The sequence below is a fragment of the Oryza glaberrima genome, chromosome 4 (assembly GCF_000147395.1).
Source record: "Oryza glaberrima chromosome 4, OglaRS2, whole genome shotgun sequence".
NCBI classification, from domain to species: domain Eukaryota; kingdom Viridiplantae; phylum Streptophyta; class Magnoliopsida; order Poales; family Poaceae; genus Oryza; species Oryza glaberrima.
This window is the reverse complement of record NC_068329.1, coordinates 15,525,876-15,657,549: the sequence shown is the minus strand read 5'-3', so window position 1 is coordinate 15,657,549 and position 131,674 is coordinate 15,525,876. Positions and strand designations below refer to the sequence as shown.

The window sequence follows — 131,674 nt, the reverse complement described above, 5'->3', positions numbered from 1 at the left end:
CAAATTTCTCCACGAGTAGTAGTAGGAAAGGAAGGGCAAATTCAGAATCGACTAAATTCTACTGAATTAGTATCAAATTGATATGCTCCACCTCGATAAATCAAACTATATCTCTATATGTGTATATGCATCCCCGTTATAGGAAAAATACATCTACCGAACATGATATGTCGTGCGTCTAAGACTTGGCTACATTTTATGTGGTCGACAGATGGAATTTTAGTTCATGAAAAAAATTTCATATGGTTGGTTAAATCAAACTAGATAGATGTGAGTTCACTTTTGTCTACAAAAGCAAGATGTGACTTGATAGAATCTTGGTTTGTTCTGCTTTTTTTTTCTTTTTAGAAATTATTATAGGGAATAGTAGAAAGACTACTTAGGGTGCAAATTGTTATGGTATAGTTTAAAAAAAGAGTTGTTAAGGTATATTGTAGATGTGGTATACAAATTAAGATTTGGCTAGAGAGTGATACTAGATGCTAGAGAACCAGAGAAGTAAGTTGAAGAGGTATGTCAAGATGGTGGTAATTCGATTGCCTGGTCAACAATAGCGCTGCAGCCAACAGAAACAATCAAGCAAGTACGACGGAAGCAATGTGCAGCCGTAGTTGCAGCCTTGACTGGCAACAACCCCAACTATCAAAGTGAAAAGTGAATCCTGTGATAATTCTAGAATAACCCACGTCATGTTGAATAATGATTGCCACTCGTCACATGCAACACAAATTCAATATATACTGTTGGATATGGTCATGCAAATTAAAAAAAAAGATGGGTCAACAAGAGCCTTCCTGAAAATCACCGTCAAATCCACATCTCACTAAAAACACCTAGACTAAAGAGTGAGGTCGGGACTCGGGACAAGCCATAACAACTTCCCAAGAAAAAAAGATTAGCTAGGAAATTGAAAAAACATACTCTGGAAAAATAAACACTGTGAACATCCTATCTCTCGGACATTGCTATCCGCCTCGCACAATGGAACTAGAGATGGGCAGAGGACAACAGGCAACAGCTCATCGCTGTGAATTGACAAGCCATCGAGGGAAGCTTTTTGAAGCCCGGTCCGGATCCCTGGCTTGCCGACACACACGAAGGTTGATGTCGTCGGTCGTTGTTTGGATTTGACACTTGAAGCTTGGGGAAGATAGATTGAGATGGGCAACGCCAACGATTGCACACTAGGGAGGAGGGCAGTAGAAAGTGTGTGGTTTCAGTTTGCCCGAGCTCAAGAGAGCTCGAGGCGTCAATTCCCTTAGACGGCCACTGCAAAGAGTCAGTCAAAACCGAGACACTGAAACATATCGACAGCAGTCAAAGCGGTGGCGTTATGGAGAGCGAGACGAGAGAGGGAGATATATAAGGGCTCTGGACATCTCATGTTGGTAGGCTTAATGGGCTGGTTGTGCTGCTTAGGCCCAATGGTCATTTGCAACAGATCAAATTCTGAAAAGAGTAAAAAAAGAAGGAAAACAAGTTATTTTACATATAAAACTTTGTAACAGTTAGTAAAATTTTAAAAGTTAATAAAAAACTGTTGTTCTTTTACAAATACTTTTTTAACTAATAACAATATCATACAAATCAAATTCCCCTAAGTTAAATTTTAACAAACATATCCAATACCTTATCTAAAGACATAATCTGTCTTTCTTGTATGCCTTATCACCTAATAACCCCCTCCCCCATCACCGAACTAGCCCTCATACAGCATGTCCGTTGTAAGTCCACACCTCACGCTATCACGTCACCACAATCGTTGTAAGTTCGCAACTCACACTATCACGCCACCACAATGTCAAGATATGTCAATGGTAATCTAATCGGATATGCTGGCACAATATCTCGGAGGTGCTCGTATGGATAATACTGGATAAAGTACATGGTACACGCGTGTGTATGTGTGAGCGTCCGCGTTTAATCTGAAATCATGTCAAACGGTACCTAAATTTTAGACGCTTTGTTTCTTGGGCAAGGGAAACTTAAAAATGAGAAAATATATAGTGCAAACCACATATGTAGTGAAAGTTTGAAAACTACCGTTGGATCGAGAAATGTACGTCCGAAATTCATCCACGTCACCATGAGTTAATTTGGGAGTTAAATTTTAACTCATGGTGACGTGGACGAATCTCGGACATCCATTTCTCGATCCAACGGTAGTTTCTAAGTTTTCACTACATATGTAGTTTGCACTATATATTTTCCCAATAAATAGAGTATTTACTTTAGGGTTTGTTACCTAATTCCATGAGTCGTACATACGTATACATCCTACGGGTTCCGTATAAACGTACGTACGTGTCATGCACACGTACGCACCGTGAAGCTGAGGGAGGCCGGCGTTATATACGGCGCCAATTATACCCTATTGTTAATTAGCTTTTATTTTTTTCAAAAAAGGAAAAAGAAAAGGCAGATAGCTTAATTAGCTAGGGCGATGGAAGACGGGTTCCTCTGCTTCGGCGCCGCCATGATGGTGTCGTACTGCGCCGCCTGGCTCGCCGACCTCGCGCTCATCGGCTACCGGGCGGCCGCCGACGAGGAGGCCGCGAGGTTCAAGGACGACGTCGCCGGCGAGCTCCGCCGCCTCGGCGGCGTCGGGGAGGACGAGGGCGAGGTCGAGATGGCCATCGCCAAGCAGATGGCCATCCTCAACCAGGTCTTGGACTGATCATGTACGCATACATGGAACGTCAGTTAAGGTACGTTAGCCACTGCACCCGATCGAGTTTAGATCGATCGAGGATTGATTATTAAGCGAGACAATATACCAAACTTTTTCTTCGATCGAGTTTGATCTTCTTTTTCCGTTTTATCGTATTATATTTCGTTTTGACTATTTTACCCATCAAACTTTGTTAGGTTTTATTGCCTCTTTTCCTATAATCTCAAACTTTGTTAAGTATGATTAAGTTTATAAAAAAAATCTAAATACTAAATTAGTCTTATTAAATATGATATTGAATATATTTTATATTTTTTTATAAGCTTAGTTAAACTTAAAAGAAATTCGATTAGAAAAATATCAAAACGATTTATATTAATATAAAACAGAAGGAGCACATATATATCCTTTAGTAATTTCTTCTTTTAATTTACTCCCTGACATAATGTTTTATCTCTTCGGTTAATTTGATTGTGTCACAGCTCGGTGTATACGACGCCTACACACATGCTAAAAGGACTACTACGTGAGATTCGAAGACCATCGATCCTTTACTTTTCCACTCGAGGTTTTCCACTTGATTTGATATTCAGTTCGATACAGATTCATCGTTTTTGATGATTAGTTCAGTTAAATTGTTTAGTTTTGGATTGCTCCAAAAAAAACACCATATCGTGTGTAAACCTAGTTTTTCATTAATTTCATATGAATATTTCCCGGTTGGGTTCATGAAGCTTTTACTGTCATAATGGTACAGAGTATAGTCTGAACCTGCATCCTTATGGTGCTCACTGCATCGAAACTAAAAATTAATAAATTAAAGCCACAATATTTATTTCATGGTTCCGTTTAAAACTTCATTTAGCTTTTGCAACGTTATGAGCACGCTTCCTAAACTATTGAATGGTGCGTCTTTCTTTTTCTAAAAAAAGTAACTTTTAAAGTTTTCGAACTCAAAATATCTCAAGATATACATTTGGTGCTTTCCCAATCACCCTTATAAGTTGTATTTGAGAGATATAATTAAGAAATCATACTTGTAAATTAGGTCGTCACTGCTCCCTCCATCCACTCTGTTCAAATTACTCTAACAGAGTCAAGCTAGTACTTATATATCTGGCCATCATTTTTTAGAAATTTGCTCATTGTATAGCATTCCTCATGGTGCATCACACAAACATAAATCTTATAATGTTAAACTATATGAAAATTTTAAAAATAAATGATTAAAGATATAAATGTTTGAGTTACGACAAAACTAGGACAACAAATAATTTCAAGCAGAGGAAGTATTTATATTTGAAGATCAAATCTAGTGATATTTTATCTATGTACACTCCTGGTCACGGTAACAAATAATAAAGCTTCAAATGGGACATCTGGCAGTTGTTTATCAAAATCATTTTTTTATACACAACCCTTTTTTGTTTTTTTTATAAACTGTCTGGATAGTGTGCTGTATTCTTTTGAAGGGGTTGGGACCCCTTCCCTCCACACGAAAAACGGAGCGATAGATTAACACGTTATTAATTATAAGTATTAGCTATAAAAAATTTTTGAAATACAAATTAATATGATTTTTAAAGTAATTTTTCTATATAAACTTTTTATAAAATATGTACCGTTTAGTAGTTTGAAAAGCATGCATGCGAAAAATGAAGGATGTGGGGGGTTGGGAACCCACTACAGCAGGAAGGGGCTTTGGCAACACGTCCATGTGTTACTACATATCAGTATAGATGTTACAAGCATTCCCAGTAACACAATCTATAAGTGTTCTTGTAGGCCATGTTACTGGTGCATTACGTTGCAACATATAACATGTATTACTATATAACTAAGAATGTGTTGCTACCTTGTAACACACAAATATCACCTATAAGAACACATATTATGTGATACTGCATAGTACCCCAGGAACACATAATTTGAGTTGTAGTAACACAAATGTAATATGATTAGCAACATGTTTCCTTATTCCAGTACATTTTGTGGGAACAAACTTTAGTATATACATATTCACACACACACGATCAGGTTAAAGGAACAAAATTTAATTGACATTATTATTTTCTTTCAAAAGCACCATATATCTCACAAAATACTCACATCACATTTAGTGAAAATAAAGATTACATTGCATAACAAAATAGTTAAAACATCCTTCCCATCATTACAAAACATAAATGATAATCCATTTGAGAAAAGCAAGTCTTTAGAATAACAGTCTTTCATACTAAAATATGACAAAATGATAATCTATTCGTATTCTTCTTCTTCTTCTTGAAAGTCTTTGCCGGTTTATCAATCGATGGGGTGAGATGAAAGCGAAATCAACCATTAATCTTCCGAACTTGCACGTAGCAAACATTACTTTGGTTGTTAAGCTAGAATGTACAGCAAAACATTAAGTTACATGAACCAAGATAGAAACAACTAACATACACATATTGAAGGCCACGCAATCACCACTCCTTTGGCATGGGCATCATTAATTGTCTTGCAATGATCCAATGGTCTTACAAGCTCCTCATTTTTACGAATAGGATGGTTGATTCATACTTTCCAAAATTGGTTGCCTAGCTCAACACCACCTACTTGTGCATATGGGTTGCAGCTCAACAAATTAGCATATGCCACGCCTTCTTTATTTGGATATTTTGCTGTCATGAGCAATACTGTGGAACCAACCTATATTTAACATTTAGTCAACAACCTATATTTAACATTTAACACACACAGTAATGCAAAAGGAACACAGTGTTATTACCTCCATTGGTGAAGGGCGCGTCTTCTTTGAACGCACACGGCTTTGAATCACTTGATCATGTGCATTGTCCGTGCTCTTTACAAACATTTTCTACCCTTCTTTAGCCATCTACAGTGAAATAAATAGTATTTGTCACATGGTATCAGTATGGATACTCAAAAAAGTCACAGTATGTTTTTTTTATATCTACAAAAATATGTACCTGTGATGCCATCATTTGGCTATCTTCAAGATAGTTTATTTTGTTCATATCAAACTGGAAATTGGGGAGTTTATATACATAGAGATTAGTTCATAAATAGGAACAGATTTTGTGTACATTATGATGTAGCTAAACTCGTAATGGTAGACAAATATAGAAAAGTAAGCTTGTATTCAAAATAGATAAAATACTATAAACTAAAAATTATATAATTTATTGAAGTGATACAGTAGAAAATTATTGAACAAATAGATCTATTAAATTGCAATGCCTGCAGCTTTGTTATATTTTTTCAGGTATTTAAATGCTTAATCTGAAACACCCTAGACAAAATAAGGCAATTAACTAGTTCCAAGACAATTGCTAGGGTTTCATCATGTCGTATCCTTACTTCTAGAGAGTGACAACAAAATATTTTATTTGACGCATATATATCACACTATATCTGAAAACATTTACCTCTTCTTGTCGAAAGGAATGAGCGGACCATGGTGATGGTGGTGCTTCTTGATAATGGGGTTCTTCCTGGTTTGCATCATTATGATACTAGAATTGTCATAAAAATCATTTATTAGATTGTTATAGTCTTTTTGTTGCTATAAAATAATTGTAGTGCCCTTTGCTAAACTTTTCAGTAGAGAATGACAAGTCATCGTCCTCATATATGTCCTGTTAGTCGATCAGAATTTGATGATTCTTTAGTTAAATGTAGACACAATATTTTTTAATTAGAGTTAATGGTTGTGTTTCCGCACGTGCGTAGATATGAGTACTATGAATTATGGGGCAAGAATCGATTTAGTAACAAATATTACCTTGAATGGATATCTTTGCTGACTCAGGAGGTCTTCTCGATCAGCTGCGTCGCATTGGACTCTTTGAATTTAAACAAAGGTAAGAATAATACAACCAAAATAACATTATTGGTTGGAAGCTATAACAATTACCTTTCTTTTAGAATGTACTGCTTGTAGCTGAGAGTTGCTATGATATCCTTTTAGTCGATTGACCTGAAAAAGATATTAATTTAGAACTAATTTTTATATGAAGGTTCAGATAAAATTTGTACCTTTCTTAGCTTGTTTTTTTTTCAAGGACACCTTTTCCTGTTTGTTTTTCCTGTCAGTCTTTTCTTTAAGCAGTTGTTGAATAAGCTGATCTTGCTTCTGTGCATGCTCCTTTAACTTCTCCACATCATCAATAATATGTATCGCTACTTCATGTGGTGTACCCTCTACGGTAGTGATATTAATGTTCCTGAGACGGTGTGATGTTTGGCCATAAACATGGTTGGGAACTGGAAGTAGTCCCATACCATGCACTTGTCCAAGTTTCTCTTCACCTAAAACTTGATGTAAGGCATCACCTTTCCATGCAACTCTTCCTTGATCATCTTGAGCCAGCTCAGGTTGTTCATCCATGAGGCTTTCCAACTCAGCCTAACTGTTTAGAAAAATTGGATCAGATCAAATAATAATTTGTTTTTAATTGTAGTAGCATATTATGTGTATAGCATACCAGGTGTTCATTTCTATCTTCGGCCCTTTTCTTGTGGGTTGCTAAGTAAACCATGGCTCTATGCGGCTGCTTCTTTTGAGGATCATCTTGCCTCTGAAAATAATAGAACATACACCAGTTATATGAGTGACTTATATAGGACAACATTGAACAAAACAAGATTACTCACCATGTCCTCAGCCCAACGAGCGTAGCTCTTTGACCCTGCGGTATGTGTTGTCTTCATCATGGCACGACTGCTTTTATTTTTCTCACTAAGGGCCTATTATAAACACAGTGCACTATTAATGAGACCATATCATACATCATTAATTTAGATTGGCAGAGTATTAAATTGTAAGCGAAATAATGTGCAGTTCTATCACCTTTCCCTTTTTTGACTTCCAAAATTTGACAAGTGCAACCCATTGATCATAATCGATATCTTCTGGACACAACTTATACAAAGCAGATCTTTTCTTTTTAGGCTGAAAATAAGCTGTCTTTAGTGATGCCTTGAATCGCCTCCAATCTCTCCCTGTCGACTTCAATATCCATTGCTTGCACGATTGAGGGTACAAGAACTTTGTCTAAAATCAGTAAGATATACTAAGTAAATAAACATGTTATGTTTTTTATGTTATGACTGCTTTATGTAAATTATATTCATGTGGGAAAGAGATAAAAGGCAGAGCAGTAAATTTAAAATTCAGAGCAATATGCCTATATTTTTGCTCAGTCACACATACCTCCACAAGTTGAAGTATTGTTTCAGCTCCACCATTCTTTTTGACCAATCTCCAATCCTTCAAGTCAAATGGACAGTAAGACCCATTTCTTGCCACTGTGCCTAAAAATTTTCCTAACAGTCCACCTTCTGCTCCAATGGGCTGTCCAAGCTTGTTGCACTTCACTACTATGCGATTGCCTTCTGGAAGGTTCCAAATATGTGTTAAAGTTGTCCTTCCACGTTTGTCTTCTTTGGCACTCTCACCTGTAAAATTAAACAAGAACAGTAGTGGCTACGCCCAGTTTTTCAATATAAACATTTAGTTGGTCCTACTAGTTTTAGCTTTCTTCATTGTATTCGTACCTGACATATTCAAGGAGTCATCATCTTGCTGCTCTAGTTCGATCTCATCATCTTCTAGTGCTTGTGACTCATGCAATGGGTTATGTTCACTGATATTGCCATCCCCACTCTTGTATTTGGCACTGATTTTTACTACATTCAACCTTTTCGTTCTTGCCATTTCACCTGGAAATTGGTGCAATGTTTCTGGAAAATATGCTACATAATGAAGTTATAGTAATTAGTGCTTTTCATGCAAAGCCCATAAATAGTCACAGAATATGGAGAGGAAAATGATAAGTGATCGGACTACCCTGTGATTTATATCCTTAGAACCCTATAGTCCCTCAAATCCTCAGAATAATTTACAAATAACCGAGCAATAGAAGAAAAAAACACTTACATATTGTCTCAGGAAGTCACAAGCAGCAATCTTGCAGCCTAGCAACAGGTCTTCATGGTGAAGCTACAGGGCATGTGCAAGAGACGCATAGTTCTGGAGGACAGGAGAAGCCATGCTGTGTGCAGTGCTCTTGATGGAGATGGGGGAGTTTGTTCAGGTGGGAGGACGGGGAATGAGGAAATGTGAGAACGATTGGGTTAAGGATACGAAGAGGCAGCCATTATTTATGGTGCATGGGAAGTTGAAGGGACACACTAATTGCTTGGGATTTTTGGAGGGAAGCTAAGGTTTCACGTTAGTGGGAAGTATTTTGAGAGGGAGATTTGTGTGCAAAAATTCAAGTTCTGGAGATTTTTGAAATGGCATGTTCAAACATGTTAGACTTTTTAAAATTTTAAATTTGATCCCTAAAAATTACTACAGCACTCTAAGTACTCACTACAATATAATGCTTATCTAAACAAGAACCAACCATGTAGCATATTAATATTGTTTTCTTCAGTTTAAGGTACATATTAATATTATTTTTTCTTTTTTCTTATTTTTTAGACTTATGTGGATAATTTACTTTAGTTTTCATACCGATGTATTATATTACAAATTGTTGTTTTATTGAATGTGTACTATAAATTTTAAATTTTTGAATTAGTAAAATAAATCGGTGGTCCTATATAAAACAAGTAGCTCAAGGCAAGCGCGCGAGTGCGTGGCGATGATTGGTGCATCGAACGTTAGACTTGGCCTGTTTTAGTAGCCATTATTAGAGATAAAAATGATTCATATATTTTCCGATATTCGGACACATTTTCGGAAACAGATAGTCTCGGATAGATAATTTTCTAATAGTAGCGGATATGAAAATTAATTTTGTAATTGTTTTTGGAAATGGAAACGAATACGGTAAGACCATTGTCCAGCGGAAATCAGAAATGGTTGGAAACTATTCGAAGTTCTATATTTAGGAAGCTCAATTTGAGGGGGTTTTATATTCGCAAAATTGGTTCTATGGCATCGAAAGTTCTCTTTTTTTGTTTTATAATTCTGAAAGTTCCTAATTTACTTTATTAGCACCCCAAATCTTCCCTCTGTTCCTGTTCCTGTAAGAACCCTTTCCATCCAACTCATCCCGTTTCCTATTTCTCTGACCATGGTTGACTTACATTGTGTTCGGCTACTTGAGATGGGAGCTATCCCCTCGCGCATGCGAAACGAAGCTACTTATTAGCGCACGATTAATTAAGTATTAACTATTATAAATTTTTGTATATAAAATTTTTGCAAAACAAAACGTATCGTTTAGCAGTTCATGAAATGTATCGTTTGCAAAAAAAAAGTACACTAGTCCTTATTGGACACGGCTCAAACTTCCCTAAAGATTAAACAAATAATTACAAGCCCAATGAGATAAACTTTCCTAAAACATGAAAGGAAAATAATAAACTTATCATAAAATTAATAGATAAATAGCATTGCCGTACTTTCTTCAAACTCAGTCTCCTTTCAACATTCACCACTATCTTTTCCAGAACCAAGTCCGACAAAGAGTGAGCTTTCAGCCATCATCCATCCCTCGTCGTCTAACTCTATCATCTCGCAGCCGATGCATTCCATCCGATATAGACCCATCAGCCTCAGCTGATACAATCTTAGACCTTAAATTCACGCTGTCGACTTTGCTCTACATTTTCTTAAATTCACGCTGTCGACTTTGCTCTACATTTTCCTTAATTACTTACTGGAATATACCAAATTTCACGGTTAACACAAGCTTGCCTTCATCCCACTTGATATGAAAAGGTTATGCATATAAAGAAAATTAGTTACTATTTGCAGATATCCATAAAAAGAACTCCGGATAGTTTCCAACCATTTCCTATTTCCGATGGATAATGGCCTTACCATATTTGTTCCTGTTTCTGAAAAGATTATATTAGTATTCGTTTCCATTTCCGATACCATCCGAAAATTATCCATTTTCATCTAAAATTATCCATCTCTCTTAATATTCATTATTTTTATTTTAAATTTCAGTTGTTTCAAAATTGTATTCCTACTTGAACTTTCTTTTTTATTTTCTAATTTTGGATTTATTTTTTATTTTAAATTTTAATTAATCTCGTATTGGGTTTTTATATTGACTCTTCTTTCAAATTTGTTTATTTTTAATTTCGAATTTCAGTTGTTTTTAAATTTTATTCCTACTTAAACGCTTATATTTTTTTTATTTATAATTTTTGATTTTATTTTATTTGTATTCCAAATTTTATTTAATCTTGTATTGGCAAGAAAGAAAAAGTTCGCACGGGAGAGAAAATTTCCCTCCAACAGTCCAAGTCCTTTTGACTGAGGACAGATAACAAAGAAACAGTCTTAACTCTCCTACCTCCTCGATTACTACATCTCTGAAAAGCTACAAGCACTGAAGCACCTCTGTTCTCACACCACCCACCTACCAGTACACCATATGCTTGCTAGGTATAAGGAAAATCCCCAAATCTTATCTTATCTTAGTTCGGTGGACACCACAACCCAACCCAGAAGATCAACGGCAGTTTAGCTCTTCTTCGTCGGTCCTCTGCGCAGGTGACCACCGGAGCGAGGCGGCCAAGGGAAGTGGGCTGCGCAGCAGCAGCCTGCAAGCGTGGGCGCGCAGGCGTGCAGGTGTGCCGGCCGGACAAACCAGTAGGCAGGAGCCAAGGAAGAGCTGCTACCAGCTTGCTCGTTGCCCCAACTTGACTCATTGCCTGCCACATTGCTTCTTGCGGCATGAGGCTTGCTTGCATCCAGTGACTGAGCTCTATTCTGTTCTTTATTGTATAGTGACAAATGAGGTTGTGAGGAGATTTGTATATGATTTACTGGTATATTTGCAAATTGCAATGGAGAAGAAAATAGCATTGCTTAATTACTTTACAAAGGATTTTTTATGCTTTAAATTTTTTGTTCATTCATATCTCATTTGTTAGGCGCAAACTCTGAATCCTTAGTTTCTTTGGGTAAACCATTTCCCTGAAGCCCGTTGGATTGAGCTTCTAGACAAGCCTGCTGCCCTGCAGCTTGTCTGGTCCTGTTATGGAGACAAGGGCTAAAGGATCCAAGCACCAATCCACCAGGTATGGTTTCCCTCCCTATGTATTCTTGCATTTCGATAGTCAACAAGAACACTGATTCTCCATCTGTGTTTGGATGCACTTGTTGGTTTTTCTACCACGCTTGCCCTATTTGAATAAGTACTATATTTTTTTTAACATAGGGAATGGGTCGATTTAGCCACTATTAAGAAGTTACTACTTTCCCCTAGACCAAGTGATGACTACTTGACTGGTGTAGATGGTTTTCTTGATTTTGCATACAATGGGAAAAGTTCTGGAGAGAAAATCCGATGCCCATGTGTCAAATGTGCTCTAAGGTGGTTACGGAAACGGAATGAAGTGTATGATCATTTAGTTTGTGATGGAATGCTAAAAGGATATACAATTTGGGGCTGTCATGGTGAAACTGCAGCATTCATCTCTGCTAACAGAGAGGCACTGTTGCAAGAAAAAACAAAAACTAATATGCACCAGTTAGTCATAGATGCTTTTGGGCATATGGATAATGGACATCCAATGAATTCATCTACTTGCCAAAATTCCTTTGAAACAGGACCAGACCCTGAAACCCAAGCTTTCTTTGACTTAATTAGAGAGGCCGACCAACCTTTATGGCCGGGATGTGAACTTTCAAAACTTTCATTCCTTGTGCTTTTGTTCCATACAAAATCCATTAACAAGTGGAGCAATAAATCATTGAATGATTTGCTAGCAATTTTGCAACAAGCAATCCCAAATTGTAGCAATATACCTAGAACATTTTCCGAGGCTAGGAAGATAATTGGAAAACTTGGGCTTAGTTATGAGAAAATTCATGTTTGTCCAAATAATTGCCAACTATACCGAAAAGACAAGGCTAATGATGACTTTTGTTCTAAGTGTGGAGCTTCAAGATGGAAAAACAAAAAGGATAAAACTAAATTAACTAAGAAGGAAAGAAAGAAGGCAGCACCAAGGAAGGTGTTGCGATACTTTCCAATCAAACCAAGGCTTAAGAGGCTTTTCATGCACAAAGAAACAGCTGCAGCATTAAGATGGCATGATGAGGGACGTGTAAAGGATGGGGCATTGCGTCATCCGGCTGATTCAGAGGCTTGGAAGGCAATTGATTCTGAGTTTCCCGAGTTCGCATTAGATTCTCGTAATATTAGGTTTGGAATGGCTAGTGATGGTTTCAATCCATTTGGAACGATGAGTTCAAGTTATAGTTGTTGGCCTATTGTCTTAATACCTTATAATTTGCCGCCATGGTTATGCATGAAAGCTTCTTCTCTAATAATTCCTGATCCATCTTATCCTGGAAAGGATTTTCATGTATTTGCACAACCGGTTTATGAAGAATTAGCTGACTTATTTGAGTTTGGGACACTTACATATGATGCATCTCGAGATGAGATGTTCAGACTTCGTACTGTTGTACTACACACTGTGAGTGACTACCCTGGGCTTGGAATCTTTGCATTATATAGTGTTAATGGTGAGTTTGCTTGTATGCCATGCGGTGAAGAAACTTGTTCTAAACGCTTAAAACATGGGCGCAAGTATTGTTTTATGGGCCATCGTCGATTTTTACCTCCAGATCATGAGTTCAGATACGATGAATGTTCTTTTGATGGAACTGAAGAACATAGGTCAGCGCCTCTTGCATATCTCGAACTTCAACTCTAAAGAAGATACAAGAAGTTACAGATTTTGAAAAGTCAAAAACATGGAAGGGTATTAGTGGTCTATTTTCTTTGCCTTACTGGGACATTAATTTGCTCCGTCACAACCTTGATATCATGCATATTGAAAAGAATGTATGTGATAATATATGTGGGACACTTTTAGGATTGGAGGGCAAATCAAAGGACAATTTACAAGCTAGACTAGATCTGCAAGATATGAACATTAGATCGGAGTTGCATCCACAAAGACGTGCTAATGACAAGTATTACTTGCCTCCTGCTTCTTACACCATGTCCAAAAAAGAGAAACAACAATTTTGTAAAGTACTTCATGACATAAAGGTTCCAAATGGCTATGCAGGAAACATCTCAAGATGTGTAAATGTTGAGCAAGGAAAAATTTCTGGCCTTAAAAGTCATGATTGCCATATTCTTATGCAAGAACTTCTTCCTCTTGCTTTGCGAGGTGTACTTCCTGATAATGTTACAGCTGTCTTATTTGATCTATGTGGGTATTTTAGAGAACTAAATGCAAAAGTACTTTATATAGATGAGCTTAAGAAGTTAGATGAGAGAATTAAATTGACATTGTGCCATATGGAGATGATATTTCCACCTGGGTTTTTCACTATTATGGTGCATTTGGTTAGTCATTTAGCAATTGAGGCATTATTAGGTGGTCCTGCGTGTTTTCGTACTATGTACTTTGTTGAAAGGTATTTCTCTCTTTCAAATATTAGGATGTATTCTTTATTTTACAGCAACATATTTAACACAATTTTTTCTTTGTGTTGTCCTGACTTCCTGTAGGTACCTTGGTGTGCTGAAGTCATATGTGCGTAATAGAGCTCATCCGGAGGGATCAATGGCTGAAGCTTATTTGGCAGATGAGTGCATGGTTTTTTGTTCACGATATCTTGATGGTTTTGAGACTGAGCATAACCGTCCTTCGAGGAATGATGATACACATGAGCTAGATAGTTATCCTATTGTGAAACAAGGATCATCAATATTTTCTCATGTTGGAAAACCACTTGGAAAGCTAGCAACTATGTTATAAGGGGTATGGCTAAAGTACAAGCACATCGATATGTGTTGTTCAATTGTTCAGATGTTAATAAGTACTTGCGGTATGACCTGCACCTTAAAGCATGTTTAGTTATCCTTTTTATGATAGGAAGGCTGATTATAAATATTTTGCAGAGCTCATGCTGATCAGATTGCAAGTATATATCCTCGACGTGGTGTCAATCCAAAAACTATTGAGCGTGTACAAAATGAGAAATTCCATGAATGGTTTAGAGCACATATAAGTACAGAATTTCAGATTATTTATATATAATACTCAAGTCATCACCTAAATGATTTCTCACTGTACAGATAATGGATCTGGAGTGGAAGAATGGCTTGCACATTGTCAACGAAGATGTTAGATGGCTAGCCCGTGGTCCACTTGATGCAGCCAAATGATATCGTGCTTTTAACACTCATGGTTTCAGATTTAGGCCTAAACGCTTGGATGGAGTGACACAAAATAGTGGGGTTGTGCTAACTGCAAAAACATCTAGCTACACTAAAGCAAGTGACGCTAATCCAATTTTAGGTGATGTTACATATTATGGGAGGATAATAGATATTATTGAGCTGAACTACTCTGGAAAATTTTCAGTGGTCTTATTTAAATGTGAATAGGTGGATGTTATTTCTGGAAAAGGAATTAAAAAGGACAAATATGATTATACACTTGTCAACTTCTCACATCTTATACATATAGGAGAAAAAATTGAGCATGAGCCTTTTATTCTTCCTAACCAAGCTGATCAAGTGTTTTATGTGGATGACCCAATGAACCCAGGGTGGTCTGTAGTAAGGAAAATGAAACCCAGGGACATATATGATACTGGCAAAGAGGAATGGATAGATGAGATGGAAGCTGAGCCTTTTCATGTTTCACACCTCGGGGAGTTATTCGATAAATCAAACAATCAACACTGGGTTAGAGCTGATGTTGAAGGAACAATGGTTGATGCTAATAATGGACTTGGCACTGAGGCCTAGTGGGCAGCTTTTACTTTGGTACTTTGTTTGCTCCATTCAAGGTATATATGTTTTCAATGTACTAGTTCAAGATAATTTTGTAGTGTCTGCTCAAGATAATCTTTTGGTTCTAAATTCAAATTTATATATAGAAGATGTTCTAGAAAAAATCTATCAGTTGCTCCTTTTCTTTTGTTTTCCTATTGTGGTCTGAAATTTTTATATTATAGTACTTAAGCTCACTGGTACCTTCTCTCTGCAGTGCCATGCTTCTTGTTTCATATGGAGGCACAAATATAAGCAACCAATCCTGGATGATCAGAATCATTAATTTCAATGTACCATAGCCTTTTTCATTTGATTAAGATTTTGAATGACACAATATACATGTAGCCTTTTTCATTTGATTAAGATTTTGAATGACACAATATACATGCAGTGAGAACTCCAAGTATTAGATTTCGTATAGGCCGTGTTTGGTTTTAATAAATATCTTAATACATTTATGCATCACCAAATGTCATAAAGCCAATCTATCTTTTTTACATACACCAAAACCCAACTACAATGCATTGAGTTGTATGTGTGGAAAGTAAAGACTGTTTTTTTAATCTAATTTTAGCTGACACTAAAATTGAACTCTATAGCTTTGTTATCCTTTTTAAATGCAACTGAATTGACCATAATGTTTTTCTCTAGGAAATTAAAACCACGTTGTCATGCACATGCTCCTACAGGTATGGAAAGGAATAAACAATACAAGATGCTGGAAGAGAATGGTAAAAACTTAATAGTTATCCAAGTCAACAGAGAACAAATGACACATGTGGCAAGGCCTACGTCAAGCAGTCTATTGGTTACCTAGTTGTAGCTGTGATTTTGCAAGGCTTGTACTGTTGCAATGCCTCATGTTATTCCCCCTTTACCTGTAGGCTGTAGCTTTGTTCTAGTTCTATTTAAGTCTTTTGGACTGTGCATTCCTAGACTGTGAACATGGACTTTGAGAAATGAGCAATTATATTGTCTGATGGTAAATTTATTTTCTTGTTGCAAAATGTGAGTGGTTACAGGAGATTTCTAACTTGTATGATGCATATTTATATAATGACTAAATAAGTTGGATAATTTGAACTCATAGAAAGGAACTAACCTGAATATTGTCTGTATAAAGAATATATTCTAGAACTCTACGTCAACTTGTAATTTTTGCGACTTTTCCTATGATCTGAAATAAATTATCTGACATAAAAATAGAAAAGGTGCTCCACATTTTTTTTCTACTCTTATAATTTTTCAAATCTTTTTGTTTTTTTTCCACAAATAGTACCAATTTTTTGTTTCAATATCTAGGACAAAATTAGTGAAATTTCAAGGATATATATTTCGATAATTTTGCTTTATCCCCATGCTTTACTCTTTACCAACATGATCAAATTATTAATCTATCAATATTGAACAAGAGTCACAGCCAACACTATTTTTGATAATCATATAGTGTGTTATTGTAAGATTGATAAACCATCTACATGTAACATATTTGTGCAACTCATATATTATGTGTTACGAGGTGCTTTGTAGCACATGTTTGTGTTACTGTCTGTATCCTTGTAGCACATTTATTCACCCTACTAAAAATGTGTTACGGGATCTGCTAAGAACACAAAGCATGTGTTACTGGTTTATTTCCCTGTAACACAGTTTAGAATGTGCTATTGTCATGTGTTGCCATAGCTATGTTCTGTACTAGTGACCCCTCCCCTTCACACGGAAAATGGAGCGATAGATTAACACGTTATTAATTATAAGTATTAGCTATAAAAAATTTTGAAATACAAATTAATATGATTTTTTACGTATTTTTTCTATATAAACTTTTTACAAAATGTGTACTCCCTTTGGTTCTATAATAATTGACGTTTTAGACAAGGTTGAAATCGAACTTTTATAACTTTGACCATTAATAACTTTTAATAACTTTAAAAATATTTAGTTTAAAGAAACTAGGACAGCATATATAGATTTGTGTTTCAAAGCACTATAATAAAATAAACATGCATTTTTTTATTGTGTATATTATAATAGGAAAATAAGGTAAAAGATATATTTTGTAGACCGTGCCATTGTTCAAAACGTCAATTAAAATGAAACCGGAGAGAGTACCGTTTAGTAGTTTGAAAAGCGTGCAGGCGAAAAACGAGGGATGTGGGTTGGAAACCCATGAGAAAGAACACAGCCTAACCGAGCTTCCAACTTCTAAGGGTGGGCCAGGAGTACAATTTTTTTAAAAAGAATATACCTTCTTAATAGAGAATTAAAAATAGAGGTTAAGTGCCTGAATTTACAAATTTAACTTCCTATCGAACAACTAAAGTTTAGCATGGTATATCAAACAGTTGTTCCACGCACGCATGCATATCAAACTGTGCCTATTGGACAGGTTGTTGGCAAAGTAAAAACAGTAAAAATGCACACCCTATTGAACAAGGGTAGTTCGAGATATCCTTTATCCACCAATCAGTACATGTCTTTCAGTGCTAAATTTGATTTGTTTATTCAACGCTTTAAAATTCTATTACTCATAACTACGGTTTTATTGCTTCTTGTTAGTTTGACAGGACACCCTGCACATGCATGTACATCACTTATTATTCACTTTATTAAACCTTCAAACACCATGACAAAAGGCTCCAGTCAACATGTACTTATCGAACCACGGTCGTTCGATAGGGCTATCTGATATGGTATATTCATAGTTAATCGTATCTCAATAATTCGGTATATGTCCTATTGAATATTGGTTGTTTGACAGGATATTGAACTTGCGATTTTTTGGCCTTTATTTTTGATGAATTAAAATATTACTCTATCCGTTTGATACTATAAAGCTGTGTTCGATGTTCTGGGTTGGGAACATATTTTTAGTGCGCGGAAAACGGAGCAGTTCATTAGCGCATGACTAATTAAGTATTAGCTATTTTTTTTAAAAAATGATCATGATTTTTTAAGTAACTTTCGTATAGAAGCTTTTTTTTAAAAAACGCACCGTTTAGCAGTTTGAAAAACGTGCACGCGAAAAACAAGAGGGGAGAATTGGAAACTCCTCCAAACGAACTCAGCCTAAGCCACTTTGATAAAGTTTATAGAAAAATATACTAGCATTTCCAACACAAAATAAATATATTACCAAAATATATTCGAAGACAAATTTAATAAAACTAATTTGGTGTTCTAAATATTATTATTTTTTTCTATAAATTTGATCGAACTATAAAAAGTTAAACAACATATAATACAATAGAAAGCAAAGGGAGTATTATTTTTGGAAAAAGAAAATACTGGGAGGACCGAGAAAGTTACACGCGTTGGATCCAGATCAAAGGCTAAGATCGAACCACATACGTACGTACCTCTTTTGATACGAGTTACTAACGGATAATACGGTACGGCCGCATTATATACGTGTGTGCGACGAAGAGGTTAGTTAATTATAGCGCGTCGTAACTCGTAACTAATTAACACAGATCGATTAGCTCTACCAATTAACTAATTAATGGCGAATTGCAGGGCGGCGGCGCCGGCGCTGGAGAAGGTGGTGATCGCGGTCGCCGCCGGCGGGGTCCTGCTGTACCACCTGGCGAGGCTGGCCGCCCTCGTGGCGCGGGGCCACCGCGAGGAGAGGAGGCGGGCGGCGCGCCGGAGGGAGCAGTACGTCGCCGAGGCGAGGGCGGCGCGGCTCGAGGGCCTCAAGCGGGAGATCCGCGGCAAGGCGGTCGACTGGTGGTCGGCGCACAAGAAGGCCGCCGCCGCCGCCGCCGCCGCAGACTGGAGCTAATTAAGCTCGCCAAGATCGAGTAGTGGGATTGATATGATCCATCATGCGCATTATTACAGATCTTTGTTAATTAATTTGATTTGAATTTCCATTGGATTATATGTAGTGGATTTATTTCGGGCTTGGTATTTCGTAGGCGGCTGTGATGTAATTTGCTGGCTTGGAAACTTTGAAGAGATTTACTTCACGCATTTGCATTACCAATCAATCGATCACTTTGATGTTTTCAGTTAATAATGGCCACAAGCGTTGATTCCGAATATTTTATTTTTTCGACCTCTTAAATTTGCGATTTGCATTTGTTTCCTTTTTTTTTTTTTCCTTAGAGGTTTGTTTGTTATTAATTAGGTCTTGCAAATTCGTAGAAAAAATACTTTTGTGGGCTTATTGGCTTGTTTGACAACTCGAGGGAAAGGGATTGGGAGTTTACATGAGGAAATTAATGGTGAGATTAAGATGAGAATTTGATTTTTAATCTCAATACTCCTTCCGTACTCGTAAAGGAAGTCGTTTAGGACAGCGACACGGTCTCCAAAACACAACTTTGACTTCTTTTTTCTATAAAAATATTTATTGAAAAGTGATATATGTATACTTTTATGAAAGTATTTTTCAAGACAAATTTATTCATATAATTTTTATATTTTCAAACTCAATAACTTGAGAGTTATTCATGATTTATATTCCCAAGATTTGACTTAAACATTGTCCTAAACAACTTCCTTTATAAGTATGGAGGGAGTATCTTGTTTGGTAGAGAGGTGGAATTTGATAGGAAGTTTAGTTGAAGATTAGGTCATTAATAAAAAATGGATGGTTGAGATTTGTTTAGGTGGAGTAAAGGAGGAATTCCCTCCCAATTACCACCCTCTACCCAGGGATTCTTTCTCAATTCTCATTCCTATCCCCACCAAAATTCCCATGTCTCCCCATGTCTCCCAACCAAACAAAACAGTTAATAGTCTCATCCCTCCAAACTCCCAATCTCTTCTAAAAACTCCCCCAACCAAACGGGCCGTATGTGGCTATAGTATCCTTAGTAAGGACTGTGTACGTGATACGCGTGATGTGTTGTTTGTGCATTCACTTAGATATGGAACAAAATCTCCAACGTGGTACTGTGGAGATACTTGCCGCCTCACCACATTGTTTATGCCTTTTAGTAGCAAGAGGGGTTTTGGCCTTGCATTGTGAAAACTTGAACAATCTTTTTTTAAGGGATGGGTGAGCGAAGGCTAGGATGGCATCCCAGGTCATCATTTGGGTTTTTTTTTCATGTCTAGTTTTGAAGGCTCATTCTATACCTTCTCAACCCGTAGTCTATATCTTGTCGAAAACTCATCATTTCTGATAATGGAATTGGAGGGTTGAGTCTCTAAGGCAAGAGAGGGAGGAGAGATATATCTCATATATTGTGCATAGATCTAAAAATAATCATTTTGCAAAGTGAGCTTTACTTAACTGGCTAAGAAAAAAATCTAAGGCAGGAGAGGGAGGAGAGATATGTCTTATATGTTGTGACAGATAAAAAAACGATCATTTTGCAAAGTGAGTGTAACTTAACTGGTTGGTTCCCACTTGAACCCTGGTGCTCGCTTTTACGGGAATACAGCTAATTATTCTATTAGTCGTAGGTAACATACAAAGGTGCTCATAGCGGGTGCATTCATAGGGGTGAATGTGCATACGTTGTGAGGGTTTGTATTTATAATATATTTCTAAAGAAAACTATCATTTTGTTAACTTTGTAAGAAAACCATGTGAGATATATGCATATCAATTAAACGGACAATTTCCGTAGTGGTTTCATCTATCTTAATAAATATTAATATTTAAAAATCAATAAGTCTAATCCAGGGAAAACCAATAGTGCGGTGATGGAGTCGTAGGTACATGACTCCACCCATCAGGGTTTAAATTTTGATGCCTACGTATAAGAATTTTAGTGAGATCAAGAATATATCTGTTTCTTAGAAGATGTGTTAGGGGACTCTATCGTATAATTTTTTTTTAAAAAAAAGTCTAATCGTCCGGTTTAGACGTAGATTAGATCACGGAACCACCAAAACAAAAGTCCTTTTTTTCCCCTTTTGCTAGGGATAACAGAAAGCCCTTTTGTTTAGCCGCCACACGTGCCCCATTAGGCATTGCATGAATTCGTGCACGTGAACATATATGGACGAAATCACGAATATATACTTTTGCTCTTTCCACAACCAAAACAAGAGAGAGAGATAAACCCTAGATCGATCGATCTCTACCTATATATATTTCGCTCAACTAATTATCGGCGATCGATCGAGCTTGCATAAATTGCCGACGAACGATCGATCGACGCGCGATGGGGAAGGGGGATAGCCCGAGCAACGAGCTGCTGTGCTTCCTGTGCGCGGCGGCCGGGGTGGCGGCCGGCGTGTCGGCGTACCGGCGGAAGCGGCGGCGGAGGGAGGAGGAGGAGCGGCGGCGGGTGGAGGCGGCCGTGGAGGAGATGGAGGGGTGGGAGTTCGAGGCCATGCGCGCCAACTACCTCGCCCTCATGGACGACGCCCTCGCCGCGCTCTCCGCCGCCGCCGCCGGAGCTGAACCGACGGCCAAAACCTAGCTAGCTGCATGCACTGTCGATCGCCATGGATCTCGATCTAGGGAGGTAGGTCGTTGTATACATAATTAATTTCACTTTGATTACTTTTTTTAGAAAAAAAATGTTTATGATCGATATGGGTACGGTCTCTAATTTTGTATACTTCTTCCGTCTCATAATATAAGAGATTTTTTGATGGATGTGACACATCCTAATACGATGAATCTAGACATGATGTATCGTATTCACCTAAAATCCCTTATATTATGGGATAGAGGGAGTAATTGATTATTGTTTTTCTAATTAATTGGGTGTTGAACATGATTACCTACATGAATGAAACTATCTTATATTGGAAAAGAAATTCTAGCGATATTATTTTCGTATATAAGCTCTTAATGGTTTTTGCATATTAGTAAGCTAGGTTCGGAACTTGGAGAATTTATGAAGTAATGCGTGCATTGAATAATCTAGAACCACATTATATTTATCAACATAGGGGTATATACTAGTCACATGACTGGTTATACTACTCGTATTCGAATGATCCACTATGGATAATCAATCAAAAAGCCTATATAGACCGTATCTAGAAATACTTTTTCAAATGGTCAATTAAGCATGGCTCCATGTAGTATATATAAAGTGAGGCATCATGAAAACATATGCAGTCGTCCTTAGAGCAAGGTCAATGATATAGTCAATAACTAGCTCTAAAATTTATCCATATCATTAAGAGCTAACTTAGAGTCAATTCATACAAAATGCTAGCTATAAGCTGACTGCAATATAAGACATTGAGACATTTAATATTTGCATGAGCATGGCAACTATGAGATTAATTCTGCCACTCCTCTTTTGGCCATTCCACCATTTTGGTGCAGCAGCACTTGGTCATTGTGCAAAAAGGACATTGATCTACTGATAACATTCGACATAGGTTCTATTGGCAATATACGTCTTATAATATGAAACGGAGGAAGTAACATTTAACAAAAAGGACTACTAAAATGAGATTAAACTTCTTGATCTTCATTGACTAGCTGCATACCATGTTGATCACCATCTAGAACATTAGCATCCACCTAAAATATAGTCATGGATAAATATATCATGATGCTCAAACAAAATAATAAAAGGAAACGATGAAATCATAGATGATGGAAATAAACTCCAGCATGGCTTGTGATCACGGAGAAGCAAACCAAGCTGGAAGTGGGAATCAAGGACCACCATACGGATATAGCGCTTCCAACAACGTAGGAATATCGGGAGGACTAGATGAGCTCGCGATGATACAAGGAGGCGGCGCAAACCTCTCTTCGTCCGGTGAGATATGGCTTTTGGTGGTGGGGAACTAGGTTTGCGGCGGGAATTGGGGAGGGGGCAATTTTAGGGGTGGCGGAACCTTTCGCGCACATTGGGAGGAAAAAGGAAGCGCGCAAAGAAGGGATGGCGCGAGGGCGGAAGAGAAACCGTCGCAGTCGCCGGTGGGTAAATCGGCAGCAAGTGACTCGCTCGATGAAAGTCTATGTAAGGGGATCGAAGAACGGGAGATTGCAGATCACATGGGATTGATTTGTGTGTGTCTCACAAACCGTGTCTTTTACAGCCTAGGCTGTGGGCGGTAGTGCATCAAAAATTGTGTTAACGCCGGTAGTGCATCAAAATTTATGTTAACGCCCGGTGACAGATTAGTCGTCAGGTTTCTTCTCTCCCTCCACATAGGAATAAGATGACAGTAATTTTTGGAGCTGATGAGTTAGCCTTATTATATCTGCTCTTAGGGCAACCTAATGTATGTTACCTAACTAGACAATACCACTCTGTCCCAAAAAGAATCCAATCCTAGCAATGAATATGGACACGCATGTGTCCAGGTTCGTTGCTAGGATTGGGTTTTTTTTTTGAGACGGAGGGGGTAAGTAGCAGGGCTAAGGTACTAGGTTTTTGTAACGTGGGTCCCATTATAATTTTTTTTTACCTTTTTAGGTCACATCGGATGTTTGACTGGATGTTGGAAGGGGTTTTCGGATACGAATGAAAAAACTAATTTTATAACTCGCCTGTAAACCGCGAGACGAATCTTTTGAGCCTAATTAAACCGTCATTAGCACATGTGGTTACTGTAACACTTATGGCTAATCATGTACTAATTAGGCTCAAAAGATTCGTCTCACGATTTACATGTAAACTGTGCAATTAATTTTTTTATCTATATTTAATCCTCCATGCATATGTCCAAAGATTCGATGTGATGTTTTCGGTGGAAAAATTTTGGGAACTAAACCTGGCCTTAGTTTTTTTTTTCCAACTCAGCATAAAGTACAAGCAAATCCTAATATTGAACAGAGAAGACAAAAGAGAGAGAGAGATTTTAATTTTTTTTATTCCTAGGTCATAAGCTTACTACCTACTTCCACAATATTGATTACTAGGTCCTAGAAATACTTTAATGTCTACTACTTGTTTTTTCATTGCATTGTGGATGTTTTTATGGACCATGCAGTACGAGGGGGCGGTTTTTTTTCATAATGAAATAAACTCTAATTTTATTTTTATGTGCCAAAACACACTAACCTATCTAATTACTCTCCCATGTGACAGGCATGCGTGGAGAAATATCGGTGCACCGCTGCATGCTACTCTATCAACATTACATATCAGGAGAATTTGATGTTCTTTTATGAGTTGCTGCTAGACAAATTTAGAAATATGTAGTGCTACAGCTTAATCATATACTAGCTGATGAATTGAATTACTTGGTGATTATTAATCAGTGTCTATTGGACATCCCTTAAATATTTATTCGCTTCCTTAATTTATGTGTTTCTTTTGAGGCTGTGAGCCTGTGAGTGGAAAAAAAGCTTATAATTATTGTACGGGCACAACAATTAATGATATATATATTCATTGACAAGGGTTCCTTATTTTTAGTCTTACGCATGCGTCTAGTATTCAACATCATATCATTATAATACACACAACATATATGTGAATATCAATATGTATAATTTTTTTATAGGCAGAGTTATGACAATACTACCGTGATAATGGTGCCTGATACATGTCACTACCGCAATAGATTTTTTTTTTTTACATACAGCTTTGTCTTCACCTATGGAAATAACTATTTGCACAATCGTTTTCATAGAGGACCTATCTGCCTCTAAAAATGTATTTCACCTGTCTGGAAAAATACTTGTGTTAATTGTGATGCGTAGTGTGTTAATTGTGATGCTTTTCATTCTTCATTCCGGGTGAATCAAAAGTTTAAAGATTGAGGGCTGCATGCGCATGCCTAAAGCTTTTCATCCTCAAATGTCAATTTTCCAACCACTTATAAGAAAAAAAAAAGACAAAAGAAAATGAAGAATGCATAACTTACATTATATAAGAAAAAATGTAAAGGAAAAATAAAATGCAGAATGCATATACATTATAAAAGAAATATAAAGACAAAATTAAAGGGTCAATTTTAGAAAAAGCAGAATTCTAAAAAAAATAAAAAAATGGAGATGCGGGGTATCGATCCCCGTACCTCTCGCATGCTAAGCGAGCGCTCTACCATCTGAGCTACATCCCCACGTCACAGTTAAAGTAGAAATCAAAGTTATTTATAACCTAATTGTAGCTACTTAATTTCTCTTCACAGTTGCTGAGCTTCGAGTTCTTCGTATACTATTTGAGCTTTCTTCAATAATTATATCGGAAGAATCTCACCTGACAAGTATAACCACAATGTGTCTGTCCATGTATATATTTTTTTTCATCGACGGATTAACTAACTTGATTGTAGTAAATACTCCAACTGTAAATATACTTTCTTCTGCTAACTTTGCACTCACATTTTTTCCCCCCGCCATGGACTTTGATATACTCCTATATCACATTTATCGTGCCCTTCTCAACCATAATCCATAATATTAAGGCTGTAATTTCATCTTTTTAATGAAATTCTTCTCATTATATATATAAAAGAACTACTTCCACTGTTTTATATTATAAGACTTTTTAGGATTATCCACATTCATATAGATGTTAATGAATCTGGACATATATGTGTATAGATTTATTAACATCTACTTCCTCCGTTTCACAATGTAAGTCATTCTAGCATTTCTCACATTTATATTAATGTTAATGAATCTAGATAAATATATATGTCTAGATTCATTAACATCAATATAAATGTGGGAAATACTAGAATGACTTACATTGTGAAACGGAGGGAGTATATATGAATGTGGACAATGCTAGAAAATCTTAAAATATGAAACGGAGGGAGTATACACGATTACTTAAGGTACATGTAACAGGAACATCAGCTTTGATGATTTGGTAAATAAACATGATCTGTGCTCTTGGGCTCTTGGCACAGGGAGATCCACATTTGACAGTGATCATGCAGGTTGCGCCCACTCGGTACAATAAAACTAAGCATGAGCTGAAGGAGAGCAAAGAAGTAGAGTATACATACAAAATGCTTATCCAGTGTCAAATTCTGAAAATAAAAATATAACTGCATCTGATCAGGACTCCGAGAGTCTGAGCCTTGTGAAGTAGTATGACATATCGGCTTGTGAACGACAGAAGCGTGAAATAGCTACTTCATCCGTCCTAAAATATAGCTACCTATTATTATGCCGCTATATTTTAGAACGGAGAGAGTAGGAATATCATCTGTTGATGCGCCACGGACACGACGATCAATTCACTAGAAATACAGGCATCTCATCTGCTGCTGACTTGTTGAGAGAACGCTTCCCCAACTTGTGTCTTTGCAGGGATATAGGATTTGATGTTGTCGAATAAAACTGCAATCCTCACTGAATAAATCCATAACCCATCCTCAAGAGTTGGGCCCTGAAGTACCAGCATTAAAAGGCTCTAGCAACCGGAAATAGATCCTCTAACTTTAAGTGGCTGACATGTGCTCATGACTAGCGTGCCGCATATCAGAGGACAGTGCGTTAGAGGAGTCTCTTCGCTAGAAACCATGGACTTCCCTGAATAATGCCCTTACACCCCCGAGAAGCATCCATCCAAGTTCCTCTTGGTGGTGATGAATTGATGATGAGTTGAAGCAGCAGCAACTTCACTTGCATGACCTACACCTCTTGGTGGTGATGAATTGATGATGAGTTGAAGCAGCAGCAACTTCACTTGCATGACCTACAGCGGACAGAAGTCATCTCGATGGGTTTTTATCTGGTTATGGGAGGGAAAAAAAATTTATGAGAGCTGTTCAGGAATGATAAGGTCAGCAGCGGCTACGGCGGTCGGCTTGCGGTGGCCGTGAATGTGGAGGCATGGTGGCGACCGTGGCTGTGGTGGGAGAAGGCACGGTGGTGACCACCGTGGTTAAGGTGGGAAGATGCATGGCGGCCTCGGACGGCTAGCCGAGGGCGTAAAAGACGGCTGCATCTGGCCGGCGCAGCAGCGTTTGGAGGAGGGGTCGGAGACCGGCTTGGCGCAGAGAGGCGCAGCTGATGGCAGCGGAGGCCGGCTCGGCGCGAGAAGCGCGGGCAGCGGAGATGGAGGCTGGCTTGGCGCGAGAGGCGCGGTCGATGGAGGGAGGCCGGATTGGCGCGAGAGGCACATCCGGTGGAGGAGGCCGGCTTGGCGCGAGAGGCGCTACCGGCGGTGGAGGAGGCGACCTCGGTACGAGGAGGAGCTGCTGGTGGATGTGGCGTGGTTTTCGGCGCTCGAAGGCTGGCCGGCGGGGGGCACCGGTGCAGGGGTCCCACATGTCGGTAGAGGTTGAGGGGTGGTGGGAGCATCGGTTCGTCAGCCGTGGATTCGCAGGTGGTGAGCAGCGGGTGAAAACCCAGCCCGGCCATGGCCGGGCCGACAACGATGGTTAATTCTCCCTCTTGAGGGCGTTGTCGTGCTGTCTCATCCCTCAAGGGTGGTTGCCGGGCGAAAGCCCAATCCTGGCTCCTTTGAGCCCCGACGGACTGCGGCGGCGGTTTACCGTCGCTTCTCTTCTTGAAGACATCGTTTTGGCATCCCCTAGCCGAAGCCTCTCAATTGATTAGTGCAAGCACGCTCTAGGAGTTGGCTTTGTGTTGGTTGTGAGAGTGTTTTTTTTTGGGTGATCTCGTCTGTGTTTCTTTGTTGGTCTAGCAGCAGTCGGTCACGCTTAGCAGCGGCCAGTCCGGTGTTAGCCTTCTCCCGGTCTTGTGTGTTGGCGCTGTCGGTGTGTGGGTGGTGGTATATTTTTTTCTTTTTCCTGGTTACGACCCTCCAGGGTTATAATCTTGTAATTTCTTGCTCTATCAATAGAACTTCGCACCGTCTCGTGCGAGTCGTTCAAAAAAAAACTAAGTAAATAACCAGAATGCTTGATCTGTTCAATAATGTTTTGTGCTAAATAGCTGTGTACAGTAATGAACTAAATAAAAAGAAGGGAGGACTTACATTCAGGACAGGGTTTTACAGCATCATGATCGAAGGGAAAAAAAATAGAACTATTAGGGCCCTTTGAATCGCAGGAATGGAAAAATATAGGATTCTTATAGGAATGCAGTGCAAAACAGAGGATTGGAAAATACAGGAAAAACACAGAATTGACCGTTTGATTGGACCATAGGAAAAAACGCAGGAATCGGATGAGAGAGATAAACTCAAAGGAATTTTTCCAAGAGGTTGGACCCTTGCTAACTTTTCTCCAAAATCTCTATAGGATTAATCATTCCATAGGAATTTTAAAGGATAGTATAGGATTCAATCCTTTGTTTCAAAGGTTTTCATAGGAATTTTTTCCATAGGATTAAAATCCTTCAAATTTCTTACACTTTTCCTACATATCAAAGGGGCCCTTAACCCATGTATATGAACACTGTGATGCAGAATCTTGCTCAATCCGCAGATCTGGGATATGTGCAATCTTGTGCCAGTCATGGCCTTTCTCTCCTGACAACCAAAGATCTGTAGAGCCCGTAAGGAAGATGGCAATTCTGGAAGTGACTGAATTAACATGGCTTCTGCAAATTGTAAGGATTCTAGGGAGGTGAAGCTTGCCATGATTGAGGGTAGAAACACCAGATGAGAAGCATCGAACACTCCAAACCTCGTAAGCTGTGTTCGTCCTATTGTATCCTCATATATTAGGAAAAAGAAAAACTGATAATCTATCAACCATTCATACATTTAATAAAAACAAAAAGAACTGGGTTAAATGGTAGGTTGTGCACAGGCTTAAATTTATTAATTCATCAAATGCTACAAAAATATTGCTTTACATTTCTTTTATTATTCTGCTCAGCATGAAAGCCTTGTAAAACTTAAGTATTGATTTCCATGTATATCTCCAGGTGTAGAGGCTGGGATATTATTCTAGTCTCAAAAGAAACACATTTTCTAGTTTGTACCATGTAAATTCATCTAAATAAACCGAAATGTCAACAACACCCCCACTTTGACTCTCACCTTGTACTTTGATGACGGCACTCATGATTTATCAACGATAAACCACGAGTACATATTTAGTTTCAGGTTCTTGAACCCCGAGCAGGTTAATTAGCAAGAACCTCTGATGCTCTGGGATTTTGTTTTGTCACAATAATTTAATTACGGATTGATCGATACCAGTCATTCAAGTTGCATTTAGACAATCCAATACAGTGAACTAAGCATAAGCAACAGTAGAGCATGGAAGTAGAATTCAAAGCACTCCCAATGCCAAAAACCTATGTATACAAGAAGTGAACTTGATCGATCAGGTGACTGGCCTCTGATCGGAATTCAGACATGATTCCTTTGATCCCCAGAAAAGCAGATCCGAAGTTCCTGGTGGTAGCTTTAAGGAATCTAATTATTTAAAGACCTAACTAAAAGTGGTGGCTATCAATCATTAGCTTTGATCACAGAAAACCATCAGGTAGTCATCAACATTATACTTTCTGTGAGTTGTTCAGGCAATCAGGACTGTAAGAACGAAGAATTAACCGATACCCAAAAAAACTTCAGCAAAAACACAAAAGGAAAATGGTAGGATAGTCGAAACCCACGGAAATAATCAGAACACTCTGTTCCACATTGCTAGATGCAAATCAAATAGGAGGCGTCAGTGAAAATGCCTTAAATGTTACAAATGTGTCAAAATACACCAAGGGGTAAATAAGTTAGGGTTAAACTTAAAAGACATCAGCTTAGCCTACAAAACAGGAACCAGCTCAGGAAAAAGAAGGAGAAGGGACGACTTGCATATAGAAAAATTACATGTATGAATGCAATGAATATGACGATGGTTCATCTTCTACAATCTGCAGATCTGGGATGTGCGCAATCTTGTGCCAATCACGACCTCTACTCTTTCGACATCGCCGCATTAATACCGGGTTACAACCAAGGATTTGAAGCCTCCGCAAGGAGGAAGGAAGTTCTGGAAGTGACTGGATTAACATAGCTCTTGAAAACTGTAAGGATTCAAGGGAGGTGAGGCTTGCCATGATTGAGGGCAGAAATTCCAGATGGGAAGCATCCCTCACTCCAATGCGTTGAAGATGATTGCAGTTTTGCATCAACCACTCCTCAGGTAAGCATCTACAGCTGTTGATGGTCATATTTGTAATTGAGGTGACGCTTCTCAGTGGGAACCACTGCAAGACAAACGGACTGCTAATTCGCAGATTCTCAAGTCTCCCAAGGTATGAAGTACAGGCAGTGACAACTTGGTTGTGTTCAGAGGCTTGAAACTGCTGAGATGAAACGACAGGAAGCTCTTCAAGCTTGTTACACCCAATTACCTTCAACTCTGTGAGGGATGTTAGCTCTTCCATGCCATTTAAATCCGCAAGTTCGTGGCAGCTTACGATTTCCAAACAACTTAGTGCTATCAAACTCTTCCACACTTCAATAGGTGGAAGTGCTGCTATATCACAACCATATAGCATCAAAGTAGTAAGAGAAGTAAGACCACACAATGAGTTGACCAGCCAAGTCTCATAAGTACCACATGACCCAACATGAAGTTTTTTCATTGGCAACGGCAACCTGATGGTTGCCGGAGGGACCATTAACTTTGGGCATCCCAACACTGTCATGTGTTTTAGAAACGGGAGCATCTATAAGTGATCCATCGGCAATTGCAACAAATTTTCACAATGTTCAATGCATAGTTCCTCCAGATAAAGAAACTGGTTAAGTTGCTCAAGTGTTTCCAGGTATGGGCAGCGATAGATCTTTAGCCTGGAGAGAGATGACTTTTGGGGTTCTGCATTTTCATTAGGCACATAGGGTTCATGAAGAGTAGTCAAACCAACACTATCCATTTCAAGATAAGTAAGAGTGGATGGTAGTGCTGGTATATTTCTCAATTCTTTGCAGTCCATGACAGCTAGTGCCTTAAGCCGGGGAAACAGATGTTCGCCTTCCATTTCAACCCACTCTTCTAGTGCTGGAAGGCATTCAATAAATATATACTCAAGAGATGGGAAGCCAAAAGGTTGCTCACACCCATAGAAGGAACTATCTAGTCTTTTCACTGAGATCAAGCAGATTAAGTACAGATATTTCAGGGAAGGAAGTTCGCCTAGAGGTGGAAGATGCTGCCAGTAACTGCAATCAGAGATATAGAGATATGTCAAATTGATGATAGTGGTGTTTCCCAACCAACATGGCGATCTGGAACCATTATATCCATTGATCTTTAGGTTGGTAAGGTTCATGTGAGGTTCAAGATTATCTAATACTTGTTCTTCTGTGTATGATTCTTGTTGGCTGCTTTTCCAGGTGAGTGACAACATAATGAGATATTCCTTTTCATCCAGCTTAGCCAAAGTAGCTTCTTCTGCATTGACATTCTCAAGACAATGGATAGACAAATAACGGAGATCTTTCAGATCCGCGAGCTCGCGTGCTACTGAAGCAAACTTCAGTGGGACATAAACATCATTTAGGTCTTGAAGTGAAGTCAAATGCCCAAAGTAAGGGCGGAATCCACATAGAATACCAGAAAAGTATATATGTCTCAGACTAATTAGATTTCCCAATTGCCCAGATACCAACAGACATCCATTCAACTGTAACATTTGAAGATGATATAATTTGTATAAAGAACATGGGCACCAAAAGGAATATTTCCCCACTTCCTTCCATGGTTTTGAGTGATACAGATACCGAAGGTGCATTAAATTACCAAATGTGTCAGGCAGCTTGAAAAGCAACGAATTCTGTATGTGCACAACACGCAGTTTTGTTGCTGACTTTAGCATTTTTTTCAGTACAATCCATTGATCCCTTTCATGTATTGTTTTGTCAAAGGATATGAGGAGGGTCCGCAGTTTCTTAAGTGGAGAGAAATCTGTGATCACTACATGATTTACGATTCTAATTGCTGCATGTCAAACTGTTCTTGGAATACTACCATATTCATCACTAGAAATCCTTGTGCACTCCTTTCTGGAAACAGTACGTGCAAGTTCATGCAATAAATCATGCATAATGTAGTGTTCAACAGTACGCTCACCATAGCCTTGATACAGATTAGTGGATTTGTCTAACCGCAGTTCAAAGAAAGACTTCTTTGTTAGTATACCCTAATAAAACTCTCCTATATCCTCTGGCCTCTGGTTTTCATTTTCAGATAGCTGGATTAGTCCTGAACCCATCCAAAAGTTAATCAGCTCATCCTTTCAAAACCAATAATCTTCTTGGAACATGCCACAATATCTGAAGCAAGCCTGTAGATGTGGGGCCAGATGATGATAGCTTAACCTTAAAATTTTCATAACGCCTTCACTATTATGCTCAATATTAGAGATATTTTCTCTCAGCATTCTGTTCCAGTATACTCTATCTAGAGAGCTGTTCAACAGCCCACCCATGACCTTTGCCGCTAATGGGCATCCACTCAACTTCCTAGTAATTTTCTTGCCTATCTCTTGTAGGTTCAAATAATCGTCAGGATTTACTCCAAAAAAAGCATGCTTGTTGAAAATTGCTATAAGATCTTTCTCCTGTAGTCCCTCCAATCGTAGAGACTTGGTTCTTCCTCCTAGTACCCTTTCAACAATATCTACCACCGATTCCATCCGGGTTGTTAATAAGATTTTGCTTCCCTTTTGACCAAATTTCAGAGGAGCTACTAGTTTCTCCCAATCAGGCCTTCTCTCATCATTCCATACATCATCAAATACAAGAAGGAATTTCTTAGATTTCAGATTCTCTCTGACAATTTCTTGAAGTGTATTGAAATTAGTAACATTAGTACCTTCTCTAGTGATTTCTTGTATAATCTTTTTCATCAGAGCAGGGACATCAAAGTCATTGGACACACAAATCCACATAGCCTGATCAAAGCACTGCTTCACTCTTTGATCGTTGTAGACTGCCTATGCTAGCGTGGTCTTGCCCATGCCACCTATGCCAACTATAGAAAAAGCATTTACAGCACAAACATAATGGTCATGAACGTTGTCTTGTTCAATCAGCCATTCAACAATCTGATCCCTCTCAGTATCACGGCCAATTACAACTTCATCAACACTGAAGGAGCTAGTCTCACAAGGATTACTAACCTCCTGATGACATACTGCCTCGAAGTACAAGAATCCAGCCGGTCCACGAGTAGAACAAAACGCTCCACACCAACAACAATTTCATCAAGTTTTCTGATGGCATCCAATAATCTCTTAAAAGTCCCAGCCTTAAAAGTACTATTGAATTGCCGAACAACCACCCTTTTGCACTTGTACAGAGAGCTGCTCACCTTGTTACCTCTAGTTTTCACTTTTTTCTCAAGCTTGTAGTACTCAACCTCATCGAGCACATCCTCTGCCTCCTCGACGGCATCCCTGAGCTGCCAAAGCCAGGCATCAAGCGCCTCGCTCTGATCCCTTATCCTCTCCATATCAATTGCATCAAACACAACTTGGACTTGTGGGAGAGCCCTCTCAAGCCGCTCCTGCACTGACTTCATCCCCTCCGCCTTCGCATACTTCTCTAGGTAATCGAAAGACTTGCGGACAATCATGGAGATGGCCGACACAGCCACCGATTTGCCGGCGAAAGCCAAGGCCATGGTACGAGAGATGGTGAGAACTGAGAAGGGAGGTTAGCAAAAGTATCGAAGTAGCTACTAGGAAATCTTGTAGCTGGCAATTCAGCAATAAAACGAAAGATAAGGAGCTGGACTGGAATTGGAGTAGTAATCTGGGCATGAATTGTGTTGTTTCTCTGGAGTCAATGCTAGCCCAACCAACGAAAGCGACTCCAGGATGAAATTTCTTCTGTTTTGCCGACCATTGACCAAGAACTGAGTGGTGTGATGTGTCATGAGGTCGTGACCATGCAATTTCCAGCCCCACTTAGTGGGCTTATATAGTGATGAAATAGACTACCTAATTAAACGGGTAGATCCAAGCGAATACAGCATTCTTTACCGATCCGGCTCCCTTCTTTCTTGGGAGCTTCCTACCAAATCTATGGACTAGTAAGCATCAGTGAGCAAGAGGAACTCTCTCCGAAAGTTTATTACTTATTAGAACCAGTACACTAGTACAGTATAATTATAGCACTACTAAATGCAAGCAGGCATTAGCACGAACAGGAAGAGGGCATGGGTAGAAAGGGAGCGGGAGAGCAGAGCTTACCGAAAATTTCCAAGCAACTTCCTCTTGCCTGCTCGCTCTCTCTCTCTCTCTCTCTCTCTCTCTCTCTCTCTCTCTCCCCCCTTCCAACCTGGGTTGCGGCTTTCAATGGAGGAGACGGACGGGGGAGGGGCCTGCCGGCGGCCGGGTGGTGGACGCCGGCGCGGAGGAGGACGACCGCCGCCGGCTGCAGAGGAACGTTCTCACCAAACAAACTATAGAGTTTGAGCTAGATTTAAGTTGTTTCACAACTTCACTTTTGACTCAACTCCTATAATAAATTTAGGAGTCGAAGCTCTACCAAACGGGTCTTAAAACCTAATAAGTTAAATTAGAGTCATTTAAAATTTCATATTTCTTTTAAAAGTAGTAAAGAGAAAAATGATTCATTCAAATATTATCAATATAATCATATATCCATATACGTAGATTTGTGAAGCTACCATATATCTGTTGAAAATATAAATAAGGTTACGAACGTCTGTCGTCATATCATTTCCTTCAAGAGAAGAGGTTGAAAATTTTGGGGAGAATATTCCAAAATTCAATAATTACCAAAAAGCATCAAATATGGTAAATATTATCTCAAATAATCCAAACCAGCATGAATGCAGAGGGCAACAATTCACAATATGCTCAAGGTAAAATCCAAGTTATCAGGAAGAAACAGAGCGCCCGTGATCAAAAGAAGACATATAACTCTCTAAAAAACCCGTGATGCCACAGTATGATAAAAATAAGAGTAAAGATTGAGCTCCCTCTCTGGCTTCTATAAAAGGAGAAGCTGGCTTGCTTCTATAAAAGGGGAAGCTGGCAAAGCTAGAAGGACACGAAGTGGAGCAACCCTCTGACAGAGTCCCATAAGTCACTCTCTAGCTCTAGTAGTAGAAATTTAAGAGCCCGCCTTACTAGTGTATTGGAGCAAGGATTGAAATATAATTTATGTAAGGTAAGTAAACTTTGTTTGTATCATCTCTCAGGGTTCTCGAAAGGGAAAACCTTATGTATGCTATTTTGTGGTAATGTAGTAGCTTAGTTCTACACTAAGGACCCTATAGGTTATTTTTTATGTAATCACATAAATAGAACAAGGGTCTAGCAAAGAAAACTTAATAAAACTACTACATTACCACAAAATAACATACATATGGTTTTCCCTTTCGGGAACCTCTAGGGATGATACAAACAAAGTTTGCTTACCTTACACAAATTATATTACAATCCTTTCTCCAGTACACTAGCAAGGCGGACTCTTACTACTAGTAGAGCTAGAGATTGGCTTCTAGGACTCTCGCTAAGGGTTGTTGCCTCTTCGTGTCCTTCTGGATTCGCCGACTCCCCCTTTTATAGAAGTCGAAGAGGGAGTTTAATTTTCACTCTTATTTTTTATCATATTGTGCCAGCACGGGTTCTTTAGAGAGTTATATGTCTTCTTTTGATCACGGGTGCTCTGTTTATTCCTGAGAACTTGGATTTTACATTGAGCATATTGTGACTTGTTGCCTTCGGAATTCATGTTGGTTTGGATTATTTGAGATAATATTTACCATATTCGATGCTCTTTGGTAATTATTGAATTTTGGAATATTCTCCTCAAATTTTTCAACGTCTTCTCTTGAAGGAAATGATACGACGACATACCTTCATAACTTTATTTATATTTTCAACAGATACATAGGTAGAGCGTTCTTATATAAACTATATAAATGGAGCTGAGTTTAGACAACTTCACAACTTCACTCTAAATCCAACTCCTGTAATTAAATTTAGGAGTTGAAACTCTACCAAACGTGTACTTACCTAATAAATTAAATTAGAGTGATTTAAAATTTTATATTTCTTTTAAAAGTAAAGAACAAAATGATTCATTTGAATATTATCAATATAATCATACAGACTCAAGTTGGACACAGAAACCAAGGGTTTGTCTTTTTTTTAGAACGGAGGGAGTACCAATTTTCTACCAACTTTGCAACTTTTTCACCATCTTAACACAGCCCAAATGGAAAAAGAAGGAAAGGTTACAAACATCGCAAATTGGTGGTGGTGGTACTACTCTCTTAACGGAAGCAAAGTCTAAAAAGAAATAGTGTTTCACCGGCACAATCTTTTTTAGCCAAAAATCTCAGGACAGCATTGTAAACGTAGCTTAGGAGGCATTCTTCTTGAACATCAGTAAAAGGCCTCCAAACTATTCACTCCAATGCTGACCGGTTTGGGAATTAGCTTGCTGATATAGACTTTAATAAAAGGATATACATGAGCATCTACTTTACCTTGACCTCTATAACCCAATAGAAATTGTATGGATTATGATAAATCTTCTACTAAGCCCGAATTCATTTTTTTTTTAAAAAAAGATCTATAGAAAATTGCTTTAGAAAAATCGTACTAATCCATTTTAAAAGTATTTAGCTAAGGAACGGCCTATACATTTGTCGGGTGATTTCTAAAAGAAAAAAAATCACCCAGATTTTTTTCTACTCTTAGGTTTATATCCAATGGGCTACAAAAGAAAATAAAAAAAATACATATTTACTTACACAACATTTATATCAAAATTACAGTGTACTTATATGTTATATCAATTGAATTTACAAATATAATTTTAGTTATATAGGACTATAATTTTATAGTGTGATATCTAGTACATATATTGCATAGTTTATTTGCTAGATTTATACATAAAATAATATGGGACAATCGCTCATTTGACCCTATTTCAGAACCTAACTACCAATCTGACCCTAATTTTCGTAGTTTGCTTATTTGACCCTGCTTTTCAAAAATGAAGTTACCGTCTGATCCTATTTCTATTATTCCGTTAGGATTTCATTTAGAAAAAGAAAAAAAATCAAATTATTATTCAAACTGACCAAAATACCCCTGGACTCAACCCTATCCTCTCACTCCCAATCGAGAATTTTCAGAATATGCCATCGAATTCGCCCTACTTTCAGGATATACCATCCAATTCGTGCTACTTTTAGAATACACCATCGAAGCACGAATTTTCTTCGTTCCGTGCCACACTGTCTCTTCCGTCCATAGCACCGTCGTCTTCCTCAGAGACGCCGATAATGTCTCGCTCCAGCCTCGCCATGGCGCTCCTCCTCCTCGCCTTCTTCGCCGCCGCGGCGACGGCGAACGGCGGTGCAGCGCCGGCGGCCAGCGACTTCATCCGCAAGTTGTGCCGCGCGACGCAGTACCCGGCGGTGTGCGTGCAGAGCCTGGCGTCGTACGGTGGGGTGCCACCGCCGCGGAGCCCGCCCGAGCTGGTGCACGCCGCGCAGTCGGTGAGCGTGGACAAGGCGCAGTCGGTGTCGATGTACGTGGGGCGTATCTGCGGCCCTGGCGGCAGCCGCGGCGTCGCCGGCCCCGTGCGCGACTGCCTGGAGAACATAGCGGACAGCTTGGGGCACCTTTGCGATGCGGCGCAGGAGCTCGGCGGCAACATGGGGCGCGCTGGCTCGCCGGGGTTCAAGTGGCACCTGAGCAACGTCCAGACCTGGTGCAGCGCTGCCCTCACCGACAAGAACACCTGCCTCGACGGCCTCTCCCGCAGCGTCGACGCCGCCACCCGCTCCGCCAACCGCGGCAAGATAGTTGTCGGCGTGGCGTGGCGTGGGCGCGGAGGGAGGCGACTGCTAGCAGCGGGGCGAGCGCGGACGCGAGCATGAGCTCGAGTACCGCCGCGAGTCTGCCACCGCCCGCGCCGGCGTCCGTCCGTCGCCTGCATCGTCGTCGTCCACTGCCCTCGCCTGCGCCCATGTCAGCCGTTGCGTCGTCTATTCGCCGTCGCCGCCATCATTGTCGTCCACCGCCCGCGCCGCGCGCGCCCATGACAGCCACGGCGTCGTCCGTTCGCCGTCGCCGCCATCGTCGTCATCCACCGCCCGCGCAGCGCGTCCTCCGGCTGGAGCACGCCGGTGAGGGTGCCCTGTCCTCGTCCTCATCTTCCTCCCCACCACCACCACCATGGACGCCGCCCGCTCGCTGCCCATCCCCGCCGTCCACAGCCGCCGCATTCGCCCCATTCCGCCTCGCCCCGCCATCCACAAGGGGCTTCTGTCTCACCCCTTCCCCGCTGGCGCAGCCATTCCGCCTCGCCCCGCTGCTAGCACTCGCGTCCGCGCTCGCCCCGCTGCTAGCAGTCGCCTCCCTCTGCGCGCCCACGCCACGTCGTGGACGACGACGACGATGACGATGGACGACGACGATGGACGCCGACGACGATGGACGATGCCGGCGACGGAAGGACGCCGGCGCGGCTGAAACGGGCGCCGGCACGGGCGGAGAAGACGACGGCGCTACGACGGAAGAGACGGAGTGGCACGGAACGAAGAAAATTCGTGCTCCGATAGCGTATTCTGAAAGTAGTACGAATTGGGTGGCATATGCTGAAAGCAGTGCAGAGGCGGCAGCAGCAGCTGCTCCGCGCGGAAGGAGGGAGTCGCGGGACCTCGCCGCCGCGGGGTGCGAAGCGAGGCGCGGGGCGCGGGACCTCGCCGCCGCCGGCCGCGGAAGGAGGCGCGCGGCGCGGGAGCCCGTCGCCGCCGCCGAGCGCGGAAGGAGGCGCGCGTGCGGGAGGAAGTGCACGGCGCGGGAGCCTGCCGCCGCTGCGGGGCGCGAAGGGAGGCGAGCGGCCCGGCAGCTCGCCGCCGCCGGCCGCGGAAGGAGGCGCGCGGCGCGGGAGCTCGCCGTAGCTGGCCGCTAGAATTTTGCTGCTTTGTTTTTGCTGTTGCTGCTGCTCTCCATCTCTCTCTCGCCTCTCTTTGTTCTTGCCCGGTGCTCTCCTGGTCAGGAGGACCGAGGACGGCATGCTGCTGATGCTGGAGGGATTATGTAAATATTTTTGTGAAATTTATCAAAAATCTGTCAAATGTATGTTAAGTTTCTCAAAAATATATCAAATCTAAGTGAATTTTGTCCAAAAAAGTTAAATCTATTTCAAAATTGTCAAATCACTCAAACCTAAGTTAAATTTGTCACTTATCTTAGTAAAATTTTTTTCACATTTTTAGATAAAAATACACGAAATTAGGCAAGCAAAAACTTTGAAAAAGTAGAGTCAAATGAGTGGGGGAATAGGGTCAGACCGAACGTTCGTTTTTAAAAAAGAGGGTCAAAAGAGCAAACTTAGGAAAATAGGGTTAAATTGGTAGCTAGTTAGACCTTAAAATAGGGTCAAAAACGCAATTGCCCTAAATTATGTTACCAATCCATCTAAAAAATTACATTATAGTTACACAATAATTACATTGTATTCATATTTGTAACTACAGTGTAACTTAATTTTAGTTTATTAACACTGTGATTTCAATATAAACTTTATTTTGTCTTTTCAACCAATTTAGCTTAACTGGGCAACAAGAGCTCCTCGAATCGATCCCCCGCAATGCACGCACCTGCGCTTTTTATCCACCGTATTAGCACAAATCTTCACACAAATCATACGGCCTAAAAATTGACAAATCTCTAACTGAAAATCTGCCGACAAATTGATAGCAAATTCGTTTAGCTAATACTTTAATAAATCGTCAGCTAATCTATTGCCCCATTTTGCGAGCTGGGTATAGGTTCCGAACCCATTAGTCCAAAAACAACCTAAACCTTTCGGGATAAGATACTAGCTAGATATGAGAAGACGATGGTGGTATATTCGCTAAGCTGAAATTTGTTTTAAAAAAGTATCAAACAAATGAGTCATATATTTTTTTACAAGTGGACTTGGAGTTTTATCTGTGGTATATAGTAGTAGAGTTAGAGTCGAACCATGTAACCTATTCTACCCTTTTAAATATAGAGGAGGGCCGAGAGCCCATGTAACCTATTCTACCCTTTTAAATATAGAGGAGGGCCGAGGGGCACCAGCACTACACTGTAACTATGGAGACGATGGGAGTCGAGCTTAATTTGGCTTGTCCTTGAAGAAAAAAAAGGAAAAATATTGTTTATATTATTTTTTCCTTAGAAATATACTAGATGAAATTTATTTTACACGAAAGTGTTGGCTCAGCAAATTTGACAGACGGTATCGCTGGGGAGTAGTGCGATACCGGTGTTCGCAGGGCGTGAAACGGCCATGATATGATATCGCATGGTGGAGTCGCAAAATACACCATATCGTCGGACCAATGCACGAAATTAAGCGACGTAGGCATCACGAGGCGACGCTCTCGTGCGCTAGTCACACGAAGTGGCAAACATGGTCTGCGGTCTCACGCTCCGGTAGCGCGCGAGAAGTTAATTTGGAGCGCGGGAGGTGGAGAGAAGCAGTACGTGGTCCCGCGGTGTGACGCTCCCCCACCGCGAGTAGCCACGCTACGCGCGCCCAGCTCTGGACGGACACGGCGGGGGTTCGGGGGGACACCGCCGCGCGATCTTCTTGGTCGCGGTACGTCTCGGCCGGCATGAGCTGGTGGAGGGGCAGCGCTCGGCCTACTACAGCAGTCAGAAGTCACCACCATGAGTTTTTACTTTATCTGGTTATGGGAGGACAGAAATTTATGACAGCTGTTCAGGAACGATAATGTTGGGTGCTAAATAGCTGTAATCAACTGAATAAAATGAAGGGAGGACTTACATTTAGGACAGGGTTTTACAGCATTACTACTATGGTCCAAGGAAAAAAAATTAATAGAACTAGGAACACATGCATGTATCGGAACAGATAATCTATCAACCATTCATACATTTAAAGACAAAATGAACTGGGTTAGCACGTAGTAGGCTGTGTATGGACTTGAATTTATTACTTCACCAAATCCTAAAAATATTGTTTTATACTTATTTTATTATTCCGCTCAGCATATATGAAAGCCATGTAAAAGCAGGGCCGGCCCTAGGGGGTTAGCCCGTGCGGCCGCCTGAGGCCCTCAAATTGTAGGGGCCCCCATAGGTGATGGGCCATGGCCCATGGGACATCCATCACCAGGCCTGAGGAGCAAAGGAGGAGAAGCGATTCACAAAGCGATCTGACTTCTCCCGTCGCGCGTCACCTTTATCACTCTAATCGCCGCGTCGCCTCGATGTCTAGGTGTCTACGTCGTCGTCTAGGGCTAGAGGCCATCAGGATCCAGCCATTCAGATTCACGCCAATCACCCGACGGCCACGATCAGGCGCCTGTTGCTATTCAGCTCCTGCTGTAGCGCTGCTCATCGCCTCATCGGCGCCACCGCGCTAGGTGCCTGCTACTCGCCTGCTCATGCTACTCGGCGCTCGCGGTCGCGGCTCACCACGCTGGTCGGCTCGTGTCCCTCGTTCGAGGTAAATTTCATCTGGTAATTTTCCCCATCTTTTTTTCCTCTTCATAAATAAAAAATCACAAGCTCATGATGATTATTTTTTCAGCACAACACTAATCATGTGGTCGAGAAAATATGCATCTGGTAGCGAAAAAAGGAAATGGAAAAAGCGTTCGGATGATTTCATTGAAACACAACGAGGAACTATCGACAGATTTTTCATAAGTAATGCTAATGCATGAATGAGCCAATTTTTTTAAAGTGCCAAGTAAGTGTTTATGATTATGTTATTTCTCTTTAAAGTTTTAAAATGTTATATATAGATAATATTTTATCACATCGAATATTAAATGTTATGTTTATAAGATTATATAAATATATTTATTAGTTTATTTAGATATATAGGGGCCTTAATATAAGTTTTCGCCCTATGGCAAGAACCCAGGACCGGCCCTGTGTAAAAGTTAAGTTAAATCCTAAAAAATTATGATTGTAAATTTTTTTTGGGGGCTGAGGTTACGTTATTTTAAATTTGACAAACGATTAAAGTCCTTTAGAGATGGGGATATTATTCTAGTACCAAAAGAAACACATTTTCTCTAGTTTGTATAGTATCATGTAATAAGTACCATCTAAAATAAACCCAAATAGCAACTGCATCCCCACTTTCACTCTCACCGTACTTTGATGAGACGGCACTCATAATTTATTTTTGGACGGGTTGGCCAAATTAAGACACGGCCAACCAATTTTCATTGAGATTTGAGAGAGAAACAAAGTCCCAAACATAGATCAAATACAAATTTGTCAACCATAAACCACGAGTATATATATATGCTCTGGGGTTTTTTGATTTATCACAGGAAGTTTAATTATGGATTGATCGATACTGATCATGCAAGTTTCATTTAGACAAATCCAATACAGTGAACTAAACATAAGCAATAGTAGAGCATGGAAGTAGAATTCAACGCACATGCCAAAAACCTATGTATACAAGAACAGAACTTGATCGATGAGGTGGCTAATTAACATCTGATCAGAATTCAGACATGATTCCTTTGATCCGACAGAAGCAGACCCGAAGTTGCTGGTGACAGCTTTAAGGAACTACAAAAGGTAAGTTAAGATAACTATATTGATTGAATATAGGTAGAATAATTATAGAATGATTTTTATTATCTATATGGGCCCAATATTTATCTATCAACTTTTAATGCTTATGTCTATTAACATTACTAACCGCGCTCCTAGAAAACAGATCCCTAACTTTGTGCAGTCTGCAGTTGTGCCACTGACATATGGGTCCCACTTTGGTATGGCCCACATGTCAATGACCTAACTGCAAACTACACAAAGTCAGAGGAGTCTCTTCCGCGCTCCTGCACAGGTTGATGGACTAGTCAGTAGTCCCCATCTAATTATGTCTAAGCGTACGTGTGTATCACCTGCCAAAGGCATGTATCAAAATAGTATAAGAGCAATGTATATAGACAGAAAGAGCCTAATTAAGAGAGCAATGTAAAAGATTGGGGATAAATTAGAGATGAATAGTTACATTGACTTGGCCTTAGAGGGCAAATTAATATATACTCCCTCCATATTTTAATGTATGACGCCGTTGACTTTTTGACAAACGTTTGACCTTTCGTCTTATTCAAAAAAAATTATGTAATTATAATTTATTTTATTGTGACTTGATTTATCATCAAATGTTCTTTAAGCATGACATAAGTATTTTTATATTTGCATAAAAATTTTAAATAAGACGAGCGGTCAAACGTTGGTTATAAAGTCAACGGCGTCATACATTAAAATACGGAGGGAGTATATTCTATACAAGGATAACAAAAAAAAGACTGAAATGCCGTTGACTATACATTTAACCTTAGCACCCCACTTCAAATGCAATATGTACATAACAACTTTGTATTTGAAAGGAACTGAACACTAGAAGGTATCTGAAGGTGTTATCGAAGTGTGCAATTCAAGGGAAAAAAAGAATCATCTCTTCATTGATAAAGTGAACCTTTGCGCGCAACTTTATAAATTGTTCTTCGGTTGTTAGAAACTTTGACAAACTATTCTTCGACACTTCACTGATTTCAAGAAGCAGATGATGATGAAAGCAGCTCGAAGGGGAGCTGGTGAAGATTAACTCTAACGAGGAGCTAGTGAAGATGATAGATACTACTACATAAATCATTTGCGCAGGTGCTAGGCTTTTATTTTCATGGGGCCAGAAAGGAAACCGTCTATGAAAATGATTGACGCAACTTTAGGTCATAGATGGTTAAGAAAAACCATCTGCGAAAATATGTCTATTTTTATGGTTGGTTAAAGGGAAACCACCCGTGGAAAGATTAAGAAAACCACAAGTGAAAATGATTTTTATGGATGGTTCTCACAATGGAAGGCCTATAAAAATCGGTTTTTGTGAGTGGTTCTCTGAAAATGAAAACAGTACTAAAATACGACAAAAAATTATAACTTACTCATATAATTTCTAATGATGACAAACTCTATGAAAAAAAAATGTAGCTCTTCTACAACATTGTAGTTGAAAGTTTTTTTTTCATTTGGATCGTTAGGAGCCCAAATATTCATCACAAGCTCTGAAATCTATTTTTGAAAACGAATTTTTGAGTCTTTCAAACAACCTTCTATGAAGATGTGTTCTATCAAAATTATACAGGGGTGTGTTTGGAAGAGATTTTTTGGCAGCAGCTGCGGCTGCGGCAGTTCAAAACTGCTGCAGCCGCAGCAATTTTCAACTGCTGCAGCCGCAGCGGCTGCAGCAAAACTGGCCGCCCAACAAGGCCTAGATTGACAAGATCTACATCTTTATAGTTGATGATTTTTCTATTTGATGTCATTTATAGTTGATGATTTTTCTATTTGATGTCATTTAGAGTGTAAAATATGTATTAAAAGTTCTAAAGATGTAAAGTTGAAAAAAATAGCAACCAACAGACTGTCACGAAGTGTTTCATACGTGAAATGGTAAGGAGATTAAGCGTGGAGTGAGAATAAAATGTTTCGTATGTGAAATGATAAGGAGGTTAAGCGTGGAGTGAGAGGCCCTAGGTCTTTTTTGAGAGAAGGGTATTTTTTTTATCCGACCCACAAACAACCTAATTTAAAATTGTTGAACTTAAGACCTTATGGTGCTACTAAAGTCACCGTAACCACTTGGCTATATGCCCTTTCGCGAGAGGCCCTAGGTTTGAATCCTATACACCACTCACGTGAAAAAATCATGTGTATAGATGCCTATAAAACAGAATTTTTTTAAGAAAACAATAATCAAAATCTGGAAATTCATTTTTACGGGCGGTCCTTTGGAGAAGAAAATCTATTTTTCATGGGTGTGAAATCCGCCGATGTAAATCTAGACGCTCTTGGTTGCATGCCGTTTAAAAACGATCGTGTAAATTAGATAAATAAATATTTGGGAAAATTGGTTCGATACCATTGAATTTTTTCAAGTTTTCCTTCGTACCATCGAACTTTAATACCATGCAAAGTTTTGGCCGTTCAATTTCGATGTTCTACCGTTAAGCAGGAGCTGAAGGAAATATATATTTGCCCTGCGTCTCACTCCCTCCAAATTGACAGCAGCGGAGCAGGCGTCGTCCTTCGCGCATCGCCTGTTGTGGACTTTTCGCCGCCGCCCTCGTCGGAGCCGGCCGGAGTTGCTCATCACCCCCCGTCTAGGGTCGGCCCTGACTTTTTGGTGGCCCAGTGCGGAAAAAAAAATGAAGGCTCCCATTCACCATAAAAATACAAGATAATATTTAAAAACTCATTGTTATTAACGAATTTCATACTAACAAGTTTAAAATACCAAAAAGAAATATCTCTAGATCATTTAAAACAATTTCTTCTAACAGTTCTAGATGCAAAATCAGTGATGATAGTGTCAATAACAATCTCATCTAATAGCATATTCTTAATGCACAAAGTAGTCTATCAGGCTTGGTACTATAGTATATATATTTTGGAGACCCCTAATTTTTAGAGACCGCACTGCCCCAGGCCGGTCCTGCCCCCGTCGAACTATCGAAGCCTTCGACTGCCCTTGTCACAGCACAGTTGATGCCGACACTCTCTGGCCGCCGCCCAAAGCAAGCAAGATTGGTTGATACCAACTGTTGTGAGCATCCCAGGTAATATATCATTCAGTATCCAATATAACCAACACACGTGGTTTAGATGAGTGGGATTCATACGTATATAAATAGTCACTCGTCCGATGTGCATCCCTAATTACAGTTGACACCTTTTAATATATTAACCACAATACCGAGTAGCGAGTACGAGAGATATTCGATGGAATAGTTTGCCGGTCAACTTTAACCTAAAACATATCCATCAAAAGTCAAATCACTCGAAGACGACAACAAAATGTATTACATATCTCATCTCAGTACTCAAAACCTTTACTCATGTTTAGCTAGTCTCTAGGAAAAACTACTAGCCTCGTACTTTCATAGTAAACAATTGATATACATCACAGGTACATAAATATAAATATGAATAAGAGAACATATGACATACCGGCCACTGGAACAGCCGACCGTGAGTCTGACAGCAATGTAAAGATTAATAATAGATTGGGGATGAATGACTACATTGACTAGCTTAGAGGGCAATTATATTTTGTACAAAGGATTGAGAAATAACAAAATATTATTGACTACACATCCAAACTTAACAAGCAACACAGGTCAGACTGGGGTGCTTACATACAGCTAGTTAAACTTCACAAATCCAGCACTTAGGCCAGTAACAAATTCAAACCAAAGCATATACACTTGTAGCCGTGTAGGCTCACAATGGCACTAGTTAAGTGCCATATAGCTAGACAGAAAAAAGAAGAAAAAAAAAAGGTGAATTACAGATCATGACACCGGAAAATTTAAGCTATATACTAGAGAACGTGTCAATACTTCAATTTAAGCTATATAAATACTACAGACTCACCTGAATTTATTTCCAGCTACAATGATGCTCTCATGGGCGCCGATGTTCTAGTGCTTGACAATACCATTCACACGGTGTTACCATATCCCAAGACGGGAGACATCTGGTTCCTCATCTCTCGAAAATTTTAGCATCAGATCGAGTCAATGCTTTACGTTTCCCCGGTCCTATTAGCTCAGAAGAGACCCCATGGTCAGGATCCTCATATCTTTCGAAAATTTTAGCATTAGATCGAATCAATGCTTTACTTTTCCCCGGTTTTATTAGCTGAGAAGAGACGTTATGATCATGCTCATCTGAGTTTCCAGCAGAGATACCATGGTCAGTCTCATCATCTGAGCTTCCAGCAGAGATGTCATGAACAGGTTCATCTGAATTTCCAGCTACACTGATAATGCTATCATCCAAGACTGGAGACACCCGGTGCGGAGTCGATGGGCCGGAGAAACCATCAGCTACATTTGAAATTTTCACGCAAATCATAGCTACGGATCGTGTTAAGGCATTCTTCTTAGCTTCCAAACTGTGAACGTACTCCAGGTACCTGAGTACGTCTCCCATCGATGGCCGATCCGCTCCCTTGTCTTCCAGGCACCTGGCCACAATTTGGCCAAATGGCATCAGAGAACGCTGTTTGACTGTGCCTGAAATTTCCTGATCAACAATTTGTTCCAGCTGTCCATTCCTCAGCATCTCCTTTCCCCAGTCTGCCAAGTTCACCTCCTCGAGCGGAAGTGTTCGGTCGATCGCTGGTCTGCCACATAGGACCTCAAGCAAGACAACACCAAAAGAGTAGACATCAGACTTCTGGGTGAGCAGCATCGTCTTGCAATATTCAGGATCAAGATACCCAAAGCTGCCCTTCACTTGAGTGATGACATAAGTTTGGTCCAACTCAGGACCAGGCTTTGATATCCCAAAGTCAGTAACCTTGGACTGGAGCTTTTCATCAAGCAAGATGTTTGAAGACTTGACGTCACGGTGGATAACGGCCTTAGTGTGAAGATAGTGCAGTCCCTTGGCTGTTCCTATGCAAACCTCCACCCGCTGCTTCCAATTGAGGAGCGAGGGTTTACCAGAGCCATACAGATGGCTCATCAGAGACCCTTTTTCCATGTATTCATAAACCAAGATCAATTCATTCTCTTCATCACAGAACCCAATCAGAGAAACCAGATTTCGGTGGTTCAGCCCTGACAGTAGTTCAATCTCCGCTTGGAACTCCTTCTGGCCTTGAGAGGACTCAAGGCTCCTTCGTTTCATGGCAAACTTTTTACCCTCCAACTCTCCCACGTAAACCTTTCCAAAACCTCCATGTCCAACGACCCGCGCTTCATCAAAATAGTTTGTTGCTTGTTGAAGAAGATGGAAGCGAAAGGATCGCATCTTTAAATGCTGAATTTTTAGAGCCTTTTCCTTTAGCCCAGCAGTTCCAGGGAAAAGCATGATGTTAACCTGGGTTAAAGAATGACGAGGTGGAATTAGTAAAAGGAGGAGAAAACGACTAGTCCTTCTGTTTCGTATTACAAGTCGTTTGACTTTTTTCTTGGTTAAACTTTATAGTAATACTTTTAATACAAAACAAACATATTAAAATATATTTAACGTAAAATTTAATGAAACTAATTTAGTATCATAAATGTTGCTATTTTTTTTCTATAAACTTTTGTCAAATCTAAAAAACTAAGGAAAAAAATAAAATAACTTATGATATGAAACGAAGAGAGTACTTACTATACTTACTAGCCTAAGGAGGTGCGCTTTTGAATAAACTTAACATGCTGGACCCTGCTCAACTACGCAAGGGCATGTGTGTGTTTTATCTAGTGGCGGATCCGTGTGTAAGCTGTGGGGTCAGCTGACCCCACAAATTTTCCACAATCACCCTTGAGAGTCTTAAATTTTCCATGCAAATTCACTCAAATATGTATAAATGACCCCATTGAAATATCTAGTAATGATAATTGACACCACATAGTAAATTTTCTGGCTCCGCCACAGTGTGTTTTAGTGATGATAAGCAATTGGAAGGTAGTAATTTGGAGTGGAAATTTAGAAGGCAATGGCCTATAGAGTGAGGGCTATCGCTACAGAGAAAGAAAGTACTGCTACAGAGGCCTGTTTTGGTCAAAGTCAAACTGCTTTAAGTTTGACTAAATTTGTAGAAAAAAGTAGTAATATTTTCAACCCAAGACAAATTTATTATAAAAATATATTCAATTATTGATTTGATGAAACTAATTTAGTATTATAAATATTACTTATCCATAAATTTAGTCGAACTTGAAACAGTTTGACTTTGACCAAATTCAAAACGTCTTATAACTTGAAAAGGAGGGAGTAGCACTGTTTCTACACTTGCACAAGAATCATAAAGAACAGTACGCTAGTTTTAGCCAGAAGTAGGACAAAGCATATCTAGCCAACTTTTTATTAACATTGTAACGCTGTTCATCTAGCCCTAGGATATGCACAATATAATCTCCAATTGATATGAATAGATGTCAAGATGGTAGATGTGATCATCACACATACGCATGTATATATGAGACATTATGTGTTCTTATGTTCGCTTTTACGGAGTAGTTATTAACTAATTAACTTATTTCAAAACACGAAACGATTGCATATCCTTAAATGTGCGTTAAAATTCAACCAAAATTATGGATGGAACCGTATCTACCACCTTGGGAGAAAAAAAAAATGAATTGTTGCACAAAAACTTTGTGCAAAGAGGCACATTTAGGGGGAGGGGGGTTCCTAAACCTCTCCAAAAACCAAGAACAAGCCCCCAGAACTTCCAAGAACAAATATGAGCTCCTAGCTTAAATAAATCAACTGCTAATGCAAAGTTAGGTTCGCACTCTCACCAGCAGCAGCAAGGAGAAGAAACAGATCGGACGGAGTCCAGGCGGATCTCATGCTCACGCCGGTATCCAGCAACAGCAACAACAACGACACAGCTAGCGGAGGTCGGAGAGAAGAGGCCCACCTGAGAGATAATCGAGAAGAAGAATACGGTGGTGGCAGGAGGCCCCCTGGATCGGATCGCTGCAGCTTCGTCGTCCCACCGCCGGCGGCCGGATGCTGAGCTACTGAGATGTACAGCGGCGGCGGGAGGGGGGGAGGGAGCCACGGAGCGCCAGCTCGACACGAAAGGCGAAACCCTTTTGCCTTAGCTCACGCGCTAGCCGCAACAACTTGAAATTCTATATGCCAAGCTCACGTGCCTCGATCGGCTCCCGGTAAGAACTAGCGCCATGCAAGCCGCCGGCCAACAGTGACATGTCTCTGACGTTGTGGGTCCATCGTGGTGGGCCCCACCTGTCAAGGACTCGTGGCGTTAAGAGGAGCGGCTCTACCTTTTTGTCAAAGTGTGCTCAGAGCATCTCCGAATTCGACTATCAAAATACCCATATAACCAACTCTTCATCTGATTTGGATAATCAAACTAGGTGTTCATCTGATTTGGATAATCAAACTAGGTGTTGATTCCAACAGACTCTCTATTTACATCTCCAAAATAATAAAGGGACCCACATATCAGCCTCTATTACTTTCGTCTTCCTCTTCTTTCTCTTCCTTTCTCTTCTCCCTCCTCATCCACCCATCCCCGTGCGAGGCGGGCGGCGGCGGCTCCCTGCGCACGCGAGGCGGACGGCGACGGCAGCGGCGGAACCCCCCGCGCACGAGGCGGACGGCGGAGGCGGCTCCTCGCGCGCACGAGGTGGACGGCGACGGCGGATCCCCCCGTGCACGAGGAGGACGGCGCAGGCGACGGTGGCAGCGGCTCCTTGCGCGCGCGAGGTGGACGGCGACGGCTGCGGCGGATCCTCGCTCACGCGAGGCGGACGGCTGAGGCGACGTCGGAGGCGGCTCCTCGCGCGCGCGAGGCGGGAGGCGACGACGGCGGCGGCTCCTCGCGCGCGCGAGGCGGACGGTGACGGCGGCGGCGGATCCCCCCGCGCGCGAGGCGGACGGTGGAGGCGACGGCGGCGGAGGAGACGAAGACGGTGGCGTCGAGTGGCGACCTCGGCAGCGTCGACGACGGCGTCGGCAACGGACGACGACGAGGCGACCTCGGCAACAGAGGGCAACCGGCGGCGGCTCCTCTCGCGCGCGCTGGGGAGTTGAGAAGCGGAGGAGGAATCGCAACGGAGAGAGAGAGAGAGTGCGGGACGGGATGGGAGGGGGAAAAGGCGTGGGACCCATGTTTGGGTAGGCCATTTTGGCTGGCCAAAGTTGGCCAGCGCGAGTAGTACTTTGCCATCCGGTTGGTCAGTCTATAGTCTATTGGAGTACGATTTTGATCTAAAATTACTAAAATTTAACTTGTAAAATAGAGTAAGAGGGCTGTTGGAGATGCTCTTAACAACCTCTCTCTATCTGATTTGTCTAATTAAACTAGATAGTCACTCTAACAGAATCTCTATTAATCATCTCAATAACCACGGACCCATATGTCAGGTCAGCCTCCTCTCCTCTTCTTCCTCTTTGTCTCTCCCCCTTCTTCCTTCTCTTTCTTTCTTTTCCTCCCATTCTTTCCTTCCCGTCATCAACCAGGCGGCGCAGCGTGGGGAGGCAGCAGGAGGCGGCGCGGCGCGGGGAGGCGGTAGGCGGCGGCGTGGCGCAGGGATGCGGCACGGCGCGGTGCGGCGCGGGGAAGTGGCAAGCGGCAAGTGGCGCGGGGAGGCGGAAGGCGACGGCGTCCGTGCTCCCTCCCGGCGAGGGAGACGGCGGCGGAGTCCACACGTCGCCGCCCCCTCCCTCCCCCCCGGCAAATCCACGCCGCCGGCCGAATCCGGCGGGGGAGGAGGTGGCGGAGTCCACACGAGGGCGGAGGCCTCAAGACGACGGATGCGGAGGGGATGGTGACGGCGACCTCGACGATGACGGTGGTCCGGCCGCATGCGGTTGCGGGACAGGAGGACGCCGCCGCGCCGTTCTCGGCGATCGAGCTCCGTCCGAGCCAGGGCATGGACGGCGGAGGCCTCCAGATGACGACTGCTGGCGACGACGACCTCGGAGACGATGGTAGCGCGGATGGAGACAGCGTCGACGACGACGTCGACAGCAGCAGCAGATGGCAATGACAACATCGGCTCTTCTATTTGGGTTCGGTATGTGTGCAGAGAGAGAAATGGGAAGAGGTATGTCTGTCCGCGTGGGCCCACAATTGGTTTGGCCAGCTGGGAAGGATGGCCAAATTTGGCTAGCCAGGGAGCCAATTTTGTCAACAGGATGGCTTAGCCATCTAATTGGCAAGACCGTTGAAGGGTATTTTTCTGTCAAAGTAGCCAATTTTTGGCTTGGAGAGTCTCTTGGAAATACTCTTAGTGGGTGTTTAGATGCCACCTAAAATTTTTCATTCTCGTCACATCGAAGGTTTCAACACCTGTATGAAATATTAAATGTAGGCTTAAAAAAATAACTAATGCACATATTACGACTAGTTTGTGAGACTAATCTTTTAAGCCTAATTGCTCTATGATTTGACAATATGGTGCTAACATAAACATTAGCTAATGAGAGATTAATTAGGCTTAATAAATTTATCTCATGGTTTACAAGCGGATTCTATAATTAGTTTTATTATTAGACTACGTTTAATACTTTAGATGTGTACCCGTATATTCGATATGACACGGTAAAAATTTTCGGATCCAGGCGAGCAACTCCAGCCTGGTGTTAAATCGACGCTTGAGAAGAAAAACATGCACGTTGTGAGAGTCAGTGGTTATTTGTCAGAATAAAAAACGACATCTCAGCTCAATTCAATCTTTGCCGATTAAAAAAATATTTATGGCACGCAGCTGTTATCTCTTCCCTTGAGATATGCATAGCTGATTTTAAAATTTTATACGTGGGTCCCATAAATTGACTTAAAACACTGTATGCACCGAACAGAAGTGAAATTCGCTTCTGTGGATGGTACAGTAGAATGCTACACTAGTGATGCCCTTAGTAAATTCGGATGAAAAGCCTGCTATGCCTTACATTTAATTATGAGCATATATGAACCGTGCAAAGAATAGAATCTTTATATATTATAAAAATTTAAGGTGTTTTTGTCAGAATTTTGGTACATCATTCGTGTTTGAAACGGTTTTGGTTTTATTGGTTTTATGTTTCGGTTTTAATCTATATCTTTACTACAAGAAATTCTTCTTAAAAAAGAAAGAAAAAGAAGTCCGACTAAAAAAAAGTAAATAAATAAAGAAAAAAAAGTCCGACTTAACGAGGGATTAAAAAAAAAGGTTCCATCGTCACTTAACGAGCGATTAAAAAAAAAAAGCTTCCGTCGTCAGTAAAAAAAAAAAGAAAAGAAAGATCTCTTGTCCGACTCTGTAGAAAAAGGAAAAAAAATCTCCCGGTAAAAAAAAAGTCCATTTGGTTTTTTGGCACCGATATTTTTTTCCCTTTTTTCTTTGCATGCAAAAGAGTTTTTTATGCGCACACGCTAAGGCTTTTGGCTTTTTTCTCTTTTTTTAATCCGATCTTATTCACCGTGCGCCTCTCGGGTGCTTTTAGTTTTTTTCGTCAATTATTTTTGTCACTGATTTTTTTCTCCCGTGCGCTTTTTATTTTTCTCATCTGGTTTTATAATCCCATCTGTTCACCGCACGCCTCCTGAGGTGAACCCTAGCGCCACGCCGCCGCCATACCGATTTGTGTGTTTTCTCCTCCAATTTGATTGCAAAAATGGATTCCCCACTCCTTATCATTTTCTCCATGATTTTCCCTTCGATTCGGCTTTAATTGCCGGATTTAATCTCTGTTCTACAGTTGCCGATGATGACGGTGATTTTCCTCGGTCATTTTTATCCCGAGTTTTACGCTCTGATTTTGGGGAAAACGGAAAGAGTAGATCGAGTGGATTAAAAACCCTCGACCAATTTTGGTTTACCAAGAAAGATTCAGCCGGATTTGATGGGGAGATTTGCTCTAGCAAACGTATGGGCACGGGATTATCTTCGGGAGGTTGAAGATGGTAGTCATATTTGGGAAGTTGAAGATGGTAGGGTCGAAGAGAAGCAGACCAAATGAAGGGAGGTAGCGGACTAGCCTAGGGCTGAAAAGGAAGGAAGGCTTTCGGTCAAAAACCCAGAAAATATTTTCATTAACTTTTTTTAATTATAATCTATAGCGATTCCAATATTAAGATTTTTATTAACCTTTTCAATTATAGTGTATAGTGATCCCAATATTTTAATTTATTACTTAGCTCTTAATATATCACTGAAAAATGTTTACCTGTTGCAACGCACGGGCATCTTTTCTAGTTAAAGAAAATTTTAACAATGTGAAGGGAAACTAAACTGCATGTTATTGATGAAAAATGGGATTCACAGCTTTCTAGGCCTCTACATGCTGTTGCATGTTAGAATAGGTATGGAACATACTATCCTATGTGATTATAGTTGGACTTGGAGTTATAATAGGTGGTAGGGGGTGGAGTTAGAGTCGAACTCTGTAACCCGACGTCTCTCTATTCCTGTAGCTCCCTTGAGATGTATACTCTCATTTATTCCTTTTCATTATACTCTAGGTTTGTAAAGAGATAATTCTTCATTATACTATTAATCTAGACACCACGTCTAAACTACTAGATACTACTCTAATATCATCGTCATGACATAGAGTAATTGCATAAGCAAACATTATACCCGTACCTATACATCTTCCAGATAAGCTAGCAGTATAATCAAAATAACTTGAATATAAAGTAAAGTCGATATTCATATACTTAGAACGTATTACAATACCAGAATTGTATAAACAAGAATATTCTAAATAAAGTACAAGACTTACAAAAGAAGAAAAGGGGACCTACTAGAGCCATACTCGAACTCTTCCGAAGACTTCCGGACTCCGATTTCTATCCTATTCCTACTCCACTAGCTTGAGAATACTAAACTAAGCTTGAGAGAATATGAAATAACTTTGCTTGAAGTGTGTCTTGAAATGGAGAGAGTGTGGGGTTTATATAGCTTGAGAATGACGGTTATGACGGTTGGAAAGGTCGGTAATACCCACCAACCGTTATTGGGGGAGTCATCTCAGCCGTCCCTCCAAGCCCTGGATCAAACAGCCGTGAGGGGGACCAGGGGCCGGCCCAACCAGCCCATGGTTTGGTTGGTGGCCTCCTCTTTTGATCCCTATTGTAGTAGACTTGTGAATTTTGGCCCAATTCGTCGTGTCATTTCTGAGTTCTTGGCCTATTCATGCATAAGTCTGATTCTCAACATCGTCCGATTGATTAGTCGTCTGTTTTGATGCCGATTCTTCTCCATTTTGTGTTCATTCTTCGCAAGAGGTTAGTAATCCTAATACTAGTGGAATATTATTATTCTAACACAAATATGCATTGCAAGCATAACTAGTTCTCCTTTATTTTGGTAGTATTGACGGTTGAAACTGATCGCTAACGACCGTCAATAGCCACGCTGGCAGCGCTCAGCACAGAAGCGGTTGGTGCGAATGTGGGCAACCTCAACACTGAGCGTGCGGCCTATTTTTGGTTGAAGTTTTTTTACGCGGGCTAGTTTCGCAATAAGTTTTTTAAAAGGGCAAATTTGTCAAAAAAAAAGGCAAAGGCAACCCATGGCCCACGGTATTGCAGCCATGTTTCAATTAATTAACTACCATCGTTAGTATCTTAATTAACAAAATTAACTTGATCAGTCCGGTTTAATTAGTGATCTAATTACTAATTGACTTGATATACAATTAATTAACAAAATGAACCTGCAAGTTCACTGCTCTCTCCGTCCCAAAATATAGCAACTTAGGATGGGATAAGACCATTTCAGTACTATGAATCTGGACATAACTTATATCTAGATTTAGAATTTGGATATACCTTATATCTATATTCGTAATCCTAGGATACATCCACCCTAGGTTTCTATATTTTGGAATAAAGGTAGTTGTCGGGTCCTAGAACTAAAGACTTGGATCCGACTAAAATTAATGTATCAATCCCTAGATCAGAAAAGATTGATACATATAATACAACTGGTTCTTCATTGCACACGTTAAAGTTTACAATACTAGGGGTTTTACAAGGGTAGGTACTCACTTAATTAAACATAGGTGCTATTATTACATAGCGGAAGTTCTAATACATTCTGACTAGGGAGGTAGAACCTCTAGGGATTTTCTAATCTATCAGGGTCATCATAGTAATAGTCATAGGGGTCCTCCTCTTGACCCAAATCTGAAAAAGGGGTTATAAGAGCAAGAATAAGTATTCACAATACTCAGCAAGTTATCAGGGAGATATGTTATGCATTGGCATATAGTAGGGTTATTTGCAAAAAGCAGTAATAAACAATCTGGAAAAATTATAGCAAGAATTTATAAATATATAGACTTTAGATTTCTAACCAGGGTACCATATGAATCCCGGTACTCAATTCCATGAGTACGGCTATTCGAATAGTTTCAAAGATATTCTACTGCAGCAGATGTACGCTTTATCCGCAGTCCACGACTTGCTGATAATCATCGGCTTTAGTCATGGCCCAGTATTAGGTTATTAACAATTGTGGCACCTGTTCCATGAACTTATATCCTCATATGCTCTGAACGTAATGTTAACAGTAGCAAGAGGAGTTCTGCCATTCCCGAGGTATTTAAGGGGAACTGATCGTATGACACCACGTCATCTCGATCAGGGTTTAGAAATATACCATATAATTTATATTCGAGTATCACAAACCATTTACCTGTACATGGTAATGGTTAAAAGTTGCCCTTCGCGACTATAGTTGCCTCCTGCGCGAGGACTTAAAAATAAGAACCACTGTACAGAGGTACCACATTGCTAAATAACATAATAACTAGGTTTGTCCTCATTCTAGAAACTACGATCGTACCCATTCGTTCGACATAAGTACCTGGTAATAACTATATCGATCGAGACAGTACTAGCCACCCGGAAATCAACCAAATCTTACGTATCGTCCCAATCTAAGTAAGATATTTAACCAGATTGTAAGCGAAATAAGCAATACTAAATTATCTGGGTTTCTATGGTTGAATTGTGCATATAAAATATAGTATTGAATAAAAGGCTATAAACAAATAATTTGTAAAATATAGGCTTAAATGATCAAAAGGTATATAGTAACTTGCCTTGCTCAATGTCCTGGGATGGACTGATATATTATCTAATTTTTCAAAAGAGTCCTCAAGACCTAGGGTTAGACATATAAAATTCAAATTCAAAAGGAATTCAAATAAAATCCAAAAATAAGAAAAATGGAGAAAATAGAATAAAATAGAAAAATAGCAAAAGGGGGCTTAAAAGATAGAGAATGATTTTAGAAGAATATTGGTCCAAGTTTCACTGGAATTGGATTTATATTTTAAAAGATATGGGCTTCTAAAGTGTGAAAATCAATTAAATGTGAAATGGTACTGCGTGCGGGTCCCACCTGTCAGTCTCTCTCTCTCTCTCTCTCTCTCTCTCTCTCTCTCTCTCTCTCTCTCTCTCTCTCTCTCTCTCCTCTTCTCTTCTCTTCTTCTACCTCCAACCGATCCCCAAATTCGGCCGACGGCACTAGGGTTTGGAATTGCGGCGGCGCTAGAAGGGGAAAGGGGTTGCGACCTAGGAGGGGAGGGAGCTAGGGTTCTCCGGCAACAGCGAGCAGCGGCGGAGGGGTTAATTTGTTATGTGGTTGGGCTAGCGGCTAGGGCGGCGGCGGCATGGTTAAGCCGTGAAGGTGATCGCGGTAATGAGAGTTAGACATGGCTTGAGGAGGGGTTCTAGAGCATCTACGGAGTGCCTAGAAGGGTTTAGGTAGCTTGCCGACCTTCGGCAAGGTGCGGAATATACTTCCTGATGAGCGCCTCCATTGACGGCGGCCGTGCTCACGTCGGCAGCCCAGAGGGTGGTATGGTAGAGCAAACTAATTGCTAAAATGGAATCTAGGGAGTACATAGATGGTTAAAACAAAAGAACTCACCGAGATCGGTTGAAACGACGGGTTGCGGCCGGAAAAACTTCACGGCGGCGAAGAACAGAGCAGCGTGGGGGCGGCGGTGCTCGGCTTGGTGCGGCGAGGTAAAACTCGACGCAGAGCTTCGGTTAGGACTTAGTATACTAGAACATGGTTAATATAAGGTGTTCTAAGAGGTATTTAGGGCGGAGGATGGATGGAGGGGTGTGGAGTCGATCGCGCACAAGGTGTTCGACCGACGGGCGAGAATGGTTAGTGAGATGGATTGGTGAAGAAGAGCTTCGGGGTTGTGGGGCTATGGTTGTTGATGATCGATGATGGACAAGAAAGGGATTGGGGTCCTATTTATAGGGTTAGAAGGAGCGGATGAGCTCGGACGCCATCATTGCCATGGATGAGCTCGGGAATTGGATATGGCTGGGGTGGTAGAGGCTGTGAGAGGGTGGCCAAGGTCAATTTGAGTGGTGAGAGGCCACGTTTGAATACTTACCAGCGAAGGATTGGCTTGACCACGAGTAGAAACGGCAGGCGACATGTTGGCGCCAATCCGGGTGCGATGAGCGGCGACGGCGAAGGTTAAAACGGCCGGCTTGGCTGTGACTGATTTGAATTGTGAGAGGGGAAACCACCATCTATCTTCAATTCAACCGTGCGGCAAGAATTGGCGCGATTTACCCCGGGTAGAATCAAAATCGGACTCGGCGGCGGCTTTGGACGGGAGCGCACGGCGTCGAGCGGCGATTTCTTGCGGCGGAGGTCGTCCCGGCTTTGACGTCATCAAGATTGGTGTGGCGACGGCGTTCTGAGGGCGTCGAACGGCCGATGGCGCGCCAAGGCAATCGGGCACGAGCGATCGATCCCGAGACCGACGCGCGGCGGCTCGGCGCGCGGCTAAGTCGGACGCCAAGGCGACGCAAGCGAAGGGGAGGAAGAAGCAAAGAAAGCCACGGTTTTGAGTGGGTTGTGGTCCCCAAGGACCCAACATAGACTTTGCAAAAGATTGGGTAGAGATTGGGCTGAGTTAGCTGGGCTAGACATTCTGTCGAACACTTTGCGGGCAATGAACAGTGTTTTCAGAAATTTTTGAATATTTCCCTAGGAAAGAATGAATTTAATCTATAAGTTTGAAAGGGTTTCACTAGGGTTTGAAGTATAGCAAATCCTCACTAATATTAGGGTAAACTAAGGAAATAATATATAGTTTGAAATTTGGGAGAATTTGCTCAAATTCACTAGTTTGGAATGAAGGGAATAATTAGGGTAAATTAGTAGGGTTCTAAAGAAGTAACGCTTGAACCAATCAAATAATTTTTTAAAGCACACTAATTTATTCAAAAGCCAGCATGATCCAATCAAATTTTAGTTTAAAATTTGAGGATGTTACAAACCTACCCCCCTTAAAGAAATCTCGTCCCGAGATTTGCTTAGGAGTCTTCGAAAAGATATGGGAATTCCAATTGTAAATAATCTTCCCGTTCCCAAGTTGCTTCATCCTCTGTATGATGATTCCATTAGACTTTAAATATTCTTGTCATCTTAGTACGAGTTGTCCTCTATGCTTCATCCAAAATTCTGATAGGATATTCTGGATAAGTTAAATCTTTATTCAATTCAACAGTACTTACTGATATTTCTTCTTCTGGGATACGTAAACATTTCTTTAATTGTGAAACATGGAATGTAGGGTGTACATCAGATAAATAATCTGGTAAAGCCAATTGATAGGCTACTTCTCCATGTTTAGCAATTATTTGATAAGGTCCAATATAACGAGGGGCTAATTTCCCTTTTACTTTAAATCTTTTTATCCCTCGTAAAGGTGAAACATTTAGATAAACATAATCGCCAATGTCAAAAGTTAACTCTCTCTGTCTAGAGTCAGCATAACTCTTCTGTCGAGATTGAGCTACTTTAAGTCTGTCTCTAATAAGTCAAACTTTTTCTTCAGCTTCCTTCAAAAGGTCCGTTCCGAATATACTTCTTTCCCCGGTTTCTGTCCATATCAATGGTGTTCGACATTTCCTTCCATATAAAGCTTCATGTGGTGACATTTTTAAACTGGCTTGATAACTATTGTTATATGAAAATTCTGTATAGGGTAAACATTTATCCCAATTACCAGCAAAATCTAGAGCACAGGCTCTTAACATATCTTCTAATGTCTGGTTTAGTCTTTCCGTTTGTTCTCTGGTTTGCGGATGAAATGTTGTACTAAAATCCAAATAACTTCCCAATTCATAATGTAATTTCTGCCAAAAGTGTGAAGTAAATTGGGTACCACGATCGGAAATAATTCTTTTTGGCACTCCATGTAAACATACTATCCTCGTCATATAAAGTTCTGCGAGTTGTGCTCCAGTATAGGTTGTTTTCACAGGAATGAATCGTGCAGTCTTTGTAAGTCTATCAATGATTACCCATATAGAGTCATATCCAGTAGAAGTTTTGGGTAGTCTAGTGATAAAATCCATTCCTATTTCATCCCATTTCCATTCAGGTATTTGTAAAGGCTGTAATAATCCTGTGGGCGTTTGGTGTTCTGCTTTAACATGCTGACAAACATGACATAATGCAACATATTCTGCAATATGTCGTTTCATATTTGGCCACCAGTATAAGTCTTTTAAATCATGGTACATTTTTGTACTAACTGGTGTAAAGAGTAGGCTGAGTCATGTGCTTCTTTTAGTATTACCTCTCTTAGATTTCCTGATTGTGGTACGCCAATTCTATTTCCGTACCATAATATTCCTTCCAGGTCTTCGGTAATATTTGTAGCCTTTCCTCGTACCTTCCGTTCCTTAAAAGTTTGTATTTCAAAATCCTCCTTCTGATGTTCTTTTATCTTATCCATCAAGGTAGGTTTTAACTCCGAAGTGTTCAATTCTCCACACTTAATAATACCCAGATTTAGTCTAAGCATTTCTGCTTGTAATTGTTCTGATATTATTTCTTGTTGTAAATTGCAATAAGCTTTTCGACTTAAAGCATCGGCAACCACGTTAGCTTTTCCTGGATAGTATAAAATTTTCAAATTATAATCCTTAATTAATTCTAACCATCTTCTTTGCCGAAGATTAAGATCTGTCTGAGTAAAAATATATTTCAATCTCTTGTGATCGGTATAGATCTTACAATGATTTCCAATCAAGTAATGTCGCCAAATCTTCAATGCATGTACTACTGCTGCTAATTCCAAATCATGAGTTGGATAATTCTCTTCATGAGGTCTTAGTTGTCTTGATGCATAAGCTACTACTTTACCTTCTTGCATAAGGACACATCCTAATCCTCATCGTGACGCATCACAATAGATCTCAAAATCTTTTTGGATGTCTGGCAAGATTAATACCGGCGTAGTAGTAAGCTTATGTTTCAATCTTTGAAAACTACTCTGACATTCTGGTGTCCATTCAAACTTCTTGTCTTTCTTAAGTAATCTGGTCATGGATTTTGCAATAGTAGAGAAATCTTTAATAAATCTCCGATAATATCCAGCAAGTCCTAAGAAACTCCTTATCTTAGGAACTGAGGTCGGTATCTTCCATTCCATTACGGCTTTAATTTTCTCTGGATCCACAACAACTCCTTCCTTAGTTATTATATGTCCTAAAAATGCAACTTGGTCTAGCCAAAATTCACATTTACTGAATTTGGCATATAACTGATGTTGCCTTAATTTCTCCAATACCAATCGTAGGTGTTGTTTATGCTCTTCCTCATTTTTGGAGTATATCAGAATGTCATCAATGAATACGACCACAAATTTATCCAGATATTCCATAAATATCTTGTTCATAAGATTCATGAAGTAAGCAGGGGCGTTGGTTAATCCAAATGCCATTACTGTAAACTCATATAATCTATACCTTGTTACAAAAGTAGTCTTTGGTATATTCTCTTGTCTAATCTTTAATTGATGATATCCTAATCGAAGATCTATTTCAGAAAATACACTTGCTCCTTTTAATTGATCAAATAGATCGTCGATTCTTGGTAAAGGATATTTGTTTTTAATGGTTACTTCATTTAAAGCTCGATAATCTACACACATTCTTAAACTTCCATCTTTCTTCTTTACAAATAGTACAGGAGCTCCCCAAGGTGAAGAACTTGGTCGAATGAAGCCTTTTTCCTATAGCTCAGCTATTTGTTTCTTCAATTCTTCTAATTCATTAATTGGCATCCTATAGGGTCTTTTTGATATAGGTGCCGTTCCAGGAAGTAACTCTATAATGAATTCTATTTCCCGATCTGGAGGTAATGTACTTAATTCTTCAGGGAACAAATCCAAATATTCTTGTACCACTGAAACTTCTTCTTTTGGTACAAGCATACAAATATCTGTCATAGGTAAGTTGGGTCTAACTATTATCCTTGTATTCATTCCTTGTTCATCAGTAAGGATAACTTCTCTTGTTGCACAATTGATTAGTCCATTATTCTTGGCTAACCAATCCATGCCCAAAATGATATCTATAGTTTGGGTAGGTAGTACCATCAAATCAATTAAAAATATTTGATCTCCTAATTTAACTGGGACATTTCTACAAATAGATGATACTAATATAGTTCCTCCAGGTGAATGTATTAGCATAGCCTTATCTAAATTATCTTTAGGTAAACACTAATTCCAACTGGCTTTTGCAGATAAAAAGGAATGAGAGGCACCAGAATCAAATAGAACAGTAACTAGTTTAGAGTTTATGGTAAACATACCCATTAGTATATTAGGATCTTGTTGAGCTTCTTCTGCTTTAATATGATGTACTTGACCACGTCCAAGATTAGGTCCATTTTTAATAATTGGAGGATTTTTCTTTATAATACCTGAAGTTGATGGTTTTTGATAAGAAGTTTGACCACCGATATTTTGACGATTGGGGCATAGTCTTGCAAAATGTCCAACTTTCCCACACACATAGCATGGAGAGTCTTCCATCCTTAATCCCGGTCTTGGTATTATTGGTGGCATGCCCGGCCTTATATTGGGTAGAGATGGTTTAAATGGATAAGGCCTCCGAACTTGTAGTGAATTTCTAGTTGGTGATTGTCGTTGTAAATTCATTCTTCTCTTACGAAGTCCTTCCACCATTCTACGATCATTTTCTAGCCTAACCACTTTATTGACTAGGCTTTGAAAACTCTCATGATCTTGACTAATCATTGGTCCTCGAAGTTCATCACGTAATCCTTCTATAAACCTTTCAATCTTCTCTTTTTCGTCTTGAATGTTTGAGGCAGCATATCGAGCAAGTTGTGTAAATTTATTCAAATATTCTTGTACTGTCATAAAACCTTGTCTTAATCTTCGAAATTCATTCTTTTTCATCTTGATCACAGCTGTAGGTATAAAAGCATTTCTGAAAGCTGTAGTAAATTCTGCCCATGTAATGATATGAGTAGGGTCTTCTATAGAAGCTTGATATGCTTCCCACCATTCATTCGCTGGTCCTTCTAATTGATGAGTTGAAAAGGTTACCTTCTCTTGTTCGTTTGTTCTGACTAAGGTTAGTTTCTTTTCAGTAGCCCTTAGCCAGTCTTCGGCATCCATAGGTTCTTCGGATTTTGAGAAAACTGGTGGTTTAATCCTCATAAATTTTGCATGTGCACTATAACCTCTATTTCCTTGATTTTGTGCTAAGGCCTGTAATAATTGAGTTTGTCTTGCCATAACCTCTGCCAAGGTGGCAGGATTTGGAGAAGGGATATCTCCTGTATCACCTTCACCCACACTGCCATTGCCTGTATTCATCTAGAAAATGGGGTAATTGATATCTTCTCAAAGGGGAGTCAACATCCATAATTAAACATAGATTTTATTTATGAACAACATTGTACATGGTGCACGCTACAAAAGAACAAACCAAGGAAAACCACAACCACAAAAGAAGAGGTAATGACACATAGAAGTTAGAGAGGAGTAGGATCACTAACTACTCTACACTTAAGACCTCTAACTATCTATAACTTCTATTCATCGAGCCATCCACTACTGCCTTCCGCGGGATTAGCAAATAACGATGCAGGTGTGAAATGTGAAAATTCATGAGGAGATGCGGAAGTTGATGCAGTAATATTAGGGGCAGAGCATGAGTAAGGGTCTTCATTATTTTCTTGATCATCAGCATGTATAAAAAGATGTTCCTGTGTCTCAAGCTCTCGCTCTTCTGGATCTTCCTCTTCTTCTGGAGATTCAGTCCAAATTGGGGCAGTGTTTAAGTCATTGATATGAAATACCCGATTTGGCCTGAGTATTTCAGGTTCTTGACTAGGTTCACTGATATCCATGGCTGAGTGCATTTCTTCTGCTTCATCATCAGAATGGATAGGATACAATGGTGGTGGTGATGGTGGTAAGCCTTGTAAAACTCCTTCACCATTATCCTGAGGATTTGACTCATGTGGTTCATCTTCACGTACTGGGGAGAGGTGTCCTTCCATACCATCATCATCATCATCATCGTTATCACTACCCATATTTGGGATTTGATGAAGACAGAAGGCTGCTACTGCAACACAAATATTAAGGATAGAATTATGTTTTTCTCTTTCTTCATATAATTCATGAAGTATACGATATTTGTGTTTGAGAACAGCTTCACTGCGTTCAGCTTCCACCAAACGTTTACGTTGTACATCCATGTGTTCTAGGGCTTCTTCATACATGTCATCTGCAGCTTCCATCCAGATAGACATAGTTGCTTTCACTGGTTGTTCATGAAAATCCACATCCTGGAGGGTACAATAATCTTCGCCCGGCTCTCGCATAGGATGATAAGAATAGCGACAGTGTTGCAACCTGTCTTGATAGATATGATTAAGACGCAGAAAAGCCTCCCTGGACACATCATATAGTGCAGCTCGTACGGTATCCCGCCTATGACGTGTTCGAAAATAATACATATCACGTTCGCCTCATGAAGCATTGATCTTCACAGTCATATCATACTCCCAACGTTCTCCCCTTTGATAAGCATGTGAATAGAATTCCAGCTTTTCATTTATCTTGAGCTTAGTCATCAAGCTGATTAGCTGATCAGTACAGTCATTATCATGAATAGTGATCGAAGTTTCTATAAGTTCTTGCTCATGACTTTCTGCCATTGACCTAAAATACACAAATGATATTATAATGTATGCTCGTAAATTAAATCTACCCCCCTTAAAAAGGTAAGCTTGAAGTAAATTCAAACTTAACTTGGTTAGTAGTCCTTAAGGTTCATCCTATAGTCAAAACATATGCTATGATACCAGTCCTGTCGGAAACCAGAACTAAAGACTTGGATCCGACTAAAATTAATGTATCAATCCCTGGATCAGTAAATATTGATACATATAATACAACTGGTTCTTCATTGCATACATTAAAGTTTACAATACTAGGGGTTTTACAAGGGTAGGTACTCACTTAATTAAACATAGGTGCTATTATTACACAGCAGAAGTTCTAATACATTCTGACTAGGGAGGTAGAACCTCTAGGGATTTTCTAATCTATCAGGGTCATCATAGTAATAGTCATAGGGGTCCTCCTCTTGACCTAAATCTGAAAAAGGGGTTATAAGAGCAAGAATGAGTATTCACAATACTCAGTAAGTTATCAGGGAGAAATGTTATGCATTGGCATATAGTAGGGTTATTTGCAAACAACAGTAATAAACAATCTGGAAGAATTATAGCAAGAATTTATAAATATACAGACTTTAGATTTCTAACCAGGGTACCATATGAGTCCCGGTACTCAATTCCATGAGTACGGCTATTCGAATAGTTTCAAAGATATTCTACTGCAGCAGATGTACGCTTTACTCGCAGTCCACGACTTGCTGATAATCATCGGCTTTAGTCATGGCCCAGTATTAGGTTATTAACAATTGTGGCACCTGTTCCATGAACTTATATCCTCATATGCTCTGAACGTAATGTTAACAGCAGCAAGAATTCTGGCGTTGCCGAGGTATTTAAGGGGAACTGATCATATGACACCACGTCATCTCAATCAAGGTTTAGAAGTATACCATATAATTTATACTCGAGTATCACAAACCATTTACCTGTACATGGTAATGGTTAAAAGTTGCCCTTCGCGACTATAGTTGCCTCCTGCGCGAGGACATAAAAATAAAAACCACTATACAGAGGTACCACATTGCTAAATAACATAATAACTAGGTCTGTCCCCATTCTAGAAACTGCGGTCGTACCCGTTCGTTCGACATAAGTACCTGGTAATAACTATATCGATTGAGACAGTACTAGCCACCCAGAAATCAACCGAATCTTACGTACCGTCCTAATCTAAGTAAGATATTTTAACCAGATTGTAAGCGAAATAAGCAATACTAAATTATCTGGGTTTCTATGGTTGAATTGTGCATATAAAATAGAGTATTGAATAAAATGCTATAAACAATAATTTGTAAAATATAGGCTTAAATGATCAAAAGGTATATAGTAACTTGCCCTGATCAATGTCGTGGGATTGACTGATATTATCTAATTTGTCAAAAGAGTCCTCATGACCTAGGGTTAGACATATAAAATTCAAATTCAAAAGGAATTCAAATAAAATCCAAAAATAAGAAAAATGGAGAAAATAGAATAAAATAGAAAAATAGCAAAAGGGGGCTTAAAAGATAGAGAATGATTTTAGAAGAATATTGGTCCAAGTTTCACTAGAATTGGATCTATATTTTAAAAGATATGGGCTTCTAAAGTGTGAAAATCTATTAAATGTGAAATGGTATTGTGTGCGGGTCCCACCTGCCAGTCTCTCTCTCTCTCTCTCTCTTCTCTTCTTCTACCTCCAGCCGATCCCCAAATTCGGCCGGCAGCGCTAGGGTTTGGAATTGCGGCGGCGCTAGAAGGGGAAAGGGGTTGCGGCCGAGGAGGGGAGGGAGCTAGGGTTCTCCGGCGACGGCGAGCGGCGGCGGAGGGGTTATTTGGTATGTGGTTGGGCTTGCGGCTAGGGCGGCGGCGGCATGGTTAAGCCGTGAAGGTGATCGGGGTAATGAGAGTTAGACATGGCTTGGGGAGGGGTTCTAGAGCATCTACGGAGTGCCTACAAGGGTTTAGGTAGCTTGCCGACCTTCGGCAAGGTGCGGAATATACTTGCCGACGAGCGCCTCCATTGGTGGCGGCCGTGCTCACGTCGGCAGCCCAGAGGGTGGTATGGTAGAGCAAACTAATTGCTAAAATGGAATCTAGGGAGTACATAGATGGTTAAAACAAAAGAACTCACCGAGATCGGTTGAAACGACGGGTTGCGGCCGGAAAAACTTCACGGCGGCGAAGAACAGAGCAGCGCAGGGGCGGCGGTGCTCGGCTTGGTGCGGCGAGGTAAAACTCGACGCAGAGCTTCGGTTAGGACTTAGTATATTAGAACATGGTTAATATAAGGTGTTCTAAGAGGTATTTAGGGTGGAGGATGGATGGAGTGGTGTGGAGTCGATCGTGCACAAGGTGTTCGACCGACGGGCGAGAATGGTTAGTGAGATGGATTGGTGAAGCAGAGCTTCGGGGTTGTGGAGCTATGGTTGTTGATAATCGATCATGGATAAGGAAGGGATTGGGGTCCTATTTATAGGGCTAGAAGGAGCGGATGAGCTCGGGAATATGATATGGCTGGGGCGGCAGAGGCTATGAGTGGGTGGCCAAGGTCAATTTGAGTGGCGGGAGGCCATGTTTGAATACTTACCGGCGAAGGATTGGCTTGACCGTGGGTAGAAACAGCTGGCGACGTGTTGGCGCCAATCCGGGCGCGACACGCGGCGGCGGTGAAGGTTAAAACGGCCGGCTTGGCTGTAACTGGTTTGAATTGTGAGAGGGGAAACCACCGTCTATCTTCAATTCAACCGTGCGGCAAGAATTGGCGCGATTTGCCCCGGGTAGAATCAAAATCAGACTCAGTGGTGGCTTTGGACGGGAGCGCACGGCGTCGAGCGGCGATTTCTTGCGGCGGAGGTCGTCCTGGCTTTGTCGTCGTCAAGATTGGTGCGGCGGCGGCGGTCTGAGGGCGTCCAACGGCCGATGGCGCGCCAAGGCAATCTGGCACGCGCGATCGATCCCGAGACTGACGCGCAGCGGCTCGGCGCGCGGCTAAGTCGGACGCCAGGGCGACGCAAGCAAAGGGGAGGAAGAAGCAAAGAAAGCCACGGTTTTGAGTGGGTTGTGGTCCCCAAGGACCCAACATAGACTTTGCAAAAGATTGGGTAGAGATTGGGCTGAGTTAGCTGGGTTAGACATTCTGTCGAACACTTTGCGGGCAATGAACAGTGTTTTCAGAAATTTTTGAATATTTCCCTAGGAAAGAATGAATTTAATCTATAAGTTTGATTGGGTTTCACTAGGGTTTGAAGTATAGCAAATCCTCACTAATATTAGGGTAAACTAAGGAAATAATCTATAGTTTGAAATTTGGGAGAATTTGCTCAAATTCCCTAAAGTTTGGAATGAAGGAAATAATTAGGGTAAATTAGTAGGGTTCTAAAGAAGTAACGCTTGAACCAATCAAATAAATTTTTAAAGCACACTAATTTAATCAAAAGCCAGCATGATACAGTCAAATTTTACTTTAAAATTTGAGGATGTTACATTAGTACTCATGGTTTAATTAGCGTTCTATTAATTCCCTCCGTTCCAAATTATAGAAAAACCCTTAATTTTAAAACAATTAAACTCGTTAACTTTTAACTAAAAGTCATATTAACAATGTGAATAAGAAATATTATGCATGTTATATAACTAGATTTGTATTTCAAACTAGTTTCGTGTGATAACAATTTTATATATGTTGGTAACATAACATTAAATAAATTACTGATCAAAGTATTTCATTGAATACCGTGTAAAATTGTATAGGCCTTATAATCTAGGACATAAAGAGTAATTACTAGTAATTAACTTGACAGCCACTTAATTAACAAATGAACTACTCATATTCCGTCAAGCGAGAGCAGCAGCGAAAAATATATTATACTAGTTTGTTGGTTTATAGATTTTGATATTTTGATGAATTAATGAATATACCATTAAGAAAACATCCTCAAACATGTTCATTATTTTAATTTAAAATGAAGAACTTGTGAAGAATTTTATGGAATTTATTTATATGTAACTTGTGAACTGTGTATAAATGTGTCCTGACTGTTTTGGAAGAGAACATTAATTTTCATGGAAGTATCACTAAATTCACATCAGTATTTCCTATTTGGTAAATTAGTAGTAAAATATAAGTGGTAGACGTCCACAATAATGATGCATTTGCTGCTTGTGCCTAGAACTTTCTGGATTGTAGGCACCTTTACATTCTTTTTTTCCTCCTTATTTCATGTGCACAGTCTGAGGGTCTGTTTAGTTCACGAACGTATTACACTGGATATATATTCTTTTACGTATTTTTAGTATTAAACGTAGACTAATAACATAATAAATTATAGATTCTATATTTAATATTTATACATGTATCAAACATTCGATGTCACAGTGAGCGTGAATTTTTTTTTCTCGAAGCTAAACAGGGTCTGAGCGGGCGAAAACTGACACTGTTGACATTCTATTTATGATTATCTCGGCCAATCAGCTCGCACAGAAGCTGCCAGGTTTGGATTGATTGATTGACTAACTGATTTTCAGATTTTGTTCCAATGTGCCATCAGTTGGCTCTGTTTTAGCAGGTGAAAAGTTTTAGCGTGTCATATCAGATATACATTCGAAGTATTAAATATAGACTAATAATAAAATTATTTAATGAATCCATCAGTAAATCTAGGGTAAAAAGTTTTAGCGTGTCATATCGGATATACGGACACACATTTAAAGTATTAAACATAGACTAATAACAAAATTAATTATAGAATCCATCAGTAAACAACGAGACGAATTTATTAAACCTAATTAATTTATCATTAGCAAATGTTTACTTGGCTCCACATTATCAAATCATGGAGTAATTAGATTTAAAAGATTTGTCTCATAAATTAGTCGTAATCTGTGCAGTTAGTTATTTTCTTAGCATATATTTAATACTTTATGTAGGTGTTTAAATATTAGATGTGATAAGATAAAAAATTTTGAATGGATCCAAACAGGGCCTAACTAAATAAAATCTTGGTAATTTGATTAGGGTCGGCTGGTCTGAGTGGTCTCGCATCCTGAGAAAGCGTGAGACCCGCTTTCTGGTAGCGATGCACGCCAGGCGCCAAAGGTCACGTGCATAGCCAGCAGCCACGTGGATAGCCGTGAGACCTCTCGCCGACTAGCCGTGGCACTGCAAGAGTTTAATAGTATAGCCAACTACTAGCTTCAATTCATTTATAGTCAATCTAATAGCTTATTCATACAATAATACGGCATCAGGCAAACAAAAGACAAGGATTATACTGGTTCAGGCCCCTTGGTAGGTAATAGCCCTAATCCAGTTGATATGGGATTATATGATGGAAACCACATATTACAAAGAGAATAGTGGAACTCGATAATACCGACGAGACCATAGTCGAGTTAGTCTGACTAGATCTCCGACGACTTGGCTCCTATAGGCTCCGACTTCGTAGGCTGTGGTGGCTGTGTTGGCAGTAAGATTCGATGCCTTAGGTCCTGCCCAGGGGTCCCTTATATACCGCGGATCAGTCGATCTCCCAGTAGGACTCCTTCCATCTGTGGATTTTGTTTCTATCACGTGATAGATTTACTAAATGTATACAGAAACTATCTGTATACGCGCAGGTATACCGTATCCATACTCATCGTATATCCAAGGACAGAGGGTATACCTTATCCGTAACCCTGACAACGGCCATCCTCGCGCGACGCCCCGACAAACCGTCGCCACTGGTGCTGGCGAGTTTGGCCACGCCGTCGTCAAGACTCGCTGCCGCCACGTAGTGCCACGTCGCTCCCCGACAAGTCACTACCACTAGATCTGGCAAGCCATGGCAGTGCCGCGCCGCGTATTGACTAGCCGCCGTCGCCGCCGCCTGACTCGCACAGCTCCGGTCGGCAGTGAGGAAGACACGGACGAGGCGGCGACGGCGCACAAGAAGAGGGGAGGCCAATTCCGCCGCCGTCGAGTGCCGAACCCACCGCCCGCCGTCGAGCGCCAAGACCGCCGCCGCCACCGTCCATGTCTGCCATCGCTGAGGCGAGTAGGGGAGGGAGGCACCGGGGGAGAAATCGGTTGGGGAGGGGATGGGTTGGTGGGAAACATAAAAAGGAGAGAGAGAGGGAAGATGAAAACGTGTAGGTTGGTGTGGCCCATTATAATTGGAATCGCTAGTTAGCGCACGCGCGCCGGCGGTGTGCGTTTTAGTTCCATAAAGCCCAACGCCGCTGCGCCGGCGCGCGCGCCTCTCCACGCTTTTTTCTTTTTTTTTGTTTTCTTTTCCTTTTTTCCTCACTTTTTTCTGATTTTTTTTCTCCACGCTTTTTTTTCGTTTTCTTTTCCTTTTTTTCCTCACTTTTTCCTGATTTTTTTTTTATCTTTTAGCATGTTTTGAGTTTGAAAGTTTTCAAATCTCGATTTGAAATTTTTCAAATTTTTTAAATCTGGATTTGAAAGTTTTCGAATCTCGAGTTGAAAGTTTTCAAATCTTAAATTGAAAGTTTTCAAAATTTTCAAATCTGAACTTGAAAGTTTTTGAATCTCGATTCCCGAGTTGAAAGTTCTCAAATCTGAATTGAAAGTTTTTAAATTTCAAGTTGAAAGTTTTCGAATCTCAAATTAAAAGTTTTCAAAATTTTGAAATCTAAACTTGAAAGTTTTTGTATATCGCTTCTCGAGTTGAAAGTTCTCAAATCTGAGTTGAAAGTTTTCAAACCTCAAATTGAAAGTTTTCAAATTTTTCAAATCTAGACTTGAAAGTTTTTGAATCTCGATTCTCGAGTTGAAAGTTTTCAAATCTGAGTTAAAAGTTTTCAAATCTCAAGTTGAAAGTTTTCAAATTTGAGTTGAAAGTTTTTAAAATTTGACTTTAAAATTTAAAAGTTAAATCGAAAGTTTTCAAATCTAACTTAAAAAATTTTCATTTTCAATCTGTTAGTAAAAATAATCTCCTAAAAAATCTCTAGAATATTTTCTTAATTACTATCAATAGTATTAAGTGTATTAACCAATATATAGTTAAGACTAAAAGGGAGGAAGTGCTCGCTAACTCCCTTTCTTGGCGCGCACCCTAGCAACCCCCATTATAATTAGGTTGCACTCTGAGTTAAGGCCGAGTTTAGTTCCAAATTTTTCTTCAAACTTCGAACTTTTTTATCACATTAAAACTTTCCTACACACAAACTTCCAACTTTTTCGTCACATCGTTCTAATTTCAATTAAACTTCCAATTTTAGCGTGATTTGAACACACCCTAAGTTACTTCGTAGGTGTTCCATCCAATATGAAATCTCAGGTTCGTGTGGACGCACTGTAAATGGCCTAATACTGCGCGACATCGTCATGTCTGCGCTTGTTCGCTCGCATCACCACCCTGCGACAACGTCACAGCTGCGACGGTCTCGCGTTCCTGCATGGCGATGATGATATATTATTCCGATTGAATTCGAAACCCGTATTTTCTTGTGAATTCGAGAAAAATAACATATTTTTAAATTTTCTTTTCCGTGTTTGTGGTGAGACGTGGATTGTAGTGGGAGGGTGGCTAAGCATAAGAAAAGAATTTTAAATCAAAGATAATTAATAGGACACATATTACTCTAAAAATACTTAATTTATAATACTAAAACTTGTGAAATAAATCTTACACGATTGGATTACTATATCAGATTCATATTATAAGTTATTTGACTTTAATCAAGTCAAACCGTTACAAATTTGGTTAATTCATAGACAATTTTAGTAATATTTACAACACCAAATAAATTTCATAAAATATATAATTGAATATATTTTCTAATATTTTTGTCTTGTGTTAAATATATTACTATTTTTTTAAGTTGTTTAATTTTGACCAAAGTCAAAACTTTCCGAAAAGAAACGAGTACTTAAATTTGCCCGTGCTAACGCTGCGATAGCATTTAGTAATACAAATTAAACAACCAAAAGAATACAATATATGTTTTTTTCAAACAAGTACAAAATAGAAGGATTAATATTAAACACTAGTTATTATTCATGATTCATCAACCATAGCTCCAGGTGCATTTGAAAAAAAAACTGCTCCCGGTTGTTCCTAACAAAGGCGAATGTGTTCTATAAATAGTGAAGAACTGAAGTCAAACGATAGCAATTGCCTCTTAAAATAATCATTTATATCGCATATCCTCTAGTACCCTTCGATACTGAAAAATACCCGAACTCATCAGCATATAAAGGATTAAATATTCTATTCCTCCTAAAAATTCATTTATAAAACTCATTAGCAGTCAGGGGAACTGAAGAACCGAAGGACTGAAGCCAACACATTGAAGGCCATCACAGTAATCTGATCCAACTTTATTTTTGAGAAAAAAATATTGCAATTCTCTTCCTTCATCAACATCCTGCAAATAGCTTGGTCAATTTCTTGCCAATCTAAAGAACAGATCAATATCAACCCTTACTAAAATCATATGCTTTTCAGTATGTCTGCTTGATACAACAATAGCTCAAAACCAATATTTTCTGCAATTGGCAAATGTAGTTGCTCATGTCATCCCTTTACAACTTGGCATTTCTCAAAAAAAAAAAAAAGAACACTATACACAGCACATCCGTTGAAATCTAAAATTACCTAGCCGTTGTCTATTTTTTTCATATGGTGAACAAGCTCCTTTCGGTGTTTGAGAAATTCTTTAGCCCCTGCAACAACAAACAACGCAACAACAGTAGAAATAAACTGATGGAATGACAAATTCAATAGTACAGACAATACACAAATATTCAGAATTTTGGAGCCCTGTCATTGGTATAGACAACATGGACATCCACTGAGGTGATCTGCATCATCTTTTTTCGATCAACCTTGCCAGGCTTCTCGATGTACACCAGCCAGCCTTCACGATCAGTAGCATGGTAGCTCTGAGGGTAGTACTCGATCACGCCTTTGAGTTCATCGAACTCAAACTTCTGACCACAACAACCCAATTGTGAATCAAGAACAAACCAAAAATTAATTAGACGTTGTAAGTTGTAACTTATCATCTAAAATGGTCTCTAAATCTCTAACACCTCCCAGATCATGTTAGCCCCAAACTCTTTCCTTTCCATCTCAGCATCTTTGCCCACACTTGCATTATCTTGTTAGGATCGTACTTCCTTGCCTCCAGAAGCATGCATCGCAGTGGGATCAGACAAGACGGAGTTACAATTGGCAGCGACAAGGACGCAATTGATGGAAAAACTATGTGTTTTTGAGGCAAACCTTAGCATCGGATGGTAATCGTCGTGCTTATCCAGGAGGAGGCCGTGTGCGGCGAGACGTTCACGGAAAGCAGCGACGGCGCTGTCCTCCTCGGAGTTGTGGACATCCTTAGAGGAAATCCATCTGCCGCCGCCTGCCGCGATTCCGGAGCACGTGGACGGCCTTCAGCTACAGCAACCACATCTTCCATCGGATCTCGTCATCCTGGGTTAGGGTCGCACAACAATATCTCAAGGTCGTCGGCATGGATGAAGCGAGCGATGAAGGGAGGGAATCGGACAGGATGGAAGAGCGGGAGGCCTTGCCGGCGACCGTCCTGGCAAACCTTCTACGGTGACAGGGTGATCTGCTGTTGCTCGTCCCGTGGCCGCGTGCTACCTCGTCGCGGGGTTGCCAGGGAGGATGTTGACGGCGACGGCTGCGGAGGGAGGAGAGGCAGCGGGAGGGATGTGAGCCTCGCCGATAGGGGGAGGGGGATGTGGGCGCTAGGGGTGGGGTCGCGGGCGAAGTCCCCCCGATCCGGCGGTGGCGGCGCCGCGGGAGGAGCCGCCCAGGATCGTGCGACAACAACGACGCGGAGGAACCGTCGGCGGGGGATTGCGTGAGGGTTGGAGGGATGAGGCGGAGCACTGGGCTAGGGATCGGTCCTCCGTTGGATCTGGCCATCGGACGATACACAATCGGTGTGTCTTGCGATCTAAAGCATCTCCAACAGCCTCTCTAAATCTAACTCTCCAAATACTCATTTAGCCAGCCTATCAACTAAATAGAGAGTCAATTTTGCTTTTCACTCCAACAACCTCTCTATTTATACTCTCCAATCTAATAATTGGTCCCACATGTAAGTGTATGTATAGTTCTTCTTCCTCCCTCCAATCTTCTCTCCACTAGTAGCACATCTCTATTCTCTCCCTGCCCCCGCCTCCTCTGCACAAGCCGTCGGTGCAGCCGTCTGTCCCGCCGCCGCCCAAGTCGCCACCGTCGCCGCAGCCGCCTGTCCCGCCACTGCCCAAGTCGTCACCACCATCACCGCAGCTGTCGGTCCCGCCGCCACCCAAGTCGCGGCCACCGCCGTCACTATAGTAGACGAGTACACTGGGACCTTATTCAGGAACCTTATTGCATTTGAACAAACATGCCCTCAGTTTGGGGATGACTTCACTGCCTACATTGTCTTTTTGTCTCAGCTCGTCAGTATGCCAGAAGATGTTACGCTGCTTGCTAAAAGAGAGATTATTGCGCATCACCTTGACAATGACGAAATGGTGTCAGATTTATTCACCATGCTCAGCAAAGACATTGTCTCCGATTTCAATGGTCAATATTACTTGAAGACTCTCTGCCAGATGATGGAAACTTATTACCAGAGTCGTCTGAATGGGTGGGTGGCTTGGCTTTGGTTAAATCACTTCAGCGATCTTTGGTTGGTCTTAGGTGCATTTGCCACAGTACTTGTTCTTCTTTGTCGCCGACCGTCACGCCGCTGCCCAAGTCACCACCGTCGCCGCAGCCGGCAGTCCCGCCGCCGCCCAAGTTGCCACTGCCGCCGCAGCCGACCATCACGCTGCCACCCAAGTCGCCACGGCCGCGGCGGCTGCTCGAGGCGAGGGGATTTGCGGCGGCGTTGCTACTTGCGGAGGCGAGACGTCGTTGCTAGCCTGCTCGGTTTAGGGCAGTGATGCTTGATTTTTGTGTTTGGCCAGCCAAACTGGCTGGCTAAATCTAGCCAGCACACCTAGGTATTTGGCTAGTGAGATGGCTTAGCTATTCAAATAGAGAGTCTGTTGGACCTCATTTTCTTTGCTAAGTTTGCTATTTTTTAACTTGGAGAGTGGGATGGCCAACCTGTTGGAGATTGCTCTAACGGTACACAATCAGTGTCTGTCAGGTTAGAGCCACCGTCACCACTACACTCTTCTTAAGTATTACTATAGATTATAGATTATAGATATAGATGAACCAGAATAAGGGAAAAGTAGAACTCGGTAGTCCATTCGCACAACATTCCCCTAACATGAGAGGGAGGGAGAATCAGAGAAAGTTCGCTGGAAACAGGATGGTGTTGCCACCAAATACAAATTCAGTGACATTTCCCCATAACATTCTCGGTGACATTGAGTCACTGACATGTGAGACCCACATGTGCCTGGACCCACGTGGGTTCCACACGTCAGTAACTCAATGTCACGGGGAATGTCACCGAATCCTAATCCGTTGCCACCTGCGGCCGGCAGGTGGTGTGCCGTCCCGACCGCCCAAGAACCACGATTGAGAAGAAACGTTTATTACTGGAATTTGCTTTACAGTTGGCCTCGCCGTAACAGCGGTACCCAAAGTAACTAACCTAGAATAACCGATGAAAACCAAACAAATACATTACGAAAAATACCAAATGTTTTAAATTTATTAGAACTTGACAACTTGTTCAATACAACGTCACAGTTACAGCAAGGTAACCGATGATGACACAAACCCTGGTCTTCTCTTGTTACACTCCCCGAAAAATACAAATCTTGTTTTTGCCACGGAGTTTGGAACAGGCCCGCTCTTGTTTTTATACCACCATAAGTTTGGATGTTCGAACCATGAAAAACCGTGTCTTTATACACTTCCGAGCATGCCAGTGGCGAAGCAAGGATTTAGAGATAGGGTGTGGGGTGCCATCTGCGAGACGTAAGAACTCACTTTCCATTCAGTGAGCAGTGATTTGCAACTTTTATACGTGGTTGGCAACTAGGCATCATGATTCATGCATGTTACAACGATTAGCTACAAGAGAGCATGCTCAGCAACTAGGCATCCTGCATGTTACAACGATTAGCAAAACTAGAACCCATAGATCATGATTCGCTAATTTTATCAATAATGATTGAACATTTTGTTCTATTATTTTAATTAGAGTCTTGCAATCACTTCTAAAATGATGAATCAGTTAGCTAAGTCATTTCAGAAGTCCTATATAGCTAGGCAGATGTACTATATAGTTATATAGTTAGTCTCATCCTAGATAGTTATATAGTTAGTCTCATCCGCAACTAATGGTGTAATCAGTTGTTAGCATATGTATGTTGCTGTAGCACTTATGGCTAATTATGAACAAATTAGGCTCAAAAGATTCGTTTTGTTTTTATCTATATTTAATGCTTCATACATATGTCCAAAGATTTGATGTAATGTTTTTAGAAAAAACATTTTGGGAACTAAACCAAACCTAAATATAAGGTTTTTTTTAAGTGACACATCCTAACATAACAAATGACAGACTTTAGTATAACAAATTTGAACAGACTCAATATAATTCAATATAATATGATGTGTCATGTTCACAAATTTGACGAGACTCATTATAATTCAATATAATATGATGTGTCATGTTCAGGCCAAAGCGCTTATATTTTGGAATGGATGAATTGGGATTTAAACCCTATCAAAAACTACCTATCAAAAGCTACCAACATGTAGGGGTGGACGTTCGGTCTAGCCGAAAATTTCGGGTTTTCAGGCATTTCGGTTTTTGAAAAGTCAAGACCAAATTTCGTCCCAAAAAAATCAAGACCGATAAATTTGATCTCGGTTTTTTTAGTCTCAGTCAGACCGAATTTGGAGGAGCCGAGGCAGGGGGCGGAGACGACGCCGGTGATGTGGAGGCGGAGGGCGAAGGTGGCAGTGCAGCGCGATGGATCCGACAACCGGCGAGGCGGCGTGGAGGCGGAGGGCGGAGACGACGCCGGCGATGTGAAGACGGAGGGTGGAGGTGGCAATGCGGGCCCGATGGACCCGACGGCCGGCGGCCCACGCGACCGGCGAAGCGGCGTGGAGGCGGAGGGCGGAGACGGCGCCGACGATGTGGAGGCGACGACGCGGCGTGATGGAGGCGGCGGTGGCAACGCGTTGGCGGAGATGGCGCCCCCGCGCGGGATGGAAGGGAGGGCGGCGCAATAGGGATGGGGGTGGAAGGGACGGCGATGCAATGCGAAACTCCTAATGGGCGATCAATCGTAGGGCGACAGGAGCATTCCTTTTCTGGCTTTTCTCGGCCTCTTTCCTATTGGGCTTGGCCCACGAGAGCCCATCCACAGCACAACACCATTTTTGGCTTTTTTTTTTATCGCCCTTATCTAAAGTTTACACATCTAAAGTTTATACATCAAATTTATAGATCCAAAGTTTATAAGTCAAAAGTTTACATATTCGATTCAAATTTGAATTTGAATTCAAATTTGAATCGAATATGTAAACTTTTGACTTATAAACTTTAGATATATAGAAATACTATATATAGAAAATATTTGAATTCAAATTCAAATTTGAATCGAATATAATTCAAATTCAAATTTGAAACAGGTATATAAACTTTTGACTTATAAACTTTAGGTCTATAAAGTTTAAGCGTATAGAAATATTATATATAGAAAATATTTGAATTCAAATTCAAATTTAAATCAGATATAATTCAAATTTAAATTTGAAACAGGTATATAAACTTTAGGTGTATAAACTTTAAATGTATAAAAATACTATATATAAAAAAATATTTAAATTCAAATTCAAATTTAAATCAGATATATAAACTTTTGACTTATAAACTTTTAGTCTCTAAACTTTAGATTAGTTTGGATGTGTAAACTTGAGGTATATAAACTTACTAAAATAGAAAAAGTAATGCGGTGAAAAAAAAAAAGCTGGTAGAGGGAGGGAAGGGGAAGGGGTAGTGAATCGACGCAATGGGATGGCCGGCTGGATGGGGATGCAGCCTGTCGGTTGTCTCTAGGGTAGGGTTTAGTGGTGTATTTGGTTTATTGGGCCTCCTGAATTTATTGGGCCATAATTCAGTTTCGGTCTTGAACCGAATTTGCCCACCCCTACCAACATAAACAAGCAAACGCAAAGCGCAGCTCTTCGACCTTCCGACTGAGATTTCCAACCCTAGCAGTATGGACTTTTTTTTTGCCAAAATGAGTTTTTTTCTGTTCGTAAATTTGAATCCGCAAAAACTATTCAAAATTTCACTCGGAATCTAAATTTGTCCGGCGTCAAAACCTCAAAATATCACACTTCTCGGTCTGTTCACATCGAAGATGTAAATCCTAACATGGCCCCAATCATCCCTCAGATCCCATATAATTTGTTCATCCCTGATTAAAGTCTAGTTTGAACCACAAGCCACACATCATAAAGATTAAGAACGAAGGATTGAAGCTAAAAATAATCATATATCCATATTTGGTTTGGTTCACAATTTTTATCTTGGGGAATCATCTACAAATAACACACCAAGTTCAAAAATAGAAACATTGAGATGCCAGAATATTTTGTACTGTGGCAGTTTTACCCCTCAGATCTCATAGCTATTATTGGCCATCACTGATGATTCTTAACAGTGATGGTTTTAGCCACAAGCCATCCAATTATCAAAGTTAAATGACAGAAGGCTTGAAGCTAAAACCAGACAATCCAATCATCTTCGGACCGAAATTTCATCTTCACAGGGGCATCAGCTTAACAGACCAAGTACAATCAAACATCATGAAATCGACAACGAACACATTTAAACAATTACACCATACGCTGCATGAACCCCCAATCGCTAACTTTTAGAGAATTTCACGCATTCCATTTCTTCCTTACTGATACCAATTACCAAGCCGAAAGAAAGAGAGAAAATGTGAAGCCCTGATGTACACAAGCCACGATTGAGATGAGCCGCGGCGCATGTAACGAAAGGGCACCTGGTGATCGATCTCCCAGGCGTGTAACTGTGCCAGCTCATCCCAAGAGGGGTGCCACGCTGCCACCTGACTTACACATGGGTCCCGCGCGTCAGTACTATTCAGGTCAGTGAAAGAAAAGCACAAAAAAATTGCTTTTTTTTCACCCAAAAAAAAATGTTTTTGCTCCGTCAAGAACATCAAAATCCGAAAAAATCATGTAAGCATGTGTGCGAGTTGGTAAATAATGTGGCAGCCGGGACATGGGGTGAGCCCAGGGAAGAGAAAGAAAGATATTCAAATCCGAGCTCACCCGTAGCTGCAAAGAATGGCTGCCGGAATCCTCTTTCCATCTCGCTGGGTATGGGAGGTGACCGAGGAACAGATTGATTTGCTCATCCTTGGCACCACATCACCAGCTCAAACGATGAACGAGAAGCAGACCCCCAAAAAAGAGAAAAATCCATCCAAATCAAATCAAATCCGCGGGCGGAAGCAAGAGAAAGAAGCTAGCAAGATTTTGGTTGGATTGATGGTGGTGGAGGAAGAGGATTGAGGATGTGCCAGATCTTGACAAGAGCGAATCCGTGGGGAGAAATCGAGGAGACGCTCGGTCAGATGATCGGCCAAAACTAATGTGGCTGGCCTCAGGAAAGGGCGCCGAGCGCCGTGGTTTAGTCCGCGCTCGCCGCCGCTGTACCAGCGAGCAAACCATCAAACTAAACCAAAATCAAACAGCAAGAAAAGCAAAAGCAAAACAGGCAGCGGATCTACGAGCTAGGGGGCTCCATCCAGATCAGGAAGAGATGAGATGTTTGGATAGGGGGATTGAGATGTGGTGGGGAAGGGGAGATGAAGAGAGAGGCGGCGCTGGTTATATATAGATGGATGAATGGAGAAGACGCTCTCTCTAGCTTTTAGGGTTTCTCGTGATGGTGAGTGGGCTCTGCTCTTCTGGGCCTCTAGCCGGCCCAACTAAGGCCTCCGTTTGACTCATCTTTTGCATTGAGCTAATCTCCGATACCAAGACAAGAACTTACATTAGCAACTGATTAATTAAGCATTAGCTACTATAAGCTCAAAATTAGAGGTAATTTATTTGATTTTTTTAAAAAAAATTCATGTACATTTTAAAAAATACCATTTGACGATACGGAAAGTATATTTTAGAAAAATACAGTTTAACGGTACGGAAAGTATATTGAAGAAAACGATCGAGCTAATGAATACGAAGAAAGTTGTTGTTTCGAATTGTTGGAAAGAACTCATCCTAAGCTCATCATCTGCTACCTCTAGCAGTCCAGCGTAGGGAACTTTTGATTTCTTCTGATTTTTTTTTACGGACCTTGGTAGAATTTCTCCAAACAAGGTGTTTTTTTATCTAATTGGATTATTGTATCACAGATCTGCTTGCTCAATGACGTGGTATAATTCTCCCAGCAACTTAAAAATCTTGATGTCGCTAAATAAAAACTGTCCAAAAAACTGCCGAGAATGCAACAATTCACCGTATTAAGCATTGGGGAGGTTTCATCAGAAACTGCCATAAAAGGAAAATTGAAATTTTGAACATGAGACGGCTGTGGAGAATCAGGGTTTACGATTCCAACAGGCCCTTCCGTTTCGGGCACTAGTGGAATTCGGAATTTCGCGAAATCCGGTGAAAAACCGGTAAATTCCGAACAAATTTCATAAACCAAAATTTGAATATAAATTCTCTGAATTTGCCGACAAGTCGAAATTTCGATCAGTAATCTTGCCCAAGTAAATGTTTTTCTTTTTTAAATTCTTTATTAATACATCATTTTTTTCGAAAATTTATATCCCAATAGGTTATATGAATATCATAGTATTTATAAGATTTTTTTGATTTTTTTTTATTAATTCAAATTTGAAATTGGATGAAACTCTTTGAAATCTCAAACGGTTTCCGGATTTCGTCGGAATCGTAAACCCTGTGGAGAATGCAGCAATTCACCAGATAACAAGACCACACAACTCAACAGACAAGATACCGACGCAGGAGATCCCAATGTATATTTAATAATAATAATAAACCAAAATTCAGATAGTTTGAAATGTATCATCCCCCTCCCTCCGATGGAGAGGAGACAACAATGGAATAATAATCGTATACAGCAGCAAAGCAACCCCAAGAACATCGGCACAGCTCCAATACTATGTGTACCGCATGAACAATTTGATTAATCAGCTGGTCCTGAGTCCTGACAAGCAAGCTGACCAGATAAAAATTAACAGGAGACTAATAATATTACATTGTCAACCTTCATCCAGCCTATAAAACATCCTAAACTGGCTGAGAATGCGGAATGCTCAACTAGTTAGAAGACGCATTACAAGACGCCCAGCGCTTTTGTTCTTGCGCCGTATCCAGGACATGCGGACACTTTGAGTTTGCCACGCAAGCAGAGGAGCATACAATTCCTAATCGCCCAGCCTTTCTACATTACACGCCAGCCCTCCCTACGCTCTCGATTCCAAGGCAAGCATGATCTTCTTCCTGGGACCCTGAAAGAACACCCACCTTAAGTTTCCATCTCAAATCAAATTTACACTTGCGCATAAGAAAGAATGCAGGCTTACTGATGTTCAACTATTCTTAAATGGTTAAATGAGAGATGAAGCAAGGACCCCAAAAACTTATCTAACTGACGAGCGAATTAATAATCAGAAAACAGAATAAAGATCTCAGGCGCAATGCATGTACCATTGGAATGCCCAAAGCTTTAAGATCACTATCAGTCATGTGTCTTAGGGCTGCCATGTCAACCTGCAACACAAACAACTATTAACCAAATAAATATCAAAGAGGGCATCAAAATGATTTACACATTCATGGAAATAATCAAACCTCTTCTGCCTGGAAGGTAATCGAGTACTTCTCAAGTCCAAGAGATTTCAGGAAAATATCAAGTGGACTGTCAGCCTATAAAGAATTCCCAACAAAAAAAAAAAGATGTTGGATCTGAACCATACCAAGAAAGTTTAGTTAAGAAAATAAGCAAAGTCACTGCGGCTGCGATTAGTTAATTCTATACTTTGCACAACATGTGAAGGATAGGTCAACAGGATACAACATTCATAGCAGGTTAACTAGGCATAAATTTGGCACAAAATAGTTCAATACCCTCATAAAAACTCTCATGTTGAAACCTACCGATGCCCTTTAACAGATTATACGGTTCATGTGACTCTTGCCTTCCCTCATGCAAAACAAACTGTGAAGCATGCTTATCAGCTATGACTTCCTTGAAATTTTATATTATGGGCATAACTAAAATTGATTAAGAAAAAACTCAATACACGTAAGATAAGCTCAAATTGCACAGTCAAGCAGACATCTTTCTTCCAATTACCAAACTAACTCAAATTTCCAACTATAGAAGTACCTATGATTAAATAGCAGTGACTAGTGAGCCAGTGGCTAGTGGGCTCGGCCAGAATTCTATGCACATCATTTTATATACAGGATCAGAAGTCAGAAATGTATAATGAATGGCAATGGCGCTCTTAAAACAGAAAATAGAAGGCATTCCAAATTGAAGGGGCAATTTAAATGACAATGAAGTGAAAAGGTCCCAAAATTCCTTGATAAAAGATTAAAATTCAACACCTATTTACACAACAAGATCATTAGGACAGGCCCTGGAGTTACTCTTATCTCCAAAGAGCACAACATAGTGAAACAAACATCAGCACAAGAAATCCAAAAGTGTAAGAAAATTCACTATTTGCCATAAAAGATTAACCCAATCAACAAAACCATGCTTGGTAACATTTCTAAATAGAAAAATTGTTTACTTGCCATGTGAAAAGCGATCTTCCCCTATTTGCCATTGCCCATCAGTTCATTTTTGTCTTCCCTTAAGCCAGGCCACTATTAAACATCTTTGGAAAAAGAACTACTTTTCTACCCTCACAAACATAGCGCTTGCCTGTGAACTAAATCTCTCTCTCTCTCTCTCTCTCTCTCTCCTGTCCATATCTGCATAAGATCAGTGCGTTCATAGGCAACAAGATGAACCTATGGAGACAGCACTTCTCCACATCACTTATCAGGCTAGCAGTTTTGGCAAGTCAGCCATTACAGCTGAATCCATCTCCTCCACCTCTGCAGAGCACTCAGAGCTAAGAGCCAGCATGAAGAATTCAGCTATCGTGGATCTGTACCCATTGTTTCTTGTGTGTGTGTGTGTGTGTTGGCGGGGGGGGGGGGGGGGGGGGGGGGGGGGATGCAGGATAGGTTAATGCTTGGTTGACCATGCTTTCTAGATTATGTGGGGATAAAAAGTCTAGGCTACAAGACATGATTAAATCAAGCATCAATCGAGTATAGTGATTCTAGAGCCATGTCCCAACAAAGTTGGATCTACCAGATCCAAACAAGCTTTAGGCCCTGTTTGAGGGAGCTTCTGACAGCTGCAGCTTCTCCTAGAACAGGAGAAACTGCAGCTGTCAGAAGCTCCCCCAAACAGTCCAGATTTTCGCACATTCTAAGAATCTAGTTGTAGAATCCAGATAAATGACATAGAAGCCAGAAGCTAGAAAACCCAGCTTTCTAGATTCTCACCAACTGCTTCTCAGAATCTTAAGCTCCCGCAAGCAGGGCCTTAATCTGCTAGGCGTAGGTCCTCTAGCTAAGCTACTAATAATTTCCTTTGTTTTTGGTCATGGTGGTTGGGACTTGGGTGGGAGTCAAGAGTGTACTAATCGTTCAAATTATCATTGCTGCGCATGGCTCGATTGTTTTTGTTAAGTTGGCTAAATTGGCACCGCCAAATCGAATGTTTTTGTTTGATAAGTTAGGCTAAATTGACACCACACCTACCCAGGCGCTTTGACAGAAGGGAAGTGCTCGCCATGCATGCATTCAAGGAGGAGGAAACAGCTGCAGTGGAGGGATTAGCTACCTTGCTGAAGCTAATTGAAGAAGAAAAGATTTTTGCATATCAATCATGCTGCTCCCCAGTGGTGCAGTACAGACTACAGTTCAACAGCAAGATAACGAAAATGGCAAATAAAGGAAGACAAAATGAACTAGTGGCATACGAGGGAACATCAATTTTCCATTGGAAAATAAGGGATTGGAGTTATATTATATGGTATATAAGAAATTTTCTCAAAGTATTACTACAGGTTTCATTCTGAACATCAAAATAAAAGTAGTTACCAAAAAAGCAGTCTCTCAAGCTAATTGCAAACAACTGAGAATGAGATCCAACTAAATACTGGAAAACTATATACATGTGGCACCCATTACAAACATAACCCTTACCTTCGGCTGAGATGTCTTCTTCGATGACGTCGGTTTTGGAACTTTCTTACTTTGACGTACAGGCATTACATCTGCATTTTCACGCCTTGTGACTTTCACGATCTCTGATGCTGGCTTTGCCTTTGGAGGGTCCACATTGACTGGCTGTGGGTGCATTGTTCCAGAAAGCATCTCACGTAGATCACGTACACCAGAACCCCTTTGGCCAGCAAAGCTTTGCTGAGAGCTTTTCTTCTGAAGCTTCAATCGCAAATCCCGTGGATCAATTGATTCTTAACATAATACGCAAGAAGATAAGAATAAAATAAGAATACAAAAGGCCTGTCTTTATTTAAGGTGCATCAAAAACTTCTTTCTTTTATTACTTGAAGCTGGTTCATCGTCTTCCCGGTAAAGATCATGCTTCCATTTTTCATCAGTTTGCCGTTGCCTACAGAATATAAAGATCTATGGTTTTAAAAATTAGCTAGCCAAGTGAAATGGGCATACAGGAATGGTAGTGTTGTGCACGATAAAATTTATGTGATTCAATAAAGAAAGACTAACTTCTTGATAAGGATGCTAATACAGATCATGCACCTTTTATACACAGGATTAAACATACCATGGCTCAGTCAACAAACTTTGCCTAGTATGAACAGTTGGGACACGATAATAGAACTGACGTAATACATTGACTATCCTTCAAGCATCAACACAACAAATGTTGGGACACCTTCGTTAGAGAAAAAAAAAGACTATCAAACATCAAGGGCTGACTTTCCAACATTGGGAGGCACGCTGTCTTCTAGAAAATGCCTCACTTATAACCATGGAAACCAAACGACTACTTAAAAGTTGTAATTCCTTCTATAAGCTAATATCAACTACAATTTACTATAACTAGCTCAAAGTTAAGACTTTTTGCAACAAAAAAGGACAGCAGACCCGATGTGGCTTGGTTAGGACATCTCATAAGTAATAACAACAGGAAAATCCTGTTGTAAGCTGTAACCCGACACTACCGTACACACCACGTGGAACCACAAATCTTTTTTGGTAAGAGAAAATTTTGGACTTTTAACTTCCAAACAAAGAAGCTCCAAGAGCAAACATACCAAAAAACCTATATATATGAAATTCACGCATTACACCGACTTGGTATCAATACGAACTATGCGTACTGCTCGCCCGCAACAAGATCATTGTCAACTACGCAATCATGACAAAAAAAGGGCACAATTTCCACACTCTCCACCTACTAGGCAACAATAAACACGGTGATATTCAGCCTCTCTCACAACAAGAAACGAGGACAGCGAAGCAAAGCCACAATCATTCCTCACAGCAAAAGATCAAAACTACGCGCATACTCCTAAGCTACATACAGCGCGCCAGCCACGAAGGGACAGAGCGGGGTACTAGATGCAAAGAGCATATGCCGCGGAGGAGGGGACGGGATGGAGGAAGAGGAGGAGGAGGAGACTGGAGCTGCTCCGCGCTGACCTCTTGGACGGCGGGTTACGGGCCCCCCGGCCGCCGGCGCCGGCGCGGGCGGCGGGTTGGTCGCCGTCGATGCGGTCGTGGATGGAGCGCTTCCGGCCGGTGGAGATCTGGTCCGCGTACATCTCCTCGCCCGAGGCCTACTACCTACCTCTCGCCCTCGCTCTCGCTGCCTCTCCACGAGCTCGGGGATGGTGGTGGTGGGTCTAGGGTTTCGGGAGGGTGATGCGAATGCGACGCGGAGGGAGAAGGAGAAGATGGATTTGATGATGGAGGATGGAAGAAGGGAGGGGGATGTGGCCGTGCCCGTGGGGCCTACCTGTCTGTGGCACAGCCTTTTTCAACCGTGGCATTAATTAATAATCATGGAAACCCGGCCCGGCCCGGCCTGGCTCGGCCCATCATTGTTTGGACCCGAACATTTGTTTGAGGAAGCTTCACCTGATGACGCTTATTATCAGTTTATCACCGTACAGTTTATCCGCAGAAATAATAATTTATGGGTAAAATTTTTATACAAGTGTTCTTAACCATTTAAAATCAATCTAAAAAATAAATTTTATGAAAATTAGTTTTAAAATTCAAATTTTAGCGCACCTTATAAGAGAATGAACAGCTTTTAGGGGACACATGTACATGAAAAGTCGATTCGCAACTAGTTAAACTACAAAATTTATAAGACATAAATAAAGAGAAAAGATGCAACCCTTTTTTTCTAAATTATATACAATATAAACATTTCTTGGAAATTGATTCCAACGCACAGGAATGCTTTTAGGTGGGGAATACAACACTACACTTGTTCAGGTCATCAGTGACGGGTTCAAACTGTCATATCTAACGGGTATAACTCTCATGACTAAACTCATCTCTAGCATGTGAAGGCTTGTCATTGATATGGGACACCTTTGACATGCTACAAATGGTAATTCGTCAGAGGTGATCTTTATCCCTTTGACCGATGGCATTGCAAACTATTAATGGTGTAGATTATCAGTGAAAACAAAAAAATATATATATTTCATTCTAGCTCGTTGCAGTTGCATTCATCTCACAAATTCACAAATCACCAAAAATCATCACAATCACACATCTGGGCATATCCAAACACACATCTGGGCATCACGAAATCAACACCAAAAGCATCACGAAATCAATGAGAATAGAACATAAGGTGTCGCAACAAAAGAAAGTGTTGAAGTAGTGTTTGTCACCGTTGCCTAGCTCAACGCCGGAGGAGGGAGTCAACGTCGATGATGCTGAGGCGGTCGTCGACGCTTGAGCGGATCTGGAGGAGGCGGCGGCCAGTGACCTTGGGGCAAGGATAAACGAGGCGGCAGGCGATGCATGGAGCGTCTAGATCCGATGGTCCCTAACTACCTGGAGACTGTATCTGGTGCCAAGGAACTCGGGGTGGCCACGCCAACCTTGGGCGATGGGCAAAGAAGGTAGCGGACGGAGCTCGGGGCAAACGAGACGAGTAGATGACTAGCGGCGGGCGAAGGAGACATCGACGGTCATAGAGGGTGGATCCGGTGGGCGATAGTCATGGGAAGGAGGCCACGGCGGTTGGCGGTCGGTGGAAGGGACGATGGCTGGTGATCGGGTGGGAGGGGTGGGCGGGATTGTGGAGAAAGAAAGAAGAGAGTGGATGAAGGGAGGAGAAGGGGTAAGTAGGCTAGCGGCCCCAAAGTGGGGTGGGGGATTTCTTTTTTTTTACTAGAAAAAATGCCCGTGCGTTGCAACGGGTAAAACCATTTTTGGATCACTGAACATTTTACTTTTTGGTTTTAGACCAAAAGTTCATTCCTTTCTTACTATTGAATCTCAACCGAGCCCGCTACTTCACTCTATTTGGCCTGCCTCTTGACCCAACTCACAAGTGGAGCTGTAGGTCTAACTCGCATTGTCAACTGCCGTCTTTAACCTCCGAAAGACAATCTCGTATACGTACATGCCAAAACTGATCCTCTAAATCTGGTCGAAGAAAAAAACGGATGAAAAAAACCCGGAAAAAAGGCGACGAAAAAAAGTAAAAAAAAAAAGAGGACGGAAAAAGAAGCGAAAAAAGACGAAAAAAACAGCGAAAAGATAGATGGACGACAAACAGAAAAAAGAAAAAGAAAGAAAAAAGGACAGAAAGAAAGAAAAAATAATAGACGGATAAAAAAAAAGAAAGCGAATAGAAAGAAAGGAAAAAACAAACGGAGAAAAAAAAGAGGAAAAATGCGAAAAAAAGACGGAGGAAATTTTTTTACGGAAGCCTTAAGTATTTTTTTAATTATATAGGTATACTAGAAAAATGCCCGTTCGTTGCAACGGGTAAATATTTTTTTCAATGATATATTAAGAGCTAAGTAATAAATTGAAATATTAGGATCACTATTTATACACTATAATTGAAAAAGTTAATAAAAATCTTAACATTGGGATCGCTATAGATTATAATTAAAAAAAGTTAATGAAAATATTTCATGGGTTTTTGGCCGAAAGCATTCCTTCCTTTTTAGCCTAGGCTAGTCCGCTACCTCCCTCCATTTGGTCTGCTTCTCTTCGACCCTACCATCTTCAACTTCCCGAATATGACTACCATCTTCAACCTCCCGAAGATAATCCCGTGCAAAATTGGTCGAGGGTTTTTATTCACTCGATCTACTCTTTCTGTTTTCCCCAAAATCAGAACGTAAAACTCGGGATTAAAATGATCGGGGAAGATTGCCGTCATCATTGGCAATTGTAGAACATAGATTAAATCCGGCAATTAAAGCCGAATCTAAGGGAAAATCACGGAGAAATTGATGAGAGAGGAGTGGGGAATCGATTTTTGCAATCAAATTAGAGGAGAAAACACATGATCGATATGGCGGTGGCGCGGCGCGGCGCTAGGGTTCACCTAGGGAGGCGTGCGGCGAACATATGGGATTATAAAACCAGATAAGAAAATCAAAAGGCGCACGGGAGAAAAAACCGGCGACAAAAAGATTGAGTGTCATGGTTATGGATACCACATACCTAATAGTAGTTGACTAAATCTCGGCAGGACCCACCACATACCATGTCCTATACGGAAACAACCTACGGATATAGAAGGAGTTCCGGATAAGGAAAGACAACTAGAGTTCTACATGGAAACGACAAGGACTACTCGGATTGTATCCATATTAGTTTCCCTAGTTCTACTTGGAGGGACACACAGACTAACCATGATGAGACGATCAACACGATCAACAACTACCATGAGAGGAGACCATGGAAGACACCCATGACAATCAACACACGCCCACCAGAAGCCACAACATACAAGCCAACATACGCCAAGACACGCCGCCGGATATCGACTTTAGGGATAGGCATGGCTATTCCCCTACGGTGTCTCCGGATACCGTCAGGAGATACGAAAGCGGCATCTCTGATCTCGCCGGGCACGGATTCGAGGAGGAAGACTACCCTGTTGTCGACTACGAGTCAGACCTTCAGACCAACATGTCGACAACAGTTAGATAGGCTACCCACATATTGTACTGGTGTGATTATGGTAAATAAGAGCAATACCGGCTTCGGCCAACAGGATGTAGGGTTATTACCTGACTACTCAGGGGCCCGAACCTGTATAAAAATCCATGTCTCCATCTCTTTTACCTCAGTCTCGCGTATATCCTAGCACCAACGATCCCCATACTGTCTAAATACCGTAGTCGAGACATCAAACGTCGACATTGAGGCGCACGGTGAATAGATCGGATTAATAAAAGGGGAAAAAAACCAAAAGCCTTAGCATGTGCGCATAAAAAACTCTTTTGTGTGCAAAGAAAAAAGGGAAAAAAATACCGGTGCCAAAAAACACCAAACGGACTTTTTTTTATTGGGAGATTTTTTTTCTTTTTCTACATGAGTCGGACAAGAGATGTTTTTTTCTTTTTTCTTACTGACAATGACGGAAGCTTTTTTTTTAATCACTCGTTAAATCGGACTTTCTTTTCTTTCTTTATTTACCTTTTTTTGAGTCGGATTTTTTTTCTTTCTTTTTTACATAATAAGACGGGAATTTCTTGTATTTCTTGTAGTAGAGATATAGATTAAAACCGAAACATAAAATTAAAACCGTTTGAAACACGGATGACGTACCAAAATTCTGACAAAAACAACTTGAACTTTTATAATAGGTAAACTAAGGGAAAATCACGGAGAAATTGATAATCACGGAGAAATTGATGAGAGAGGAGTGGGGAATCGATTTTTGCAATCAAATTAGAGGAGAAAACATATGATCGATATGGCGGCGGCGCGGCGCGGCGCGGCGCTAGGGTTCACCTCGGGAGGCGTGCGGCGAACATATGGGATTATAAAACCAGACAAGAAAAACAAAAGGCACACGGGAGAAAAAACCGACGACAAAAAAGATTGAGGCGCGCGGTGAATAGATCGGATTAATAAAAGGGGAAAAAAACCAAAAGCATTAGCATGTGCGCATAAAAAACTCTTTTGTGTGTAAAGAAAAAAGGGAAAAAAATACCGGTGCCAAAAAACACCAAACGGACTTTTTTTTTATTGGGAGATTTTTTTTTCTTTTTCTACATGAGTCGGACAAGAGATGTTTTTTTTTTTCTTACTGACGACGATGGAAGCTTTTTATTTTAATCACTCGTTAAGTCAGACTTTCTTTTCTTTCTTTATTTACCTTTTTTTGAGTCGGATTTTTTTTCTTTCTTTTTTACATAATAAGACAGGAATTTCTTGTAGTAGAGATATAGAATAAAACCGAAACATAAAATTAAAACCGTTTGAAACACGGATGACGTACCAAAATTCTGACAAAAACAGCTTGAACTTTTATAATAGGTAAAGATATAGGGCTTCTAAATAATGGAAATTCAATTAAATAGAGGATATAGAAAAGTGCACTGTACAGAGGCCCACATGTCAGTATTTTTTTTTTATCTCTCGTTCTCTGCTCCTTCCTCCTTCCGCTCTTCTTTCTTCTTTCAGGGAGCCGAGAGGAGGGACTCAGGGAGAGGGGAGGGCGAGTAGGGCGACGGCTCTCCTGTAGCCGGGAGGCGGCGACGTCAGAGGCAAAATGTGTTCCCGCTCACTGTGTATCCGGGGAAGGTGGCGGCAAACAGTGAAATTGAGGGAGAAGTTGGGAACACGGTCGGCAAAAGCTCGGTCCCGAGGAGAGAGAGGAGGCTCCGGTGTGGTTCAAGGTGGCGGCGGACGGAGGGGGAAAGTAGAGAAATGGGTTCTTCTCAGCGAGGCGGAGCTGGTGGTGAGAGGGAATAGGAAGGAAAGCTCCGGTTGAGGAGATTGGCTAGTGATGGTAGATTGGCCGACAGCCTGACCGCTACCGTACGTGCGCGCGACAGACTCGGGAAAGCCAGACAAAAAAACAGAATCGGACTGTAACAACGTACGAAAAGTAGGCAAAAACATCTTAAACTTTTATAATAGATAAAGAAATCACCACAGATGGTATAAGAATTGAATACGTTTGAGGTGAGGTATCTCACCTGTAATGGGTACAAACTCAACACCTGTCACAAGAAAGAGGTCATCAATGATGAGGGCTCGTTAGAGCGTGATGTGTCAGGTCCTTATATAAATCCGTCACAAATGAGTTCTTACTGTGATAGGGCATTTTCTTGAGCCTCATCTACAACACTATTTACTTTAATCCCTCAAAGATGATATTATCCATGACGATACATTTTGATCCGTCATAGGTAGGCCATCACAGATGGGCTGATCTGTGCAAACAATTAAAAAGAATAAAAGTTGAACACTAATGCATCTGAAAAGAACTTTCTACGCTCATCATTAATATTTTCTAAACAACCTAAAGATAACACTTTTACAATGGATTCATTGCATGCCATTTGTTTTTTTATTTAAGAGATCACAGGGGTATGCCTTTGTTTGTTTCTGATTAAGATACATATTTTATCTCGGTTTTCATTAACGCGCTTTTCAAACTGCTAAACGACATATTTTTTAGAAACTTCAAAATTTCAGATAAATCAAAATTTCAAGTTTGAAATAATTAAAATACCATCAATCAATCATGGTTTTTCCGTTTTGCGTGCTTGTACTCGATCTTCATCTTAACTGAACTCAAACGGGGCTTCTCTTAAAAGTTATTCCCTTATGTCAAAATAAGTTAACAAAATAAATTAACCTAGTATTCCCTCCATTTCACAATGTAAGTCATTCTAGCATTTCCCACATTCATATTGATGTTAATGAATCTAAACATATATATCTATCTAGATTCATTAACATCAATATGAATGTGGGAAATTGTAGAATGACTTACATTGTGAAACGGAGGAAGTACATCCTTGAGCTACAAATCTGAACAGATTCATAATATTACAAATCTAGACATACTATTTAGATTTGTAGTAGTCAGATCCTGTAATAGGGTCTTGTTTGCGAAGTTTAAGATTTTGAGAACTCTGTTGGTTGGTAGCTAGGTTTTGAAAATATGGAGAAGCTGGGTTTTCTAGTTTTTGACTTGTAGTTCATTTTATAGACTCTAAAACTACATGTTCTCATTCTCATTCTCAGAATCTTAGATAGCAATCTAGACTTTTCAAGAGAGCCAAAGATTCTATAAGATGCTGAAGCTGCTCCCTCAAATAGGGTTTAGACGGATCTGCTAGAAATTTGTCGACTGATTTTTGCAAAAAAAAATCTGTCGTTTTCTCGTTCGTTGGATTACTTAGATATGACGTTACGATTCGTGCATTTGTTTGCTCTCTGTATATGTTGTATATGTAGAGTAGTTAAACTCCTCACGTTTCACACGGCAATCATTAAAGCTCTGCCTCCATCTCAGTGATATGTACTCTGGACTTCTGGAGCATTGTAATCTCTACTTAATCCACCGTGATGATTTTTCGCTGCCTAACAAGCCAATACTTGAGTAACTAGACGACTATACACAGAGAATCAGAGATAACACCAAAAGAGAAAATTACAGTATAATTTTGGTGTAACTACAAAAGTTACAATATAGTTATATTATAGTTACATGTTAGTTACATTGTAACTATAGTGTAGTTAGAATGTAACTTTGAGTAGATTTGTTTGTAATTTTTATTTTCAATTTTCAAATGGCAAATAAATTAGTTATGTTTTCCAGTAAGCTTGTTTGACATAGTAATTTGCAAGTTAATAGTTTTTATGATTAATATAATTTTTTTGTTAATCATTCCATTAATTTTGGTAAAGTAGAATAACAGTACACAGTTGCTTAGATAATCATTTAATCGTGCTGCACAATTCAAAAACAGCACGTGCATAGAGACCTGCTGATCCTGGCCGTTGTGCATGTATCCTGCGGCGGGAAAAAAACTGACAGTTTTTAGCTCCAATTTCTGTCGAAAGATGCGTAGACTTAGCTTATATTTTAAAACGGAAGGAGTAAAAAGATAGTTTTCTTTTCTTTCTCAAGAAAAGAAAAAGGAACTTCTGAGGTGAATCCCAATATGTATAGACTGTCCAGCCCACCGGCCCGGGTGGTGGCCAAGCCCAACACGGCAGAGGAGCCACATCACCCCCGAAGCCCTAAAATGTCCCCCGCCCAGATACCACGCGGCATATCCCCCCTCTCCTCTCCTCTCCTCTCCAACCCTAGCCGCCCCCAAGCTTCCCACACCGCCACGACACCTCCTCCTCCTCCTCCTCCCCTCCGCCGGCGGCGCGCACCCCCACCTTCCTCTCCCTTCCCCCCTTCCCCTTCCCCGCGATTCCTGGACGGCGGGGGATCCCTCTCCACCGCACCATCTTACCCGCCGAGCAACCACCTCTCGAGCGGGCGCGCGGCGACTCGACGACGAGCAGGACGAGCAGGCGGGAGGGAGGCGGCAGCCAGCCAACCAGGCAGGTGAGGATCGCCTCCGCGTGCTGGATGATGGTTCATGTTTTTTTGTAACGACAACGTAACGAACGAGTAGTGGAGGACGGATCGGGTGGTGGGGGGCGATCGCGCTTACCGTTTCTTGTTTTGGTTTATGAGCTGCGGTTTCAATTTCTTCTTCTTCTTTTCTCTTTGCAGCAGGCCGTGAAATCTTGGGGGAGGAGGAGCAGTTACTGCTCTTCGATCGAGGAAGAAGTCCGCTAATTCCCTCTGCGCGGATTGATCAGGCGATTTCTGTTCAAGGTGAGGAAGCTCAAGCTCTATCCCCGAACGCTTCGCAAAAAGCAGTACTGAACTGATCTTGTGGTAGCATAAACAATTTTATGCGCCAATTTTGCTAGGTGGATTAACCTCATATAAACACTTGTGGTAGCATAAACAATTTTATGCGTCAATTCTGCTATGTGGGTAAACCTCATATAAACACTAGTACTGATCTTGTGGTAGCATAAACAATTAAACACCAGTATCTTGTGGTAGCCTTAGCTGGGCTGGTGTGGTTAGCCCTGCGGGATGATTATTTGCCTTTTTCCCCTCGTCGGGCAAGAGATCGTGGCTTCGATAATTTGCTGGTCAGCTGGTTAAGTTGTTCATGATTGACCTAAATTGGAATGGTAATTACAAAGTATCATCTCTAAACAAACTTTAGATTGTAACAGTTGATTCTTTTTATTAGCCATGTTCTGCGTCCATGTAGTTTTGCTGATGACGTTCCCATCTGGCTTGGCGCTGACCAAATGTTGCATGATATAGGGTAGTCGGTACTCCTACTGACCAACCATTTACAATTCACGAGCTTTAGAAGTTATTAGAAAGCTGCAATTTTTTGGAACCCTACAGAATAAAAAGCTGAAAGGGATTTGTTGCAATCTCTATGACTATATCTTATAAGAAGATAGGGTGACAACAAGATAGGCGTGTAGGTTGTGATATAGTCCACATGCTTTGGTTTGACTCCAAAATTTGCCTTCCCAAAATATTGGTAATGCCAATGGAACTAGGCATCCATTAGGACTGTTACCATACAAAGGTAAACGCTTTGCTAATATTTGGGTACTCCTGTTGGTAGCAGACCACCAAACAAGGCCAAATTAACTTTACTAAATTTTTTGTAGCAAGGCAAACACACCTCTAGCTTACAACCACAGTTTATAATACCAAAAACATGCCTATGTGCAGAGTATTGTTCAATTTAAATTTTGAATTCATGAATTACCAACTTCTGTTTAATTTGGTACTTCTAATTGTAGTTTTGCTTATATTCAATTTTTTTCTTTGCTGTATGAAAATATTGCTTTCAAGTTTGTGCCTGACTCTCCAATCAACACAAACTTTTACAGGTTGTACAGTAGTGTGATTCAGTTGAACACGGGCACCTAAAATTTCCAGTTAGTAACAAGGCAGCATTGATAAATGGATTACCAGACAAGTTGTCTGTTGATCACTTATTCTCCAGAGATCATTGATGGGGCTCCTTTATATGTCTCATCTAATTGCTTGCCTATAAAAGCATGCAAATATGAACCTGCTGGCCATTCATTCCATGCTGCAGCATTGAAGCTCCTTGGTCTTGGGGAGCAAGAAGATACAGAAACTGATGACCGTAGTGTTTCATCAGATGACAAAGGCCAAGATTTTTCCGCTGCTTCTGATACCTTTAGCAGCAAAGGAAAGAAGAAATCTGGGAGCCAGCAACAAGATCATTATGCATTGCTTGGCTTGGGGCATTTGCGGTTCTTGGCCACTGAAGACCAGATCCGGAAGAGTTATCGTGATATGGCTCTTAAACATCATCCTGACAAGCAGGCTTCTCTTATCCTTGCTGAGGCAACGGAGGAAGCAAAGCAAGCAAAAAAGGATGAGATAGAGAGCCACTTCAAGGCCATTCAAGAAGCCTATGAGGTCCTCATAGATCCCACAAAGAGAAGGATTTTTGACTCAACTGATGAGTTTGATGATGATATCCCAACGGATTGTGCTCCACAAGATTTCTACAAGGTTTTTGGCCCAGCATTCATGAGAAATGGACGATGGTCTGTTAATCAGACCATTCCTTCTTTAGGAGATGATGCTACTCCTGTAGAAGAAGTTGATAAGTTCTACAATTTCTGGTGGTACAACTTCAAGAGCTGGAGGGAATTTCCACATGCAGATGAGTATGACTTAGAACAAGCCGAGTCTCGTGAACATAAGAGGTGGATGGAGAGGCAGAATGCAAAACTACAAGAGAAGGCCAAAAAGGTGGAGTATGCGCGAGTACGGACTCTTGTTGACAATGCTTACAAAAAGGATCCAAGAATTCAGCGGTGGAAGGAGGAGGAGAAGGCTGAGAAACAGAGGAGGAAGGAGGCAAAATACCTGGCCAAAAAGATGCAAGAGGAGGAAGCTGCAAAGGCTGCAGAAGAGGAAAGGAAGAGGAAAGAAGAGGAAGCAAAGAGAGCTGCAGAGGCTGCTCTCAATCAGAAAAAGTTGAAGGAGAAGGAGAAGAAGCTGCTACGCAAAGAGAAAACCCGTCTGCGCAATCTTGTTGCACCGGTAGTTGCAGAGAGCCGCTTTTCTCTGTCAGAAGATGATGTCGAAACAGCATGCTCGTCACTTGATATGGAACGACTGAAGAAGCTCTGTGATAGCATGGAGAACAAAGATACAACTGAAAAGGCCAGATTGCTTAGAGGTGCACTGAGCAAAGAAGATTCGTCTGGTACCTCAAATGAAGGAAAGAAAATTCAGGCAAATGGTGTGGATGGTTCCAAAGCAAAATCCACCTCTTCAGGTGAAAAGGTCACGCAAGGCAATACACTAAGCAACTATGAGAAGAAAGAAGAGAAACCATGGGGAAGGGAAGAGATTGAGTTGCTTAGGAAAGCAATACAAAAGTATCCAAAAGGAACCTCCCGGAGATGGGAGGTTGTCTCAGAGTTTATTGGAACTGGAAGATCTGTTGAAGAGATTCTGAAGGCTACGAAGACTGTTCTTTTGCAGAAACCGGACTCTACCAAAGCTTTTGACTCTTTCCTCGAGAAACGCAAGCCGGCACCATCCATTGCATCACCTCTTTCTGTAAGAACTGAAACAGTTGGTTTGCCTACTGAGAAAGCATCTGGAGATGCATCATCCAAAGCGCCTGCACAACCTGCAAGCAGTAAAACATCTGACGAGAAAGCTCCTGCTCCTGCTCCTGTATCAAATGGAACACCTTCTGGAACAGCAGATCCAGAGGCTTGGTCAGAGGCGCAAGTGCTGGCTCTTGTGCAAGCTTTGAAGGCATTCCCTAAGGATGCAAGCCAAAGATGGGAGCGTGTGGCTGCCGCTGTCCCAGGTAAAACCATGGTGCAGTGCAAGAAAAAGTTTGCAGAGATGCAAAAGAATTTCCGGAGCAAGAAAGGCGCTGAGTAGAACAACATAGTACCGGCGCAAGTACTTTTTGTGGCTAGTGGCTGACAAAAGCTTCTGTTTGAACATCAGTATCCCTTATATGTTAGAGAATCATAGCTGCGTACTCCTCGTGAATTTTGCCAGCATATCACGGCCTCCAGTGGTAGGCAATAATTTTGGTTTGGAGCTCTGTGAGAACTCGCATTGGGCCTTAACCGGTGTCGGCATTCTGCTTACACAAGTTTTTTGGTCTACCAAGAAAGAAGCTGATCTGCTGTTGTTGATAGCTAATGTTTTGGCCTTCCCCAACATTAGGTGGACTTTCTGCTGACTCTTGGGTTGTTTATGTTCGAGAGCCCCTTGAAGAGTATTATTTCCTTGCATTGGTGGAGTGATATGATCTGGTCTGGCACGGCACAGGGAGTGTAGAGAACAGCATCGGCATTTATTTATCAACTTATAAGATAGAAATATTTGTTACAACTTGAGAACTTGCTATATCAAGAAACCATATTTTTGCCTAATCAGATTCATTATTCATGTCTCTTTGTTAAGTTATAACTTGTAATGCCAGTGGTAAATGCCCTTTTGTGTTGCTCTTGCGAGAAAATGATAGTTCGTTTCCTGAAACAGCACTCCACTTGTTTGATATATATATCTAATTTGCCCACGAACCTGGAAACTTCTCTCCTTTTTGGTAAACTTTTTTGTTATTATTCTTATCACTCGGCCCCGTTCGGTTGTAATGTGATGAAGATTACCACCTCCGGCTTAAAATATAACAACTTTTAAACTATAAATCTAGATAACTATATATTTAGATTCATAGCTAAAAATACTTATATTTTGGGACAGAGAGCGTGTTAGACACATAAAAGGAGAAAACGAGAAAACTATTAGTGTATGATATCATTAATTGATTTTTAATTATTTTATATTAAAAATTGATTAATATAATATTTTAGAACATGATAAAATGTTTTAGAAAAGACATCTTTTAGTAATTTAAACGAAAATCATAATTGGATATACATCTTAATCAGAAACTATCTTAATCAGGAATGAATGGGGGCATAAGCTTTTTTTTTTTTCCTGTTTATCTAGGAAAGGAGATATGATGCGTTCATTCCTTTTTATCTAGACTAGAAAAGGAGATAGGATGCTTGTCCGCTGGTCGTTTGCTTTAGCTGGGATCTCGCAAGACATCCAAAAAGAGCGTATTCGTTAATAACATCTATAGAAAAGGCGTCTATGTGACCTAAATTAGTGTCTGACAACTAATACCAACTATCAAGAAGACAAGCAGTATGCTCCAAAAGGTATACTCCACTCTATATGAGAACCGATGGTTCAAATCAACCATCCAATCACATAGGGCATGGGAGAATCATTTACAAACATTCAAATGCAACATATTTGAACATTGCAAACTAACATATAAGAACAAACATGAGAAACAAAAGATAATCAATCAGTATGGAATAGGCCCTCGCAGTTTGTTAGCGATATGTAAGAGGTGGTCAATGTTTGTGGGTGGATAGCTCTGGAGAAGCTTTAGGTTTGCCGTGAAATCCCCGGCCAAGAGCCGCCTTCGAACAAGAATTAGCATAGCACAACAGATTCGAAGTAAGGTGGCCTGCAATAAGATAATAAGAGTTTTATAGTGCATTTCAAAAATTTCTCAGATGGCATGGAACTAGGAATGGCAGTTTCTAACCTGAGGTCCCTCAGGATCACCTAACAGTGCATCCCATATATGGATGCAGTCTCGAAACTTGAATTCCTGCGTCAATAGCAAGGTGATCCATCTGAATGCGTAAAACTGTGGATTAACCTGGAATATACAAAGCGTTAGAGTAGGAGCAGAAATACACTGTAAAATGTAACAAGAAAAATGTTTTTGAAATGAATACCTTGGTCACAACCTCTAAATGCCGCCAGAGCTCTTCATCGTGCCTTTTCAGGAGCTGGGATAACTTGCTGATTGTGGAGCGTATGCCCACCACACTGTTGTCAAGCTGTTTGCAAAAGTTATCCCGAAATCCACTAAGCAGCTCAACGAAACAGAAAAATGCATCCGGCTCTGCTGACTCCTGTTTACATAAGAAATTAAAAGGTGTATGGGCACAGAGTTAGCCGATGCTTATATTCTATAGATAACATCATTGTTTCTCTCCAGTCATCACCCATCTAGCAGCCATACTTGCATAATAAAAAATAAGGTACATGGTAAAGCTATCTAACAATAGTAGTGAAATGTTTCTACTTTGGTAACTTCAGAAGAAAAAAGAATGAATAATAGTCACTTAGGCAGTACACCAAAGTCAGATAAAGTACATGATACATGGTTCCAACAGGCAGGGAACCACTTACCAGTGAATGAATTCAGGAAATCTGTATAGAAGAAATCTACCACATACGAGGCATTTAAGCCTTAAAGCCAAGGATCTTACATACGAACCAACGTTCAACAATTTTAAGCAAAAATAGCGTCATGAAAAAAAAAACACTTACAGCATTATTTTCTTCTGGATCATTCTTGAAAACATAGTAGAGTGGTGCCAAAACTTCATTCATTCCTTGTACATATCTTATACCCGGATTTAATTTTGCAAATATGGTAAGTATACGCTTTAGCGACTCCTGAAGACAAACATATATCACATTTAGCCTAACTGGACATTACAAAAGACAAAAAGAACTGGCATCATATCAGATAATAAATGCTTACTTGATTAGACAAGGCATCAGAAGAATCCCCATTGAAAAATTGCATCTCAGGATGAGTACGCTTAACATCTCTATCAATCTGCTCTACAGTTTCAGATTCCTGAAGTATCAAATAACAGTGTATATTTTTAGTAGCTCAAACACTATACTGTACAATATATTCATTACAAAAATTCAACGAAGAGCCGCAAAGGGACCAAGGGAGATCTCTCAATATCAAGGAGTTGAAAGTTCTACCATCAAATTGAACCAAAGCAAAATACAGACTTAACATGTGGCAGTACATAAATTTACGATTTAGTGAACATTACCTGGAAAAATTGGTTCCAGACACTAGTTTTCCCGAGGCTTAGAGGATGTTCATCATGGACAATTTCTGCCCTTGGAAGCACTCCAGTTCCTTCAGAATTATGTCTATTCCCTTTGGATATAGTCATTTCCTCCATTCTTCGAGTAACTTCTGACTGACCATAACCAAAACATATTATTATGTATCTTTCTTAAAAGGAGAAAACTACCAAATGAAATTGTTAAGATACAAAACAAGTTGGTACCACAATAAAATACTTTAGCATATCCCCGTGGAATCACTCTCTGGTCTAAATTACTAGTTTTAAATCAGGGCACATAGTTTCTGGCTTGTATGTCCATCTCTCTCATAATGCTAACAATTGCTATTAATACAGACAATGTAACCACATACCAGCGAATGGTTCAGAACTGAAATCATCATATGGATAAAGAACTTACAGGATTAACTAGAAGCTCGTCTTTGAAAGCACTGTATTGGGACCGCTTTTTCTCCAGTTCATATGCCCACAGCGCATGATCAGTCGGCAAGTATCCCAATAGAAGCTGCTAACTATCAAACAAGTCAAATAAATTTGTAGTGTAGCAAACAAGGAAAAAGATTAAAGATTTGTACATTGTAAGCCAGTCTAAATTTAGTCACATTCATAGCTATTTAACCTAAAATTCTTGCAGTGAATTCCATAATATCATTTAGCTTAATCCTACTACAACAGTTCTCTTCATATATAAAATTTTGTCAGTTGAAATTAAGTTGTGCAATGACATGTAACACAAAAAAGACTGAAAGGCTTTCAGTGTAATAATGCTCTGCTCAAATCACTAAATGCTTGTATACATATTTACAAACTACAAATCATATTCTATTTGTCAATTACGAATCCTGATTTCTCCTAAATTTATTCAACTAACAAAAAAAATGCCATGAGCAGTTGTTTGTAATCCTAATGCACGATTATAGAGCGTATGAAATTCTACCACTGGCTTCAAAGCAGTTTGCTGAAACTAGTAAGAACTTATCTTTATGAATCATGGCCTCATGGCAATCGTATAGTTTGGTCCTTAAAAACTGAATGTATGGGAATAAAACATCTTAAGAACCTAGAGAAATCCAAACATTTCAATGAAACAAAAACTTGATTAGAGACCCATTCACTCACAGAATAGATATAACTGAAACTGCATTCCCCGAACGCGCTCCACGATATCTCAAAAGACCAAGGTAAAAAAAATGCTCCTAATCCTTGCGCGCAGCATAAACCATGTATGTATCAACACCAAACCATATGATCAATCTGAATCAAATCGCGCCAACCCCCCATCCATCCTAAACTCCATGCGTTTACTGGATGTCCTGTCTATGACTTTCCAAAAAACATATGAATCCAATGCAAAAACAGCATCCATGAGCTGTGACGAGGTGACGAGGCGAAATCCTAGTATTCGTAATACCCATTTTACTATAGCATGGTGACACACAGTGAAGTATAGTGAAGTAATAATAGTAGTAAAAGAAGAAGAAGGCAAGACGATTCCACCATACCTTCCAGACGACGGGGCGCACGCCGGCGGCGTCGGGCACGCCCTGGCACGCGAGCCTCCGCAGCTCGGCCAGATCCACCACCTTCCTGCTCAGCTGCAATTACGCGCCGCCAAATCCGAGAACGAACGAAACACGCGATCAGAGACCAACACCGCCAACAACTAATAAAACAACAAAAAAAAATAATCTAAAAATCCCCTGCCCGATCAGAAGCAGAAGAAGAAGAGAAACTAACCGCGACCGTGAACTCCGGGACGAGGTGGGGCCGCGACGAGCTCGCGGCGTCGTCATCGTCGCCGTCGCTGCCGTCGTCGGAGCCTCCTCCTCCGCCGGCGCCGCCGCTCCGGGCGGGCGGCGGCGGGGGAGGGGCGGGCTGCGTGGGAGGAGGCGGAGGAGGGGGCGGGCGGGGAGGGGACGGGGCGCGGTGGCGCGCGGGAGGGGGAGGCGCGGACCAGATCGGGCTGTTGAGCCAGTCGGGGACGTGCTTCCGCTGCCCCGACCTCGCCGAGGCCGGCGAGGGCGGGTCGCCGGGGTTCGCGCTGGCGCCGTCGGCCATGGGCGGTGGCGGTGGTGGGGTTTAGGCGTTTGGGAAGGAATCGGGGATGCTTTGGGAAAGAGATCCTCGGGATCGAGGCGGACTGGACGGTGGGTTGGACTTGGATCGGTCGGTGCGGTTTTCCTTTTTTTTTTCGCTTTTCTGTTCAGTTTCAATAAAACCCGATCTAGAGGTATCACCGTATCAGTATGTTTGGTAGAGCCTCAACTCTTAAATTTAACTCTAGAAATTGGGTCTGAAGTGAAATTGTGGAGCTGTCTAAATCCAGCTTCACCTCTCTATCTAATTAATTTTGTGAGAGAGTTCCACCCAGCTCCGCTTCCTTTTTTGGTGGAGCTAAAACTGTTTGGCTGAGCTCCAGCTCAAGGAGAGGTGAAGCTAGAGCTAAAACCGTGTGACAAACAGGCTTTAACTATTTTCACTCTTATGAGTGACAATTAAGGATTTGATATAGACACACGAGGACCTCTATGTCATAGACTGAGTGGTAAATATTTAATTGCGACATCTTAAAAGTGGCAAAATGATAAATGTCCCCTCAATTTAGGACTTCCACTTGTGACATTGCTTTACATTTTCTTCCACGGTTCTCTCATTCATTGCCTTGATTCCTATATTACATTTTATAATCGAAGATTATAGCCGTTAAATGATGTAAGTCATTTTTTAAATACTCCATCCTTTTATATTATACTCACTCCATTTCAAAATATAACGCATAATCACCTTTAACTAAAACACCAAAAAACAATCATTATCACCTTATTATTGTTTGGCTCATCCTAATAAACTAGATGATGCCTCGTGCGTTGCTGCAGAATATTTGTATTAAATATAATTTAAAAATTCAAGTACACTTTGTGAGATAAAAAAAGTAGTAAGAAAAGAGGGAAACAGAGGCAATACACTGTAGCAACTTTTGCAAGGAATAAACTGATAGCAATGCTTCACTTTGAGTGCATTGAGACCTCATATAAAACACTACCATAGTGCCTGACAAAATAGGATCATATTTAAGCACGATGAACCAATAGGATAAGATTAATGACAAAGAGCACGCTTGTTACCTGTTGCAGAGGCAAGAGTTGAATGGTTGTGTATATACTACCTCAGTTTCAGGTTATAACACTTTCTAGCATTGCCCATATTCATATAGATATTAATGAATCTAGGCACACATATATATCTAAATTCATTAACATATATATGAATATGGACAATGCTAAAAAGTCTTATAATATGAAACGGAGGAAGTATTTTTTTTTTCTCAACAAGTGTAGCTAGCTATTCCGAAACTCAGTTTATTATTGATCAAATGATAACTTTCAAATCTAGGGCAAGGAGAAGACCAATACTGAAAATAACTTTCAAATCTTGGGTTAGGGTTTCATGGTCAAGAGACCCATTTAACAAGCCCAATGGGCCTAATTGGTTGGCCTGGTTAGCTCTCTCGCACGCAGCTTTGCCAATCGCCATCGCACTCTCGCTCTCTCTCGCGGTCATGCCGTGCTGCCGGTGCGGCGTCCTGGGAAGGAGGACGCGCCAGGGGGGGGGGGTGCTCACGGGAGGAGCAAGGTAAGGCGAGCGCCACACCCGAGCCCTCTGCCCCTGCAGGTTAGCACACAAGGTAATTTATGGTAACAATATCCTCCCCAATGTACCAATGACATGGCACGAAGTGCGGTTTTAACATTGTCTAATTTCCACTTACCTTCAATTCTCTCAACGCTATCCATTTTCAGCCATCTACTTTATATATATATTTTTATTTCTTATGCAGCACTTTTGTTGTTTGAAAGCAACATACCATTTCATACATTCACCAACAATATGTTTGCCATAAAGGCTGACATAGTTACCAAATGACATTTTCCACATTATTTCATTTTTAAGATAACATATATGAATCATAGCTTAAGCTTGAGAGCGACCAAAGTTTATTCAGCAATTCAGCTTCCAAGCTAAGACGTCACACATTGTGATATATGGAAAGTTAAACATATAGGACACCAACATTGTTTAGATGAAACAAATATTAATAGCGAAGACTATTGCTAAATCTATATCCATAGTCGGCGAAAATGCATGACAGCAATCTCGAGAAAATGGCATCCACAATTCTTAGAAGGAAACAAAATGTTATAACAATTATCAAACCAAGCCATCACTGTTATACATCTGTCTAGCAAGAAGCCATCATTTCTAATACAACCCAATGGCCCAAAATTCTTTGCAAATATATGCTAAACAGAGTATAAAAGTTCATCTTTGCCGACTGGTGAGCAGGACTTCCTCGATGAGCCTCTATGCTAGCAATGCTCGATCTTTGACAGGCTACCTAGGATTAGCTTTTCGGGGTTGGAGGAGGCGGGATAGGGTAGGAGGGCGGTAAGGGTAGGTTTAGAGGGATGTCTGGGGCAGCTTAAGAACAATGGTTGGTGGCGACAAGCTGTGTAGATGGGAGGGTGGCAGGGTGCTTGAATTAGAGGGATGATGGAGGGCAGTGGGAAGGATCAGTAGCCAGGGCAAAGGACGTCATTAGATCTGGTTGAAAGGTAGGGTTGGCAGAAGTGGATCTGGCGCTAGGAGCCACTGGATATGGGGGATGAGTAGCAGGGCGTGGGAAGCTTACCGGAGCTATTAAAGAGGGTGATGACACCCACACGGAGGAGGAGCACAAGAAGGGAGGGAAGCAGAGGTGTGTGTGGATGCGAGTCTTGCCCCGCTGCTAATGCGATGTTGGTGAGGTGGAGGAGGCGTTACAGATGGAGGCATGGCGTATTGGATTGGGCATGATTTGCGGCGACAGACTAGAGTTTGAGGAAAAGAGATAGGGTTACCTGAGTTTCACGAATCTTGATGAGATCTGAACCAAACAAAAATGAACTGATGGATAGAGAAATATCAGGCAGCTATTAATAGGTGGCCTCCAATTTAGCATACCATCATAACTTCTGTTACCTTTTCCTATGCGGTGGCGTGATTCAGTTGGATGCCCGGAAGGAGCATATCGTTCGACGACAAGCTCCGTGATCGTCGTCGCCGCCGCTGGCAGCAATGCGTCCACCACTAGGGCGAGGTCCTTGCTATGGCGGTTCTTTAGGTGCAACTTTTTCAGGTGCGGGAAGCCCGAGGAAAAGAGGCGAGCATTGACGAACCCCTACGTCAACCACGGCAGGTCCTCCAAGACAAGAATGGTGAGCATGCCCAGGTACGGCAGTGACACCGTGGACCATTTCCGCAGTGCGAGCTTCGTCATACGCAACTGATCCGACGGCATGAACCAGTAGAGCTTATGGATGACATGCGGGTATGGGGAAGCTTGCCAGAGCTGTTGAAGTGGGCGACGACAGAAGCTTGGAGGAGGAGCAGGAGAAGGTAGGGAAGTGGATGTGTATGAGGTTCTGAGTCTTGCCACGCCGCTGGCGCGATGATGGGGAGGCGGAGGAGGCAACGTGGATGGAGGCGTGGTGTGTTGAATTGGGCACGATTTGCGGTGGCGAACTGGAGTATGAGGTCAAGAGATAGGGTTACCTGATTTGCATGAATCTTGATGAGATCTGAACCAATCAAAGATGAACTGATTAATAGGTGGCCTATAATTTAGCATACCGTCCAAACATCAGTTTCCTTTTCCTACGTTAATATGTGCTTCTTTACCTCCTTTGTTCCAATTTGTGAGCACACTCCATTGGCATGTGACACACTAGCGGGTGAGTTAGTGGTTGGCCATGGTAGTGAGTGAGCTGGTGGGCGGCTGTATTGAGACATATTTAATAATTTACACTAATGTCTTCTAACTCCACGCTTTTGTTGAATCCTACATGTACAAAAGAAGTTCTAATACAAGTAAGGTGAACCCACTTTGAGATATACAAAATCACATATTTTTTACTCATTGGGTGATTGAAAATGTAAAACACATTAGTTGATTCTCCAACTATAGGAGATGTGGCAGCACCGTCAAATTAGTGTTCGGGGTAGTACGAGGGACGGGGGAGATCGAGGAGATAAGGTCGGTCCCCGGTCCTCACGCCGGAGGGGGGGGATCGGCTAAAGCTAAGGGAGGGATAGGTCTATCATATAAATGTCGTAGAAATCTTGGGGAAATACTAGCCATAAAAATGTTATTGACATTTAAGGAAAAAAAATTAGTTGCCTACTGAAGACACAACCAAAAAAATGCAAATTAGGAAAAAAACTGAAACTGCTATACTATGAAGTTAAAGGTTCTTACAGATGCAAGTTTAAGCAATGCAACTTTTACTCTACATATATCAATAAAACAACAAGCTTACCAATACCGATAGAACATAGGGTTATTGTCTTGTGAAGAGCCCAAGCTTTTATAAAATGTGTCTCCCATTTGACCGAAATGTCCCAAAGGAACACACACAAACTGGACATAGGTACACAAGTTTCTGTTGTCAAGATTTTTATTGATGACATATTAATAGCAAAGTCTATTGAGAAATCTCCATCCATAGTCGACGAAAATCAACGAAAATCAGCATGACTGCTGTCTCGAGAAAATGGCATCTGCACTAATTCTTAGAAAGAAATAGAATGCTACAAAAAAAATCCGCAACCATCACTCTGCCTCGAACAGTGACACCGATGCCGATCTCGCTCATCTCTTCGGGGCCAACCTTGTGCGCCACCTCTAGACGACAACCTGCATGGCTGATTACGAGGTGGCCGCACACATGCTTGGCGAGTGTGAGCGTAGGGTTGTCGAGGCCGAGATCTGTCTCCAAGCCAAGATCGATGCACTTCAGATGGAGTATGATTTTCTAGCCAAAGAAGTGCCAAAGAAGGAGAAAGAGGAGGTGCGCCTTGAGAAAATCATCATTGAGGCTGGTGCCCGCTTTAAGGCCATCCTTGTTGGTATTAACATGCTACAAAGAAGGAACGAGGAATTCCTTGTCGATTCACAACGCTACATGGATGAAGTTGAACCCAACCTTAAGTCTGTAATCACAGTGGTTGAAGTGCTCCAGAATATGTAGGGTGCTACCGCGCCCCACCTCCAGCCAACAATGAACATAGTTGAGGCTAACGAGGTCATCACCACTGTGCCTGCCCTAGATCTCCCTCCAGGTCTAGATCTGTGCCATCAGAAAGTGGATCTCGCTATGGAAGAAGGGAAACAACACCAAGAAGGTCAAGATGGTGAGAATACTAATATCAACTGCTGGGAAGAGGAGAAAGAGATGGTATGTACCGAAGTGCACGGCATAGCTGTGTTCCACCATGAGCCACAGTCAGATGTTGGCTATTGTGGATGAGATCACGATCCCTACCCTTTATGTGGATCTTCCCTTGGTCCTAGATCTGCACCAGCAGGAAGTTGATCTCGCTGTGGAAAAACAGCAGGAGTGCCTAGAATTTCTCGATGGCAAAAATACTGACATCAATGGCCTGGAAGAAAAGGAAGAGATGATCTGCACTGATGTGCATGGTGTGCCTGCATTTTGCCACAAACCACTGCCAGGTGTGGCCATGGCCCTAACCACAGCTTGCCCCCGTCGTGGATTTGCCTCCGGTCTTGCATTTTCACCAACAAGAAGTGGGGCTCTTTGTGCAAGAAAGGCAGGAGTGTGGGTGTAGTCAATGTGGCAAGAATACTAACATCAACACCAACAAAAATGAGGTAAGCTGCACCAATCATTCAAGTTCTTCTAGCAAGAGAAAGATGGTTGACATGGACAACATGACCATCCCACCAGTTTTGCGCAAGAGACCTCGTTGCATCAACAACTTCAAGAGCACCAAAAAAAGAGGGAGGCCATGCAAGAGTTCAATCAAGCCAGAACCAACCATATCAAATGATTTCAAATGCATTCTACAATTGCAATTGCCACTGTCGTCCACAGTTCCTGCATCCACGAATGTATCATTGTTGGATTTACCAATTATAGCCACTGTACCCCCTCCAGCTGTGATCTCGTCAAGTCCACACTTACTTTTGGAAACCGATAATCAAGAGAGAAATTGGAACAAGAGATCACTATTTTCTGAGTTGGGAAGTGTTGATTAAGAATATGGAATTGAGAGGAAAGTGCTCCCTTGCTACCATCATCTATGCAACAACCTTCTTCTTCCTTGGGGCTATCCATGGGTGGTTCTCAAATAGCTCCAGCACAAGTAGCAACTAGTTTTGCCTCTGTCCCCAATATGAGCCCACCCTTGGTTGAAGAATCAAACCAGGGAGATAAAGAAATGCAGAACGAATTATCCCATTTGCACTTGAATAATTTGATGAACCAACTTTCTTTTGATGCTTGGATGGAAGAAAGTGGGGCCCCCTTTATCAATTAGCAAGTACCCTTCTCTTTGGTGCTCCCATCCAACAGTAAAAGTGCCTCTCTCCTGTCAAAAATGGAAACCAGCTTGTGGGAGTCTCAGGAAAATATGGTTATGAGATTCATGGAAAATGTGGAGCTTTGCATGGGAGCTATTTGCGCTCTTTATCGCCAAAAGAAGCTAATGGTTGATTGACATGTGAAGAATGAACTAAGTTTACTACACTCAATGAAATTAAAGTCAGGCTTACAAGTATGTTAAATATTAGGTTTGAATGCTAGGAAGGAAAATTATTCATATTTTTACATATTATGTGCATACAATCTTGAGAAAATGGTATCCACACAAATTCTTAGATGGAAACAAAATGTTATGTCAACTATCAAACCAAAACCATTACAGTTATTCATCTGTCTAACATGCAGCCATCATCTGTAATATAACCCCATGGTCCCAAAAACAAACATTGCAACAATATGCTAAACTGAGTTTAAACAAATTCATCAATCTTTGCCTTAAAAAAAACACAAAATGTTTCTGACAAAAGGGTGTCATTATCTTATTCTAGAACAACCTCAACGTCCTCTCTGAACCAACTCCTTCCCGACAGGATCTGCCTCTTGATGCCGATCTCCTCCATTCTGCTCCAATGGCGGCGCTCTCCTCCTCCACATTCCCGCTGCCTCACGACCTCCCACTCCCACAGCCCATTGTACCTGACCTCCCCGTGCCGGAGCAGCTCGACCTGCCGCAGCGCCTTGCACGCCTTCACCACGTACCTCACGAACGCCACCTGCCCCGGCGTCCGCTCGAACCCGGCCACCACTAGCTCCCCCAGCTTCCGGTGCCAGAACGTCGCCGGCGGCCACATGATCTCTCGCCCCGGCGCCGCCGCGGCCGGCTGATCATCGGCAGTCTGTGTGGCGGTGGCAACGTGGACGTGCAGGGACTCCAGGGACGGGGCGGCCTGCAGGAGGAGGCGCGGCCACGAGACGTCCCAGGTGGGCGGCACGTCGGCGACGAGGAGCCGCCTGAGGCTGCGCAGTCGCGTGCTGACCCGCCACGGGAGGATCCACCTCTCCGGCCCGGTGAACCGGACGACGAGGCTGGCCATGCGCTCGCTGACGTGCCAGTCGAGCTTGTACTTGTCCGGCCCGGGGAGAGGGTGCTGGGCGGCGTCAACAACGATGCCGGAGTCGAGGAAGAAGCTGAGGTGGACTCGCCGGAGCCGCGGGACGTCCCTGAACAGGACCACCACCGGGTTGGTGTCGTGGATGCACGCCAGGTCTTCCAGCGCAGCGCGGCGTGGTTCAGCTGGATGCCAAGGAACGAGCAGCGCTCGACGACGAGCTCCGTGATTGGCGGCGCCGCCGCCGACGATGACGACTGCGGCGCATCCACCACCAGGGCGAGGTCCCTGCTGTGGCAGTTCTTGAGGTGGAGCTTCTTCAGGTGCGGGAAGTCCTCGGGCATGTCGGCGCCGACGACGGGCTGGAGGAAGAAGAAGTACCAGACCTTACGGCGGCGCCACGGCGCGGGCTTGATGGCGACCTCCAGCTCCTCGACACCCCACAAGCCGACGGCCGTGTTGATCAGCCGGTGGACGCAGCCGATGTGGTGGGCGTCGTTCGTGGCGAAGAACTCCACCCTGAGCCTGCTGACACGCCGGCGTCGAGGAAGCCGGTGATGGGCTCGGCCAGGCCCCGCATGACGCGGCGCTCGTATCGCGCCAGGGATGCGTCGAGCTTCCTCCCGGCGGCGTCGTCCCAGCGCCCTCCGAGGAGGGCGAGGAACTCGGCGGCGCGCGCTGGTGGTAGCCCCGCGGGAGCGCGTCGCTGACGCGGAAGTCGAGCGCCGGGAGCTCGCGTGGGAGGCGCGCCCAGTGGCGGGACAGCGCGGCGGCGCCGCGCGGAGCGGGTGTCGAGGCCGCGCATGACGATGAGCAGGAGCTCGTCGGGCAGCACGCTGAGGCGGTCGTCGCCCTCGCCACGGGACGCCGCCGCGCGCGGCAGGGCACTCCGACGCCGACGTCGTCGCGGACGAACAGCCATTGTCACCGCAACACTGACACAAGTTGCCGAAGGATTTGTATTTGAAAAAAAGTAAAAAGAAAGTTGCAGAAGGATTTGTATTTGAAAAAAATAAAAAGAAAGTTGCCGAAGGTTTCCGAATCGGTTTCGGACTCACGCCGGAGTAAGAACAATGTCGCTGACCAGCACAGTCACCTCACCCCGGAAATCATCGGTTTTCCTGCAATTCCAAGGTCACGACATTTGTTAGGACCAAATTGAATTTACTTGCAAAATACCCGTACTATTTTTTTACTCAAGACACTACCAGGCTTTTGTTAAAATTTTATACAAATATTAACGAAAAACTATACAAATTGGAGTTAAAAAAAGGGTGAACAAATTTTACAAACTTTGCAACCATTCAAGAATTGTTTGTTGCAATGAATCTTTCATCCTACAACTACGGAGAACTAATTTCTTGAACAAAGCAAATCATGCTTCCACGTCTGACCTTGTACCTTAGAAAATACAACCATTTCTCTCCTTCCAGATATGCCAACAAGAAAAATAAGAATCCTGTTACCCGTAATTTGTTACCAGATTAAACTAAGAACTTAATGTATGGTATCACTAAACAAGCAAAATGTGTTACCAACCGGTGCTAAAGATGATTTTAGTCTCGGTTTGTATTATTGAGACTAAAAATACCCATCATAAGTCCCGCATTGTGCGTCCCGGTTACACAACTGGAACTACAAAGAGTTGCCAACCGGGAGTAAAGTGACTATCCCCAGCAGTGGATCCTACTGTGATAGTTAAATATTTTTGCTTGTTCAATAACCATGTGATTTACATTGTCTAACTATAGCACACAACTAAAAGAAATTAATGATAACATCTAAAGATCACTATTTTCACTACTTTACTACTGTTAGATAGATCTCCCTCCCCTTGAGCCCAACGGCTCAAGGGGGCCTTGACCCGCGCCCTGATCGGGGGCGCCCAGCCCAATGGCTGGTGGGCCCCCGTCACACTGTTCCATATAAAGAGGGGTGGAGGACGGGACGGCACAAGACACGAGGTTCGTCGCCGCCGCCGTTCCACCCCATAAACCCTAACCGATCGAGGGGGCGCAGCCAGTGACGGGAAGTCCACCGCCGCGCCACGCCTCGTCGTCGACACCGTCGCTGCTGCAACCCTAGGGCTTAGATCGGTTCGGGGATAGACATCCACAAAGAAGAAAGAAATCCAAAGATCAAGAGAAAAGAACAGCACACGATCCGCACGGGTCGAAAAGAAAAGAGACTCACCTACCGCCGCCGCTGGCTACCGCCGACGCGCGCGGGAGTCACGTCGCCGCCGACCGTCCTTGACGCCGCGTGGAAGAGATGGAGAGGGCAGACGGCTCCCGGGCTGCAGCACGACCGCTCGATGGCGGCGCACTCACCCTCGGGCGAGTGCGCGCACCGGCGAGAGGATGTGCGGCGCCGCTGCTCGTCATCGCCCGCTCGAGCTCCGAGAGAAAAGAAGGGCCGACGCCGCGCCGCTGTGCTCGCCGGGCGCCGCATCGCTCCGCCATGCCGCTGCGCCGTGCCGCCGCAGCTAGGGTTTCGGCCGGCTAGCACGGCTAGGGTTTCGGCAGGCGGCTTGGGGGGTGGGGGTTTTTGTTTCCCCGAAAGAGGCGCCCGGCCGTCCGATCGAAAACCTAAGATCGGACGGCCAGCGATGGCTGGGCTGATTTTGGCCCAAGAGGGCGCGCGCCGGGGGCTCCTTTCCCGGCCCAGGCCTAGGTTGCGGCCTGAGGGGGGGGGGAGGGGGCACCCGCGCGCGTGAAAGGCGGCCGTGGGCCGACCGGCAAGGCCGGAATAAGTTCACTTTAGGTCCCTCGGCAGAAAGAAAAAAGAAGTTTGATGAAAGTCCCTATTCAGAAGCATTTTCAATTATGTTTAATGATTGTGATAATTTCTAAGCAATTTGAACCAACGTGAAAATTGTTTAGAGAATAGATAAATGTGAGAAATGCTTCTGAACATGTTTACAATAGAATTTTGAATTGCTTTACATGTTTTACCTCTGTTTAAATTTGAACCAACGGGAGAATTTTTATAGAGAATAAATAACATTGTTTTGTTATTGTTTATATGAATTGTTTATAGATCTTCCACTGCAAATAGATGAAATTGATGAAAATTAGTGTTTCTAAAATTAAATTTTGAACCAACGGGAGAATTTAATTTTAGGAACATTAATTGTGTGCTATGATGTTGTAATTTTCTGACCAACGTTGATAATTGCAATGTTATAGTTATGGCTCTATGTGTTATGTCTATTTTCTGCCCAACGGTGATGTAGACTTAAGACATAATATTTTTGATGTTAATTTTGTTCTCACAATATATGATTATCTTAGGTGGCTACTCCTTGATGGGTTGCATTAAAGATATTCCGACCCTGAAAGGAGATAACTACGAAGAATGGAAAAGAGAACTCGACCTTGCTTTTATCTTGGGAGAGGTGGACTAGGTGTTGACTACCCCATGTCCTATAGAACCTGCTGAAATTTTCAGAGGTGAAAAAGAGTCAGATGCTGAATGGCACAAGAGAGAGAGGGACAATGTTTCCCTCATCATGTCGTATGATATAGAACATGCGAAATGGTCCTCAGCCAACAAGAACTGTATGGCTACGGTAAAGAACACGATTGAGCCAACCATATTGGGCTCAATCCAAGAGTATGACACTGTCTCTAAGTACCTCGAAAGTATAAAGAGCCAGTTTACTGGTTCTTCAAAGTTTTATGCGACACAGCTGATAAAGCAGCTTGTGACAGAGAGGTACCATGGAGGTGGTGTAAAAGACCACATTCTTAGGATGAGCAACATGGCTTCCAAGTTGAAGCAAAAAGATTTGGGCATCTCAGATGACTTTCTGGTCCATCTGGTTATGTCCTCATTTCCAAAGAACTTTGACAACCTTGTTGTTAACTACAAAATAAGTCCAGAAAAATGGAATATTGAAGAGCTCATTTCTAATTGTGTGCAAGAGGAAAGACTCAAAGAGATCAATGGTGGCTCCATTAACCTTGTTAAAGATAACAAGGAAAAGAGCCATAGGTCACTCTCCTCAAAAAGAAAACAGCCTCAGCATCTGCCTCAACAACAACAGTTAACAGTTGAGACAGGATCAGTGTCTCCACTGCAAGAAGACAAGACATTGCAAGAAAGATCGTCCTGACTTCCTGACAGTGATCATGGCAAAGAAATGTGAGAACATTATTACATTTGTAAATGAATCTCATTATGATTGGTTATTCTAGATCCACATGGTGGATTTATTCTAGAGCAACTATTCATATGTGTAATTGTTTAAAGGGATTCCATTCAATGAAGACTACGCAAAGAACTGAAAGATCCATTAGAGTTGCCAATGGAGTTGAAGCAAAAGTTGAAGCCGTTGGAGATCTTCGCCTAGAACTCACAAATGGCTTCACACTTTTACTTCCAGATGTTTTTATGTCCCTTCTTTGCAAAGAAATAAGTGTATCCAAATTGGATTTTGATAGATATGATTGCCATTTTGGAAATGACAAATGTGAACTATGGTATAATAATGCATGTATTGGTCTTGTGTTGCAAGATTAGCTTTATTTGTTATCTCTTTTTGAGAATGTGAATGTTATGTCCTCGTTGACAAAAGAAAAGAAAGCGAACTCCTGATGTCTCATCGAAATTATGGCACTGTTGTTTAGGCCATATTTCGAGGGGGAGAATTGAGAGACTGGTTAAGAATGTAATTCTTCCTCCATTGGAGTTCTCAGTTTTAGAACAATGCATACAATGCATAGAATGCATCGGTACCCAAAACACCGTATGAGCTAAGGATCCTTCGTGTGTGGGGGAGTCCTGCAGAGGATAAAGTGTCTAACCCAAATCTTGGGAAATTGGATCCCAAAACAGATAAGATAGCTGCCATTTTATTGGCTATTCTGAAAGATCAAAGGGTCATCATTTCTACTGTCCAAACAGTTGTACAAAGTTTGTAGAAATGGGGCACGCTGTCTTCTTGGAAGACGAAATGATTAGGGGGAGCTCGGTAGTGCGAGAAATTGATCTTGAAGAGAGGCGGGTGTCTGAACCCACTCAGTCGATTCAAGAGCCTTTCTTCTCTCTACCTGCTGATGTTGTGCCTGCAATGCATGACATTGCGGTACCAACACCTGTTGTTATCTGTCGTGTGGCAGCAACAATGAATGAAAGTGAGGAACCTGTTTTACAGGATTCAATAGAAATTATTGCCACACCAGAGGAGGAACTGCAACAGTCTCATATAGATAATGTGCCAAATGAGGAGGCCCCTAGAAGGTCTGAAAGAGTCAGAAGATCGGCTATCCGTGATGAATATGAAGTTTATAATATAGAAGAGTCGCATATGGAGGATGATCCCACCTCATATGAAGAGGCCATGAGAAGCGCTCGCTCATCTGAATGGTTGGAAGCCATGAAAGATGAAATGAAATCAATGAAATTAAATGATGTCTGGGATTTAGAAGAAATTCCTAAAGGAGCCAAAACAGTAGGCTGTAAATAGGTCTACAAAACCAAATATGACTCCAGAGGGAATATAGAAAAGTGTAAAGCGCGACTTGTGGCAAAAGTCTTCACGCAAAGAAAAGGGATTGATTATAATGAGACATTTTCTCCAGTCTCTTGCAAAGTTTCCTTCGGGATTATAATGGCACTGGTGGCACATTATGATTTGGAATTACATCAGATAGATGTAAAAACGACATTTCTAAATGGTGATTTGAAGAAAAAAGTATACATGGCACAACCGAAAGGTTTCGTCATGAAAGGAAACGAAAATATGAGATGCGGTATAAAGAGATCCATTTATGGATTAAAGCAAAGCTTCGAGACAGTGCTACTTGAAGTTTGATGGAACAATAAAGAAATTTGGGTTTTTCAAGAGAATATCGAGGACAACTGTATAGATTCAAAGTTAAGAATGGGATATTCATTTTCCTAATTCTGTATGTAGATGACGTTCTACTGGCTAGTAGTGATGTCAATCTACTGCAGGAAACAAAGAAATTCTTGTCCTCAAACTTTGACATGAAAGACATCGGTGAGGCTTCATATGTTTTGGGCATAGAGATTCACCGAGATAGAACAAAGTATGCATTGGGATTTTCTCAAATGCATATATAGAAAAGGTGTTGAAGAAATTCAATATGTACAGATGCAGTGCTACACCTGCTCCTATAAAGAAAGGCGAAAAGTATGGGGCATCGCAATGTCCCAGAAATCAGTATGAGCTCAATGAAATGAAAACAAAGCCATATGCGTCAGCTGTAGGAAGCCTACAGTACGCGCAAGTGTGCACACGACCTGACTTGGCATTTGTTACCGGGTTACTTGGCAGATTTCAAAGTAATCCAGGCCTAGAGCACTGGAAATTGGTATAAAAAGTCTTGCGTGATTGCAAGGAACAAAAGGCCTCATGATGTCTTACAGAAAATCAGAATCGCTCCAGATAGTGGGGTATTCGGATTCTGACTCTGCAAAAGATAATACAAAGTCAACATCGGGATACGTGTTCACCCTGGCAGTAGGAGCTATTTCATGGAAAAGCTCAAGACAGACCATCACTGCAGGGTCTACTATGTATGCCGAGTTTATAGCATGCTATGAGGCAACGGGGCAGGTGAACTGGCTAAAGAAGTTCATACCCGGTTTAAAGGTGGTTGACAGTATTGAGAAACCACTAAAGTTATACTGCGATAGAGAACCCGCAGTAATGTACTCTAACAACAATCAGTCAAGTGGTGCTGCCAAGCACATTGACATAAAGTACTATGTTGTGAAAGACAAAGTCTGGGATGAAACAATCAGTCTCGAGTACATAAGAACATAAAGTATGCTCGCGGATCTGCTCATGAAAGGCCTACCTCTCAACATGTTCAAGGAACATGTAGCATGCATGGGTTTAAGGGAAGCCTTATGAATCCTGGACTATAGGGCCCAAAAGTTAAAGTATCTATTTCTGAATAGAGATGTGTATAGTGGCTGTCGAATCCATCGGTAATTAACCGTGACGATGAAACATGCTCTATATGTAAAACTGTGATGGAATAGAAAAAGCTAAAAGAAATAGTGAGATCAAGGGGGAGAATGTTAGATAGATCTCCCTCCCCTTGAGCCATTGGGCTCAAGGGGCTCAAGGGGGCCTTGACCCGCGCCCTGATCGGGGGCACCCAGCCCAATGGCTGGTGGGCCCCCGTCACACTGTGCCATATAAAGAGGGGTGGAGGATGGGACGACACAAGACACGAGGTTCGTCGCCGCCGCCATTCCACCCCATAAACCCTAACTGATCGAGGGGGCGCAGCCAGTGACAGGAAGTCCACTGCCGCGCCACGCCTCGTCGTCGACACCGTCGCTGCTGCAACCGCATCAACGCCATCGGCACCGAGCACATCGTCGCTGCCGTCCACGTCAAGCCCGCGACGACAACGACGATGGCCGGCTGGACTTCCTCCTCCTCAACAACGACTGGTCACAACCCTAAACCCTCTCACTCCCTCTTTGTTTATTCATCCATTGTTGTTCATCTATCCAAAGTGTTCTACCCGACTAGATCTAAACCTAGGTGATCCAATAGACAACCCTAACAACTACTAGAGAACAGAAACTTATAGCATCGAAAAATCAATATTTTCACTATTTTAAATTTAACCATATAGCATCGAAAGTTACTAGTTTACTTTAACAACACCAGAAGTTAATTTCGTTTTATAATTTAGCCACTTTTGCTGAGTAGGTGATTGAAATAAGAAGGAATTTCAATCACCTAGGCTTGGCCGTTGGATCAATGGCCAGGGCATCATCTACACCATTGGACCAAGGGAGGCACGAAGAGAGGAAAGGAAGGGAGAAGGGAGTTTGCTTATCAACCGGTGATCGGGACTTCCTTGGCAAGCCTACTCTAGCGATGCCTAAACACCAACATGCTACCTATGTATTAGCGTTCTAGGGTTGGAGCCAGCAAGATGGCGTAGGAGGGCGGTTAGAGTGGATTTAGAGGGATATTTAGGGTGGCTTATTACCTATGGTTGGCAACGGTGGCCTACGGAGATGGGAGGGTGACGAGGCACCGGAACTGCGGGTATGGAGGAGGGTGGTGGGTAGGGTCGGCGGTGGCGGCAAAGGATGTCGTCAGATCTAGTTGAAAGGTATGGTCAGTAGATCTGGATCTGGCTGTGCGAGCCACCTGAGATGGGGGATGAGAGATAGGGCGGGGAAGCTTACTGGAGTTATTGAATAGGGCGATGGCATCGGCGCAGAGGAGCAGCATGGGAAGGAATGGAGACGGAGGTGTGTGTGGGTGAGAATCTTGCCTCGCCGCCGGCACGATTTTGGCGAGGTAGCAAGAATGAAGGCGTGGCCCATTGGTGTGGGGATGATTTTGCGGCGGCGGTGTGGAGTTTGATGAGAAGGGATAGGGTTAGGGTTACCTGATTTGCACGAATCTTGATGAGATCTGAACCAATGAAAAAAGAACTAATGGTGGATAAAGAAATATCGGGCAACACATTAATAGGAGGCCTCCAATTTAGCACACCGCCCAAACTTCTGTTACCTTTTCATAGGTTAATCATTCCTTCTTTACCACTTGTTTGTTCGGGTTCACGAGCACGCACCATTGGCAAGTGACACATTAGTGGGTGAGTTTTAGAAAATATCACATATTTGCTACTCATCAGGTGACGAAAAATGTAAAGAACATTAGTTGAATATGCCCACCATCGATCCATGTGTGTGAATCACACTCTAGCTGTCCTTCTTGATCAAAGTGTCTTCTCCAACTATAGGAGATGTGGTAGAACCATTGGATTAGCATTGGGGGGTGTTATCGTGGGAGATCAAGGAGGAGAGGTCGGTCCGGGGGATTTGGTTAGAGCTGAAGAAGACGATGAGATGTCGACGGATTTGGCGGGGATTTGGGATGAGAGAGGGAGCCGCCGGTGGGCCTAGCGAATGCTTGCCGATGAGGGGAGGTGGTGGGGAGGGTGTCGGCAACCCGACAAATCAAATGTACATGACAAGGAAGGGATAGGTCTAGGATAAGTATTGCAGAAGTCTCTGAGCAACCCTAGCCATAAAAAATGTAATTTCCATTTAAGCAAAAAAAAATTAATGAATACACAACCCAAGAATGAAAATTAGGAATAACCAAAACTAAAAGTTATACCATGAAGTTGAAGGTTTTTACATATACAGGTTTAAGTAATGCAACTTTTGTAGGTGATTGATTAGCATAGCCTCTTGTTAGGCAATGGTGTAGCCTATGTGCTTGAGATCATTGATGTGCTTGAGAAGAGGATAGATGTGGTCTAAATTGCAAAAATAAAAATGTCAAAGTTTTGTACCCTAGGGTGAAAGTACACAATGAAGCTTTGACAAAGATGTCAACCTACAATTTACTCATTAATAACAAATATAAAACTTCCATCGAATGAAAGAAAGAGTTTATATTTGGATTTTGGCAAATAAATAAATAAATACACACATATCCTAGTGAATTGGAGTCCTGTCCACAGAGATTGTGTGTGTTAGATGCAAACAGCACACATACAAGGGTTGTGGAAAGAATTGAGTAATTATGGCCATCAAAGTGTAACTGACATTTGTAGGCAACATATATATATATATATATATATATATATATATATATATATATATATATATATATATATATATATATATATATATATATATATATATATATATATATGCATGATAAATACACAATCCAAAAACACAAATTAGGAAACTTCGAAAGTAAAAGTTTTACCACGAAGTTGTGTGGCATCCTGGCCCAATTAGGACCGATGGGGACATCGGGTCCTTTGGGGGGGGGGGGGTTGACATCCTGACTCCTGACTCAATTAGGATGTGGCATGTATGGCCCATAAGAGCTATTGGCATCAACAGCATGTTTAGTACCATAGTGTTAGTTCAGCAAGGGTGACCTTTTAAGTAGGCCTGCCCGTTGGTTGGATTGGACTGCGCGGTTATGAAGGGCGGGCAGTTACAAGTTGAAGCTTTCTTATACGCAAGTTTGAGTTATGTAACTTTTAGGTGATTAATTAGCCATATCTATCCTCTCCTACGACAAAGGTGCAACATGCATGTACACAGGTGGGAGGTTCATTGGCATGCACGAACCATTGTACTCGAGGTCATTGATGTGCTTGCAGTTGAGGCAGTCCAAATTGTCGAAAAGGGAATCTCCTTCAGGAGTTCGCATCACATAGTGGGCTTTGGCTTCTATCTATTTAGTGGAAGGAGCCATCCCTATTTGTGGCATTAATTTGAGCTGCACATCGTATGTTGGAAACAAAAATAACCACATTAATAGCAGGTCAAGCAGCATAAAAGAAGACCTCTGACCACATGTTTGTTGAAGAATGAGCTGGTGACTAGTAGCTAGGCAATGGCTTGGTTAAGGCAACATAACCCATCAGAACCGATTGTGTTTCTTCCTCAAAGAATAAACTCTGAGTTGTTTTTAGCTTGGAACAACTTATTAGCTCGGGGGTGAATTAAAAGGTCCACCCAAACTCTCCTCCAAAAGGGAGTTAAGATACTGGATGGTCTAAGCCAAGAATAGGAACAAAGCAAGGCCTCATACTAATGCAAGGACTGCTTGCAAGCTAATTCGGAAATGAAAAATAGGCTACCGAAAGAACAAGAGATTTCACACTCACACTTGCATATGTGCACTGACCAAAACATTCAACTCAGTACCACACTGTCGGATATCATTGGTCCTCCTACAATTGCATGGTCGCAATATTTGTTAGAAAAATTTGCTCAAGACAATATTTGTTGAAACATCTTATTAAAGATAACTATTTTAGACCTATAGCATCAAAAGTTACCGGTTCACTTTAATAGTACCGAAAGTTGTATCCGTTGCTATTCATTAGGTGATTGAGCCTTGATTGTTGTATGAAAATGCAATAGGCAGGGCACAATCTTCAACCTTGGACCAGGGGAGGCAAGTAGACTTGAAGAGAGAAAATGAGAGGGAGATGGTGATCTGACCGGTGACAGAGACTTCCTTGGCGAGCCTCTGTGCTGGTGACTCCCGAACCTCGTCATGCTGCCTACGGATTAGCACTCACGGGTTGGAGGCAGTGCGTGGGGGCAATGAGGTGATAATTATGGCTTTGAAGGGGTGACTAGGGTGGTGGAAGATTGACGGTGGGCAGTAGAGACAGGAGGGCAACGAGGCACTAACAATGATGATAGAGCTATCGGGGTGGAGGAGGGCGGTGGATGGAGTCGGCAGTGTAAGCAAAAGACATCGTGTGAGGAAGCAGTGTTGGCGGTAGTGGATCCAGTGGCACGAGCTATCAAAGATGGGAAAGGAGAGGCGGGGCAGGCGGAAGCTTGCTGGAGTTGTTGAAGTGGGCAACAACGCTAGCACAGAGGAGGAGCATGAGAAAGAAGCTGAGGAGGGGAGAGGGGGGTGGAGGGAGGCAAAGAGTGTGCGGCCACGAGTCTCCTCTTGCCACTAGCATGATGCTGGCGAGGCAGAGGAAGCAACATGATGGAGGCGCGGCACGATGGATTTGGTGCGATTTGCGGCAATGGACTGTATGGGAAGGAGAAGAGATATGGTTACCTGATTTGTAAAAATCATGATGAGATTTTTACCGTTCAAAAATCGATTGATCAATAGAGAAATATCAAGCAACTAATTGATAAGTGGGCCCGAATTTAGCATACCATCCAAACTCAAACTTCTGTTACCTCTTCCTACGTACCCTTTGCCTTCTTTATCTCCTTCTCTCTCCTAGTTAACGAGCACACAACAACAACAAGTGACCTACTCCAGTTAACAAGCACACATCAACGGCAAGTGATGTATTACATATTGGGTGGGTTAGAGGTTGGTTGTGGCATTGACCAAGCTAGTGGATGGCGACGATTGGTCAAGCTCAAGAACATTACTAGGTCAAGCTCCAAGTCAGCAGCATCCACGCAAGATGTTGGGCCACAACTTGAGAACCACACAAAAGAATTTTCTTAGGATTCATGTGAATCAAAATCCTCCACGCAGAGCACTAGCGCTAAGATCACAAACCTCACAAGAACAACCGTATAAGTGTTTTGGCAATATTAATTTGAGCAATCCCGACCATGAAAGTTATATATAACTAACATTTAACCAAAAAAAATATTTTCTTGATGAATACCACAATAAAAAATACATAAGTTTGGGAAAACTAAAAGTAAAAGTTATATTGTGAAGTCGGTATTTTTATATCTATACATTTTTGTTTAAGTTATGCAACTTTTAGGTGATTAATTTTCCATATCTACCCACTCCTTAGACAAAGGTGTAACATGCGCATAGGTGGGGAATTCATCGGCATGCAGGAGACGTAATGCTCGATGTTATTGATGTACTAGAGGATTGAGGCGATCCAAATTGCCAAACCCTATTCATGGTAAAGAGTGGATCCACCAGCCCGCTAATTCCAATTTTAATTTGCCAACTACTTCTTTTATCGCTTTATTTTGAGCCACTGATCCTACCCTAGAAACTCTGAGTTTTATAGCTTTGTATCGCTTAATTCAGGGAGAATTAAAAGATCCAAGCGGACTCACCTCTAAAAGGAAGTTAGGATAGAAAGAAAGATAGAATCAGTGGATGATTTAAGCAATAGCAGGAACAAAACAATACCCATGCCGATGCAAGGACACCTTGCAAGCTAATTCAGAATGAAAGAAGGCCACCGAAAGAGCACAATGGAATCCACACTGATCCCCTAGGGGGAGTTGTATTATTGTAAATCTCTCTTAAGAAACATCGATAGATGATAATGCGAAAGGGTGTCGTTGCCTTGTCTAGGTGGGCGGGCTGAATGGATGAGTGAAACATGCCACGGTGTGTGGACTGTGGAATATCCCGTCTAAATTCACTTCAAGGTGTAGCTGAGCTGTTCCTCGAGTACCTTTTCTCAAGCACAATTCAGAGATTGAGCACAATTTAAACGTCCGAAATGATACAAACAGGTGGAAAGAGAGATTCCAACTGTTGTTAAAGAAAAAAGAGTAAAGTGTACAGACAATCTCTAAACTTATGTGTGTCACATCTAGATCATTGAACTCTCAAATGTATTTTTGGTCCCTAAACTTATCCTAGGTGCCTTGTAGATCCAAAGAGGATCTAACTCACTCCGTGGATGGATGTGACATGCCACTATGTCATCTATGTATTAGTGCAACCCACATGTCAATCACATAAAAAAAAGAACATCTTTCCTCCTCCCCCTCTCCCCTAATCTCCATTGACATAGCATGACAAGATGTTTTCTAATTCAATTTTTATTCTATGGATTGATTTGTAGGCGTTATCATGACATACTACATAGTAGCATAAAATGGATTGTAGCCTGTTGGGATCCTTATAGCACCTATAACAATTTCAAAAACCCAAAAAATGTATTTTAATAGTTTGGGCAACTGGATAATACACTTATACAAGTTTAGAGATTACTTCACCCAAAAGGAAACATGTAAAACCGATTACCAATCTATACGTACCAGGGACGAATCCAAATACAAGGTATGTGACACACAGGACACAGGGTAAGGCTTAAATTTTCATTAGTGATAGCTCGTATTAGCATGTAAATAGAGTATTATATCTATAATTAATAGGTACAGGACACCCGGTAATTTGCATTCTGAATTCGCCCTTGATAAGTATGTAGTCCATGGTGGAAGTACACACTGAAATTTTTGCAAACATGACCCAAACTATAATTCACTTGTTGATAGCAAATACTCCCTCTGTGGCTGTGGCTCTGTCCCATAATATAACGGATTTTGACTTTTTCTTGCAGTGTTTGACCATTCGTCTTATTTAAAAAATTTTGAAATTATTATTTATTTTATTTGTGATTTACTTTATTATCTAAAGTATTTTAAGCATAACTTTTTATTTTTTATATTTTCACAAATTTTTTAAATAAGGCGAGTGATCAAATAGCATAAGAAAAAAAAATCAAAATCCCTTATATTATAGGGCGAAGGGAGTATCAATCTAAAACTTCCATCTAATCAGATTAACAGATTTTGTTCGGACATTTTGTTCTCAAAATCGAAATCATAGAAATCCACGCGAGAGAATTCTGTTGGGAGGCATCCACGCGAATCGGAGTCGTCCGCACGAAGACGGAGATTTGGTCCTGCACTCTACTCTAGATCGCAAAACCGCACGTACGGAACCCCGCGGCCATGGCTGCGCCCGCGGGCAACGTCGAGACCCCTCCTCGCCGCCGCGTGCGCCGCCGCATCGCCGCCGCCGCGGCCGATGACGGCGGCGAGGTCGACGACGATGGCCTCAGCGTGCTGCCCGACGAACTGCTCCTCGTCATCCTGGGCCGGCTCGACACGCGCACGGCGCTCGCCGCCGCCGCGCTCTCGCGGCGCCTGGACCGCCTCGCGCGAGAGATCCCCGCGCTCGAGTTCAGCGTCCGCGACGTGCTCCCGCCGCGCTACCACGCCTGCGTCCGCGCGCGCCGTGGCGCCGCCGCCGCCGCGGACGCCAGGAAGCTCGACGCGGCGATCGGCCGGTGCGAGCGCCGCGCCATCCGCGGGTTCGCCGACTGCGTCAGCGCCTTCATGGAGCCGCGCGTCGCCGTCGCCCCGCGCCGCGCCAGGAGGCTCCGGCTCGAGTTCTTCGCGGCGCGCAGCACGGGCTTCGTTGATGACCTGATCGCCACGGCGGTCGGCGCGTGGGGCGTCGAGGACCTCGACATCACCGTCGTCAAGCCGGCGCTGGTCGAGCAGGGCCCCTGCTACGCCTTCTGCTTCCCCGACCACCGCCTCAGCGCGGAGTCGCTCCGGTCGCGCATCCGCAGCCTCGCCGTGTCCAACTGCTTCCTCCCGCCGCCGTCCGAGCTCCGGCACTACGCCGCGCTCGCCAAGCTCGTCCTGCAGGACACGCACCCGAGGACGCCCCTCGCCTTCTACCGCCAGGTGCTCGACGCGTGCCCGCAGCTCAGGGCGCTCCACCTCCGCCGCTGCGGCGCGCCGTGGTACGCTGCGCTGGTGGTCGACGGGATGCCGGAGCTCCGCGAGCTCGTCGTGGACGGCTGCGGCTTCCACACCGTCGACCTGCGCGCGGCGCCGGCGCTGGAGCGCGTGGCGTGCGTGGACGGCCCCGTCGCGCTCGCCTTCGGCGGCGCCCCGCGCCTCGCCCGCCTCAGCCTCACCTACGCGCTCGACGACCGCCTGATGCTCGTCCGGAACTGGAGGCTCTCCGGCCTCCTCGGCGACGCCCCGGCGATGGCGGAGCTCCTCGTCCGCTTCACCGGCGAGCCCAGGTGGATGACCTCGGGCCCGCTCCGCTCGCCGCTGCCCGGCCTCCGCAGGCTCGTCGTCGCCGACATGCCGTCCAACTGGGACGTGTCGTGGCCGCGCGTCATCCTCGAGGCGGCGCCATGCCTCGAGGTCCTCCACATCCACGTCCAAGAAGAAGAAGACGACGACGCCGGGACAACGGCGGCGGCGGCGGCGGAGATACCATGGCCGCCGGTGGAGAGCGCGCGGCACGAGCCCTCGCGGAGCTGGCGGTGGTGGGGTTCGCCGAGACGCGGGGTCAGGTCGGGTTCGTGAGGCACGTGGTGGAGGCGTGCGTGGCGCTGCGGCGCGTCGTGCTGGTGAGGCGCGGGCGCGTCGTGGTCGGCGGCGAGGGGCGGTACTGGGACTGGAAGCTGGTGGCGGCGGAGGCGGCGGCGGCGGTGGCGCCGCGTGAGGGGGAGGTGGGAAACGGCGGCGGCGGAGTGGAGCGAGGTGGAGAAGATGGTGATACGGAGCCAGGTGAAGAGCGCGTCGAGGCCTGACGTGGAGGTGTTCATTGGATGACGTATGCTATCACGAGTCCACAACCACTTTTTTGACCTAGTGCCGATTGTATGCGTAATTGCGTATAAAGGGTGTATATGATATTTTCACATCTAAAATCTTAAAATTGCTTATTTGGGCTCGTTTTGAAGCTTATCTATTAAATGACCCTACTTTTTTAGTTTGCTTATTTGGTCCTGTTTTTCAAGAACAAATACCCTGTCTGACCCTATTTCCACTACAACGTTACGGTTTCATTTTTTTTAAAAAAAATATAATTATTATTTGTAATGACCAAACTACCCTCAAACTCTATCCATTCCCTCCCCCTCTCTCGTATTCCAGTTGAGGCGGCGGCGCACGGAGGGAACGAGCCGGCACGGCCACTCATGGAGGGAGGTAGCGGCTGCGGCAGAGGGACCGGACCCGCGGCAACGCGTGTGCGGAGGAGGCGGCGCGCGTAGAGAAAGGAGCGGCGACGACGGCGGCGGCAGCCTCTCTCCCACGTGCTGGCGACCTCCGGCGCGGCACAGGGCACCATTCCGTCCCTCCATGGGCGCGCCGTCACTGCTCGTCCTCTGCACGCCGGCCTGCTTCCTCCGCGCGCGTGATGCCGCCACCCACCCTCCACACATCGGCGAGCTCCTTTGCCACACAGGGCGCCGCTCCCTCCCACCCCGCGCCCCGGCCTCCGTCTTCCTCTGTTTGAGCACCGCTGCTGGGTCGGCCGCGATGACGACGATGCTATGGCAAAGAGGATGGGTGGTTCACAAATCCAAAATTTTGTTATATTTTATTTATATTTTTTTATAAAGTAGAGTCAAATAAGCAAGGGTAGAAGGGGCATTTTTCGCTCCAATTGACACGGTTACATGCCCTTAACGGAATAGGGTCAGATTGTATCTTCAATTTTGAAAATAATGGTCAAATAAGCAAAGTTGAAAGTAGTTAATCCTCAAAATAGGGTCAAATGCACAATTCCCCCAAAATCTTATTATTGTGTGTGAGGCAAAGGTCCGATTGGTTGGTAACTGAAGGTGGGTTTTGATAGGAGGTTTTAGGTGGATAGGACATGACGACACTTTTTTTATTATTGTTTATTATCTCTGTCCCAAAATAAATTCATTTTTCACACATCTCACACATACCAAAAGACTAAAATACTCATATTTTATCCAATCTCAATACAATTATTTTTTACTTTATCTACTTCCAATATAAGTATTCTTTGTTTTCACAAATTTTGATGCAATAATTACTAAAATAATAAATTTATTTTAAGACAAATGAGATGAGTAAAAAAAAACTTAATATGAATAGGAGGAAATAATTGATAATCCAACCTTTGCTTCAACCATACTCCAGTTGTACCAAATTTTAGATCTCACTGTCCATCGCTGCCCGAAGACAAATCGTGTCCACGGCGGAATCACCAAGCGGACGGCCGATAAATCGCCGACGATTTGATCCGACGGCTGGTAAATGCTCAAGCGCGACTCATCTCCCCCCAACCTTCTAAAGGCTTTTAACTATTTGTCACTTTTAGATTTGGTAAATAACTATTTTGCCACCCCCTATCTCAATAACATGTGGATCCATATGTGTCTATGACATATAGATTCAGTGGTAAAAAATTAATTGCCATATCTAAATGTGGCAAATGGTTAAATATCTCTCTCAAGGCACGAGGTAAGGCACGAGGTGGGATCTCACGGCCTCATCGGCGGGCGAGATGAACGCCTTCAGGCTCGCCGGGGACATGACGCACCTCATGAGCGTCCTCGTCCTCCTGCTCAAGATCCACACCATCAAGTCCTGCGCCGGTGAGTGACTGACCAGCCGACTGGCGCCTGCTTAAGATGCATTTTTTTTTTGACTGTATTGAGTCCTGGATTGGTTGCCAGCAGCTCAAGAAAGGTAGAGTTCTGGATCTTGGGGGGAAATAGGGGACGCTAGCACAATGCTGTTTAGTGAGGGCTAAGATTGGTGGTGCTAGCTTGTGGATGGATTCTGAGGCTTTAGAGACTAGAAGTTGAGAGGGTTTGAGGAAATGAGGGAATTAATCTTGGCTTTTTGGATGCAATTGGAAAGGTTAAGATGTAGGTTTGGTAGTTTGTACATTTGAGGCTGGATCCTGGAGGAAATGTTGGATCTTGGCTTGCTCTGGTAACGGCGGTGGCGTTGCATAAGGGACTATGCTTTTCGGAAGATTTCAGTGATATTGCCACTCCATTGTTTTGCTAAAATTAGAGATTGGTAGGTTAGATTCTCTGGAAAATTTGAGGACAATGTTGTGTTGTTTATGTTTCGTAACGCACTTTTGTCCACTTATTGATTGTTATTGTGTTAAAACCAAAGTGGTATCATATATGGGGACCTGTCCTGGTCATTTGCATTTGTGTTTCTTAAGGATCCCATGTACAGAAAATTTTCATGTCCTGGTTCAATTATATCTGTCCCCAAGGGGCCACATGACATAAAATTTTCATATCCTGGTTTTTTGTTGTGAAATGATAGATCAGGTATATGCGGATTTATCACATGGAACGGTAAAGGTATTGAACTTGTCATGTATCCATTTGCATTTTTTTCATTTTTGCTACTCAAAACTTTTTATATATGTTTCATAATTTGAAGGAACTAAACTTGTAATAGTTTGTCCATTAAAGAAGCCTTTTGCTGGTCACTACTCACTAGTCAGACCCGATTTAACTGCTTGCACATCATGGGTGTCATGTTTGTGGTTCGTATGTAAGAGGCCCTCTCTTAGAATTACTGCAGTGCTGTACCGCTTTTAAATTATGTTAGCGTGTGTCAGCGTGCAGCCAAGTAATTTACGAATTGTATTCATAGAACCAGAACATTGAATGGCTAAGATTATGTGTTGCTCCAGAATTTAATAATAATGAGTTAGTGAATTCCAATAATGTGGTTGCTCTCATAAGTGCAGTAAAAGGAATACCATCATTCCTGTAATTTTCAATTTTTCCCTTGTAGACACATTAGATTTTGGAGGATGCTTGTTTTGAACAATGTCTGTATCACTCACTCAAGAAGTATCATGAACAGAAAATCAATTTTTAATTTCTTTTTTCTTGTAGGTGTTTCCTTGAAAACACAAGAGCTATATGCTCTTGTTTTCGCCACTCGCTACTTGGATATATTTACAGACTTTATATCCCTATACAATACAGTCATGAAGATGATTTTCCTGGGTAGCTCATTCTCAATTGTTTGGTATATAAGGCGCCACAAGATGGTCCGCAGATCATATGATAAGGATCACGATACATTTCGACATCAATTTCTTGTTCTACCATGTTTTCTTTTGGCCTTGCTTATACATGAGAAGTTCACTTTTAGGGAGGTACTTCATCGAATCAACTTCTTGAAGTTGTAGAAAATATAAGCTTCCAATGATAATTTATCTCAGCTTTTAGGTCTGAATTGATATATTCCCCTTTAGTTTTATTACTTCTATAAGTTATGACCAAGCTTTTTTCGGGTTTATCCGAATTAGGTGATGTGGACGTTTTCCATTTATCTGGAGGCTGTTGCAATTCTTCCTCAACTTGTACTACTACAGCGTACACGGAACGTTGATAATTTAACAGGGCAATATGTGTTCTTCCTAGGGTAAGTTTTGAATATGGATACCATTTTCTTTTGAGAAAACACAACTTTCAATATTTTCTGATCCATCTCTGAAGCGATTAAACCCCAATTGTTGTTTGTGTCTTGTTGATGTTAGTTGTGCTCAAAATATAGTCCACATTTAAGCAATGAGCACATAATCTTTCATCTTAATTATTCTTTCAGGCTCCTAAGTTCAACATAGTTGAGCACTGATCATTTTGCATTATCATGTTAAGTTTTTTGTTTACCCTTTCCAATGATTTAGCTGTTTTTCTTCCATGGATAATAAGATGCATATGCAACGTTAACAGTTCGAAATTTTCAAATGATGTGCACCATAATGTATTCCATTGTCACCTATTTAAATAAGGGCATGTGTTGTTAAAGATATTTCAGACTTGAATGGTGTGTCTAATGTCTACTGTTTTTTTAGTCAATGAGAAACATGGTCATTGGAAATAGATTCATACCAAATATGGTTTCAGTAAGACAAAATCCTAAAGTAATCAGCATTGTATCAACATGGTGACTATGTTGCAAAGTAACCATTTTTTTTCCAGGTTCAGAGAACTTCTGTGGAGAACATGTGATGTAACATGAAACTGTCCCCTTTTGTCATTACTATAATTTGTTTCTCCATTCATCTTTTTGGTCAGTTTGATTGATGGAATCGATTGTCCCTATTTGTGCTTCTACTCCACATGCTAGTGCTTGCAAGGATTTTCTTTTTTGACATTTGACTTGTATATCATCACATTGTCCTTGTTAGAGATAGCCAGGCCAGAAATTCAGAAACATGTACACATTATAAGTTTACGCAGTGCACTTTATCCATTTCATTTTCAGATTCTATGCACCATTATTCTCCATTGGAAGTCAGTATGTTCTTTAGTTAGAAATCTTGACGTTTTCATTTTTGCATTGATTGACATGATGCAGCGCATACCGAGCATTATACATCCTCAACTGGGCCTACCGCTACTTCACTGAGCCACACTATGTGCATTGGATAAGTATGTCATATCTAGATTGCGTTATTCTGTATTTAACTTAATATATATGCATTGGGAGCAATCTACAACAATTTATGTGTGTTTCTTAAACAGCCTGGATATCGGGATTCGTGCAGACATTGTTGTATGCAGATTTCTTCTATTATTACCTCAATAGGTAAGCAATCTGCCTTTAATTTCTCACTATTTCCATTTAATGAAATTTCATATCGCAATGTTGCACCAAGTCTTCTAGCAATAACTAATAAACAATACCGGGCATTTTTGCAGTTTGAAGAACAATGTGAAGCTCACCCTACCAGATTGACAACTCAACTAATAATTGTAACTTTTGGTGTTGTATCATCTGAAATGTGGGTGGCTTGGCATGTCCAACCAGAAAAAACAAAGATCAGGAAAAAAATGGTTTTCATACAGTTCTGAGAGGTGTGACAACAGAAGAGTGCAGTAGCATATGTTGAAATTGTGGTGTGCTCCATTATGAGGAAACCGCAGATGTTTATGTTGTACATTTGAAAATCTTGTAGATGATACACTGTAAATTAAAGAGATAATTGCCCATTGCACTATGGAGATGAATATTACTCTGGGTGATCAGTTGTTTGTCAGGAGAACCTTGAAACTTTTAAGACAGTATGTGTGACTCTTTCTACAGCATTGCCATGAGCTGCTATTGTTAAACTCTTTGTCATCATTTTGATCAGCCTAAAATTTAAATCGTAAAATCCAGGACTTTCTAGAGCAATGTGATGTGCATGTTTAGTTTGAAGAGATCCTATAGTGACAGTTCACAAAAATCATATATGCAATTGTTGGAGCTGTGACTTGTCAGTAGCATCCAATTTTGAAATGTTGTTTGAATAAATTCAGTACTTTGTTTTTTGTCACTTCTGCCA

The 131,674-nt window shown here is 41.8% G+C and overlaps 6 protein-coding genes, 3 long non-coding RNA genes, 1 other non-coding gene and 4 pseudogenes across 12 annotated transcripts; 7 read left to right on the top strand and 7 right to left on the bottom strand.

Moving 5' to 3' along the window:
• Positions 1-5,004: 5,004 nt before the first annotated feature.
• On the bottom strand, positions 5,005-8,393 carry LOC127770813 (uncharacterized; annotated as a pseudogene).
• A 3,190-nt stretch (positions 8,394-11,583) lies between these two features.
• LOC127769505 (uncharacterized) lies at positions 11,584-15,205 on the top strand. Its single transcript, XR_008016794.1, has 3 exons — positions 11,584-11,728; positions 14,185-14,504; positions 14,578-15,205. It is a non-coding gene; the product is annotated as an uncharacterized LOC127769505 (long non-coding RNA).
• Positions 15,206-15,425: 220 nt separating this feature from the next.
• Positions 15,426-16,446, top strand: LOC127769506 (uncharacterized). The gene is made up of 2 exons (XR_008016795.1): positions 15,426-15,473; positions 15,674-16,446. It is a non-coding gene; the product is annotated as an uncharacterized LOC127769506 (long non-coding RNA).
• An 8,891-nt stretch (positions 16,447-25,337) lies between these two features.
• Positions 25,338-25,410, bottom strand: TRNAA-AGC (transfer RNA alanine (anticodon AGC)). Its single transcript has one exon. It is a non-coding gene; the product is annotated as a tRNA-Ala (tRNA).
• Positions 25,411-37,415: 12,005 nt separating this feature from the next.
• On the top strand, positions 37,416-38,163 carry LOC127771710 (21 kDa protein-like). The gene has a single exon (XM_052297638.1). It carries the CDS (start codon positions 37,501-37,503, stop codon positions 38,098-38,100), a length of 600 nt encoding a protein of 199 aa, XP_052153598.1. The 5' UTR covers positions 37,416-37,500; the 3' UTR covers positions 38,101-38,163.
• Positions 38,164-46,350: 8,187 nt separating this feature from the next.
• LOC127771626 (receptor-like protein kinase HERK 1) lies at positions 46,351-49,814 on the bottom strand. Of its 2 annotated transcripts, none has more exons than XM_052297558.1 (2): positions 49,525-49,814; positions 46,351-48,109 (listed from the first exon to the last, which is right to left on the bottom strand). In XM_052297558.1, exon 2 carries the CDS (start codon positions 48,098-48,100, stop codon positions 46,766-46,768), a length of 1,335 nt encoding a protein of 444 aa, XP_052153518.1. In that variant the 5' UTR covers positions 48,101-48,109; positions 49,525-49,814; the 3' UTR covers positions 46,351-46,765. The 2 variants fall into 2 exon arrangements, with proteins under 2 accessions (XP_052153518.1, XP_052153519.1); XM_052297559.1 differs by having other exon boundaries at positions 49,647-49,814.
• Positions 49,815-73,183: 23,369 nt separating this feature from the next.
• Positions 73,184-74,570, bottom strand: LOC127769874 (uncharacterized). The gene is made up of 2 exons (XR_008016853.1): positions 74,296-74,570; positions 73,184-74,174 (listed from the first exon to the last, which is right to left on the bottom strand). It is a non-coding gene; the product is annotated as an uncharacterized LOC127769874 (long non-coding RNA).
• A 7,120-nt stretch (positions 74,571-81,690) lies between these two features.
• Positions 81,691-86,728, bottom strand: LOC127771257 (uncharacterized). Its single transcript, XM_052297124.1, has 6 exons — positions 86,460-86,728; positions 85,340-85,404; positions 84,975-85,246; positions 82,551-82,625; positions 82,407-82,469; positions 81,691-82,207 (listed from the first exon to the last, which is right to left on the bottom strand). The coding sequence occupies exons 1-6, from the start codon at positions 86,579-86,581 to the stop codon at positions 82,163-82,165; spliced, it is 642 nt and encodes a 213-aa protein (XP_052153084.1). The 5' UTR covers positions 86,582-86,728; the 3' UTR covers positions 81,691-82,162.
• Positions 86,729-94,058: 7,330 nt separating this feature from the next.
• On the top strand, positions 94,059-98,341 carry LOC127771255 (uncharacterized). Of its 2 annotated transcripts, none has more exons than XM_052297122.1 (3): positions 94,059-94,338; positions 94,513-94,614; positions 95,712-98,341. In XM_052297122.1, exon 3 carries the CDS (start codon positions 95,785-95,787, stop codon positions 97,765-97,767), a length of 1,983 nt encoding a protein of 660 aa, XP_052153082.1. In that variant the 5' UTR covers positions 94,059-94,338; positions 94,513-94,614; positions 95,712-95,784; the 3' UTR covers positions 97,768-98,341. The 2 variants fall into 2 exon arrangements, with proteins under 2 accessions (XP_052153082.1, XP_052153080.1); XM_052297120.1 differs by having other exon boundaries at positions 94,510-94,614.
• A 713-nt stretch (positions 98,342-99,054) lies between these two features.
• On the bottom strand, positions 99,055-102,967 carry LOC127771256 (TBC domain-containing protein C1952.17c-like). The gene is made up of 9 exons (XM_052297123.1): positions 102,564-102,967; positions 102,329-102,421; positions 101,227-101,331; positions 100,788-100,940; positions 100,478-100,576; positions 100,261-100,389; positions 99,660-99,839; positions 99,464-99,580; positions 99,055-99,382 (listed from the first exon to the last, which is right to left on the bottom strand). Exons 1-9 carry the CDS (start codon positions 102,882-102,884, stop codon positions 99,218-99,220), a joined length of 1,362 nt encoding a protein of 453 aa, XP_052153083.1. The 5' UTR covers positions 102,885-102,967; the 3' UTR covers positions 99,055-99,217.
• Positions 102,968-107,205: 4,238 nt separating this feature from the next.
• Positions 107,206-109,471, top strand: LOC127770812 (uncharacterized; annotated as a pseudogene).
• Positions 109,359-112,818, bottom strand: LOC127771258 (uncharacterized; annotated as a pseudogene).
• An 11,600-nt stretch (positions 112,819-124,418) lies between these two features.
• LOC127771791 (uncharacterized) lies at positions 124,419-126,216 on the top strand (annotated as a pseudogene).
• A 1,601-nt stretch (positions 126,217-127,817) lies between these two features.
• On the top strand, positions 127,818-131,347 carry LOC127772359 (ER lumen protein-retaining receptor). Its single transcript, XM_052298393.1, has 6 exons — positions 127,818-127,952; positions 129,231-129,496; positions 129,650-129,765; positions 130,705-130,778; positions 130,872-130,935; positions 131,049-131,347. The coding sequence occupies exons 1-6, from the start codon at positions 127,862-127,864 to the stop codon at positions 131,083-131,085; spliced, it is 648 nt and encodes a 215-aa protein (XP_052154353.1). The 5' UTR covers positions 127,818-127,861; the 3' UTR covers positions 131,086-131,347.
• Positions 131,348-131,674: the final 327 nt, after the last annotated feature.

What these genes read in the sequence shown, in the direction of transcription:
- LOC127772359 (XM_052298393.1), top strand. Translation starts at nt 127,862, where the DNA reads ATGAACGCCTTCAGGCTCGCCGGGGACATGACGCACCTCATGAGCGTC. An exon ending in CACCATCAAGTCCTGCGCCG is followed by an intron (nt 127,953 to 129,230) that starts GTGAGTGACTGA and finishes TTTTTCTTGTAG; the next exon opens with GTGTTTCCTTGAAAACACAA. An exon ending in CAATATGTGTTCTTCCTAGG is followed by an intron (nt 129,766 to 130,704) that starts GTAAGTTTTGAA and finishes GACATGATGCAG; the next exon opens with CGCATACCGAGCATTATACA.
- LOC127771257 (XM_052297124.1), bottom strand. Translation starts at nt 86,581, where the DNA reads ATGTACGCGGACCAGATCTCCACCGGCCGGAAGCGCTCCATCCACGAC. An exon ending in TTACCTTCCAGGCAGAAGAG is followed by an intron (nt 82,470 to 82,550) that starts GTTTGATTATTT and finishes TTTGTGTTGCAG; the next exon opens with GTTGACATGGCAGCCCTAAG. An exon ending in AAGCTTTGGGCATTCCAATG is followed by an intron (nt 82,208 to 82,406) that starts GTACATGCATTG and finishes GTGTTCTTTCAG; the next exon opens with GGTCCCAGGAAGAAGATCAT.
- LOC127771256 (XM_052297123.1), bottom strand. Translation starts at nt 102,884, where the DNA reads ATGGCCGACGGCGCCAGCGCGAACCCCGGCGACCCGCCCTCGCCGGCC. An exon ending in ATCCAGAAGAAAATAATGCT is followed by an intron (nt 99,840 to 100,260) that starts GTAAGTGTTTTT and finishes TTATGTAAACAG; the next exon opens with GAGTCAGCAGAGCCGGATGC. An exon ending in GTGATCCTGAGGGACCTCAG is followed by an intron (nt 99,383 to 99,463) that starts GTTAGAAACTGC and finishes ATCTTATTGCAG; the next exon opens with GCCACCTTACTTCGAATCTG.
- LOC127771626 (XM_052297558.1), bottom strand. Translation starts at nt 48,100, where the DNA reads ATGCTTTTCCCTGGAACTGCTGGGCTAAAGGAAAAGGCTCTAAAAATT.
- LOC127771710 (XM_052297638.1), top strand. Translation starts at nt 37,501, where the DNA reads ATGTCTCGCTCCAGCCTCGCCATGGCGCTCCTCCTCCTCGCCTTCTTC.
- LOC127771255 (XM_052297122.1), top strand. Translation starts at nt 95,785, where the DNA reads ATGGATTACCAGACAAGTTGTCTGTTGATCACTTATTCTCCAGAGATC.